At 43.2% G+C, this 144,179-nt stretch overlaps 4 protein-coding genes and 1 pseudogene across 6 annotated transcripts; 3 read left to right on the plus strand and 2 right to left on the minus strand.

The window, feature by feature from the left end:
- Positions 1-39,189: 39,189 nt before the first annotated feature.
- Positions 39,190-50,903, minus strand: LOC109870829 (insulin-induced gene 2 protein). 2 transcript variants are annotated; one of them, XM_031806087.1, is made up of 7 exons: positions 50,331-50,903; positions 42,961-43,239; positions 42,761-42,854; positions 42,029-42,153; positions 41,518-41,684; positions 40,488-40,587; positions 39,190-40,363 (listed from the first exon to the last, which is right to left on the minus strand). In XM_031806087.1, the coding sequence occupies exons 2-7, from the start codon at positions 43,132-43,134 to the stop codon at positions 40,322-40,324; spliced, it is 702 nt and encodes a 233-aa protein (XP_031661947.1). In that variant the 5' UTR covers positions 43,135-43,239; positions 50,331-50,903; the 3' UTR covers positions 39,190-40,321. The 2 variants fall into 2 exon arrangements, with proteins under 2 accessions (XP_031661947.1, XP_020317066.1); XM_020461477.2 differs by lacking the exon at positions 50,331-50,903 and adding an exon at positions 48,120-48,391.
- Positions 50,904-59,275: 8,372 nt separating this feature from the next.
- ccdc93 (coiled-coil domain containing 93) lies at positions 59,276-67,563 on the plus strand. Of its 2 annotated transcripts, XM_020461478.2 has the most exons (23): positions 59,444-59,576; positions 59,753-59,866; positions 60,024-60,118; positions 60,215-60,326; positions 60,422-60,520; positions 60,665-60,721; positions 60,857-60,957; positions 61,145-61,162; positions 61,383-61,419; positions 61,678-61,779; positions 61,889-61,939; positions 62,132-62,218; positions 62,345-62,461; positions 62,578-62,714; positions 62,833-62,914; positions 64,513-64,587; positions 64,685-64,756; positions 64,896-65,004; positions 66,097-66,179; positions 66,286-66,323; positions 66,438-66,522; positions 66,679-66,792; positions 66,961-67,563. In XM_020461478.2, exons 1-23 carry the CDS (start codon positions 59,454-59,456, stop codon positions 67,015-67,017), a joined length of 1,965 nt encoding a protein of 654 aa, XP_020317067.1. In that variant the 5' UTR covers positions 59,444-59,453; the 3' UTR covers positions 67,018-67,563. The 2 variants fall into 2 exon arrangements, with proteins under 2 accessions (XP_020317068.1, XP_020317067.1); XM_020461479.2 differs by lacking the exon at positions 61,145-61,162 and having other exon boundaries at positions 59,276-59,576.
- A 142-nt stretch (positions 67,564-67,705) lies between these two features.
- Positions 67,706-82,594, plus strand: LOC109871037 (uncharacterized). Its single transcript, XM_031805946.1, has 13 exons — positions 67,706-67,864; positions 68,744-68,889; positions 69,035-69,116; positions 69,213-69,348; positions 69,453-69,655; positions 69,765-69,901; positions 74,725-74,866; positions 74,969-75,250; positions 75,504-76,736; positions 76,846-77,615; positions 77,813-78,220; positions 80,446-81,398; positions 81,848-82,594. The coding sequence occupies exons 1-13, from the start codon at positions 67,742-67,744 to the stop codon at positions 81,850-81,852; spliced, it is 4,620 nt and encodes a 1,539-aa protein (XP_031661806.1). The 5' UTR covers positions 67,706-67,741; the 3' UTR covers positions 81,853-82,594.
- A 6,879-nt stretch (positions 82,595-89,473) lies between these two features.
- Positions 89,474-93,163, minus strand: LOC109871220 (uncharacterized; annotated as a pseudogene).
- A 25,269-nt stretch (positions 93,164-118,432) lies between these two features.
- LOC109870673 (uncharacterized protein C3orf38 homolog) lies at positions 118,433-123,134 on the plus strand. Its single transcript, XM_020461265.2, has 4 exons — positions 118,433-118,668; positions 119,811-119,989; positions 120,077-120,211; positions 120,365-123,134. The coding sequence occupies exons 1-4, from the start codon at positions 118,539-118,541 to the stop codon at positions 121,019-121,021; spliced, it is 1,101 nt and encodes a 366-aa protein (XP_020316854.1). The 5' UTR covers positions 118,433-118,538; the 3' UTR covers positions 121,022-123,134.
- Positions 123,135-144,179: the final 21,045 nt, after the last annotated feature.

Genomic DNA, 144,179 nt, shown 5'->3' on the forward strand with positions numbered 1-144,179 from the left:
TTACAATGACGGCAGAATGACAGATTTTTACCGTGTCAGCTCGGGGATTCGATCTAGGAACCTTTCGGTTACTGGCCCAACGCTCTAACCACTAGGGCCCCATGTCTAATGTCACCCCAGTACATACTGTATTATTCTCCATCCCATCATTCCTTCACACACCTTGAGTGTGGAGTGTGTATGTGTGTCACCTCAATCACTGCCACCACCTGCACTCCTCCTCTGTCCATAAAAAGGCAATTACATCCGGAGCTATGGAGCTTATTGATAACTAATTTGATTATTCTTAAGAGGGCTGTCGCCGTTCTGGTTGACAAAGGGTCATCTGACGGGGTCTGAGTGACATAGAAATGATAGGGGGCGTTGTAATAGGCTGCCCTCCTGATCGCTTCCCTCATCTAGAGGGCCAGGGAGCAAACCAGATGGATTCAAAATGCACTGCTTGAGAGGAGAGGGGTGAGATAGGGGACCATAAACACTTTCTCATGCAAATGTGCCTCCGTCTGGTCCCCTCCACCCCCTCCTCAGCCCAACACCAAGGCTCAATAGACAAGGATGAACAAATGTTCCATCAACAACTAAATAACAGGAGAGTGACCCATCTGCCTTCGGTTTACTCTATTTTCAGTGAGCGTTAGATATACAGTGCCTTGCGAAAGTATTCGGCCCCCTTGAACTTTGCGACCTTTTGCCACATTTCAGGCTTCAAACATAAAGATATAAAACTGTATTTTTTTGTGAAGAATCAACAACAAGTGGGACACAATCATGAAGTGGAACGACATTTATTGGATATTTCAAACTTTTTTAACAGATCAAAAACTGAAAAATTGGGCGTGCAAAATTATTCAGCCCCCTTAAGTTAATACTTTGTAGCGCCACCTTTTGCTGCGATTACAGCTGTAAGTCGCTTGGGGTATGTCTCTATCAGTTTTGCACATCGAGAGACTGAAATTTTTTCCCATTCCTCCTTGCAAAACAGCTCGAGCTCAGTGAGGTTGGATGGAGAGCATTTGTGAACAGCAGTTTTCAGTTCTTTCCACAGATTCTCGATTGGATTCAGGTCTGGACTTTGACTTGGCCATTCTAACACCTGGATATGTTTATTTTTGAACCATTCCATTGTAGATTTTGCTTTATGTTTTGGATCATTGTCTTGTTGGAAGACAAATCTCAGTCCCAGTCTCAGGTCTTTTGCAGACTCCATCAGGTTTTCTTCCAGAATGGTCCTGTATTTGGCTCCATCCATCTTCCCATCAATTTTAACCATCTTCCCTGTCCCTGCTGAAGAAAAGCAGGCCCAAACCATGATGCTGCCACCACCATGTTTGACAGTGGGGATGGCGTGTTCAGGGTGATGAGCTGTGTTGCTTTTACGCCAAACATAACATTTGCATTGTTGCCAAAAAGTTTCATCTGACCAGAGCACCTTCTTCCACATGTTTGGTGTGTCTCCCATGTGGCTTGTGGCAAACTTTAAACAACACTTTTTATGGATATCTTTAAGAAATGGCTTTCTTCTTGCCACTCTTCCATAAAGGCCAGATAAGTGCAATATACGACTGATTGTTGTCCTATGGACAGAGTCTCCCACCTCAGCTGTAGATCTCTGCAGTTCATCCAGAGTGATCATGGGCCTCTTGGCTGCATCTCTGATCAGTCTTCTGATTGTATGAGCTGAAAGTTTAGAGGGACGGCCAGGTCTTGGTAGATTTGCAGTGGTCTGATACTCCTTCCATTTCAATATTATCGCTTGCACAGTGCTCCTTGGGATGTTTAAAGCTTGGGAAATCTTTTTGTATCCAAATCCGGCTTTAAACTTCTTCACAACAGTATCTCGGACCTGCCTGGTGTGTTCCTTGTTCTTCATGATGCTCTCTGCGCTTTTAATGGACCTCTGAGACTATCACAGTGCAGGTGCATTTATACGGAGACTTGATTACACACAGGTGGATTGTATTTATCATCATTAGTCATTTAGGTCAACATTGGATCATTCAGAGATCCTCACTGAACTTCTGGAGAGAGTTTGCTGCACTGAAAGTAAAGGGGCTGAATAATTTTGCACGCCCAATTTTTCAGTTTTTGATTTGTTACAAAAGTTTGAAATATCCAATAAATGTCGTTCCACTTCATGATTGTGTCCCACTTGTTGTTGATTCTTCACAAAAAAATACAGTTTTATATCTTTATGTTTGAAGCCTGAAATGTGGCAAAAGGTCGCAAAGTTCAAGGGGGCCGAATACTTTCGCAAGGCACTGTAGGGACTAAAGTGCAGGTAAGGAGAGGAAGCATTTGCAAACAACACCGTCTTCTTGGAACAGGAATATCTGAAATGGGCGCACACTGTAGAGCATTTCTCTACCCAGTTTACTGTATATTCAATCGTTTATACAAGGTTATTAGGTCAAATCTAATCATCTAAAAACAAGTGTTCTTTTCTTCTCAGGAAGGCCAAGTCTGAATATTTTATGTCTGTTACCACTGATAACCTGAATGACCCTAGAAAGTTTTGGAAGGCTATTAAGTCTATGTCTGGTAACAGTAATGTTAATGAATTACCGTCATGTGTTTAGAAGGACTCTGTTGCTATATATGACAAAACTGAAATGCTGAATTGTTTCAATGAGCACTTTGTATGATCTGGTAGGCTGTTTGATTCAGTGTCCTCTGTCTCTGTACAACCCTGTGTGGATGAACCAGTGAGAGCTGGTCAAACCTTTAACTTTTTGCCATTCTCAGTGCAGGTGGTACATAAAGCCCTGAAATCCTTAGATCAGAGAAAGCCTGCAGGTCCTGATGTTTTGGATCCCTGCTTTTTAAATCTGGCAGCTGATTTCATAGCTGAACCACTTACATCTCTGTCCAATCTAACCCTGGAATGTAATGAAATTCCAAAGATCTGGAAATCAGCATTTGTCCTACCACTTTTAAAAGGGGGAGATCCAACTCTTTTAAATAATTATAGGCCAATCTCAAAGCTGTCACCCCTGGTGAAAATACTTGAAACCCGTGTAAATGAACAGCTAAAAGAGTTTTTATTTACCAACTCAATTTTAACAATGTACCAATCGGGCTTCAGGAAGAAGCATAGCACAATTACAGCAGCCATGAAGGTTTTAAATGATATCACTGAAGCCATTGACAAAAAACAGCACTGTGTCTCACTTTTTATTGATCTCTCTAATACTTTTGATACAGTTGATCATGCTATACTAAGGTAGAGATCGTCGAGTGTAGGTCTTTCGGAGCATGCAGTTGCATGGTCTGCTAACTATCTGTCTGATAGAACTCAGTGCACTCAATTTGATGGGCTTATGTCTGTTAAATTGTCTGTCTTTAATGGTGTGCCCCAAGGCTCTGTACTTGGTCCTCTCTTATTTACTATTTATATAAATGATTTAGACAAAAATGTCCAAAATGCACAACTTCATTTTTATGCTGATGATACTGTTATTTACTGTTGTGCCTCGTCTCTTACAAAAGCTTTCCAGAACATGCAAACTGCTTTTTATACTGTTCAACATACCTTGTGTCAATTGAAGCTTATCCTCAATAGTGACAAAACTAAACTAATGGTGTTTTCTAATGCAAGAAATATACCTCTGAACCTTTCACCTATTACTACCTGTCAGGGCAAGGAGATTGAGGTTATAACCTCAAAAAATATCTTGGAATTTTAATTGATGACGACCTCTCTTTTAAATTGCATATTCAACAACTTACAAAAAATGTGTATTTTAGTGTGTATTTTAGGTTTTTCTTTTGAAGCCAGAAGGAGGCTAGTATCAGCTACATGTATGCCTTTACTAGACTATGGGGATATTTTATATATGAATGCTTCCACCCAGTGTTTGAGATCAATTGACACTCTTTACCATGGCACTTTGAGATGTATTTTAAACTGCAAAACCCTTACGCACCACTGCACTTTGTATACCAGGGTTGGCTGGCCTTCTCTCGTCACTCGTAGGCTCAGTCACTGGTATACTTTTATTTAAAAAGCCATTTTGGGTTCATTACCTTTTTATTTGTGCATTTGTATTGTTCGGAAATGTGGTGGGTACTCTCTTCGTTCGCTGTACTTTATCCTGCTAACTGTTCCAAATGTCCGAACTGAATTTGGTAAAAGGGCTTTTATGTACTCTGCGCCATCGTCTTGGAACACCTTACAAAATACTTTTAAACTGGAAGAACTTGTCCCGATTGGTGTTTTTAAATCACTGATGAAGGATTTTGAGGCTGATTCCCTGACCTGTCAATGTTTTTAATTTGCTGTTTTATACTCTTGTGAATTCAATGGTTTTTGCTAGATAATACTTGGCTCAAGCACTATTTGACTTGTATTACTGGAGAACACTGATAAGAAGATAAGACAAGACTGACAAAGGTTCCATATAATTATAGTTTTTTATGTCTGAGTGTATCTTTAAGACAGGAAGGAATGTGACTAAATGTAAGACCATCATCATAGTACAGAATCATTGAATTAGGCAAACAAATAGCATAAACAGTGCTGTGGTGCTATATCATCATGCTGGGAAAGATATATGGCCTCACTGTATAACAATACATTACAGTACACAGTATGCATGAGTGTAAATACCCACATTTTTATAGGAGAGCAGATGGTTGTCCAGTTCCACTCAACATGCAGTAAAGGAGCAGGGGTGAAAAGAGAGAGAACCCCTTGGAACCATACCACCACTAATTATATGAGGGCTCAAGGGTATTGGGTAGAGTGCAGTTGGTGGGTGACAGAGCCTCGCCTCTCTGTGACTGTGACAGCCAGGCAGCAGGCACTGTGGGTGGCGGGGCTGAACAGTTGTTTTGGGATATATGACCCCATGGGGGGGGGGATCAAAGATTTATTAAAGAACCAGTAAGTATGTGTTCAAAACATAGCCGTGGACCATTACCTTCTCCTCTCCTGACCCCCCACCTGCTCCCTGTACAGCTGCTGTGGAGAGGAAGGGACACCATGAAGAACAGACACGAAAGCATGTGAAGGCACACAGACGCACACACACTGTCAATTTGTGGTGGAGAAGACAACAGAAAACATACACACTGTACATAGAACAAGCATTGCCATAAACACAATATTTTCATAGCTTTGTACCAGTGACCACAGAATGTGATTTGAGATTCATGTAGATGTTGAAAGTATAGCTGGGTCCAAATACTATTTACGTTATTCAAATTACTTGTACATACATTTTTATTTGAAAATACAAGTAGTTGAATATTGGCATGGATTTGGAAATACAAATAAATACTCCCATGCATTTGAACCCAGGTCCTAGGAGTATTTGAAATAATGTGTTTGGAAATAAGTATATATATATTTTTTTCAAATAGTAGGCTTTATAGGACATTATTTGATTAGTATTTGATTTTGACCATATTATTTGAAAATACTGAAAAACACAAAAAATAAGTACTTAAATAACAAATAATGAAACTTATTTTAATTTAAAAATATACAATTAAAACATTGCTGTCTAAAAGGGAGCTGTCATTTAAATCTAGAAAAAAGTATTATCTTGTAATTCCCTGTAACTCAAACATGAAAATTGTTCAATCCAACAGCAGTTATTATTATTATTATTTCATCAAATCAAATGTTATTTGTCACATACACATGGTTAGCAGATGTTAATGCGAGTGTAGCGAAATGCTTGTTCTTCTAGTTCCGACAATGCAGTAATAACCAATTTCACAACAGCTACCTTATACACACAAGTATAAAGGGATGAAGAATATGTACATAAAGATATATGAATGAGCGATGGTACAGAACGGCATAGGCAAGACGCAGTAGATGGTATCGGGTACAGGATATACATATGAGATGAGTAATGTAGGGTATGTAAACATTATATGAAGTGTCATTGTTTAAAGTGGCTAGTGATACATTTTTCATAAATTTTTACATTATTAAAGTGGCTGGAGTTGAGTCAATATGTTGGCAGCAGCCACTCAATGTTAGTGGTGGCTGTTTAACAGTCTGATGGCCTTGAGATGGAAGCTGTTTTTCAGACTCTCGGTCCCTGCTTTGATGCACCTGTACTGACCTCGCCTTCTGGATGATAGCAGGGTGAACAGGCAGTGGCTTGGGTGGTTGTTGTCCTTGATGATCTTTATGGCCTTCCTGTGACATCGGGTGGTGTAGATGTCCTGGAGGGCAGGTAGTTTGCCCCCGGTGATGCGTTGTGCAGACCTCACTACCCTCTGGAGAGCCTAATGGTTGTGGGCGGAGCAGTTGCCGTACCAGCAGCCCGACAGGATGCTCTCGATTGTGCATCTGTAAAGGTTTGTGAGTGCTTTTGGTGACAAGCAGAATTTCTTCAGCCTCCTGAGGTTGAAGAGGCGCTGCTGCGCCTTCTTCACCACGCTGTCTGTGTGGGTGGACCAATTCAGTTTGTCCGTGATGTGTACGCCGAGGAACTTAACACTTACTACCCTCTTCACTACTGTCCCATCGACGTGGATAGGGGGGTGCTCCATCTGCTGTTTCCTGAAATCCTCGATCATCTCCTTTGTTTTGTTGACGTTGAGTGTGTGGTATTTTCCTGACACCACACTCCGAGGGCCCTCACCTCCTCCCTGTAGGCCGTCTCGTCGTCGTTGGTAATCAAGCCTACCACTGTAGTGTTGTCTGCAAACTTGATGATTAAGTTGGAGGCGTGCATGGCCACACAGTCGTGGGTGAACAGGGAGTACAGGAGAGGGCTCAGAACGCACCCTTGTGGGGCCCCAGTGTTGAGGATCAGCGGGGTGGAGAGGTTGTTACCTACCCTCACCACCTGGGGGCGGCCCTTCAGGAAGTCCAGCACCCAGTTGCCCAGGGCGTGGTCGAGACCCAGGGTCTCGAGCATGATGACGAGTTTGGAGGGTACTATGGTGTTAAATGCTGAGCTGTAGTCGATAACCAGCATTCTCACATAGATATTCCTCTTGTCAAGATGGGTTAGGGCAGTGTGCAGTGTGGTTGAGATTGCGTCGTCTGTGGACCTATTGGGGCGGTAAGTAAATTGGAGTGGGTCTAGGGTGTCAGGTAGGGTGGAGGTGATATGATCTCAAAGCACTTCATGATGACGGAAGTGAGTGCTACGGGGCGGTAGTCGTTTAGCTCATTTACCTTATCTTTCTTGGGAACAGGAACAATGGTGGCCCTCTTGAAGTATGTGGGAACAGCAGACTGGGATAAGGATTGATTGAATATGTCCGTAAACACACCAGCCAGCTGGTCTGCGCATGCTCTGAGGACGCGGCTGGGGATGCCGTCTGGGCCTGCAGCCTTGCGAGGGTTAACACATTTAAATGTTTTACTCACGTCTGCTGGTTTTCTTTTTGTAATCTGTGATTGACTGCCACATATCTCCTGTGTCTGAGCCGTTGAATTGCGACTCTACTTTGTCTCTATACTGACGCTTAGCTTGTTTGATTGCCTTGCGGAGGGAATAGCTACACTGTTTGTATTCGGTCATGTTTCCGGTCACCTTGCCATGATTAAAAGCAGTGGCTCGCGCTTTCAGTTTCGTGCGAATGCTACCATCAATCCAAGGTTTCTGGTTTGGGAATGTTTTAATAGTTGCTGTGGGTAGGACATCGCCGATGCACTTGCTAATAAACTCGCTCACCGAATCAGCGTATTCGTCAATGTTGTTGTTTGACGCAATGCAGAACATATCCCAGTCCACGTGATCGAAGCAATCTTGAAGCGTGTATTCAGATTGGTCGAACCAGCGTTGAACAGACCTGAGTGCGGGAGCTTCCTGTTTTAGTTTCTGTCTATGGGCTGGAAGCAACAAAATGGAGTCGTGGTCAGCTTTTCCGAAAGGAGGGCGGGGGAGGGCCTTATATGCGTTGTGGAAGTTAGAATAACAATGATCCAGGGTTTTACCAGCCCTGGTTGCACAATCGATATGCTGATAGAATTGAGGGAGTCTTGTTTTCAGATTAGCCTTGTTAAAATCCCCAGCTACAATCAATGCAGCCTCAGGATATGTGGTTTCCAGTTTACATAGAGTCAAATGAAGTCCGTTCAGGACCATCAATGTGTCTGCTTGGGGGAGAATATTGTGTGGCTGTGATTATAATCGAAGAGAATTCTCTTGGTAGATAATGCGGTCGACATTTGATTGTGAGGAATTCCAAGTCAGGTGAACAGGATTTGAGTTCCTGTATGTTGTTATGATCACACCACGTCTCGTTAATCATAAGGCATACCCCCCCGCCCTTCTTCTTACCAGAAAGATGCTTGTTTCTGTCGGCGCGATGCGTGAAGAAACCAGCTGGCTGTACCGACTCCGATAGCGTGTCTCGAGTGAGCCATGTTTCCGTGAAGCAAAGAACGTTACAGTCTCTTATCAACCTACATCTTGGAGGTTCACCTACATCTTGTTATACCACTAAGGTCAGGGTCTAGATTTTAATCCCACTGATCACTGACTCTGATCCCCACCTCTATTTTCCCAGCAGTGCATAGAATCAGTGCATGATGTCACATGTAAACAAATGACAATGACTGTCGTCAGTGAACCTACATCTTGTTATACCACTAAGGTCAGGGTCTATTTCAATCCCACTGATCACTGACTCTGACCCCCACCTCTATTTTCCCAGCAAAGAGTTTCTCAAAGTCATCTTTAAAAGAGGCCCTGCTCTCCTGTGGAACATTGATGTCTAGACGGCTCCTCTCAATGAAAGAGACGGAGGCCTCCGCCCTCACGCTCATCCTCTCCTCCTTTTGTCTATCCTGGTGTCTCTCCATCTTCCCTGCTGGCCAGAGACAATCCCTGGCCTTCGCCACTTCCGAAACGTGTCGGAATAGTGAGATGCCCCGTTGACCCAGCAGCCCAGGGTCGGGGGCGGACCCCATGATCGCTCATGCAGGGCAGGAACACAAGAGAATGCCTGGCTGCACTCATAGGGCTGGCAGATGCAGCTGTCAATCACACAGAAAACAACATCATGACTGCAGACTGAATATATATTTGCTGCTATCATGGCTGACATAATGTTGACATGGTATGCATTCTCACAACACACACATTTGCCAGGGTAGTGATTTTATGGAATGCTTCACTCAAAGGTGAAATCGTTTAGGATTCTGGTCACAAATCTGGCATTCAAATGACTGCGTTAAAGTATAGTGTACCTGAGCATTAGGTTGAGATTCACTGCTTTCATCCTATATTCCAGTCAGAGCCAGCTCTGTTCCAGTAAACATCCCCCTCTCCTCCTCCCTGCCTCCTTGTTGTCCTGTCTTATCACAAGCTAATGACTACACGGCCACACCAGCCAGAGGGAGGAGCCACAGTGTTCCTGGCTCTATTCACACTAGAGGGGCTCCCTCTACAGAGACCCCCGCCCACAAAGGCCGCTCTCATTCTCTCATTATCAACACCCATAATTGTTTGTGCTGCCTGATAATAGCTCTCAAAGCCTCTCCATATCAGCAATAACCTTCTGTCTGTAATGTATAGGAGGCCGCAGTGTATCCTCTCTCCGATTCAGAACCATTTCCCCAAAGTGCTGAAGGACTTGGCTTTGGGCTCTGTCTGCTCTCTCTATGTAATCCGGTTTGGTGTTCTCTCACATTTCAGAGAAGAAGAAGCATTCTGTGTTCATTAATGCACTGTGATTGTGAATGTGTCAGAATGGTCTGGCCCTCAGGGGCCATCTGGGTCCCTCTATTTCCATATTGTTTATTAGTGGCTTTTACATTAGCTGCATGGGTTTGCCATTCGCATTCCAAACCACGGGCACTGCACACAGATATTGTTGTCTTATTAATTACATTGCGGGGGTGTAATGAAAATATTCAGATACATCAGGCTTGCGGCCTTCAGTGCGGTGTTATATTATGTGAAGAAACGTTAGCCTTAATTAAACGACACACTTTTATTAACGTGGGCTGCCACTTTTATTAACGTGGGCCTTTATGAAATGAAAACTGACTAATCCCTTTTCAACTGCTGTAATTAGACAGACTGTAAGGATCATTAGTCAGTCACAAATTACCCGCTTACACTGGCTTCTAAATATTTGAGAGGCACTGCTTATAAATAGCGAGGGTATTGAAAGGATTTAACCTGAAAGCAGATGATTGTTTTTATAGTTATTGATGTGGAGCCATCAGACCAATGTTATTCTCCTGGTATTCACTCACAGCTGTAGAATACTGTCTGACTCCATGTTGGTTTGGCATTGAGAAGAGTTTACAATAAGCTTGTAATTACATCTATTAGGAATACTCTCTCTCCCCCCCTCCCTCTCCCCCCTCCCTCTTGTAGAGTACAGTGCCTTGCGAAAGTATTCGGCCCCCTTGAACTTTGCGACCTTTTGCCACATTTCAGGCTTCAAACATAAAGATATAAAACTGTATTTTTTTGTGAAGAATCAACAACAAGTGGAACACAATCATGAAGTGGAACGACATTTATTGGATATTTCAAACTTTTTTAACAAATCAAAAACTGAAAAATTGGGCGTGCAAAATTATTCAGCCCCTTTACTTTCAGTGCAGCAAACTCTCTCCAGAAGTTCAGTGAGGATCTCTGAATGATCCTATGTTGACCTAAATGACTAATGGTGATAAATACAATCCACCTGTATGTAATCAAGTCTCCGTATAAATGCACCTGCACTGTGATAGTCTCAGAGGTCCGTTAAAAGCGCAGAGAGCATCATGAAGAACAAGGAACACACCAGGCAGGTCCGAGATACTGTTGTGAAGAAGTTTAAAGCCGGATTTGGATACAAAAAGATTTCCCAAGTTTTAAACATCCCATGTAGCACTGTGCAAGCAATAATATTGAAATGGAAGGAGTATCAGACCACTGCAAATCTACCAAGACCTGGCCGTCCCTCTAAGCTTTCAGCTCATATAAGGAGAAGACTGATCAGAGATGCAGCCAAGAGGCCCATGATCACTCTGGATGAACTGCAGAGATCTACAGCTGAGGTGGGAGACTCTGTCCATAAGACAACAATCAGTCGTATATTGCACGAATCTGGCCTTTATGGAAGAGTGGCAAGAAGAAAGCCATTTCTTAAAGATATCCATAAAAAGTGTTGTTTAAAGTTTGCCACAAGCCACCTGGGAGACACACCAAACATGTGGAAGAAAGTGCTCTGGTCAGATGAAACCAAAATTTAACTTTTTGGCAACAATGCAAAACGTTATGTTTGGCGTAAAAGCAACACAGCTCATCACCCTGAACACACCATCCCCACTGTCAAACATGGTGGTGGCAGCATCATGGTTTGGGCCTGCTTTTCTTCAGCAGGGACAGGGAAGATGGTTAAAATTGATGGGAAGATGGATGGAGCCAAATACAGGACCATTCTGGATGGAGTCTGCAAAAGACCTGAGACTGGGACGGAGATTTTTCTTCCAACAAGACAATGATCCAAAACATAAAGCAAAATCTACAATGGAATGGTTCAAAAATAAACATAACCATGTGTTAGAATGGCCAAGTCAAAGTCCAGACCTGAATCCAATCGAGAATCTGTGGAAAGAACTGAAAACTGCTGTTCAAAAATGCTCTCCATCCAACCTCACTGAGCTCGAGCTGTTTTGCAAGGAGGAATGGGAAAAAAATTCAGTCTCTCGATGTGCAAAACTGATAGAGACATATCCCAAGCGACTTACAGCTGTAATCGCAGCAAAAGGTGGCGCTACAAAGTATTAACTTAAGGGGGCTGAATAATTTTGCACGCCCAATTTTTCAGTTTTTGATTTGTTAAAAAAATTTGAAAAATCCAATAAATGTCGTTCCACTTCATGATTGTGTCCCACTTGTTGTTGATTCTTCACAAAAAAATACAGTTTTATATCTTTATGTTTGAAGCCTGAAATGTGGCAAAAGGTCGCAAAGTTCAAGGGGGCCGAATACTTTCGCAAGGCACTGTATGTGTGAGCCCTGGCCTGGCTTAATCCCTGACCTTGTCCCTGACCTCTCCACATTCTTCACTCTCTCTATTACGCCACAGTTTCCAGGGCTGCCCCTGGCCTTGCTACTCCTGTGTGTGTGTGTGTGTGTGTGTGTGTGTGTGTGTGTGTGTGTGTGTGTGTGTGTGTGTGTGTGTGTGTGTGTGTGTGTGTGTGTGTGTGTGTGTGTGTGTGTGTGTGTGTGTGTGTGTGTGTGTGCGTGCGTGTGTGTGTGTGCGTGTGTGTGTGTGTGTGCGTGCGTGCGTGTATGTGTGTGTGTGAGTGCGTGGCACTGAAAGACACACCGCTGTCAGAACAAATCAGGTCATCATTTATAAGTGTCTGTGTGCATCGCCTAAAGATGTAAGGTGCGGCTGGTCTTCCCTTCCATCACATATACTGTACATAGCACACACTGCGTGGTGTAGAGTGGCCTGCAGTCTGGACATTCCTCACATATCCCCTGCCTGCCCCTGCTGGTGTCCATCCAGACTGGATAGGCTGCTGACCACTCTCCCTGATCCTGGCTAGCTGCTCACCACACCCATAGTAAAGACAGAAAAACCTGCACATGGTATTCATGGCACTATATGTTGCTCCCATGCTATTCCCCATCCACAAACATGGACAAGGTTTTCAGCTGCAATAGTCTTCATCAGAACACCATCATCAAGTTTGCTGACGACACCACGTGGGTAGAACTGATCACAGATGACGATGAGGCAGGGTAGAGGAGTGAGGTCAGAAAACTGGAAAATAAGAAAATTTTTCAAGGAACAGAAACAAAACCTGGAATGAAAGTGATCCAACAGAACCATTATTTTTAAAAGCATGGGAACAGGTTAATAACGTTATTTTACGTTCAAGGCACTTTTTTCTAGTCCCACAACAAAACGCAACAAAGCGCTTATGCAAAGCCCTCACTCTGTCACTTTCAAACTTATTCCAGTGTCTGCCTGCAAGCTGAAAGTATTTGCCTGTGCGTGGTTAGGCTACCTGCCCCTCCCCCCTCTGAAGCATAGGCTACTGTACTGACATTACAGAAGGTAGGGAGAGAGATTTTTAATTAGCTAGCGAAGAATGGATTAACTTTTTCAAAGCTAGTTGAGGGTACTATAGGCCTAATGATCTCGTTTCATGTTGGATTTATTAACTACAAAAAGGTAAGATGTGTTTTTTATTCTGGTGCTGCTCTGCACACACAAGTTTGTTAGGTAGTTAGCTCAAGCTTGTTGGCTAGCTAGCTCAAAGGACATTCAAAGTTCCTCCATAGAAGCGGTCCATCCTAGGTATAATTCTGTGGACCTAATTTATATAATGCATGTCATTACAAGATGCCCAGAGCTTCAAGCCTTCTCCTCAACCCCCTCTCACCACCTGCAAAATTCTGTCACATCTTGGGCCATAGACTACACTTGTCTGTCCATCATGCATGTAAAGAACTAGCTTGCCTGCTCTATCCGCACTGATTGGTGAAGTAATTTAATGAGCTAAACGTAAAAAACAGTTTATTTCACAGGTTAAAAAAGTAACAGAAAGGAACGATATAAACCAATACTTGTTTTGGGTTCAAACCGCTTCAGGACTTTATTTTGCTGGTTGAAACTGTGGAACGAAACAAAATAATGGTGACATCCCAACACGCACACACGCTGCTGCTACTGTCTATTATCTATCCTGTTGCCTAGTCACTTTACCCCATACCTATATGTACATAGCTACTACCTCAATTACCTCGTACCCCTGCACATCAACTCGGTACTGGTACTCCCTGTATATAGCAGTTAACTTTGACTAGTTATTGCTATTCATTATTCTCTGTGTATTTATTCCTTGCGTCACTTTTTCAATTTTTAAAAATGTATTTTGCATCTTTATGTTAACTGTGCATTGTTGGAAAAGAACCAGTAAGTGATGTAAGTAAGCACTAACACCAGTCTAAAGGACCAGTAAGTGATGTAAGTAAGCACTAACACCAGTCTAAAGGACCAGTAAGTAAGGGATGTAAGTAAGCACTAACACCAGTCTAAAGGACTAGTAAGTAAGTGATGTAAGTCAGCACTAACACCAGTCTAAAGGACCAGTAAGTGATGTAAGTAAGCACTAACACCAGTCTAAAGGACCAGTAAGTAAGGGATGTAAGTAAGCACTAACACCAGTCTAAAGGACCAGTAAGTAAGGGATGTAAGTAAGCACTAACACCAGTCTAAAGGACCAGCAAGTAAGGGATGTTAGTAAGCACTAACACCAGTCTAAAGGACCAGTAAGTAAGTGATGTAAGTAAGCACTAACACCAGTCTAAAGGACCAGTAAGTAAGGGATGTTAGTAAGCACTAACACCAGTCTAAAGGACCAGTAAGTGATGTAAGTAAGCACTAAAACCAGTCTAAAGGACCAGTAAGTGATGTAAGTAAGCACTAACACCAGTCTAAAGGACCAGTAAGTAAGTGGTGTAAGTAAGCACTAACACCAGTCTAAAGGACCAGTAAGTAAGTGATGTAAGTAAGCACTAACACCAGTCTAAAGGACCAGTAAGTAAGGGATGTAAGTAAGCACTAACACCAGTCTAAAGGACCAGTAAGTAAGTGGTGTAAGTAAGCACTAACACCAGTCTAAAGGACCAGTAAGTAAGTGATGTAAGTAAGCACTAACACCAGTCTAAAGGACCAGTAAGTAAGTGATGTAAGTAAGCACTAACACCAGTCTAAAGGACCAGTAAGTAAGTGATGTAAGTAAGCACTAACACCAGTCTAAAGGACCAGTAAGTAAGTGATGTAAGTAAGCACTAACACCAGTCTAAAGGACCAGTAAGTAAGGGATGTTAGTAAGCACTAACACCAGTCTAAAGGATCAGTAAGTAAGGGATGTAAGTAAGCACTAACACCAGTCTAAAGGATCAGTAAGTAAGTGATGTAAGTAAGCACTAACACCAGTCTAAAGGACCAGTAAGTAAGTGGTGTAAGTAAGCACTAACACCAGTCTAAAGGACCAGTAAGTAAGTGATGTAAGTAAGCACTAACACCAGTCTAAAGGACCAGTAAGTAAGTGATGTAAGTAAGCACTAACACCAGTCTAAAGGACCAGTAAGTAAGGGATGTAAGTAAGCACTAACACCAGTCTAAAGGACCAGTAAGTAAGTGGTGTAAGTAAGCACTAACACCAGTCTAAAGGACCAGTAAGTAAGTGATGTAAGTAAGCACTAACACCAGTCTAAAGGACCAGTAAGTAAGTGATGTAAGTAAGCACTAACACCAGTCTAAAGGACCAGTAAGTAAGTGATGTAAGTAAGCACTAACACCAGTCTAAAGGACCAGTAAGTAAGTGATGTAAGTAAGCACTAACACCAGTCTAAAGGACCAGTAAGTAAGGGATGTTAGTAAGCACTAACACCAGTCTAAAGGATCAGTAAGTAAGGGATGTAAGTAAGCACTAACACCAGTCTAAAGGATCAGTAAGTAAGTGATGTAAGTAAGCACTAACACCAGTCTAAAGGACCAGTAAGTAAGTGGTGTAAGTAAGCACTAACACCAGTCTAAAGGACCAGTAAGTAAGTGATGTAAGTAAGCACTAACACCAGTCTAAAGGACCAGGAAGTAAGGGATGTAAGTAAGCACTAACACCAGTCTAAAGGACCAGTAAGTAAGTGATGTAAGTAAGCACTAACACCAGTCTAAAGGACCAGTAAGTAAGTGATGTAAGTAAGCACTAACACCAGTCTAAAGGACCAGTAAGTGATGTAAGTAAGCACTAACACCAGTCTAAAGGACCAGTAAGTAAGTGATGTAAGTAAGCACTAACACCAGTCTAAAGGACCAGTAAGTAAGTGATGTAAGTAAGCACTAACACCAGTCTAAAGGACCAGTAAGTAAGTGATGTAAGTAAGCACTAACACCAGTCTAAAGGACCAGTAAGTGATGTAAGTAAGCACTAACACCAGTCTGAAGGACCAGTAAGTAAGTGATGTAAGTAAGCACTAACACCAGTCTAAAGGACCAGTAAGTAAGGGATGTAAGTAAGCACTAACACCAGTCTAAAGGACCAGTAAGTAAGTGATGTAAGTAAGCACTAACACCAGTCTAAAGGACCAGTAAGTAAGTGATGTAAGTAAGCACTAACACCAGTCTAAAGGACCAGTAAGTAAACGATGTAAGTAAGCACTAACACCAGTCTAAAGGACCAGTAAGTAAGGGATGTAAGTAAGCACTAACACCAGTCTAAAGGACCAGTAAGTGATGTAAGTAAGCACTAACACCAGTCTAAAGGACCAGTAAGTAAGTGATGTAAGTAAGCACTAACACCAGTCTAAAGGACCAGTAAGTAAGTGATGTAAGTAAGCACTAACACCAGTCTAAAGGACCAGTAAGTAAGTGATGTAAGTAAGCACTAACACCAGTCTAAAGGACCAGTAAGTAAGTGATGTAAGTAAGCACTAACACCAGTCTAAAGGACCAGTAAGTGATGTAAGTAAGCACTAACACCATTCTAAAGGACCCGTAAGTGATGTAAGTAAGCATTAACACCAGTCTAAAGGACCAGTAAGTAAGGGATGTAAGTAAGCACTAACACCAGTCTAAAGGACCAGTAAGTGATGTAAGTAAGCACTAACACCAGTCTAAAGGACCAGTAAGTAAGGGATGTAAGTAAGCACTAACACCAGTCTAAAGGACCAGTAAGTAAGTGATGTAAGTAAGCACTAACACCAGTCTAAAGGACCAGTAAGTAAACGATGTAAGTAAGCACTAACACCAGTCTAAAGGACCAGTAAGTAAGTGATGTAAGTCAGCACTAACACCAGTCTAAAGGACCAGTAAGTAATGTAAGTAAGCACTAACACCAGTCTAAAGGACCAGTAAGTAAGGGATGTAAGTAAGCACTAACACCAGTCTAAAGGACCAGTAAGTAAGGGATGTAAGTAAGCACTAACACCAGTCTAAAGGACCAGTAAGTGATGTAAGTAAGCACTAACACCAGTCTAAAGGACCAGTAAGTGATGTAAGTAAGCACTAACACCAGTCTAAAGGACCAGTAAGTAAGTGATGTAAGTAAGCACTAACACCAGTCTAAAGGATCAGTAAGTAAGTGATGTAAGTAAGCACTAACACCAGTCTAATGGACCAGTAAGTAAGTGGTGTAAGTAAGCACTAACACCAGTCTAAAGGACCAGTAAGTAAGCATTTCACTGTTGGTCTACGCCTGTTGTTTACGAAGCATGTGACAATTTGATTTGAATGTACTGTTCCATAGCGAGGAGGCTTTTCTTTTACTATCAGTCTTTTTATGGCTCAGCATACAGACAGACACTCTTCCTGGCACATCAAACCTCCCAGACTCAGGACAGGTGGCCAGAGAGGAGGGGGGAGAAGAGGAGGATACTACCATTTTAAAACAGACTATGTGACACCTCTGACCCCAAGCTACAGACCCCTGGCCCTTGACCTCAGAGACACCTGCACAAGCTGGCCGTGAAATGTGGTCAACATGTTGCCTTTGACTGCTGTCCGCTGACTGGTAGGTCACCACTCAGGCCGCTCTGGACACCAGAGCTCTCTGGGATGACCTCCAGAGACCAGGTGACTGAGCTGTCCATGACACCCTCAACACATTGGCATGCTCTTTATGTGTACACAGACAGTACACCTGCAGTACTGGAGCAGTGTTTCACATGGACTACATGTAGCAGCAGTACCAGTCAAATTGGAATTGAAGTAGAATTTGGGGCTTAAACAACTATTTGGATTTGATAAGACATAGAACTGAATACTCCCTGAAGAGTCAATATAAAAATGGTTAAAACCAGTATTTCTATTTGTTTTAACACCAGTCTAAAGCCATTCATTTGAATATCAGGTTCCACGTATCAAAATGAATAAATCCAAACAGAGAGGCCAATTCCATTGCCAAGAGACTCCCTGCTGTCTTTCTCATCCCGACTCATTTGGATGTGTGACTGGGAACGAATCAAAGAGAATTACTTTTTACTCAACTGACAGGCATCTCACACACAGATGCAAGCACACACACGTGCACGCTCACACTCACACATGCATGCTCATGCTAACACACACAAGTACGCCCACACACACACGTATACGTGGTACACCACTAGCTAATGTCTAGGCTGTAAGTGGAGCTTACGTGTTTCTCCAGCAGCAGTCTGATCCCCTGCTGATAGACAGTGTATTTACCTGGCAGGCCTGTTGTCAGAGGTGGGAGGTCAGACACTCATGCTGAGCTGCACAGAGCTCCAGTTTCTCAATGACTTCTCTTCCTTCTTTCCTCTTTTCAAGAGGTTACTCAGGCGAAAAGCAAGTTTGGCTATAAAAAAGATAACACTTGCATCACATAGCCTCTCCTCTTTGTAAAGATCTAATTTAACTGCAATGTATATACAAATATAAAATCAAATCAAATGTTATTAGTCACATTCGCCGAATACAACAGGTGCGGACCTTACAGTGAAATATGAATATGTAAAGTGTGTAAATATTGTTTTTCCTATATATACACTGTAACTCTTATATTATTCTTTATTTTGAATTGAATGTAATATTTTATGTTGTTCTTGTCTATTAATGTTCTGTACTGAGTCATGTATTTGTATGTTTGATGTGGACCCCAGGAAGAGTAGCTGCTGTATCTAAACTAAACTCAGTCTTCCATCTCTTTGATGTCAGGGTTGAAGCCCATACACTGCTAACATGGTAAATTGTCTGTACTCATGTCTGTGGCTACAGCCGGAGGGGCAGCTGTACTCATGTCTGTGGCTACAGCCGGAGGGGCAGCTGTACTCATGTCTGTGGCTACAGCCGGAGGGGCAGCTGTGCTCATGTCTGTGGCTACAGCCGGAGGGGCAGCTGTGCTCATGTCTGTGGCTACAGCCGGAGGGGCAGCTGTGCTCATGTCGGTGGCTACAGCCGGAGGGGCAGCTGTACTCATGTCTGTGGCTACAGCCGGAGGGGCAGCTGTGCGCATGTCTGTGGCTACAGCCGGAGGGGCAGCTGTGCTCATGTCTGTGGCTACAGCCGGAGGGGCAGCTGTGCTCATGTCTGTGGCTACAGCCGGAGGGGCAGCTGTGCTCATGTCTGTGGCTACAGCCGGAGGGGCAGCTGTGCTCATGTCTGTGGCTACAGCCGGAGGGGCAGCTGTGCTCATGTCTGTGGCTACAGCCGGAGGGGCAGCTGTGCTCATGTCTGTGGCTACAGCCGGAGGGGCAGCTGTGCTCATGTCTGTGGCTACAGCCGGAGGGGCAGCTGTGCTCATGTCTGTGGCTACAGCCGGAGGGGCAGCTGTGCTCATGTCTGTGGCTACAGCCGGAGGGGCAGCTGTACTCATGTCTGTGGCTACAGCCGGAGGGGCAGCTGTGCTCATGTCTGTGGCTACAGCCGGAGGGGCAGCTGTGCTCATGTCTGTGGCTACAGCCGGAGGGGCAGCTGTGCTCATGTCTGTGGCTACAGCCGGAGGGGCAGCTGTGCTCATGTCTGTGGCTACAGCCGGAGGGGCAGCTGTGCTCATGTCTGTGGCTACAGCCGGAGGGGCAGCTGTGCTCATGTCTGTGGCTACAGCCGGAGGGGAAGCTGTGCTCATGTCTGTGGCTACAGCCGGAGGGGCAGCTGTGCTCATGTCTGTGGCTACAGCCGGAGGGGCAGCTGTGCTCATGTCTGTGGCTACAGCCGGAGGGGCAGCTGTGCTCATGTCTGTGGCTACAGCCGGAGGGGCAGCTGTGCTCATGTCTGTGGCTACAGCCGGAGGGGCAGCTGTGCTCATGTCTGTGGCTACAGCCGGAGGGGCAGCTGTGCTCATGTCTGTGGCTACAGCCGGAGGGGCAGCTGTGCTCATGTCTGTGGCTACAGCCGGAGGGGAAGCTGTGCTCATGTCTGTGGCTACAGCCGGAGGGGCAGCTGTGCTCATGTCTGTGGCTACAGCCGGAGGGGCAGCTGTGCTCATGTCTGTGGCTACAGCCGGAGGGGCAGCTGTGCTCATGTCTGTGGCTACAGCCGGAGGGGCAGCTGTGCTCATGTCTGTGGCTACAGCCGGAGGGGCAGCTGTACTCATGTCTGTGGCTACAGCCGGAGGGACAGCTGTGCTCATGTCTGTGGCTACAGCCGGAGGGGCAGCTGTGCTCATGTCTGTGGCTACAGCCGGAGGGGCAGCTGTGCTCATGTCTGTGGCTACAGCCGGAGGGGCAGCTGTGCTCATGCATACTCGCTCAAATCTCTCATGAGGAAGAGGCAACTTGTATAAAGTCTAATAAAGAAACTTAGCAAACACGCAAAGATCAAACTCTTGAAGACCAAACTCTTCAAAATGACTTATTATCAGGTCCATTCCAGAACCTTGTGCCACAACTTCACGTTTCCTAAAGCCATCAAAACTGTTACCCGATGTCACCCTCTCATCTCAGACCAATGACAGACAGACTGTCACCAGCCGTAGCGACTATGCAGTGGGCCCCTTCAGAGAGGGCGTGATTTTCCACCCTTTTTCCTGAGATGGATTTACACACCATGCATTTTCTAGAGACTTTTGGCTCCTCAGTGTGTTCCTGTTGATGAAATGGTGCTGGTAGCTATGCCGTAGGTAGCCACTTCCCTCCAATAGTGACAAATTCTTAAACCCCCCACCCCCCACCCCACCCCATCTCGAGGTATCACAGTAGGCCCACATGCTCAGACAGGACACAAGCTAACTCTGAGGACACTGCCATGTGGTCATGCTTTAATTTTGGTGTCACGCTGATGTCCCTCACTCAACACTAGAATGATCAGGCACCCTCTCCTTGGAAGACGTTACTGGTTTTCCCTGCTACCAGCCGGGCTTGGAGGGCATTTAACACCATAGTGCCCTCCAAGCTCGTCATCAAGCTCGAGCCCCGCCCTGTGCAACTGGGTACTGGACTTCCTGACGGGCCGCCCCCAGGTGGTGAGGGTAGGCAACAACATTTCCACCCCGCTGATCCTCAACACTGGGGCCCCACAAGGTGTGCATTCTGAGCCCTCTCCTGTACTCCCTGTTCACCCACGACTGCGTGGCCACGCACGCCTCCAACTCAATCATCAAGTTTGCGGACGACACAACAGTGCTAGGCTTGATTACCAACGACGACGAGACGGCCTACAGGGAGGAGGTGAGGGCCCTTGGAGTGTGGTGTCAGGAAAATAACCTCACACCCAACGTCAACAAAACTAAGGAGATGATTGTGGACTTCAGGAAACAGCAGAGGGAACACCCCCCTATCCACATTGATGGAACAGTAGTGGAGAGGGTAGTAAGTTTTAAGTTCCTCGGCGTACACATCACAGACAAACTGAATTGGTCCACCCACACAGACAGCATCGTGAAGAAGGCGCAGCAGCACCTCTTCAACCTCAGGAGGCTGAAGAAATTCGGCTTGTCACCAAAAGCACTCACAAACTTCTACAGATGCACAATCGAGAGCATCCTGTCGGGCTGTATCACCGCCTGGTACGGCAACTGCTCCGCCCACAACCGTAAGGCTCTCCAGAGGGTAGTGAGGTCTGCACAACGCATCACCGGGGGCAAACTACCTGCCCTCCAGGACACCTACACCACCCGATGTCACAGGAAGGCCATAAAGATCATCAAGGACAACAACCACCCGAGCCACTGCCTGTTCACCCCGCTATCATCCAGAAGGCGAGGTCAGTACAGGTGCATCAAAGCTGGGACCGAGTGACTGAAAAACAGCTTCTATCTCAAGGCCATCAGACTGTTAAACAGCCACCACTAATATTGAGTGGCTGCTGCCAACACACTGACTCAACTCCAGCCACTTTAATAATGGGAATTGATGGGAAATGATGTAAAATATATCACTAGCCACTTTAAACAATGCTACCTAATATAATGTTTACATACCCTACATTATTCATCTCATATGTATATGTATATACTGTACTCTATATCATCTACTGCATCTTTATGTAATACATGTATCACTAGCCACTTTAACTATGCCACTTTGTTTACATACTCATCTCATATGTATATACTGCACTCAATACCATCTACTGTATCTTGCCTATGCCGCTCTGTACCATCACTCATTCATATATCTTTATGTACATATTCTTTATCCCCTTACACTTGTGTCTATAAGGTAGTAGTTTTGGAATTGTTAGCTAGATTACTTGTTGGTTATTACTGCATTGTCGGAACTAGAAGCACAAGCATTTCGCTACACTCGCATTAACATCTGCTAACCATGTGTATGTGACAAATAACATTTGATTTGATTTGATTTGCTATTCCCAAACACTGCTTCATGCAGCACACAATAAGGGAATGGTAAAATGTCCTTGAAGGAGATGAAGTCGATGTCCCTTATTAATAAGCTAGATGAGATTTGAGGATCTCCAGTCATTGACCCCAACTCATTGCTTATTACCAGCTCATTACAACCATTGTTGACTGCTGTTGGTTAATTGAGTAAATTGTCTACCAGTGAACAGTGGGCTGATCAGCTCAGCTCTGAGCTCCCCTGGATGCTGTGGTTGTTAGAGCTGCTTCTCTTGACAAAACCAGCTTGGCCTCTCAGTGGCAAGATAACGATCTGTATGTCTGACAGGTGTGTCAAGATTAGAGAGGGCTGTTCCTTCACTCCTCTTGTACCCCCTTCCCCCATCCCTCGTACAGTAACACCCCCACCAGCCTGCCTGGGCCTGGCCACTCTCAAGAAAGAAAGAGAACATGTTTGACATAATTAATTGGCTCTCTTTATAAAGTGAGTCAAAGAGATGAGAAGGGTTATCAGGCTGAAATAATGAACTTGGTTCGAATTCACTGACAGTTGGCTTCTCTCAAATAATTCACCTTTTTAAATTTTCTTCATTTATGCATTTCTAAAATGAATGGTGTAGGTCCGATACTGGGAAAACGAGAGCAATTGAATCAAATATGGCTAAAAAGGAATTTAATTCATTTGAACCTGAAGAGACGATCTTAGAATTATATGTATTTTTATATAGATGATCCTATTATGAGGCTAATGTATTCCAATCAATTCCAAATAAAAGAGGACCTTATGAGTTTTAATAACGGCGAGGGTGGTTACACACATCTACTCAATTACCATCCATATAGTCTCATACCCATATCTTCTCATCAGAGTAATTAACGGGTTGTGAGAAGGGCTATTATGCCACTCAGTGAAAGACCTAGGTATCCCTGCCTGAAAAGGGATGAGTCAGAATGAGAATGAAAGGAGATCAGTTAGGTCGCTGATTTTAATCATTGGCTCTATTTTGTAATTCCCAGAATGATGTGTAAAACTGAAGTGATTTTGCCAATATATTTATTGAAAGACTTTCCAAGTATTTATTTGTCTGTCTTCCGTTTGAACTGTCATTGATTCAAGATTCATTGGGTAAGTGTGTGTGTGTCTCTGTGTGAGTGTGCTACCACCATTAGCACAAATTATGCTCTTTGTTGTGTGGACAAAGGAGAGGTAATTGAATCCATCAGCAGATTTACTGCTTGGAGTCTCTACCACAACCAGACAATATGCTGCTTGGAGTCTCTACCACAACCAGACAATATGCTGCTTGGAGTCTCTACCACAACCAGACATTATGCTGCTTGGAGTCTCTACCACAACCAGACAATATGCTGCTTGGTGCCTCTACCACAACCAGACAATATGCTGCTTGGAGTCTCTACCACAACCAGACAATATGCTGCTTGGAGTCTCTACCACAACCAGACAATATGCTGCTTGGTGCCTCTACCACAACCAGACAATATGCTGCTTGGTGCCTCTACCACAACCAGACAATATGCTGCTTGGAGTCTCTACCACAACCAGACAATATGCTGCTTGGAGTCTCTACCACAACCAGACAATATGCTGCTTGGAGTCTCTACCACAACCAGACAATATGCTGCTTGGTGCCTCTACCACAACCAGACAATATGCTGCTTGGTGCCTCTACCACAACCAGACAATATGCTGCTTGGTGCCTCTACCACAACCAGACAACATGCTGCTTGGAGTCTCTACCACAACCAGACAATATGCTGCTTGGTGCCTCTACCACAACCAGACAATATGCTGCTTGGTGCCTCTACCACAACCAGACAATATTCTGCTTGGTGCCTCTACCACAACCAGACAACATGCTGCTTGGAGTCTCTACCACAACCAGACAATATGCTGCTTGGAGTCTCTACCACAACTAGGCAATATGCTGCTTGGTGCCTCTACCACAACCAGGCATTATGATGCGTTAGTGAAAAGGAAATTCTCTCACCTACCCTATCTGAATAATGAAAATGAACCTATTGATCTAAAGCTTGTAATGAATAATCAATGAATTTGTGTTGTCTGCCTGACATTCTTTGCTTTTTCTTGTCCCTTCAAAAATGGAAAATGACAAAAGTGAAAGTCCTATGCCAAATACAAGCATTGCAAGAAGTTCTGCCTGTCTTTTGTTTTTTAAACATTTGATTTTTCAATGAACTGCAATCTGGCACTCACTCTGGCTTTTGAGACTAAGAACAGGCCTCTTTTGTAGAGATTCAACCCCAGTCTGTTACTGTGACTCCATGGGGAGACCCAGTGCTCTCTAGGGGCCCTGCAGAGGCCCCTGGACTAATCAACCAGGACCCAATGGAGGGAATACCCTAACACCCCCTCTCTCCCTGAGGACCACACCTATAACTAAAATTCAATGTTCACTAAAGAGTTCAGAGCTTGTTAAATAGTCTCATTAAGTAGGATGGATTGGCCATTATAGGTCAGCAGACATGACACCTAAAACAGTTGGTCCCTTAGTTTCTCTCATAGATGACTCCTAATGGTGACTCAGTCTACCATGACTCCCTAATGTCTTCTTGATGTGTCATTAACATTTATTACACTGTCGAGATACGGGGTCGACATGCACACACACACACATACACACACATTTAACATTCTTACAAATACACCCCATGCATGAAGGTACTGATATATATGTACACAGATAGTCCAATCAGAAGGGAGGTTATTGATGATGTCAGAGGTTTGTTCAGGGTTGTTTTTAAACGGTTACTGAACACACACACACACACAATCAATGGATATGGACTATGAGCATTGATGTATCGTATTGGTGGTCTGTGGCACTGTATGTCTCTGTGATTTATTCATCCTGTGTGTTTTCCCCAGACCAGCCCTAAGACCCCCAGGATACCCCTGAGAGTTTGTGTGTGTTGATGGTACGCTGCTCTTCACAGCTCTAAATCACATTCTTTCCCTCCTCCTTAACAAATTAGAAGCAGAGCTTTGTCTTGAAAGTCTGCAGAGAGAGAGAGAGAGAGAGGGAAAGAGAGAGAGAGAGAGTGAGTGAGTGAGAGTGAGAGAGAGCCAGAGTGTGTGTGAGAGAGAGAGAGAGAGAGAGAGAAAGAAAGAGAGTGAGAGCCAGTGTGTGTGTGAGAGAGAGAGAGAGAGAGAGAGAGAGAGAGAGAGAGAGAGAGAGAGAGTGAGTGAGTGAGAGTGAGAGAGAAAGAAAGAGAGTGAGAGCCAGAGTGTGTGTGTGAGAGAGAGAGAGAGAGAGAGAGAGAGAGAGAGAGAGAGAGAGAGAGAGGGAAAGAGAGAGAGAGAGAGTGAGTGAGTGAGAGTGAGAGAGAGCCAGAGTGTGTGTGAGAGAGAGAGAGAGAGAGAGAGAAAGAAAGAGAGTGAGAGCCAGTGTGTGTGTGAGAGAGAGAGAGAGAGAGAGAGAGAGAGAGAGAGTGAGTGAGTGAGAGTGAGAGAGAAAGAAAGAGAGTGAGAGCCAGAGTGTGTGTGTGAGAGAGAGAGAGAGAGAGAGAGAGAGAGAGAGAGAGAGAGAGAGAGAGAGAGAGAGAGAGAGAGTGAGTGAGTGAAAGAGAGTAGCAGAGGACTAACATGTTGGAGCCGACCAAGCGCAATAGATCTCCAAAGAACCTCCACTCCAATATTTTTGTCTTCTCACATGGCTTATCTTTTCAGATACATCATCACCCCAACAGGGTCATTCGCCACTGTATAGCCCTATCAACCTAACTGCAATCCATCCAAGGACATTGCTTATTATATTCAGGGGAAGTCCTGAGAAGTCCTGGGAAGTCCTGAGTCCTGAGAACTTACAGTATTTGTTCCCCTTCCTGTACTGTCTACGCCGGTCCACTCTGTAAAAATAAGTTATTGGATATGGTGTCCTCTGCCAAACCAGGGACAGCAACAACATAAATCCAGATTCATAATGCATTAGTCTTCGGCTCACAACGGAGCCAGTGAATGGAGCTCTGCTCTCTGGAAGTGGCGATCGCTAAGAGAAGATAAATTATAAAGCGCTCCATGCTATTGTGTATTGTCAAAGTGAGAGGCTGCATAGTGCGTTGGCTATGTCATCCTCAGACCCTTTGGTGTGAAATCTGAAGTTTGGGGCGCTAATATGGCAGCTATGGCCGAAGCAGTGTTGGTGTAACCATTGTCCTGATGTCCACTGACTGGCTGAACACGCATCCAGAAGCAGTGTTGGTGTAACCAATGTCCTGATGTCCACTGACTGGCTGAACACGCATCCAGAAGCAGTGTTGGTGTAACCAATGTCCTGATATCCACTGACTGGCTGAACACGCATCCAGAAGCAGTGTTGGTGTAACTAATGTCCTGATGTCCACTGACTGGCTGAACACGCATCCAGAAGCAGTGTTGGTGTAACCAATGTCCTGATGTCCACTGACTGGCTGAACACGCATCCAGAAGCAGTGTTGGTGTAACCAATGTCCTGATGTCCACTGACTGGCTGAACATGCATCCAGAAGCAGTGTTGGTGTAACCAATGTCCTGATGTCCACTGATTGGCTGAACACGCATCCAGAAGCAGTGTTGGTGTAACCAATGTCCTGATGTCCACTGATTGGCTGAACACACATCCAGAAGCAGTGTTGGTGTAACCAATGTCCTGATGTCCACTGATTGGCTGAACACACATCCAGAAGCAGTGTTGGTGTAACCAATGTCCTGATGTCCACTGATTGGCTGAACACACATCCAGAAGCAGTGTTGGTGTAACCAATGTCCTGATGTCCACTGATTGGCTGAACACACATCCAGAAGCAGTGTTGGTGTAACCAATGTCCTGATGTCCACTGATTGGCTGAACACGCATCCAGAAGCAGTGTTGGTGTAACCAATGTCCTGATGTCCACTGATTGGCTGAACACACATCCAGAAGCAGTGTTGGTGTAACCAATGTCCTGATGTCCACTGATTGGCTGAACACACATCCAGAAGCAGTACTAACAAGACAGAGAACACATTGAACTCAAAATGAACCGTTCAAAAACATACCTTTCTCAGGTATGAGAGAGAACTAAACAGAGACCTTGTTCTAGACAATATTGTAACGAAATAACATTTAAAAAGTAACATTAGGATTATTCATGTACAAGAAGTGTCGAGAATGTAATTCCAGTCCTAATTCAGAAATGTAGAATGGCTCCGATTATATTTGTCCACGCAAATCAAGACTTGTGCCACTGTGCCAGGCATTTTCCTTTGGTACAGTTGTCCTCAAGGGGAAGAAGACCTCCCAACACAGAGAAAGAGAAAAAGAGAGAGAGATTTTCAGCTGCTGTCAGCGACGCTGTGCCAAGCCTATAAAACAGTACACATCTGCTAATTACACAGACTGCTTCTGTTCACCAGCTCTCAGATTAACATAGCTTGGAAGTGCTTACAAGAAACAACAAATCAATGAAGGGACACAACTATTTTTTGGACAAAGAAAACATTTTTGTTGTTGTTGAAAAAATCATCAAATGTATTCTACGTTATGATCATGTGCTTATTGTGTCATGTGTCCTATATGTGTGCAGAGAATCCATTTAGATATTAGACTAGAATGATGTAAACATTTGGAGCTGCAACATTAATATACAGTGGGTACATTGTCTGTGTTACATTTAATTTTTATATAATATATATATTTTTTTACATTCCAAAAACAAAATGAAAAACAATTTACAGACACACAAACAATTCCTACATCTCATCTGCCCAGACCCAACTGATTTTTAACCATGCATTGTGAAATTATAATTGAACTCAATTCATATGGTTGGATAGTGACAACATTTCATTGTTTCACCAACAAACATAGATCTGGGAGGATTAAATTGGTGGAAGCAGCATGGTGGCATTTCTACCAAGCCAATCAGAAGGTAAAATGATGCTATTACTACAATGTTGATTTCTATCCACTCCTTTCAGGTCTAAAGTAATGCCTATGGGTGTAAGGGCTGGGGGTCGGTTTGGAATGTAGCACTAAGCATCTATGACGTGGCGGTGTCTTTTCTTTATATTATTATAGGGACAAATGTGATTAGAGTAATTACATTGACGCAATAGCAGACTGACAGTCATACTTCTATGTATTATGTGTCAGTATATTTAGGACAAATCTTCAGATATGCTTCATCGTGTGGCACCCAGTTATTTACTCCTATTTCAAAAGGAAGCTCTGAAAATGAAGTAACACTGTTTGCCTGTCAGCCTGTACATCGTTCCTCCTCAGGTAGTCATGTAACCAACCTGCACCACGGACCCCATAACAAAAGAGCTGTGTTTCCACCTCACAGCACCACACACACCCACGCACGCACACACACACGCACACACACACACACACACTCTGCCAGTTAGAGAGGCATTCTCTCCACGCAGGTTTGCCTTCTAATCGGGGGTGTCAGAAAAAGTGAGAGCATCTCACAGGAGACACAGGCTGCACACCGCACCTCGTGCTCACGGCTTTAACTCTGTATATGAGCAGCCGAGTGTCGCAGAGAAGAGCTACCTGTCAATCTGGAGGCACCCGCCTGTGTAAGGCTGGCTGTACCAGAGGAGGAAAAGACCATGTGCTCTGAGATCGTTTACACACTCCAGTGAGAGAGACTGGTACGTCTGCAGCTGGAACAGATTGTTATATGTGTGTTCTGAAGGGTAGGAATTATTTGCAGTAGGAATATCTGTTACCTATGCAGCAGTAGCAGCCACGGTTGGTCTCGTTCCGTCCCTGTTCTGAATCAGCTAGCTAGGCCATGGTATCCGTGGTTCACACAAAGGGTTGGTCTAATGCGGAGGTGTTACAATGTTACAAGACTTCTAAATAAAGTAGAAACATAACAAGAGAGAAGAGTTCAAGCTTCACCACATGTCCTCAGAGACAGCAGAGCAACACACAGTTCTCATCAAGACTGAAATTAACAAGACAATAATTGATAGGCTTACATTTAAATCAATAGTTGTTGTGTGGCCAATCTCCAAGCTCTACACACACAATCACGATTTTCCCATTACTTATAAGTGTGTTTCAGTCATCAGTCATCACCCAAAAAGACAGCACCAGTATAACTGTATTATGTTGTTGTTCAAAACAGAATGCGAATCAAAGCTCTTGAGTGGTCGGGCATTTTGTACAAGTTATCTGATCAAATGTCTTGTTATTGGCAACATCTGTTGAACGGTGTATGTCTTAGGTATGATCAGGCACAAAGATTATCCGATTTGTTTCAAATTTAGGCTACCTCATTGTAATACTCCGTACATTCTGTGAGTCAAGGTACAGATCAAGCCTAGTTAGCAGACAAATCTCCCCATCTATCCATCCATCCATATCTGGAGAAAATGATTGACAGGTTGGGGCTTTATTTCCCTGGTGGTACCCCTCCAATCCCCCCATCCTTCTCTATACTCTCTACGTCTCCCTCTCACTACAGCCTTATCTCATCTCTGTGCCCTGTTCATAAGGTTTATCTTTTTAATTATGTCAAAGCTAACCGGCTGAAGGGGCTTGCTGAGGGCCTATCAGTGGTCTGGTCTCTGACCTCTCTGTCTGTTCTCACCCCCAGTCTCCTGGCACTGCTGTTTTTACGCAGACAGAGCAGCACCTTTGTTATGGAAGATCTATTGACTGGAGATGATCACCTGTCTCTGTCACAACCTCAATTATATAGATTCTCTCACTCCTATCTCGCCAAAAATTCTTAATTGTTCATTTCTCAGAGGGGTGTAGACAGCGTTTCAACCAACGAGGTGTGGTCAAGGTGCAGCCACAAATCACAAGAATATCAGTAAAGATTGTCAGGACTCTCAGGGTCACTATTAGAAGCTGTTGTTTTATTACACAAGTGTGTGCTACTTGAGGCATTGGGGGGGAGCTCACGGCTCACGGTTCACAGTTCACAGTTCACAGTTCACAGTTCACAGTTCACAGCTCACAGTTCACAGCTCACAGTTCACAGTTCACAGCTCACAGTTCACAGTTCACAGTTCACAGTTCACAGCTCACAGTTCACAGCTCACAGTTCACAGTTCACAGCTCACAGCTCACAGTTCACAGTTCACAGCTCAACATCAGTCAGTCTGTTCCCTTCAGATACCTTACATTTATGTGGACAAGTTGTGGCTGCGGTGGCACCTGGTTGGTGTAAGGGGATCTAGAGCAGGAACTCTGACTCAGACCCTGTAAATGTGGGCCGTCCCACACATACAGAACATACGTTACCATAACAAACACACCCACACAACAACTAGTTCCTGGAAAACGTTACCTATTTTGACCCAGTGTTAATTTCCCTCTCAGCCTGATGATTTGTGTGACCTGCAAAAGGTGTTTGAGCGCCAAGTGAGAGTTGAGGCCTAACTGCTTGCCCATATGTTTAGTTTCAAGGCCTTTTGCACTCACTGGCTCAATGTTTTATTGCCCTCAGCCTCATTGAAAAACTCACAACACTGACAGCGGTGTAACATGACATCACTGTTGAACCGGTGCTCTCAGGGCAGCCAGGGTCAATTGCAATAGCTGCAAAGGGAACATCTAAAACCCCTCGGGCCCCCAGGCCAAGACCAGTGGATCTCCTGAGGGTACAGAGGCACCCACGGGGCTTAATGTCCGGGGTTTAGAAACACTGCTGGGAGTCCATGGGGCTTCCAGGAGAACACAAATCACAACCTACTCTAGCCCTGTCTGTCACAGAGTTCCTACAATCCTCTTTAGACAATATCAATAGATAATATAAACATAATAATGTTAATGGATATATATATATATATATAGCACATTTCCAACAGATGTTCAAAGTGCTTTACATTTTCTGGGGGAAACTCCCCTCCTCCATTCCCAACATGAAGCCTATAATCTACCGATGCACATATGGTCATGACTCCATGGCTGTAATATTTGTTTATAGTAGTATATGACCTTTCAAAGTCCACTGTAAGCCTTTCAGCACGTTTCTTTACCTTCAATATTTTGTGTACAACACCATATCTGTAGTCGATAGCACAGCGCACCATAGTTGCACACAATATAAGGGATGAATGTGGAAAGTAATTGATTTGACTTTGGCAGCGAGAGATACCCCAGAGGTTTGAACCTGAACAGAGGAGGAGCAGCCATGTGGTATGTAATCACTTGGTATCCATGACACCACAGACAAAAAAAACTCTTAATAACCCTAATCTCCATTATCAGAGGGTCTGTGTATGTGTGTGCGTGTGCGTGTGCGTGTGTGTGTGTGTGTGTGTGTGTGTGTGTGTGTGTGTGTGTGTGTGTGTGTGTCTGTGTGTGTGTGTGTGTGTGTGTGTGTGTGTGTGTGTGTGTGTGTGTGTGTGTGTGTGTGTGTGTGTGTGTGGACACAGGAAGGCTAAGTAAATGCAGCTCTTTTATGGAAGCTAGTTAATAGTTTTTTCTGGGGGATTATGGGAGATTAAGCCGTGTTAAAGGTAGACTCAGCGATATGACGTAGAAAGTAAACAGCATAATGGGTCAATTTTCGCAACAGCTAAGAGTGTTGAAGCGCGAGGTTCAACTTCTCTGCTGTTTTGGTCCTGTAGCTACCACACTGCAACAGTATGAAGCCGAACCTGTACACATGAGCAGATACTGTGTGTGACTGTGTGAGAGTGAAGTCTAGAATCTCACTCATCTCAATATCTGTGATGCAATGCCCATACTGTGAGACACCTAAGACAGCGCTACAGGGATGAGCTAAGTGAGAAAGAAGACCACTACCTCAATATTAACATTGTCCATATTTTTCATTTAGAGCTATTAAGAAAATATAACTACGAATTTGTTAACAACTATTGCACTGTAAGTTGCAGCAGGCCTCTGCTAGAGTGGACCCTGGCTGCTCCTCTCTGCTGTGGGTTAGCTCATCCCATGACCTAAGGCCCACACACCACCAATGCTCATGTATGGCTGCTTTAGTACCTCTGCTAGGCTGTGATATGTCGGACCACACACACAGTCTCACACACAGCTAAGTGGATTACACACTGATGATTTGTGTTTGACCAAAAGCATTTAGTCACGGAGCGCAGAGCAATTTAAACCCAGGATTAGGATTCTAGCATGTCATCCGTTTGGTCAGCAACCATGGCTAATGGTGGGGGTGATTTAGCATGTCATATGTGTCTGTCAGCGTGTAAACTAACAGGATGGGATAGATAGAGACTGCGTACTGTCTGTAATGTATGAGAGAAAGAAATATGAACTCAGTCTGAGGGAGGTTGAATTGAAGTGCTCTGGTCTTCAGCTCAAATTGACAGCAGATGTAATGACGTGCTGCAAAGACAGAGTCAGTATGAAAAACTCATAAAAAAAAAAAAAAAATGTCCTCTCACTGTCAACTGTATTTATTTTCAGCAAACTTAACATGTGTAAATATTTGTATGAACTTTACAAGATTCAATAACTGAGACATAAACTGAACAAGTTCCACAGACATGTAACTAACAGAAATGGAATAATGTGTCCCTGAACAAAGGGGGGATCAAAATCAAAAGTAACAGTCAGTATCTGGTGTGGCCACCAGCTGCATTAAGTACTGCAGTGCATCTCCTCCTCGTGGACTGCATCAGATTTGCCAGTTCTTGCTGTGAGATGTTACCCCACTCTTCCACCAAGGCACCTGTAAGTTCCCGGACATTTCTGGGGGGGGGGGGGGGAATGGCCGCAGCCCTCACCCTCCAATCCAACAGGTCCCAGACGTGCCCAATGGGATTGAGATCCGGGCTCTTCGCTGGCCATGGCAGAACACTGACATTCCTGTCTTGCAGGAAATCACGCACAGAATGAGCAGTATGGCTGGTGGCATTGTCATCCTGGAGGGTAATGTCAGGATGAGCCTACAGGAAGGGTGCCACATGAGGGAGGAGGATGTCTTCACTGTAACACACAGCGTTGAGATTGCCTGCAATGACAACAAGCTCAGTCCGATGATGCTGTGACACAACGCCCCAGACCATGACGGACCCTCCACCTCCAAATCGATCCCGCTCCAGAGTACATGCCTCGGTGTAACGCTCATTCCTTTGATGATAAACGCGAATCCGACCATCACCCCTGGTGAAACAAAACCGCGACTCGTCAGTGAAGAGCACTTTTTGCCAGTCCTGTCTGGTCAAGCGACTGTGGGTTTGTGCCCATAGGCGATGTTGTTGTCGGTGATGTCTGGTGAGGACCTGCCTTACAACATGCCTACAAGCCCTCAGTCCAGGCTCTCTCAGCCTATTGCAGACAGTCTGAGAACAGATGGAGGGATTGTGCGTTCCTGATGTAACTCGGGCAGTTGTTGTTGCCATCCTGTATCTGTCCCACAGGTGTGATATTCGGATGTACCGATCCTGTGCAGGTGTTGTTACACTTGGTCTGCCACTGCGAGGACGATCATCTGTCCGTCCTATCTCCCTGTAGCGCTGTCTTAGGTGTCTCACAGTATGGGCATTGCAATTTATTGCCCTGGCCACATGTGCAGTCCTCATGCCTCCTTGCAGCATGACTAAGGCACATTCACGCAGATGAGCAGGGACCCTGGGCATCTTTATTTTAGTGTTTTTCAGAGTCAGTAGAAAGGCCTCTTTAGTGTCCTAAGTTTTCATAACTGTGACCTTAATTGCCTACCGTCTGTAAGCTGTTAGTGTCTAACGACCGTTCCACAGGTGCATGTTTATTAATTGTTTATGGTTCATTGAACAAGCATGGGAAACAGTGTTTAAACCCTTTACAATGAAGATCTGTGAAGTTATTTGGATTTTTACGGATTATCTTTGAAAGACAGGGTCCTGAAAAAGGGACGTTTCTTTTTTTGCTGAGTTTACATGTACCCTCTTAGAAAAAAAGGTGCTTTCTAGTAATGGAAAAAAGTTTATTCGGCTGTCCCCATAGGATAATCCTTTGAAGAACCGTTTTTGGTTCCAGGTAGAACACTTTTGGGTTCTATGTAGAACCCTTTCCACTGAGGGCTCTACACGGAACCGAAAAGTGTTCGACTTGGAACCCCAAAAAAATTCTGCCTGGAACCAAAAAGTGTTCTCCTATGGTGACAGCCACAGAACCCTTTTGGAACCCTTTTTAAAGGGTTTAGACTACTGATAGTTGGCTACACCTAAGACAGTTAGCGATGTCAATCCATGATGAAAAGGCTGTGCTAATTACTAACCAAAGCAAATTCAAAGATGGAATGAAAGATGGAATGAAAGTGTCAAGATGAAGTTAGAAATGGAAAAATATCTACAGGGTAAACAAAGTGTCTGGGGTGGGGAAAAAAATCTTTTGAAATGTTGTTGTAATTCTAGTTTGTCATGTGTGGTTGCAATATCCCTTCTCATGTGGACCTATTGGGCTTGAAGACTAGCTTTGTAACCACTACCCTGCATGCTACCCATGCCTTTCCTACAATGGAGAGCTTTGTTTTCCTTTGAAAATGTAGTTTGGATCTTTCCTGAGGGAGATGTCGTATCACCAAGGGGACCATGACAGTGCTTTGAATCTTGCGAAAATTCTGTTTGACCCCGTGACAGAATCACTGTAGAGTCTGTGTAAGTGCAGGAAATCACTGTATGATGACAATGCCATATGTGATTAGACATAAACTCACTGTCTCTGAGCTACAGAATACAGCCTTTGTCCTCAGACAGTAACATTATTGACTGTTATAATGGTGGTATGCCTCCCTTGAAAAGGGGATTTTAGTAAAGTATTTATATAATTATATTTATATAATTATAAATAATAATCATTAGTGTTAGTGTGAATGTTTTAATTGAATGTTTTGTGTATGATTGGTTTCCCGTCTTAAATACATTCAATAAAAACATCGATTTGCATAATTCATTATATTATATGTGTAAATGTATGTGTGTGTGTGTAAGTGTGTACATATGTGCATGTGTGAACCAAGTGTGGCTGGACAGCCACTTCCCCCCAAACTGTTAACCTTGGTCTTGATCTTAGTCAAAGTATCCCTGCCTGTTGGCCTCTAGCAACTGTGTTTCCATGGAGACTCAGGGATTCACATCCAGCACAATACACAGACCCTCATGTGTGACGCCGATATTGTTCCTCTCACACAAAGTGCCCACTTTGATGTGCGGTCCTCTTTGCTCAGTGTCAGTCTCAAAACAAACTGTTCTCTCCATGCTACGCTGAGACCCAGCTATCACCATGTTTTGTGAATGGGACCTTACCTTAATAAAGATAATTCATTCGATATTAAGGGCTGATTCTCTGTGAAATGTTAGGGTGGATTTAAAAAACACACCAAAGAGCTACCCAACTTTGATCATCATCTATGTTGATTTGTGTTGGGCAAACACATTCAATTCATTCAAAGACCTCTGATTGGTTTCAGCTATAGGGGTGGAGTAGCTAGGGGGCCCCCTTTTCCCTACATCATTCCAGATGCTACACAGTTGCCATGACAACACGGTGCCACATACAGGAAAGCCTTTGATTGACAGACATGCTCCCTGCCAACGGCAGTTAGCGGCCACAAAACAATACAGGGAGGAAGTCAGCCATTAGTCTGGTTACAAGTCTTTAACCTCTCCTTGATCTCTCCAGGGATGCAATGTTTAGATCTAGCTATGCCTGTGTGTGTGTGTGTGTGTGTCAAGAGCAACACATTTTGGTAAGCTATATTATATGACAGCAGCCCATTCACCAGAGTGGATGTGTAATTTATGGATAATGATGATGACAGTGAGGGGAAAGAGAGGGAGGAGGGGGAGGATGACTTAAGATATTTCAATCCACACCATTGGAAAATGTATGCTTTCAATATACGTTATATTATTTTATATATTTACAGAAAAATATATATTTTAAAAAATGGAACAGGGTAGTATGATTTATCTAAGCTCATTTTTGTGTGTAGCCCTAAACAAATGTGACATTTTAAATAAATTAAATGACCTTTCACATAGGCCTATATAAATCTATAATAAAAACTAGATCTACAGGGAAACAATAACACACACGAACTTGACCACAAAGCAATTGAGTATGATACAGATCAAGGTTGGTGTAATAATCCTGTAGTTTTGTGCCCCCTTCTGGTCATTCAGGTCCCATTCACAAAACATGGTGATAGCAAAATGAATCACTATAATAGTAATGGAAGACCATAACATGTATCAACAGATGTGGCATATTGTAAGACAACCACACTTGTATCATCCCAACAATGTGTTCATTTTGTGCTCAGATATTTTTGCAGTTGACTTAAAAGCCCTTGTATCCATAGCATAATGAAATCAAAACAATTAGTTGATTTCAGAACTAAACATCAACCTATAATGTCCCACTTGACAAGGCCAGTTTTCATAATTTCACTCCCTTGGTTCAAGGCCTCCTAGGAGTCTTTGAAGAGAAGCTGACTAAGCAAAGCCATTAAATTCCATATCTGTAAATGTGATATGCCACAAAACTCCATTATTACCTGTGCTGTCCCTGCTACAGAGCTGGTAGGTAGGGAAGAGTGGATCGAGACACTGGTGAAATAGTGTGATTGTGATTGATGGCTTCCCATTAGATAGTGTGTTATCGCTGCAGGTGGAGAGAACTATCCAGCCACTGGGTTATAACACAACACATTACCTGCTAGACTCCAGCAGCCTCAGATGTTTAAATAAAATATAGACCCTATCATGAGATCCTCATTCCCTGCTCCAGGCACTCTGACTAGCTGATTTCACATCAACCTTGATTTGCACAACATTCCCACTCAAGAAACACATCTATTATTCATATTATCTAGCTGGAGTTTCAGTTCCCTGCAGGAGCTCTCAGCAATGTACTGTAGCTCTCTGTTCAGTCATCTCAGTCGTGGATAATATCTGGTGTAGCCTAGCAATTGTCATTTTTTTTCTTTTTCTTCCTGGTGCTCCCGGTCAAAGTGATAGACTGTGTCCTGCATTACCTCAACAAATGATCTCGCCCTCGATGGCAGACCTTGACCACAGAGAAATCAATATCTCACCATTAAAATCTATCAGAGTTAGGGCAGCAGCTGTCAGAGGTTCCACTATCACATGGCCACAACATTAAAATCTTTACACTGGCCGTACATGAGTAATCAATATACAGTAGTTCACAGATCATTTGTGGTCACTTTCTCAGCCGTGATGGATGTCTGTGGAGCCCGTGATTCATGTGACACCGTTTAACAGGATTCTGCTCCGATTTAGATGGTCATTCCTCAGAGACATACAGGCGACGTGGCAGTGGAGCCCACACACTTTCAATTTCACTGAGACATTATGGATTTTGTGCCCTGCCATGTGTGAAAACACCTCAGTGTGCAAGGTTAAATCTTGTCCTACAGTTTTCAAGTGATGAGCGAATGCAACAACCAGTTAACAGCAGTCTTGCTTTGAGGGGTGTTGGACACAACTGTACCACACTGGATCAGTGTAATATGGTACTACTGGGTTCAATACCAGCTACACTGGTGTCAGAAGTGGGAATAGCTAATATGTGGGCAATGTAAGGTGAAGGTTTCAAAGGAATGTGTTATGACAACAGCTCTCTACTACTCACTATCCACTACCATGCTAAGGAGCCTGTTGAATGGTTGGGAAAAGAGCCATCTTACTTTTTCCTTGCAGTGTATCGGATTGCTCTCAAACTTGCCTCCTGGCCCTCAGTCTCTGAGAGGAGATAATTACTTGTCAGGAATAAATAGATATTAATGAATTCATTAGCAGGAGGGAGTTTAGCTTTCACAGCACCACTTTCTGCTATGACACATCACATCTATTGTTTTAGCTAGTAAGCCTTGAACAATAACATTCACACAGTAAATTGCCTCATACAGGTTTTACTTCATACAGTAAAACCCAAGAAAAAGACATCCATACATGCTGGAATTTAGCAACCATGCAAACGAAGGACTCAACTCCAGATTATTCCTTTTGTATGTCTATATAAGCCTGTTATTGTGGGAGGCTGGTGAAGATGGGAGACATCCATCCACATTAGCAGAATACACCAGATTGGCCAGCCTTGCCATAGCAGGCACTGTATATTTGGACTGCAGCACTGGTACAGTATTTTCACGTCAATACACATTCATCTAACCATGTAGAATAGCCTAAGCATCATGATCAAGGGTTTCTGTTAGAGATTAAAACATCCCAGCTCAACCAGATAAACCCTCCACTTCCTGAAGAGATGCATTCAATCATATTTCTAGAAAAATTCACCAAAGCTTTAACGCTGACATGCTAGGACATTCAAGTTAGTTATCGTAATATTGATCTCGGTCTTCCCTATGCAGTCATTGGCAGGTAAGACTTGGAAATGAGAAGTGAGCTTCCTCAACTCTAATTCAAATACAACTGCATACAGGAATGTAACACTTTATTATATCTGTTTAGTGAATCAAATTTCAATTTTTTTTTCAATGCAGAAGTCAGTTCAATTATTGTCTGTGTGCTCAATGTGCAGTTTTTCTAGAGATAAATCAGATCAAGCACAAACTGTGCGATGTAGCAGGGAGTTGTAGTTTCCAACAGGCTAATATTCTACATAGATTAATGCAGAAACTTGGTAATTAACAACAATGACCCATTCCACACCTACTTGTCAGGTTTGTGTGTTTATTTTACCCCCGCTATGCTAGTGTGGGGCAGACACGGAGGGAGAATGGCGATGGAGAGGGATAGATAGCAGTTGATTCGGGAGGTATCTTTACCTTAAAATACATGATCTAAGTGACTGATAGTTGGTATTCAACAGTCATAAAAGTAGGCCTTATTTACTTTGATGAACTACTAAAATAGTGATTTTGTCAGACATCAGCTCTATAGAGATGAGATGATGCTTAGAATTAAATAAAAATCAAATCAAAGAAATGTAATATACACAACTGAAATATTTTTGTCAAGTAATGTGAAAAAATGTTAATAGGTGATATGCAGTAATGGACAGCCATCAAGGGACATTATTTTATTCTGTTTTACAGCATTCAGCCCACAACACATTTAACGTTGAAAAATAATCCAAACCCAAAACTTTGATGGTTTATATTTTTATAATCAAACCGAACTCAATAAGCACTAATAGCTTATCAGCAGTACCTCTGACCCAAGAACCACTGCTGATGTGGATTCTTGTGTGCACCTGCTGGATGGACAATGAAATAGTTAGCCTGGTCTCTGACTTGAACTGATCGGGGTTTAGGTCAATTCGGTTTTCAATTCAGGAAGTGAAATCTGCCCATAAACTTCTATGAGCATTTTATTATTATTATTTTTTACAAAACAGTCATTTTAATTTCAATTGAACATTGAATGGACCCAAAATGGGCAGAAGTAGAAAAGCAGGTGTAGGTAAGGTTGTTTGAAATACCAACTGGACCCTGTATGCCAGTTGCCTTGATATCCCGCAAGGATGTCACAAATAAGTGCAGCAATAAACACTTCACCCCTTCTCTTGACTGCCAGCAAAGACATTATCCACATGTAACAAATTTTAAAAAACAACTATATGTATATAATTGTACATTTTAAAAGCATGAAATAAATGTATATAGATTCTACTAATGTATCAAGGATATAAGGAATGGATGAATAAAGAAAATAATTCAGATAATCCTGTGTGTAAGTCTGTTTGGCACGATGGAGCCAAAGGTTTCACACCACTGGTGCGGAGGTGCCCTGAACAGCAGCAGAGTGACACTAATATTGGTGCCTGTTGAGTTGCAATCACAGATTGCGTTGTAGATTGAGCCTACCTACCACACACACACACACACACACGACATCGACAATTCTTGTTATTCCTCTCATTAGGCCAGCCATTGAATGCTTATAATAAAGCTATCTGTTGTCCGTCCACCTCGGCCCTAAAGAGGCACAAAGGAATCAACCAATCGAAACAGTCTTGTCCAACAGCACTCAGCAAAACAGAAGCACATAATTGTGCATGACTGCTCCGCCTCCGCCATGATTAACCAATCCCCATCAACGCTGCATACAGATGTCCTTTTACATCCTCCTTTTGGCTTTTTGTTGCAATTTTTAAAAATATTCTGTGCAACAGTTTGATATAGCCAGAAGTTCTTTTAGTCTTGATGAGTCTTTCCTGACATACGTTTGCATTCATACTGGAAAAAAGAACAGGGATAATGTGATGTGCCAGTTGAATAGTCAGAGTAAAAAGCTCTGGTTTGAATGAATATATACAACCTATGACAAACGTCTTAATTCAGCATAAAAAAAGATCCTCACCAGGGCTAGCTGCCGTCCTATGTTCCCCATGGTTATCACACCAGCGAAGAAGATGCAAGGCAACCAGGAGCGAATGTACAGGAAATCTGGAGAGGTATACCTGGAACAAAACAATAGAACTATTAAAACATAGTACAATCCCAAAATGAGCATGAAAAATCAACAGAAATATCTCCTGTCTCTTGAAAAGCAAAAACATGAATTGCAATTGTCCCTAAATAAAGATTATTCCATTTAAAATGCAGTGTATACCATGCTTTGATTGTAATGGAGGAAACAAAATGCTCCCAATGTTTAAGTAGGCCTACCCCCTCTGATCAATGTTCTTGAAGTTTAACACACAAAGCTTCAGGCATTCTAAACGCAAAATAAATGGCTCTATGTATACAAAGAGCATTTAAACCTGTCCAACAATGTTATGAATTTAACAGAAGACAATAGCTCAGCCAAGTCTAAGTTCATGTAATACAGCTATTAGATTTAGCTTACTTCAACATTAACTAGTTACAAGCTGCTACTACTAGACTTGGGATCATTTTCTTAACTCTTTAGACCTGTGAAATAAAACAGTAGCTAAATTGAACGGATGTCCTAGTCTGATTAAAATCATTGTGGGAAGTTTGCCTTTTGATTTAACTCTAGCTTTCAGCCATTGCATTGTAAACATTCATTTGGATAGCTAGCTAGCTACTTCTGTACAAATGGTGTTTTTGCTGTTATCTAAAACATCTGGGAATGTGTTTATGGATGAATTCTCGGTTTTCCTTAAAAATGGTTTCTCTGAGCTGGCGCGCAGTGGATGTTTAAGAGACAGACAGTGCTACATAACATCAGCTGCCACAGAGTGCAGTGTCCGTGCGGAATAGCGCCCGTGCGAAAATATGTGCGATTAAAAAGAGAAATGGAGATTAACGGCGGCAAACTTTTTTACGGCATAATAAATGTAAGGCGTTAATTAAAGTCAACAGCCCATATTATAATATATGTACGTCCTGTAAATTGTACTGCAAGGTATTGTAGTAGTACTCACTGAAAGACTCCGTTGTAGACCAGGAGCTGAGTGGACAGAGTGGCCAGCAGGGCGATGACCACCCCCAGGCCAAAGCCGGAGCGAGACCGGTCAAATGTCCACCACAGGCCAATGGACAGGGCCGCCAGCGTCAGGGACAGCTGCACGTTGTTGGCAAAGTCCACTTTCTGAGAGGGCCTGGGTTAAGGACAGCTGAGCTTGTAGTAGGATAGTCCACACAATAACTATGGTTTCTACTCAAGAGTAAGGTGCTATCTTGTAAACAGAATATCACATTTAAAAACACACCTTTTTAGCTTGGTAATCTTGTTGTTTTACACATGCTTTGTTTTATGCACTTTATGCATCCCCTTTATTGCTGTGTGTTGCTATTATAAATACACTTAAAGTTTTATTTGAATGTGGAAGTGTCATGGGATGCTTTTGCCCCATGGTTTTTACGCATATCTTGTATTATGGTATGCACATCAATTCAGTGAGTGTCAGACAGGCAGGTAGGCCTAGAGGATACAGCGCTGGCATGGTTGATGCCAACGAACACGGCCACACAGCGCATCACACTGGACCACTCCCGCTTGAACTTGTGGGGCTCGCCGAGCCTACTGTCAATGCATGGATACAACAGACCGATCATTGCTGGGAGAGAGCGGTAGATGGAGAGAGCGGTAGATGGAGAGAGGAAAGGGATTGCAGGGTGAGATGGCACAGAAATAGGGTGAGGATCAGAGATCAACAATCAGCTTTATTGCTGCAGCAGCAATCCGTGCCGTACATTCCTGTTACTATTGTTGTGGAGAGAAAGGCTGCCATGCCAGCCCATCACATAGCATCAATGCTATTCTGACAAAAAAAAAAACATTTCAGGTTGGCCCCCTTTGAAAGTTATAGGTTCAATAATACACAAGAACTGTACAGACAAGTTAAAGTAACTATGTACAGTAAACGTGAAGTGCTGCTCTGGTCTTGACTAGTCAATAAAACCCAACAGCTACAGCATGATGCAAACAGCCCAGTGTGCAGTAACAGCGGAAACCTCCAACTCCCCCAGGCTGAGCAGTGGAGCACGGGAGTCTCAGTCTCAGGGGGAAACAGGCCTGGGGCTGTTGTGCCCATCTACTGGTCCACTAGGGAACAGCAGCTACATCTACTCTCTGTGCTGCAAACCCAGGGGACAACAATTTAATCATTATAGAAGTCAAGTCTGGCGGGCAAAAACCTGTGTGTGTGTGTGTGTTCGCCCTACCCGAGGCGGTTCCACAGCAGGGCGGCACCCACCAGGCTGATGAGAAGATGCTACTGATGACATCAGGGGGGAACAGAGTGACGTTCCTCTGTACCTGCAGCAAGAGAAAACAATCAGGAACTACTTTAGTACTCTGTCACCTTCAATGTTTTCTTGCTCAAGAGATGTATCATTAAAAGACAAAAACAAACATGGTCCACCTGCAGCAGATTGAGCACCAAAGCCAAGAACACTCCTATAGAGAACAGCATGAACCCGCGGATCCCCAAATTGGTGTTTCTGTTTGTGATCCCCGCGATGTACGGTCCACTGGAAGGAGTAGTCTGACCGGACCTGGGCGGCTGCTGGTCGCTGACCACTGTAGAGTCGGCCATGGCTGCCAGGGTCGGAGCAACCGTGGACGCCAGGACAGGAGGAGAAAAGGGAAACGCTAACTTTATCCTCAAGTGATCGTACTGTCCACTGACATCACCAACACCCTGAAAACACAAGAACATATTTATGTATTCAAGTGTGGCTAACATCCAACAACCAACCACAGACAGCCCAGAGGTGTAGACTGTGAAATCTGTGAGCAAGAAGTGCAGATGCAAAGTTTGGTAACAGAATGATGGTTTGTGCTGTTTATACCATCATTCTGTCACCAAACGTTGCATCTGCACTGTTCAAAATGGGTCTTTGTAAAAAATAAAAATGTGTCCTTGTGCATTGAGTTGTATGGTTAGTCGTCCCACAAGAAGAAATTGGGGAGGACACAGTGCATCTGTCTCCATCCAGCCGTACGTTAGTCACAGGCAATATCATAGCACTGGCACGATGATGACGAAACTTGGGTGAATGACGCATCTTGCCATAGAGATCCAGCAATTACAAAATTACACTGTTTGGCCAGATAGTGGCGCTATAATACGTTTTAAAATGCTACTTTCGAAAGGTCATGCCCATCACCCTGATTGACCTAAGTCATGAAATTCAGTACATAGGTCCCTCTCACAATGAACAAATTTGCCACCGGGACCCCTCCATGACAGACTTTTCACCATTTTGAATTGAGAAAAAAACACACTTAAAAACACTAGTCTTCTGGCACCGAATGACCAATAAACATTCACAAGGGGGTGTGGTCTTGCACATAAATGCATATAAAGCAGTGAAGGATATTCATATTGTAACACCTTTTGGTAGACTCAAAATATGCAAAAACATTCTTATCGACCACCCGGTGATGCTCTAACGGGCATGTTTATCTCTTGATCTGTGACTCAGAGCGCTGAAACGTGGCACACACGCTAAGGGATATGAGTGTATTTAATCCACTCGATATCAGACACCACTGCCCCGATTTTGACTAAATTTGGGTAAAAGTCTTGTCATAAAGAGCTGGTATTTACAAAATGACATTGACTGTCCCAAGGGTGCCTTCAGAAGTATTCACACCTCTTTACTTTTCCACATTTTGTTGTGTTACATCCTGAATATAAAATTGATTCAATGGAGAATTGGTCACTGGCCTACATAATAGCCCATTATGTCAAAGTGGAATTATGTTTTTAGAAATGTTTACAAATTCATTAAAAACTTACATGTCTTGAGTGCATAAATAGCAATCCCTTTGTTATGACAAGCCTAAATAAATTCAGGAGTAAAAATGTGCATAACAAGTCACATAAGTTGCATGGACTCACTGTGGGAAATAAGTGTTCAGCATGATTTTTTGAAAGACTACCATCTCTGTACCCCACACATACAGAAAATTGTAAGGCTCCGCAGTGGAGGAGTGAATTTCAAACAAAGACCAGGGGGATTTTCCAATGCCTCTGAAAGAAGGGCACCTACTGGTAGATGGCAAAAACAAAAGAAAAGCTGACATTTAATTTCCCTTTGTGCATGGTGAAGTTATTTATTACACTGGATGGTGCATCAATATACCCAGTCACTACAAAGATACAGATGTCCTTCCTAACTCGGTTGCCGGAGAGGAAGGTAACTGCTCAGGGATTTCACCACAAGGCCAATGGTGACTTTAAAACAGTTAAGAGTTTAATGGCAGTGATAGGAGAAAACAGACGATGGAGCAACAATACTGAGTACATTTACATGTGCAGGAATAATTAAATATATAGTCATGTAAACTCCTTATCTTGCTCATCTTTAAATCGGTGTACGGTCAAAATCAAAGTAAGCATATGCCGATTTAGACACCTTGATTCTGAGCAATCTTTCAAATTATTAGGACATGTAAACACCTTAAAAATTGGCGTTCCAGCTGTTTATTTGATCTGCAAAAGTGCTATCACTGGTAGCGCAAACCTCCCTCTGTAGCGCGACTGAAGGGAGTTCGGAACAACTGAATGTATGCATCTTAGAAATAGTTCACATACAAACGTTATATGTCCAAACTCAGAATCAAATATACTTTCCAAAAATAACATGTGGTAGAACGTTTATTTTGTGGAGCGATTTCCTGCATTTATGAAAGCGCCATCAGGCAGCTGGATTTCAGATGTGTCCGTATAAAAACAGGATTATTAGGGAAATCATTCTTTGTGCAAAAATCTGACTATCCATAATAAATTAACTTTATGTCCTGAATACAAAAAGTTGTGTTTGGGGCAAATCCAGAAACACATCACTGAGTACTACTCGTCATAATTTCAAGCATAGTGGTGGCTGCATCATGTTATGGATATGCTTGTCATTGGCAAGGACTAGGGAGTTTTTTTGTTTGTTGATAAAAATAAACAGAATAGAGCTAAGCACAGGCAAAATCCTAGAGGAAAACCTGGTTCATTCTGCTTTCCATCAGACACTGGGAGGCAAACTCACCTTTCAGCAGGTCAATAACCTAAAACACAAGGCCAAATATACACTGGAGTTGCTTACCAAGACGACATTGAATGTTCCTGAGTGGCCTAGTTACAGTTTGGACTTAAACCGGCTTGAAAATCTCTGTCAAGACATGAAAATGGCTGATTATCAATGATCAATAACCAACTTGACAGAGCATGAAGATTTTTTTTTAATAATCATGTGCAAATATTGTACAATGCAAAACTCTTAGAGGCTTACCAAAAAGACTCAACTGTAATCACTGCCCAAGGTGATTCTAAAATGCATTGGCTCAAAGGCGTGAATACTTATGTAAATTAGATATTTTGTTTTTCAATACATCTAAAACATGTTTTCACTTTGTCATTATGGGGTATTGTATGTAGATTGATGAAAGAAAAAATTAAGGCTGTAACACAAAATGTGGAATAAGACAAGTGATCTCAGACACCACTAGCCAGATTTTGACGAAACCTGGGTGAATTATGCATCTTGCCATAGAGATATTTCATTAACAAAATTACGCTGACTGTTTGCTTTTTCAAATTATTTTTTAAATATCATAAAACCAGCTGTCATAAGACACAAAACTTACTTCCCATGCAGTCACAAGCTGCATTATTCCTGGGGGACAACATGTTTAATGTTGCCTTGTTTAAAATTGGTAAGTGATTGGTTTTTGTTTGACAAACATTTTAAGGTGAAGAATCTGAGTCTCAGCATCCCTCTTACTGTGGAATTTCCCCTGACTAGCTAATAAATTGAGCCCCACAGTGGAGTCGTCATGCAAGACAACAAATCAACAAATCCCTAAGCTCCAGCATGTCATCTTTCGCAGACAGCTTTGCTAACAGGTATTGTGTCAATTTAAAACATGCACAAGACAGTTCACAGAAATGTAATTTTAAAAGAAACGTAACACATTTGGCTAACAGATAGTAAATCCAGAGATTCTTACCATTGCCTCAATTTGGCAGTCAGGTCCAGATCATTATGGCATTTGTAGTTATGATAGCCACATTGGCAGCTAATTAGCGTTTCATTTTTTGGGGTTAAATACAGGTGAATATATTGATAAAAGTCACCTTGTCCTAGAGATTTACACAGTTATCAAAACTTCACACCAGTGTGATACCTACATGGAACACAGCCCTTATTAAGTGCAAAATTTTGTAAAATAATTTTTTTTGGGGGGGGGGGGAATAAATGACTGGAACCATTTCCCTGTTTGACCGCTAGGTTTTATGGGTATTATGACTCAATGTGGTAATCTATGTTAATTCCTTAACTAGAATATTCATATTCTACAGTTAATTTCTTTATAGACTCAAGAGGAAAATCTAATTACATTGGTCACATGCACCGAATAAGACAGGTATAGACTTTACAGTAATTTGGCTTTATATACACCAAACCACACACACACAGTACATGGCCACTGGTATGTGGACACCCCTTCAAATGAGTGAATTCTTCTATTTCAGCCACACCAGTTGCTGACAGGTGTATAAAATTGAGCACACCGCCATGCAATCTCCATAGACAAACATTGGCAGCAGAATGGCCTGTACTGAAGAGCTCAGTGACTTAACGTGGCACCGTCATAGGATGCCACCTTTCCAACAAGTCAGTTCATACAATTTCAGCCCTGCTACAGCTGCCCTGGTCAACTGTAAGTGCTGTTATTGTGAAGTGGAAACGTCTAGGAGCAACAACGACTCAGCCGCAAAGTGGTATGCCACACAAGCTCACAGAAAGGGACCGCCGAGAGCTGAAGCGTGTAGTGTGTAAAACGTATCTGTCCTCAGAAATGGAACGACGACTGCGAGCCAGGCCTAATTGCTCAACATATCAGTGCCCGACCTCACTAATACTCGTGGCTGAATGAAAGCAAGTCCCAGCAGCAATGTTCCAACATCTAGTGGAAAGCCTTCCCAGAAGAGTGGAGGCTGATATAGTAGCAAAGGGGGACCAACTCCATATCAACGTTCATGATTGTGTATTGAGACGTTCGACGAGCAGGTGTCCACATACTTTTGGCCATGTAGCGTATGCTTACCCTCAGAAAATGATTGAACACTTTTGCCATATGGCTCGCTACTTTAAGACCTAGTTACCTACATGCATGCATGCATAAACGTTTCATCTACGAACAGAGAGCTGATATAATCGTAACGTGCGTCTGTACTTGCAGAGCAACGTAACGTTAGTAAGCTACCTAGTTAACTCGTTGTGATGACCTTAGCTATCTAGCTACTGTAACGCTAGAAGATAGCCAGCCAACTACTGTAGCTAGCTGGCATTATACTTTCCAAAACACAATGTTGGATACAAACAACTACTAGCTTACTATATCGTGAAAGATTATATAATCGATTTTGTTACTTAGAAATTTGTACATAGATGACTGACGATATTTTGTTGATAAGCATAGCTGGCTGACTAGTTAGCTAGCCAGCAAGCTTCGTCAGTCAGCTGATGTGACTGATATCCACAAGCTATTTGCCTTTAATTAAATAAGAAATCTTACCTTCAACGTTTCAAAAGTATATTTTCTAAAATTGTAAAGTACACATTCCACGTTATGTTTTTATGTAGTTAGCAGGAGTTTGAGACCAAGCTTCGAAATTAACCTTCTCGCTAACTTCCGATGAACCGGCTTGGCACTGGCTAGGTGCCAAACCAATCAGCGCCTAAAACCAGAGATACTTTCAAGGAGATGAGAAACTTAATTGAAATCATGTTAACAGCAACTGTCTGCGTTGCCTGTGCGTCATCAATGGGCCTCACAATGCATTCTGGGCTATTCTGGCACAAGGAGAGCTGTCTTCAAGGGTTGAATGGGAGTCAATTGGGTGCAAGCTCAAAACCCCAACAAAAAGTACAACATTACAAATATTTTCCAAGATATGAGACAATTAACTTGTTATCTGTAATATTCGATAGCTTTAGAATCGTTTTATTACGCACTTTCGAGGAAAATAGTCAGATTTCCCGACTCATACCCTGACTTTGAGAAGGCACTGCGTGACGACACGCTTAGCAACCTGCTGACGTAAAATGGAAATGTCAACGCGATTGGTCGACAGTTTGCTGGGTGGGGCGTTTAATGTTCCACCAGTCATTTCTCAATGAGGTTTCCATCTCCTTTCTCTAATATCTCTGCATGTGTACCATGACGTAACCTCCCATGTACACACTGACCAACCGACACGTTGTACTTAAACAATGTTCAGCGCACAGGAGGTTGGTGGCACCTTAATTGGGGAGAACGGACTCGTGATCATGATTGGAGCAGAATAGGTGGAATCGTTCCATTTGCTCCATTTCAGCCATTATTATGAGCTGTCCTCCCCTCAGCAGCCTTCAGTGGTTTAAGTACTTAAGTAAAAAATACTTTAAAGTTCTAATTAAGTAGTTGTTGGGGGTATCTGTACATTACTATTTATATTGTTGACAACATTTACTTTTACTTCACTACATTCCCAAAGAAAATAATGCACTTTTTACTCCATACATTTTCCCTGGCACCCAAAAGTACTCATTACATTTTGAATGCTTAGCAGGACAAATTCACACGCTTATCAAGAGAACAACCCTGGTCATCGCTACTGCCTCTGATCTGGTGGACTCAAATGCTTGTTTGGAAATAATGTCTGAGTGTTGGCCCCTGGCTATTGATAAATAAAAACTAGTTGTGCCACTTGGTTTGCTTACCATAATGAATTTGAAATTATTTATACTTTTGCTTTGATATATTTTAGCAATTACATTTACATTTGATACTTAAGTATATTTAAAACCAAATAATTTTATAATTTTACTCAAGTAGTATTTTACTGGGTGACTAACTTTTCCCCGAGTCATTTTCTATTAGGTCATCTTTACTTTTACTCAAGTATGACGATTGGGTACTTTTTTCACCACTGAAAATGTTCATAATCAAGCGAGAAGGCGTAAATTAATCTTCTTCTTCTTTGGTATTATGGCAAACAAATATTATAGGTGCATGCATTGTCTTTGTATCAGCCTATTATTCTGTAGTATGAATTCAGTACACTTTGTGAGAAAAAACAAACATATTTGAACTCTTCTGCAATAAAATCTCGTACACCCAATATCTTCTCTGCAGATACCACCACAACATCTATCCTCTGTGATTTTACAATCCATTCCATGTGGTACAATTGACAACCATGGCCATGAACGCCAAAAAAACAACCCTACTGAAGCACATGCTATTCCTATCATTCTCCATTGGCCTCTGCCTCTGCCTCTTAAATTAAGAGGATCCCTCTCCCTGGACCCATCCTCTTCTACTACTCTCTTCAGTGCCTCAGCATATGACACCTTCTGTACTACTCCTATCCTGGCAACCTCAACCTGCCTTTCTCTCACCGGAAACCTCTGATCTCCAGCACCATGGGTACCCCTACAGTTAACACACACACACACACAACTTTTTCCACCGATACTACACAATCCTTTGTCTCATGTCCTCCTGCACACTTCTCACATCTCGGGAACCTCCCTCCTACACACTGCTAACACTTGACCATAAGCTTGCCACCTAAAACACCGTAATGGATTCAGGACAAAAGCTCTCACGGGATAACTGACACATCCTAACTTGACTTGATCTGGTAAAGACGGCATCAAAACTCAGTACAGACAGTGTCTTCTCTGTTGTGCCATGCTCTCCACCACATTTGTGTCACACGAAACAGCAGACGTCACAAACCTTGGGAATCTTCAACTTCAGTTGAGCCTCCTCAACACTTAATGCAACTCCAGTTATCACTCCTTTCAATGGAACCCTGCTCTAGAGAGGAAAGCAAGTCATAGTTCTTGTTCCCAGTTGCATGGTGCGGTGCGCACGCTCCTTCTGGTTGGCAGAAACGCAAAAAATCATCAAGATTCCACTTAGTTTCACTTTCACCGACCCAACATTTCCCAACCTCTTCTCCACCCAACATGACACCACATATGGATCTGCCAGAAGGCAAGGATCCATTCTCACTCCCACTGGGTCAGAATCATCTTTGTCATCACCAGGACGAGGCTCAAACGTTGTGGTCTTTACCACACCTGCCACCGTAGTTAATTCATCCTCACTCTCGTCACATTCAATTTCCGTCTGTAGCTGTTCCAAAGTTCTGTGTGATCCACCTCTCCATATTCACTGAAAGCATGTTCCACTTTTCTCACTTTTTTCCTGTCTGCCATATTCTCCATGATCAGATATTCCAGAAGGCTTGCGCATTCCCACATTCCATATTTACTTATAATATGTTCCACTTTTCCCCTTTTGTTCCTGTCCACCCTCTTACCCACACCTCATAAGGTGGAAATGACCTGTTGTGAAGTCGTAAATACCAGTTACATGCTTTGAACTTGTTGAGAAACGCCGATTGGCTAATGGCCAACAAGCTCCGTCGTCAACCATAAACTAAAAGTACAGCTATCATGTTTGTTATTAAATTACAGTGTTCAAAAACCAATTAATATAATGCTTTAAAAAACATTTAACCACCAAAAATGCTGTTATCGAGGTAATTTCCTGAGTAGGTGTCGTCAGAGGTCAGCATGTGATGCTAGTGGGAACGAGTAAACTCATAAATGTCCAACTTGTGATGAACTACAACCAGTTAGCAAGTCAAACATTTCCCCGTTTCCTAGTTCTGACTAGCGTGTGAATTCGGCATTAGAGAAATTGGAGCTCAGGGATGATAAACGAGTTTCCCACTAGTAGCTAATTACCAGTTGGAGTGGCGTTCAAGTGGATTTTTCCCAGTTTTATCTGGTAAATACCACCTTCCCACTTGGTTTTGAATACAGGGAAAATCCAAGCTCTGCCCAGGTAGGATAAAAGCAAAGCCTGTCTTTGATATATAAAATTATAAAATACACAAAAGTGGTTTAAATTAATATACATACAGTACCAGTCAAAAGTGTGGACACACCGACCCATTCAAGGATATTTCTTTATATTTTACTATAATAGTTAAGCTATGAAAACTATGAAATAACACATATGGAATCATGTAGTAACCAAAAAGGTGTTTTAGATTTTAGATTTTTTAGATTTTAGAGAAAAAAATATTTCAGATTCTTCAAAGTAGCCACCCATTGCCTTGATGACTCTTGGCATTCTCTCAATCAGCTTCACGAGGAATGCTTTACCAACAGTCTTGAAAGAGTTCCCACATATGCTGAGCACTTGATGGCTGCTTTTCCTTCACTCTGCCATCCAACTCATCCCAAACCATCTTAATTGGGTTGAGGTCAGGTGATTGTGGAGGCCATGTCATCTGATGCAGCACTATATCACTCTCCTTTGTCAAATAGCCATTACACAGCTTGGAGGTGTTTTGGGTAATACACAGCGGTTAGAACCAAAAATCTCTAATTTAGACTCATCAGTCCAAAGGACAGATTTCCACCGGTCTAATGTCCATTACTCTTGTTTCTTGGTCCAAGCAAGGCTCTTTTTCTTATTAGTGTCCTTTAGTTGTGGTTTCTTTACAGCAATTCGACCATGAAGGCCTGATTCACGCAGTATCCTCAGAACAGTTGATGTTGAGATGTGTCTCGTACTTGAACTCTATGAAGCAATTATATTGGCTGCAATCTGAGGTGCAGTTAACTCTAATGAACATAATTATCCTCTGTAGTGGAGGAATCTCTGGGTTTTCCTTTCCAGTGGCGATTCTCATGAGAGCCAGTTTCATCATAGCGCTTGATGAAACTTTCAAAATTCTCAACATTTTCCAAATTGACTGACCTTCATGTCTTAAAGTAATGATGGACTGTCATTTCCCTTTGCTTATTTGAGCTGTTCTTGCCATAATATGGACTTGGTCTTCTACCAAATAGGGCAATCTGCTGTATACTACCGCTACCTTATCACAACACAACTGATTGGCTCCAACGCATTAAGAAGGAAAGAAATTCCACATATGAACTTTTAACAAGGCACGCCGGTTAATTGAAATGCATTCGAGGTGACTACCTCATGAAGCTGGTTGAGAGAATGCCAAGAGTGTGCAAAGCTGTCATCAAGGCAAAGGGTGGCTTTGCAGAGTCTCAAATGTAAAATATATATATATTTTTTGTTTAAAACTTTGTTGGTGTTAAACAAATTTAGAAAATAGTACAAATAAAGAAAAACCCTGGAATGAGTAGGTGTGTCCGAACACAGCAAAAGTTCCAACCACCATGTGGTGGAGTGCTGCATCAGTTGACCTGGGCCCCACAATCACCTGACCTCAACCAAATTGAGATGGTTTGGGATGAGTTGGACCGCAGAGTGAAGGAAAATCAGCCAACAAGTGCTCAGTATATGTGGGAACTTCTTCAAGACTGTTGGAAAAGCATTCCTCATGAAGCTGGTTGAGAGAATGCAAATAGTGTGCAAAACTGTCATCAAGGCAAAGGATGGCTACATTGAAGAATCTAAAATCTAAAATATATTTTGATTTGTTTAACACTTTTATGGTTACTACATGATTCCTATGTATTATTTAATAGTTTTGATGTCTTCACTATTATTCTACAACGTAGAAAATATTCAAAATAAAGAAAAATTAGGTGGGTCCAAACTTTTAACTGGTACTGTCATTCAATTTATATATCATAGCAGTGTTGATTAAATAATGTATTTAATATAGATCACATCTGACTTGTCATTAGGGACTATTTACATGGTTGGTCTATCCATTGCATAAAATCCATTGCATGAAATCCAGAGTTGTAGTATTAAACATAACAATAAATCATAATAAACTGAGTGAGCGTGGATGGTCTGTGAGACTTTGAGAAGGCATCAGGAGAGGTGTATAATCCTTTAAACCCCAGCATGAGCACTAGGCCATGAATACTGAATACCAAATTCAAGTGTAAATGTGAATGGGGATTAACTATGATCCACTCCACACTGTGACTGCGTCACCTCCATAGCATAAGCCTAATAGATCACATGCTGGAGCAAATCGAATGTGTTGAGTGAACAGTAATAAGAAACTTGAGAGGAGAAGTCGTGCAGCCATCGTGAATGAAAGATGACAGGGGAAAGAAGGGGATCATGTTACTGATTGAGTATGCAGTGAGGAGCAGGACTGTCACCCCCTGACCTTAGAGATCCTCATTATTCTCTATGTTTGGTTAGGTCAGGGTGTGACTCGGTGGGAAAGTTGTATGTTTTCTATTTCTTTGTTTTTGGCCGTGTGTGTTTCCCAATCAGAGGCAGCTGTCTATTGTTTTCTCTGATTGGGAATCATATATAAGTTGTCATTTTCCTTTTGGGTTTTGTGGGATCTTGTTTTCTGTTCAGTATCTGAGCCTGACAGAGCTGTGCGCTTTCGTTATTTTGTTTGGTGTCATCAATAAATATACGATGTACGCCTACCACGCTGCACCTTGGTCTCCTTCTACAAACGAGAGCCATTAAAGAAGATCCCACCAAAAACGGACCAAGCAGCATGGCCAGGAGGAGTGTACATGGGAGGAAATCCTGGATGGAGAAGGACCCTGGACAAGGGCCGGAGAGTATCGACGTCCAAGGAAGCAGATGGAGGCAGCGAGAGTGGAACGGCGACGATACGAGGAGTTAGAACAACAACGAAAGCCCGAGAGGCAGCTTTTGGGGGGGCACATGGGGAGATTGGCGGAGTCAGGGTTTAGACCTAAGCCAACTCCCCGTGCTTACCGTGGGGAGCGTGTGACCGGTCAGGCATCGTGTTATGTGGTGATGCGCACGGTGTCTCCAGTGCGCATTCACAGCCCGGTGCGCTCTGTTCCAGCTCCTTGCATTTGCTGTGCTAGAGTGGGCATCCAGCCAGGACGGATTGTGCCGGGCTCAGCGGTCCTGGTCTCCAGTGCGTCTCCTCGGCCCAGGATATCCTGCGCCAGCACAACCCAGTGCAGGCCTGTGCCAGCCCCCTGCACTTGCCGTGCTACAGGGGGTATTCAGTCAGGATGCGTTGTGCCAGCTCTACTCTCCAGACCTCCAGTGCGCCTCCACGGCACAGTATATCCTGCTCCGGCTCTACGCACTGTGCCTCCAGTGCGCCTTCATAGCCCAGTGCATCCTGTGCTAGCTCTCCACACTCACCGAGCTAAAGTGGGTATCCAGCCAGAACGTGTTGTGGCAGCTCCATGCACCAGGCTTCCAGTACGTCTTCTCAGTCTGGTGAGACCTGTTCCGGCTCCACGTACGAAGCCTCCAGTGATGATCCATGGCCCGAAGCCTCCAGGGATGATCCATGGCCCGAAGCCTCCAGTTATGATCCATGGCCCGGAGCCTCCAGTGATGATTCATGGCCCGGAGCCTGCAGTGATGATTCATGGCATGGAGCCTGCAGTGAAGATCCAGGGAAAGGAGCCTCCAGCGACAGTCCCCAGTCCGGAGCCTCCAGCGACAGTCCGGAGCCTGCAGCGATGATCTACGGTCCGGAGTTCCCGGCGACGATCCCTGCACCAGAGGCGCCACCGAAGTGGGGGGAGCCTCAAGCGGAGTGGGGTCTGCGTCCCGCACTGGAGCCCCCACCGAGAGTAGATGCCCACCCGGACCCTCCCTTATAGGTTCAGGACCTTTGGGTACTTTCACGCCCTGATCCTTATTATTCTCTATGTTTGGTTAGGTCAGGGTGTGACTCGGGTGGGAAAGTCTATGTTTTCTATTTCTTTGTTTTTGGTCGAGTGTGGTTCCCAATCAGAGGCAGCGGTCTATCGTTGTCTCTGATTGGGGATCATATATAAGTTGTCATTTTACTTTTGGGTTTTGTCGGATCTTGTTTTCTGCTTAGTATCCGAGCCTAACAGAACTGTGCGCTTTCGTTTTTTTGTCTTTGTTATTTTGCTTGGTGTCATCAATAAATATATGATGTACGCCTACCACGCTGCGCCTTGGTCTACTTCTACAAATGAGAGCCGTTACAAGGACAGGGATATTTGTCTGCTATACTTTTGGGGGACACAACAGCCTTTTGACTTATTTGACATAGAGATAGTTGAAAGGATATTTCCATTTTTTCTCACATACAGTAGGAAAAGCTGTCACTAAACTACTTTCCAGCACACCAGTGTAAACACTTTCAACATCAACAGTATCTTTTTCAGCTGGATGGCTAGGATGTAAAATCACATAGAGAAGAAGAGCACGTGGTTAATTCATTTAGAATTGTTATCATCTTGGGTTTTCTGGATTCAACTGGGTGAGTCTACAAGTCCCATCCACTTCAGCAGTACCAACAGTCCCCGGGGAGATGTCCTTAACCCTAATAATCAGAGTGATAGAGGGAGCCTGCTAGGTACAGGCAGGATGCAGAGGGGGTTTCAATTAGTTGTCAACGGCTATTTGGAGGCCCCGTGATGCTGAGAGAAAATGGCCTGGGACCCAATTCATCATCCTGACTGGCTTAATGTTAAGGACATTTTCATTACCAGTCCTGTGTGTCCCAGTTACACACAACCATGGTATAAATGTGACTGATGGGGAAGGTGCAGGGTGGGGTCGGCTGTCGCCTCTCTTTAAAGTCACCCCCTATTGGCCCGTTACAGATCTCAGCTCAGACATAATAGGCCCCCTGACCTTTCTGTTGTCTCTAATTAACCCCTAACCCCCTCCCCTCCCTGACTCGCCCACCAATCCCCAGACAGAGATAATAGATGCGTTTTGCAGTGCCACCGTAACTCTCAGCCTCTCAGAGGTGTTATTTAATACTGAAAACCACTGAGGGCAACAAAGGAAAATGGCTGAGTGTGTTTCACTGGGGCTGCCTGACCAATAAATACATATAACATATTTTATGCCGTTGCATGTGGGGGACGATGGTGGTTGTCGTCAATCATTTGAAACATAATATTACTAAATATTATTGTTGTTGTCTAAATGTCATAGAGAATTGAGAATATAATCAAACATAAACTAAATTAATGAAACGCCTTATTTGAAATTCCACCTATGCACATCTGTGCCAAGAAAAGTCTGTGTTTTTGAAAACATGTTTGCATGTTCCAGCATGTCCTCAGGTCCCCAGGGCTCTCAGAGTGGATCAAGAATAACCCATAAGGGCTTGACATATTGTCTCTCTCTGTGCCTGACTGACATTCTGTGAGTCTCCATGAACATCTGTACTGTGTTGTGTTCAGAAGACAAGCCAGGAATGAATAGAGAAATGTGCAAGTACCTCCCTCAGAAGGTTTATTGACATTTACAGCAACAATGAAATACCAACCATCACATTTGTGGTATTGCCTAATGAACCAGAGTAATAATGGAATGGAAAATTCTCCATAGTTGCATGATTAGACATTCTGTGAGGTTTGTAAGGAGCAAGGTATGCAGGCACACAGGGTCACACAGTGCTTTCTATCATTCTAAATACATGAGAAAGAAACACAGGATGGGAAAGAATATGTACTGAAACTTTAGAAACAGAGGGTAGTTATTTGTGGTTCCAAGTCTACTAATTCATCATTGTCGAGGAAAATTATTGCGACTATAGGCAAAATGCTAATGTCATTTAGCTGGCAACACAGAAGCACCAACACCAGCATGTGTGTGGCATCTTGAATGATAATGACAAAGCATTCCGTATCCCTTGTGAGCAAGTCTGTGGAACGCTGATTACAGATTGGCCAGTGTGTCCTCACCCCTATGAGGACCAGGATTCTAATGCTAATCACTGTTGGCTCCCATTGAAATATAATGTTTTCCATGTAGCTTTAAAGCACGGAAACAAAACGGAATACACCAGTTACACTATTGTACAGAGCTCTGTGTGTTTTGTCATTTTTATCCCTACTGCATTTTGTATCCCACTTGCTCACTGCCAATTTTAACCAATTGCACCATCTACTGGCCCCATAATAGAACTAGTCTGTTTTTGTGATGAACCAGTCACTGGTCAGACCTTTCAAGTTGAATGTATATGCTCAGATTCTAACAGGAGGAAAGGTAAGAGAATATATGAGGAGTGCTATATGATGATGTTTATTCACTCCTATAGTATATTTACCAGTCGTCATACAGGTATCATCAGTTCACTCTCAATTTGAAATGCCCTACATGGGATTCATCATCAATTACAAACTGTGAGACACTCCATAAATATCAGACAGCAGACACTTTATTTTCATTCAGGAGAAACATGTCGGAGCCGAGCCCAGTGATGCTCAGCCCAGTGAAGCTCAGCTGCACATCTAATATAGGTTAATTGAAAGGAGGGAGATTCAGTGCATCGGTTCTCATTGGCTGGCTGTGTGCAGCTCCTCTGTAGCACAAACTGTCTGTATTAATCAGCAGCCATCTCTTAAACAGCGGCCATGACTATCAGTGAGGTGAGTCCATTGCTATTCAGGACCGAACAGATGATAAATCATTTGTACATAATTAGTGCTCAGCAAGGTTACAACTGACACAGATTTTCATCTTAATTAGGTGGGAAATTTGTTCCATTAATTTAATTTGGTGCGCATGAGCGGGTTAGCGCCTAACTAAGTTCATCTTACACCTGTCAGTGTGGGCAAAAAGAGGGCCTTGGATGACGGGTAAATGAAGATTCTTCTTCGATCAACTGGCTTGTTTCATATGTATACTAACATTGTGAATGTCGTCTGTTTTCAGTAGTGTTTCACAGTAAGCCATAGTATTCTAGTCGCCCTAAGAAAAACATGTAGCCTATTTTGTTATTCTGTTATACGTAAGTAACTTGCAACATGGCTCCAACATATAAGAAAAACCTTTGGCCCAAAACCCTGTTTTGAGATGGCTGCAGTCCATACACCTCTTGTCAGGTGATATACTGTTGTAAGCGTCTTATGTTTGAGTGAGAGACACTGCCTGTAATGGTCTCAGCCGGGTGGGCATGGGTAGGTCCAAGGACTTGGTTTCTTTTCATTGTTGAGGAGGCAGGGGAGTAGAGTGTATGAAGCTGTAGTAATTACCTGACAGAAGCAGTTCAATAAATAAATAGACAGACAGACAGACAGACAGACAGACAGACAGACAGACAGACAGACAAGACAGGCAAGACAGACAAGACAAGACAGACAGACAGACTGACAGACAGACTGAATGAATGAATGATTGATTTAGGAACTGTGGGTCTCTAATGGAATCCTCCACCTGGGCGCTTAACCTGACAACTGTTACCTGAACTGATGCATAGTCCATTATGGGAACCTCCACTTTAATAGAGTGTCCATCATGTGAAATACAGAGATGTCGGGGGCCAAAGGACTCACACCTACTTGAAGGTGTAACCCGCTCTGTAATGGTGTTCTTTTAGACAATGCTGCAGTATTACTTACAAATATGGTGAATATATTCTTTGTAACAAACATCATACTTGAGACAGAGGCAAATGGGAATTAAATGTGAGTGTTGTAGTGTTCTCACACACACACACACACACACACACACACACACACACACACACACACACACACACACACACACACACACACACACACACACACACACACACACACACACACACACAGAGAAAGAGAGATTAATCTCAAGTTGTATGATTTTGTTGTCTCCAAGAAGATTGACAACCCTGATCAAGTGAAAGATACTGATGTTGAAAGGCTTCAGACCTAGAGCTTCATCTTGTGCACGAGAATACTTTTCCATTGAATTTTTAGTGGCATTAGCTCTCTCCACTGGACAAATGTGGTATTGCAACTTTTAAAACAGTTGAATCGCTTTAAATGCACCATTCGTGTTACCTCAATACTCACTTTATCAACTCTCTCATCACTCTACTGTGGCCGTGGTACAGTCGATATTTAGCTGAGTTTACCCTACTTGTATTGAAATCGTAAACACAATTTCTCACGGAATGACCAAAGTCATATGCTTTCGTCATGTGACTACACATCACACCAGTCCAACATGGCGGCCACGTCTGTTTTCCAGAGAGTGAGAACAGGGTCGAAAATAGGAGCTCAATATGATCAAGAAGGAAATCTTATTCAGGTAACATAATTAAATGTTACGCTGTAGTCTTTCGTTTTTCCAAATATTGTGCGGTTTGTGCCTTTTTAACAATACAACATTGCAAGGTTAACATGGCTGGGTTTGCCAGTTAGCTACGTTAGCTAGCTCGCCGTTTGCTATATACACCAACTGATGTTCGCAACTTTGGCTTGCAGGTTGAAACACGGGAGGACGAGGAGCAGAGTGTCAAGCTTGCAGAAATCCTGGAACTTCTGCTTGCTGCTGGATACTTTAGAGCCCGAATCAAAGGACTGGGACCTTTTGATAAGGTGAGTACTAACAACTTACGTAGGGGTGGCCAAGGCCAACCCTCCTCCTTGTTAGCTGCAGACTCCTTTCGATTCCCGGTATATCATCTCCTTGCTACCCTGTAGATGACACATCCATATTTCTTCATCCACTTCCCTGAACCATATATTGTCATAGGTGGTTGGAGGGATGACATGGTGCATCACAACATGTAACTTCGACATTGACGTGGATCTACTGTTCCAGGAAAATTCAACTATTGGACAGAAAATGTAAGTAGTTCACAGCCAGCATTATTGTGTTTACTGTTAGTGATGTTGCTGGACCAGTGTAACTGATGTATATTGACCTTGTGTTTCTCATTGCAGAGCTCTCACAGAGAAAATAGTGTCTGTTCTGCCCAAAATGAAGTGCCCTCACCGCCTGGAGCCCCATCAGATCCAAGGGCTGGATTTCATCCATATATTTCCAGTGATACAGGTGTGCATTCCTAGACAATAGAGTTTTGTAGTAGAGTACTGCACTTGGTTTGTGATCTCATGTCTGATTCATTGCCTGTGTTGTATGTTCTTCAGTGGCTGGTGAAGAGAGCCATAGAGACAAGGGAGGAGATGGGAGACTATGTGAGGGCCTATTCTGTCTCTCAGTTCCAGAAGACACACAGCTTTCCTGAGGTGAGCACTGTTATTGTAGGGTGGCTCCATAGCAGGGCTATTAAACTCCAGTGCTACTCATAACATTTCTAAGTGCAACGTTCTGAACGTTTCGCTGAATGAACCTGTCTTATGCACCCTGTCTGTATTGGCCCTCCATCCTAGGATGAAGACTTCCTGCAGAGAAAGGAGAAGGCTGTGAAAGCAGTCCTAGATGTATCGGTGAGTGACTCGCTGACACGTAATTTCTGGGTCACATTATCCCATGTCCCTTCTCAATACAGGCCCCCCTTGTTATAGTATAAAAACATTAAAATCACATATACAGCATTTCTCTTTCTCCTATGGTATTGACAGGAAGTGTATAAACCTCAGAGGAAGTACAAGAGACAGGTTGAAGCAGGAGAGCTGCTGGATGAAGAGTCCAGGGTTCACTCCACCTTGCTGGAGTATGGAAGGTAGGCTACCTCTCTGCCTCACTCTTTCTCGCTCTCTTTCTCTGTATTCAGTTCTTCATATCCAACTTTCTCCACAGTTCATGTCATTTTCACATTGATTATCAGAACCAATGTGATCTCATCCCATTTGACAATTGTGTTCCTTCCATTTTCCTATCCTTTTCCTTATCATCCATCCTTGTATTAGAATGTCAGATTACCTTCTGTAAGTATGTAAATGGATTCGTTCACTGCAGGGAGTGCTTTTCACATGAATGCTTGTTATGTGTGTTTGAATACAGAAGAGAGTACAAAACACTTAAAATAAGCATGTAGTCTGTGTGTGTGTGTGTGCACGCATGCATGCATGTGTTAATGTGTTCCTTATAATGTACCAGTATCTTAACAGTGATTTAATATGAGCACCTATTTCTCCTTGATTTTAGACGATATGGATTCAGCAAGCAGACAAAACAGGACAAGGTGAGCCTCATTGAAATCGCATCAAGTTACAAATATCTCTTTCATACCTGACATGTGAAGTTAATTGTAGAATTATATGAATTGAAAGCCTAACACTACAGCCTTCTACAGAAAGATACATACAGGGACAGTAGGTTGATCATTTCGTCCATTATTACAGGGATGGAGACTGGTGGATTATAGGTGTTATGTCAACTGTAGCTGTAGTAGAAAGTGAAACCTTCATAATGAAAGATGGTTACCCCCTGTTCCTTACAGACAGAGGATCGGAAAGCCTCGTTGACCCCGGGCTCTCAGGCCACGCCTCAAGGGATGACAGAGGTGTCGCAGGAGGAGGAGGACCTGCAGGCAGCAGAGGAGGTGAGGTCACTTCCCACGTGTATCGCTCTAAACCCAACCATAGCCACATGTCCAATACTTCATGAATGCATCTCTCTGTATGATGATGTCCTGTCATATTTCCTCTCAGATGCGCATCAAAACACTGATGACCAGCATGGCTGCCATGGCGACTGAGGAGGTAGGCACGACTTTAGTTCTTCTCTTTGCCTGCGCCTTTACTGTGTGGTTGATTTGTGTCAACCATTGCAACGCCAAGAGTTGTGGTTTAAATTCCCATTCAGGCCACCCATAATCACGCATGACTAAGTCTCTTTGGATAAAACGTATTAAAATGTGATAAAATGTATTATTGCATTGTGTTTGCCTGCAGGGGAGGCTAACGGCTAGCACCGTGGGCCAGATAGTTGGGCTACAGTCTGAGGAGATTAAACAGATAGCATCTGAGTACGCTGAGAAGGTAAACGACTCTCACATCAGGGCTCACTTAAATGGTTAACTGCAATCAACAGGTTTCTGTCATATTTTAAAGGATAAGTCAATGCCACATTGTGTAGTTAATTTGTTCCCACACATGCATTTCCAGCAGTCAGAGCTGTCTACAGAGGATCGTCCAGAGCGGTACGGGCCGGTCCAGCAACACCGAAGGATGGTAACCTCTCTAAACAAACAGATCCAACAGAAGACCAAGCAGTTGGAGGAGGTGACGACTAGACTCTGAACTTTACTTTATTGTGAAATCCCCATTTATTTCTCTAATGGAAGGATACAATGCTCTTTCTTTTAGTGACAGAAGTAAATAAAAGTATGTATTTTCAGCTACAAGCCAAGCGCTTGGAGGTAAAATCAGGGTGTGAGCAGGCTAAGAGCAAACTGATGGAGGCCACAGAGCAGACAAAGAGACTGGAGAAAGAGCTGAGTGCCCTGGAAGAGGCTGAGGGCCAGGCTGATACTGGGTGAGTACTGCACATGCAGACCATCCATAGGGCGTTCATTCAGCAGTTGTTAGTATAGAAAAACCCTGAAATGATAATGTGCTTTGGACATTTCTCCTCCTCCCTGTGTGTACCACAGTCTGTTGGAGAAGCTGAGGGCTCTGGTAGGCATGAATGAGAACCTAAAGCACCAGGAGCAGGAATTCCGAACACACTGTAGAGTGAGTCTGCACACTTTCCCTAATACGTCATAATAGTCCATATGACTTGTTAGACATACTTCATAGATGGACAGTTGAAGTCGGAAGTTTACATACACTTAGGTTGGAGTCATTAAAACTCGTTTTTCAACCACTCCACAAATTTCTTGTTAAACTATAGTTTTGGCAAGTCTGTGCCTTTTTAAACAGCTTGGAAAATTCCAGAAAATGATGTCATGGCTTTAGAAGCTTCTGATAGACTAATTGACATCATTTGAATCAATTGGAGGTATACCTGTGGATGTATTTCAAGGCCTACCTTAACTCAATGCCTCTTTGCTTGACGTCAAGGGAAAATCAAAAGAAATCAACCAAGACCTCAGAAAACAAATTGTAGACCTCTGTTTCATCCTTGGGAGCAATTTCCAAACGCCTGAAGGTACCACGTTCATCTGTACAAACAATAGTATGCAAGTATAAACAACATGGGACCATGCAGCCGTCATACCACTCAGGAAGGAGATGCGTTCTGTCTCCTAGAGATGAACATACGTTGGTGCAAAAAGTGCAAATCAATCCCAGAACAACAGCAAAAGACCTTGTGAAGATGCTGGAGAAAACAGGTACAAAAGTATTGATATCCACAGTAAAACGAGTCCTATATTGACATAACCTGAAAGGTCGCTCAGCAAGGAAGAAACCACTGCTCAAAAACCGCCATAAAAAATCCAGACTACGGTTTGCAACTGCACATGGGGACAAAGATCTACTTTGTCCCCATCGTACAAAAATAGAACTGTTTGGCCATAATGGTCATCGTTATGTTTGGAGGAAAAAGGGGGAGGCTTGCAAGCCGAAGAACACCATCCCAACTGTGAAGCACAGGGTTGGCAGCATCATGTTGTGGGGGTGCTTTGCTGCAGGAGGAACTGGTGCACTTCACAAAATAGATGGCACCATGAGGAAGGAAAATTATGTGGATATATTGAGAGCAACATCTCAAGACATCAGTTAAAGCTTGGTTGCAAATGGGTCTTCCAAATGGATAATGACCCCAAGCATTCTTCCAAAGTTGTGGCAAAATGGTTTAAGGAAACAAAGCCAAGGTATTGGAGTGGCCATCACAAAGCCCTGACCTCAATCCCATAAAAAAATGAGTGGGCAAAACTGAAAAGACGTGCGTGAGCAAGGAGTCCTACAAACCTGACTCAAGTTACACCAGCTCTGTCAGGAGGAATGGCCCAAAATTCACCCAACTTATTGTGGAAGGCTACCATAAACATTTGACCCAAGTTAAACAATTTAAAGGCAGTGCTACCAAATACCGAGTGTATGTAAACTTCTGACCCACTGGGAATGTGATGAAAGAAATCAAAGCTGAAGTAAATCATTCTCTCTACTATTATTCTGGCATTTTAAATTTTTAAAATGAAGTGGTGATCCTAACTGACCTAAGACAGGGAATTTTACTAGGATTAAGTGTCAGGAATTGTGAAAACTGAGTTTAAATGTATTCGGCTAAGGTGTATGTAAACTTCCGACTTCAACTGTATTTGATATATTTCACTAATTTCCTGGTAAGAGCACCACAACTAATATGGAGTGCTATTTGATTCCAGGAGGAGATGGTTCGCCTGCAGCAGAACATTGAGAACCTGAAGATTGAGTCAGGAGATGATACGGAGGATGAGAAGGTAGCACACTGGCCCTGAGAGGAGCCCTCCCAAGACCAGCTAACTCTTCTTTGTCTGTGTAACTCTCTCAATCTCTCTCTCTCTGTGTGTCTCTCAGGAGAGGAGTCAGCTAATAGAAAAGCAGTACAACACAGACAGAGAGAAGCTACAGAAAATCAGACTATTGATGGTAAAATCTCCAACACACACTGCTGGAGCAGGATTAATTCATGCTTATTCCGTTTGAATTGAGTTAGGAATTCATGCAAATAGTGGTCCTCTTACCACTTCCATTATTTGCTCATGACCTGAGGTCTACTCTCTGATAGGCCCGTAGGAACCGTGAGATCGCCGTCCTGCAGAGGAAGATAGATGAGGTGCCGAGCAGGGCAGAACTGACCCAGTATCAGAAAAGGTTTATTGAGCTCTATGGCCAAGGTGGGTGTCTTAGTCTCATCCTCTGTTTTTGGCATATTGTTTAACAAATTATTGCATCAAACGCAGTTATACACAGTGTACAAAACATTAGGAACACCTTCCTAGTATTGAGTTGCATCTCTTTTGCCCTCGAAACAGCTTAAATTCGCCAAGGCATGGACTTTAGACAAGGTGTCAAAACCGATCCACAGGGATGCTGGCCCATGTTGACTCTAATGCTTCCCCACAGTAGCTTCAAGTTGGCTGGATGTCTTTTGGGTACACACAGGAAACTGTTGAGCATGAACCCAGCAGCGTTGCAGTTATTGACACTCGAACCGGTGCGCCTGGCACCTACTACCATACCTTGCTCAAAGGCACTTAAATATTTTGTCTTGCCCATTCATCCTCTCAATGGTACACATACACAATCCGTGTCTCAATTGTCTCAAGGCTTATAAAATAATTATTTTACCTGCCTCCTCCCCTTCATCTATAAGAGACCATATCTTTCACTTGGATTCACCTGGTCAGTCTGTCATGCTTTATACACAGTGTATATTTTTTGTTTTCAAGTTTATTTGTCATATGGACAGGATATACACAGTCCAACTAAATGCTTGCTTGCAGGTTCCCTCTCGTTAATGTGACAACAATGAGAAATAATAAAAGATAAGAATATAACTTACTAAGTAAATGAGCTCAATAGAATATAATACATTTTTTGCATACGTATAAATATAGGAAGGCACTCAACAATTTACAGTACAATATTTATACGTATCGGGGAAGGGTGACTGGAGGGCAAGTGTTTAAATGGTGCAGTATTTAGCAATAATAAATACGTCTAGTAGCAGCAGTCATGATGTGTATGTACCATGAATGTATATGTGTGGTTGCATGTGTGCTAAGGGGCAGAGAATCAGTGCAGGTGGTCAGTCCAGTTCAAGGGTTCAGCAGTCTGATGGCTTGTGGATAGAAACTGTCTCTGTGCCTGTTGGTTCGAGACCCGATTCCGTCTGCCTTGCGGTAAGGGAGTGAACAGTCCGTAGCTGGGGTGTGTGGGTTCCTGAATGATGCTGTGTTAATAATGCTTGCTTTTTCGTCCTTTAGTTTCAGCAACACATAAAGAGACCAAGCAGTTCTTCACCTTGTATAACACATTAGATGACAAGAAGGTTTACCTGGAGAAGGAGGTAAGAGAAGAAGGCAAACTGTCTCAATAAATTTCATAGAGCCATTGCAGTTGAAATCAGCGGTTTACTCATCATAGTCATCCTCTGTCTTGATCTGTTTCTTTAGGTGAACTTGCTGAATTCCATCCATGACAACTTCCAACAGTAAGTATTGTCACAATTAAACCTCTCTAAACCTATCCTGTATTTGGTATTATGGGTAATACCAATCCAGCAGGTGTACTTCCTGTCCAAGCTGTGGTTTTCTGTCTTGCTCAGGGCAATGGCATCTTCGGGGGCCAAGGAACAGTTCTTGAGACAGATGGAGCAGATAGTCGAGGGAATCAAACAAAGCCGCATCAAGGTAACCATCTATTATTATCTTTACTGTCTACTGCGTAATGACAGCTTTCACTGAGCATGCCAGGTGCTCACCCCCTGGCCCTAGTGACACATAAATTAGACAGCGATGTGGAAGTGGAAAAAAATGAAGCAGAGCATATTGGTGATGTGTGTACAGATGGAGAAGAAGAAGCAGGAGAACAAGATGAGGAGAGACCAGCTGAACGATGAGTACCTCGAGCTGCTGGATAAACAGAGGCTCTACTTCAAAACGGTCAAGGACTTCAAAGAGGTGAGGCCTGAGAGAAGTGTTCTGGGTCTGTACAGTAAAACATAGGAACTAGTTAACTGTTTTATGAATATATTTTATTGTAGTCTTTCAGAGCTGAATATTGTTTTCTAAACTGTTAAAGAAGAGAATCACTGAGGTTGTTTACTGATCCAATACTCTTTCTCACAGGAGTGCCGGAAGAATGAAATGCTGCTTTCCAAGCTGAGAACTAAGGGTGCTTCGTAACTCAAATAATCTCTTATTGTTTATAAAAACTCATCTCAAAACAAATCTCATCAGTCAATGACTTTGTCTTGCTGTCTGAATTATGTATTCTCCTATTGGAGGTCATCATTGTTTTGTCTTATTCTGCCTATTGTATTGTGCTTTGAGATTCCATGTTTATTTGCAGCATGTGGTTAGGGATATCACTCGTGGCAGGGCAGAGGGATTCTTGAGAGAAGGACATTAACTGCACTGTGACGTGAGGAATGTTTGCTCTACTTATGTGCAATTGGCACTAATGTGCAGGGCTATCTGTACAGTTGTATTCATTAGCTTTCTCAGATGTTGATTAGAGTGTAACAGTGCAGAATGAGGCATGGTTGACACTGTTACTAAACTACAGCATTTCAAATTAATAAATGCTATGCAGAAATATGGTTCATGTTTATGCTGACAATTTTTTCAATCAAAATCAAATGTTTTACCTGTGTCTTATTCTCTGTTGTCTATCCTTTCCAACAGTTTACTATCAAGTTGGCACTTAATAAAATAAACTATGCACAGTCAGTAAGATTTCCTGCTGTTCAATTCCTGATAATTTCAGAAGCTACATTTAAAATGCCTTATGATCTTAATACAACGGGATGTAGCTTTAATCCAATCAAAATCCAGGATATGAGTTGTTGTAGTAAATCAATGTACCCGCTAGTTGGCTCTTTGATAGGCGCAAGGTGAACAAGCCAGTATGGCGGAGGAGGAAAGTGATTTGGAAACAGACAGACTAGAATTGAAACTGGAGACTTTGTACATATACTCTAACGACAACTGTTCAGTACAAAGCAAAGAATATTGCTCTGAGTTTTGTAAGGTAAGCTAAGCCAAGGCAATTTCTGGTTTTATCTGGGAGAGAGGCAAGGAGTAGTGTGCTTCCGCCAAGCTAACGTTAGCTAGCTAGTTAGCCAGTTGCTCATCAGTACAAAGCAAGGTACAGTAGCCCAGCTAACTAACGTCAGTAGCTAAAGTAATTATCTAACTTAATAGGTAAAAGATACATATACTAGCTAGCATTAATAACAAATTCAGTCAACCCACGCCGGCATATAGTTAGCTAAATAAAATAGTAACTTAACTAGCTAATTTGAGCTTGCTAACGTTCCTATTTCAATGTGAAGTTGCAAGCTACTATAGTTAACTAGAATTACTAGCTAGCATGCAAATGCAAAACTGTTTGCCTATTAGTGTGAAGTAACCTTAGTCCACCGATTGTGTCTACTAGATAACAAACTGGAATAAATTATAACTAAGGCTCTAAACGTTTTTCCTCGCTAGCATGCTAAACCAGTGTTTACATTTAGCCAGTTGGCTAATGATAGGCTAGCTAGTGAAGCTGTCGCATTGAATATAATAACGTATACTTGTTTGCAAAGAGAGCTAACTAGTTAGCAAGTTGTGTTTGGCACTCAGGAGGACCGGTTGACATCTGCAACTATCTAACTAGCGACAAGCAATGAACCCCAATTCCAGCTAGCTACCATATAACGTTCCACGACACTTCACCGAAGCGTTCCTGTGACATTTGGCTTCAAATTCAGATAGCTAGCCAGCAGCCACACAGGTCTGCGCCGATCTCTACAATGCCACACCTGGAAAAAGGTTGATCATATCAGTATTCAGGAACCGCATCAAAAATAATCTGGACAGGAATTTGTACCTGAATCACACCCCCTGTATCTGTCTCCCTGTCTAGCTGGTGGAGGAGCATACAGAGAGATGGCAGGTGCCGTTGCCCCAGCTGAAGGTGCTGCGGACAGCTCTTACCTGTTTCACCAGAGCCACTGCTGCCTACCCCGATGACTGTCAGCATGTCAGTTACGCTCTCAGCAGTCTGGCCTTGTAAGCACTTATTTATATGGTTCTTACACTTTCATGCAAACTGTGCTGTGTTGACTTGGATATTTATTTTCTACATTGTACAATCCTTCATGACTCGTCTCTAAAATCGAGCTGAACTGGCCCAATGCATATGTCACGTTTTCAGGAGCTTCTTTGAGCTGATGCTGTTCTTCGGTAAAGAGGAGTGCCAGGAGGCCCCCTTGAAGGACATACTAGCCTCTTTTCAGGTGAGGCCAACCGTGATGAATCATATTTGTTCATACAGAGTGAAACCAAGCTGATCATGTGGTGTGTTAACATGAGACCCATCTCCTCCTCTGTAGGCCTGCCACCGCCGCCTGCTGAGACACAGGAACGTCTACCTGCTACAGGTGAGGCAGGTGATCAAAGATGGCGGCCCCTGGGAGAGACCCACTCTGCAGGCCATCCTGAAAGACACAGTCCTCACACAGACAGAAGGTACCTTCACTACTTTTTTTAGCTTGTGAGTTCTCTATGCATTTCTTATTCTCTCTCATCTCCTCACTCTCTGCTCTCACTTTCCCTCGCTCTCCCCGGTACAGTGGAGAAGTATCTGAGCTCGGAGAAGCCAGTGTTCTTTGAGCTGCGTGTGCGATACCTGCAGGCCTGTGAGCGTGTGCAGGAGGCCATGGCCCTGGCTAAGAGTTGTCTGGAGCACCCAGAGGTGGGGAGGCACCTGTTCTTCCACCAGGCCTACCTCACCTGCCTGTACAAGGCCTCGCTGCATGAACACCTGCTCAAGGAGGTACAGTCACTACCTTTCACTCGGTATCTTCAGACAGACTCTAATCAGAGTGGACTGAAAGACAATAAACATAATCTGAGAGGATTCATGGTTGTGTTTCCTCCCTCAGGTGGCTGAGATAGATGGCAGAGACGCAGTAGAGATAATCTGTAACGCAGAGAGCCAGGAGAAAGAAGAGCTGCTGCTGTCTCTTTGCAAAGCCTTCCTTAGTCAACAGCTCAACAACGGAGACATGTACTACATCTGGTCAGTAACACTGTGATATATATGTACTACATCTGGTCAGTAACACTGTGATATATATGTACTACATCTGGTCAGTAACACTGTGATATATATGTACTACATCTGGTCAGTAACACTGTGATATATATGTACTACATCTGGTCAGTAACACTGTGATATATATGTACTACATCTGGTCAGTAACACTGTGATATATATATGTACTACATCTGGTCATTAACACTGCGATATATATATGTACTACATCTGGTCATTAACACTGTGATATATATGTACTACATCTGGTCAGTAACACTGTGATATATATGTACTACATCTGGTCAGTAACACTGTGATATATATATGTACTACATCTGGTCATTAACACTGCGATATATATATGTACTACATCTGGTCATTAACACTTTGATATATATATGTACTACATCTGGTCATTAACACTGTGATATATATATGTACTACATCTGGTCATTAACACTGTGACATGTACTACATCTGGTCATTAACACTTTGATATATATATGTACTACATCTGGTCATTAACACTGTGACATGTACTACATCTGGTCAGTAACACTGTGACATGTACTACATCTGGTCATTAACACTGTGACATGTACTACATCTGGTCATTAACACTGTACTACATCTGGTCATTAACACTGTGACATGTACTACATCTGGTCATTAACACTTTGATATATATATGTACTACATCTGGTCATTAACACTGTGACATGTACTACATCTGGTCAGTAACACTGTGACATGTACTACATCTGGTCATTAACACTGTGACATGTACTACATCTGGTCATTAACACTGTACTACATCTGGTCATTAACACTGTGACATGTACTACATCTGGTCATTAACACTTTGATATATATATGTACTACATCTGGTCATTAACACTGTGACATGTACTACATCTGGTCATTAACACTGTGACATGTACTACATCTGGTCATTAACACTGTGATATATATATGTACTACATCTGGTCATTAACACTGTGACATGTACTACATCTGGTCAGTAACACTGTGATATATATATGTACTACATCTGGTCATTAACACTGTGACATGTACTACATCTGGTCATTAACACTGTGACATGTACTACATCTGGTCATTAACACTGTGACATGTACTACATCTGGTCATTAACACTGTACTACATCTGGTCATTAACACTGTACTACATCTGGTCATTAACACTGAGATATATATATATATACTGCTCAAAAAAATAAAGGGAACACTTAAACAACACAATGTAACGCCAAGTCAATCACACTTCTGTGAAATCAAACTGTCCACTTAGGAAGCAACACTGATTGACAATAAATTTCACATGCTGTTGTGCAAATGGAATAGACAACAGGTGGAAATTATAGGCAATTAGCAAGACACCCCCAATAAAGGAGTGGTTCTGCAGGTGATAACCACAGACCACTTCTCAGTTCCTATGCTTCCTGGCTGATTTTTTTGGTCACTTTTGAATGCTGGCGGTGCTTTCACTCTAGTGATAGCATGAGATGGAGTCTACAACCCACACAAGTGGCTCAGGTAGTGCAGCTCATCCAGGATGGAACATCAATGTGAGCTGTGGCAAGAAGGTCTGCTGTGTCTGTCAGCGTAGTGTCCAGAGCATGGAGGCGCTACCAGGACACAGGCCAGTACATCAGGAGACGAGACGTGGAGGAGGCCGTAGGAGGCAACAACCCAGCAGCAGGACCTCTACCTCCGCCTTTGTGAAAGGAGGAGCAGGATGAGCACTGCCAGAGCCCTGCAAAATGACCTCCGGCAGGCCACAAGTGTGCATGTGTCTGCTCAAATGGTCAGAAACAGACTCTGAGGGCCCGACGTCCACAGGTGGTGGTTGTGCTTACAGCCCAACACCGTGCAGGATGTTTGGCATTTGCCAGAGAACACCAAGATTGGCAAATTCGCCACTGGCGCCCTGTGCTCTTCACAGATGAAAGCAGGTTCACACTGAGCACATGTGACAGTCTGGAGACGCCGTGGAGAACGTTCTGCTGCCTGCAACATCCTCCAGCAGGGTGGCATTTCTTTGGGGGGCCGCACAGCCCTCCATGTGCTCCCCAGAGGTAGCCTGACTGCCATTAGGTACCGAGATGAGATCCTAAGACCCATTGTGAGACCATATGCTGGTGCGGTTGGCCCTGGGTACCTCCTAATGCTAGACCTCATGTGGCTGGAGTGTGTCAGCAGTTCCTGCAAGAGGAAGGCATTGATGCTATGGACTGGCCCGCCCGTTCCCCAGACCTGAATCCAATTGAGCACATCTGGGACATCATGTCTCGCTCCATCCACCAACGCCACGTTGCACCACAGACTGTCCAGGAGTTGGCGGATGCTTTAGTCCAGGTCTGGGAGGAGATCCCTCAGGAGACCATCCGCCACCTCATCAGGAGCATGCCCAGGCGTTGTAGGGAGGTCATACAGGCGCGTGGAGGCCACACACTACTGAGCATCATTTTGACTTGTTTTAAGGACATTACATCTAAGTTGGATCAGCCTGTAGTGTGGTTTTCCACTTGAACTTTGAGTGTGACTCCAAATCCAGACCTCCATTGGTTGATAAATTTGATTTCCATTGATAATTTTTGTGATTGTTGTCAGCACATTCAACTATGTAAAGAAAAAAGTATTTAATAAGAATATTTCATTCATTCAGATCTAGGATATGTTAATTTAGTGTTCCCTTTATGTACTACATCTGGTTATTAACACTGTGATACAGTAGGGAGAACAAGTATTTGATACACTGCCGATTTTCCTACTTACAAAGCATGTAGAGGTCTGTATTTTTTATCATAGGTACACTTCAACTGTGAGAGACGGAATCTAAAACAAAAATCCAGAAAATCACATTGTATGATTTTTAAGTCGTTATTTTGCATTTTGTTGCATGACATAAGTATTTGATACATCAAAAAAGCAGAACTTAATATTTGGTACAGAAACCTTTGTTTGCAATTACAGAGATCATACGTTTCCTGTAGTTCTTGACCAGGATTGCACACACTGCAGCAGGGATTTTGGCCCACTCCTCCATACAGACCTTCTCCAGATCCTTCAGGTTTCGGGGCTGTCGCTGGGCAATGCAGACTTTCAGCTCCCTCCATAGATGTTCTATTGGGTTCAGATCTGGAGTCTGGCTAGGCCACTCCAGGACCTTGAGATGCTTCTTACGGAGCCACTCCTTAGTTGCCCTGGCTGTGTGTTTTGGGTCGTTGTCATGCTGGAAGACCCAGCCACGACCCATCGTCAATGCTCTTACTGGGGGAAGGAGGTTGTTGGCAAAGATCTCGCGATACATGGCCCGGTCCATCCTTCCCTCAATACGGTGCAGTCATCCTGTCACCTTTGCAGAAAAGCATCCCCTCCATGCTTCACGGTTGGGATGGTGTTCTTGTGGTTGTACTCATCCTTCTTCCTCCAAACATGGAGTGGAGTTAAGACCAAAACGCTCTATTTTTGTCTCATCAGACCACATGACCTTCTCCCATTCCTCCTCTGGATCATCCAGATGGTCATTGGCAAACTTCAGACAGGCCTGGTCATGCGCTGGCTTGAGCAGGGGGACCTTGCGTGCGCTGCAGGATTTTAATCCATGGCGGCGTAGTGTGTTACTAATGGTTTTCTTTGAGACTGTGGTCCCAGCTCTCTTCAGGTCATTGACCAGGTCCTAGCCATAGTTCTGGGCTGATCACTCACCTTCCTCATGATCATTGATGCCCCATGAGGAGAGATCTTGCATGGAGCCCCAGACCAAGGGTGATTGACCATCATCTTGAACTTCTTCCATTTTCTAATAATTGCAACAGTTGTTGCCTTCTCACCAAGCTGCTTTCCTATTGTCCTGTAGCCCATCCCAGCCTTGTGCAGGTCTACCATTTTATCCCTGATGTCCTTACACAGCTCTCTGGTCTTGACCATTGTGGAGAGGTTGGAGTCTGTTTGAGTGTGTTGACAGGTGTCTTTTATTCAGGTAACGAGTTCAAAGGTGCAGTTAATATAAAGTAATGAGTGGAGAACAGGAGGAATTCTTAAATAAAAACTAACAGGTCTGTGAGAGCCAGAATTCTTACTGGTTGGTAGGTGATCAAATACTTATGTCATGCAATACAATGCAAATTAATTACTTAAAAAATCATACAATGTGATTTTCTGGATTTTTGTTTTAGATTCTGTCTCTCACAGTTGAAGTGTACCTATGATAAAAAATTACAGACCTCTACATGCTTTGTAAGTAGGAAAACCTGCAACTACATCTGGTCAGTAACACTGATATATACAGTGGGGCAAAAAAGTATTTAGTCAGCCACCAATTATGCAAGTTCTCCCACTTAAAAAGATGAGAGGCCTGTAATTTTCATCATAGGTACACTTCAACTATGACAGACAAAATGAGAGACAAAAAATCCAGAAAATCACATTGTAGGATTTTTTAATGAATTTATTTGCAAATTATGGTGGAAAATAAGTATTTGGTCACCTACAAACAAGCAAGATTTCTGGCTCTCACAGACCTGGACATGTACTGGCAAGAACTTCTCATTTTGTCTGTCATAGTTGAAGTGTACCTATGATGAAAATTACAGGCCTCTCTCCTTTTTAAGTGGGAGAACTTGCACAATTGGTGGCTGACTAAATACTTTTTTGCTGGTCATCTGGTCATTAACACTGTGATATATACTACATGTGCTAAATCTGGTCAGAGCTCACCACTTTAAACAGGGATCCATGATGACAGTATTGTAACATAATATAATGTGGCGTTGATACAGGGATCTGGTGTTCCTGTGGAGCAGACTGCACCTCAGGGCCCATCCCGCTAAGCAGGGCTTCCTGTCTGAGTGTCACCAGCTGATGCTCTCCGCCATCAACGCCAGAGCCATCTTCCCCTTCATCAAAGTCATCACAGCAGAGGTGGGTGTATAGCCAACCACCATCAAGTTTACCTTGATTTAGAAACTTTGTTCTGTCATTTACACAATTCAATGTAACACATTGTTCTCATTTCTTTGCCAGATGGGTAGTGAGGGAGTCCCGCTATGTGTGGAGCTGTGTACTGCAGCTTTGCAGACAGACCTCCAGTCTGACCCTGTGACACGCAGCCTGTTGTGTAAGACCATCGCCTTCCTGCTCCCCTGCGACCTGGAGGTGTGTCGCCTCTGTGCCCTGCTGGTGTTCTGTCTGGAGCGCAGTGTGGAGGCCTACAAGACCGTGTATCTGCTCTACACACACCCAGACGAGGAGCCACACCCCCTCCACACTCCTGTCAAAACCAACATACGCTTCTATATCTTGCAGGTCAGAGAGGCACCGGGTAGCTCGGAAATATGATGCCAAAGAATTTTGCTCAATTGCTAAATACGGCATCTAGAAAATACAGTAGATTATTGAAACATATACTCTGTCATAAAAATACTTTTCTCTCTTGTCGAAATGACATAACGATAGTCTGTTGTCCTGTATTTTGACCTGGCTTTGAATTTCCTCATTGAGGATGCATCTATTAATAATGTTATGTTTGTAACTGAAACTGTGCCTATCCCTGGTCCAGGTGCTGAAGGAAGGGCTGTTCTTCGACCCAGAGTTCTGGAACCTCCTGACCCTGAGAACCCACTGTCTGGAGCTTATGACTGACAAAGCCATGAGGGAGGCTCTCAATGAGGTGAAGGAGGAAGAGGATTTGGAGCAGGTAGAGGAGGAGTGGATACCAAGTTACTGGATGGAGGAGGAGGCATGCAGGATACACACAGACACCTCCCACCTCCAACCACACACTAACACAGCACTGGAGAGCTCTGAGACTGCAGGGCAGGAGCATGAGGAGGGAGAGTATGGGGATGCTCCTGAGTCACAGACAGAAGACTTCCTAGTGAGGAGGAAGAGAAGGTGTAGGTCTGATGTTGACTATGCTGATGACCCAGACATTAAGTACTCCCTCAGACACAATCCCAGTTCTGGAAGCTCCACCAAGCTACCGGCCAATCGGCAAAGGGAATACCTGGCCAGACACGTGAAGAACAAGATCCTGAAGAGACGCGGCAGGAAACCAAGATGGCTGCTCCTGGAGATGACCAGACAGACAGAGAATGTGTCCCCGGGGAGAAAAAGGGCGAGAGGGAAAGGAAGGGAGGGAATGAGAGAGAGGGGTGAGGGTAAAATAGAGAAATGGGAAAGAGGAGAATGTAAGAGTGAGAGATGGGAGAGGGGAAAGGGGAGAAGAAAGCGAGGCGAAGGGGACGAGGGTAAAAAAGCGAGGAGGCAGGGAAGGGAAGGTAAGAGACCTTACCGCAGAACTATACGTGGCATGGAGCTGTCCTTCCCTGAAAATGAAGTGCCTGTGGACCTGGAGGTGGTACAGAATTGTGTAGAACCCAGTATTAGTTTTGCACTGCAGCACAGTGACGCAGAGAACTATGTCAACATGGGACTGCCTAATGGCCTACATGGTGAGAGACCGTTTGAGTATGAACCAGAGACAGAAGTAGAGCTTTCAGAAGTAGAACCTTCAGACATAAATCCTTTAGACTTAAAACCTTCAGTAGTAGAGCTTTCTGTTGTAGAGCCTTCTGTTGCTGAGCCTTCAGAAGTGAAGGTTTTCGAAGGTCCCAGTGAGCAGACCAACCCAGAGCTGGACGGCCCAGCCTTGGACATGGAGGAGTGTCCACTAACACTGTTCCACATCTATGCCAAATCCTCTAAAGGGACAGATGCTAAGGAATTACAACCTTTGACGGAAGGTAGTGATGTCACAGCGTTGGAGGCGGGACCGGACTCAAACACTCAGGTTAGTGTTATCTAAGGCAACGTTGTTTTGAGAAATTAATAATTGATGATAATCTACTGCAACTGTCCTATGAATATCACCTGTTAACAGCTTGTTTCTCCAACTCCAGGGTGAAGACACAAAGCCAGGCAAGGCTCCTGTCCGCTCCAAACACCTGCGCTTCCACTGCAACCACTGCCAGAAGCTCTTCAAGGGAGGCAACGTGGTGAGACACACCCTGGCCCACCTGAAGCTGAGGAAGACTAGGCTCAGCTGTGTCTTCTGTGGCAAACACTTCCAACGGTACAACCGTGCCAAGGAACATGTTCTAGAGCACGTAGAGGAACTGAGAACCACCACGCTCAATAGTAAGATCAAACCTGCTGTCAATGGAGATGCAGAACTGTCGGAGAACATTAATCAAGCTTCGGAGAACGAGACTAAACCCACTGAGAATGTGACAGAGCCCCCTGCTCCGACGGATCAGCCTCCCAAACCCAAACGTGTTAAAGCCAAGCCAGTGGTCAGCAAGCAGAGTAGAATCATTCAGAACCTGAGAAACCTGATCAGAAAGACCCAGAAGTGGAAAACGAACACGGACAACCAGGTGTCAGTGGAAGTGAAGGATGAACAGGTGACTGTGAAGGATAAGGTGGTGATTGTGAAAGAGGTGGTGCCTGGGGAGGAGACTGAGGGAGGAGAGAAGAATGAGTGTGAAGGAGGAGAGCAGGAAGGGAAGCAGAAGCAGTACCACCTGTGTCCTGCGGAGGGCTGTGACAGCATCTTTATGAAGATAGGCCCATCGCTGCTGAGACACGCAGTCAACTACCACATGGAGGATGCAGCTGTCCTGGAGAAGACCTTCCAGTGGGGGAAGGGGAAGTGCCAGATCTGCCAGAGGTAAGAAGGGTCTTTCCCCATATTATTTTCCAGGTCAGGTGCGAAGGCACTCTGAACAACATGTAGGCCCCACCTAGAATTGTCAATTGGAACCAATAATAACTCTAAGGTGGGCTGCAACTGATCTCGGTGGGGGCGGGGGTTCTTACCATACAATGGTGTAATTTTATGTCTCCATATCTTTTGTTGTGCCCCAGGCACCTGCTGGTGTTCGAGCACTACAGAGACCACATGAAGCTCCACGATGCTCCTCTGAAACAGGCGTGCCTCCACATGAGCTGTGGCCAGTGCTTCAAGACCTCCCAGGAGCTCAAAGACCACATGGACACCCACCGGCCACTCCGCGCCCCCTGTGGGTACTCCGGCTGTAGGGAAATCTTCTTTACCCTCCCCTCTCTCCACGGCCACGAGTGGAGACACTACACCCAGCCCCAGTCTAAAGATGAGCTGGAGCAGGGCGCTACCAAAGAGCTGAGCCCTGAGGGCGAGGCCTCCTGGAAACAGAGGGTGAAGAGCCATAATGTGACAGTGCACGGGTGGAGGGAAACACCTATTCCCAAATCCAGGCGCTCTGATCCTCACATGAAGTGCATTTACTGTAACAGGTAAAAGAGTGAGACTCTCTACACTACTGTCAAATGATTTTTATCACAGCAACATTTCAACTATGAGGTCTTCATCATGCTAGGCCTGAGACACGACTTGCAGAAGCTAGTGAGAACACCCAATTTTTACTGCTCTCTAGTATTAGGCTTCATCTGTGTCCTGGGAACTAGCCCATAGATGGTTTAGCCAGTAAATTAAATAACCCCCTATGGTCGATGTCCTGCGGAAATCTAATTCGCATAATAACAAAATCCCCAGAAAAATCAGTCAGTTTAAGATAGAGATTTCTGCGTCTCAAGCCACCGCAACCTCCTATATAACACTTCTGCATCTGTGGAGGAAGGTGATAGGGCTTAGTGCTGTGTTTGTCAGACCATGAGACAACCTGAAAATAGGTCTTCTCACAAAATTGTCTGTAGTGTGTAGGCCAAACCGTTCAAAAACTATAATGACCCCTCTATGATGAGACTCTCACTAAGGTGTTCTCAGTTTTGCTTTACGACCCCCACAAGCGTCGTCTTAATTGTTTACTCTTTTCTACATTGTAGAATAATAGTAAAGACATCGAAACTATGAAATAACACATGGAATCATGTAGTAACCAAAAAAAGTAGCCACCCTTTGCCTTGATGACAGCTTTGCACACTCTTGGCATTCTCTTAACCAGCTTCATGAGGTAGTCACCTGGAATGCATTTCAATTAACAGATGTGCCTTGTTAATTTGTGGAATTTCTTTCCTCAATGCGTTTGAGCAAATCAGTTGTCTTGTGACAAGGAAGGGGTGGTATACAGAAGATAGCCCTATTTCGTAAAAGATCAAGTCCATATTATGGCAAGAACAGCTCAAATAAGCAAAGCGAAATGACAGTTCATGAAACTGGCTCTCGTGAGGACCACCGCAGGAAAAGAAGACCCAGAGTTACCTCTGCTGCAGAGGATAAGTTCATTAGAGTTAACTGCACCTGAGATTGCAGTCCAAATAAATGCTTCGCAGAGTTCAAGTAACAGATCTCAACATCAACTGTTCAGAGGCGACTGCGAATTAGGCCTTCATGGTTGAATTGCTGCAAAGAAACCACAACAATAAGAAGAGACTTGCTTGCGCCAAGAAACACGAGCAATGGACATTAGACCAGTGGAAATCTGTCCTTTGGTCTGGAGTCCAAATTAGAGATTTTTAGTTCCAACCTCCATGTCTTTGAGACACACAGTGTAGGTGAACGGATGATCTCTGCATGTGTGGTTCCCACTGTGAAGCATGGAGGAGGTGGTGTGGGGGTATTTAACCAGGCAAGTCCGTTAAGAACAAATTCTTATTTACAATGACTGCCAAACCCTAAACAGGACGATGCTGGGCCAATTGTGCGGCGCCGTATGGGACTCCCAATTACAGCCGGATGTGATAGAGCCCGGGATCTAACCAGGGTCTGTAGTGATACCTCTAGCACTGAGATGCAGTGCCTTAGACCGCTGCGCCACTCGGGAGCTTCAAGGAGAGTGATGGAATGCTGCATCAGATGACCTGGGCTCCTCAATCACCTGACCTCATCCCAATTGAGATGAGTTGGACCGCAGAGTGAAGGAAAAGCAGCCAACAAGTTATCAGCATTCGTGGGAACTCCTTCAAGAATGTTGGCTAAGCATTCCTCATGAAGCTGGTTGAGAGCATGCCAAGAGTGTGCAAAGGGTGGCTACTTTGAAGAATAAAAAATATTTGATTCCATATGTGTTATTTCATAGTTTTAATGTCTTCACTATTAATCTACAATGTAGAAAACAGTAAAAATAAAGAACCTTGAATGAGTAGGTGTGTCCAAACTTTTGACTGGTACTGTACATGTCGGTTGTTTTGATCTCCGACACCCACAGGCCTCACAAGACTCGTCTGAAAGTCCCCCGGTACCAGTCAAATTTGTTTAGATTTTTTTTGTTTGGGGTGGGGGGGATGACTGTTATTCAATGCGTTTGTATGGGATAATAGCAGTATAACCAAATAAACATTTGCATAAAATAATGAAAAAACATTGTGGGGATACTTCAAGGAGTCTTACAATTCTAAATCAGATAGCAAAATTATCCTTTGTTTGACCTTCTTTGAACAATTCCATATAGCTAAGTAGTACCCACCCCACCCCCTGCTCAGTTTAGACAGAGCTTAGAGTCTTATGGGTTAAGGCCTGGTGAAAATGTTGTTGCTTATGTCCATATCTTTTTTTGTTCCAGGTACCTGTGGAACTACCAGCACTTCCTAGACCACATGAAGATCCATGATGATCCTCTAAAACAGGTGTGTCTCCATCAGAACTGTGGCCGGCGCTTTTCCAGAACCCACCTGCTCTGGGAGCACATGGAGACCCACCGGCCTCTCCAGGCCCTCTGTGGGTACTCCGGCTGTAGGCTGATCTTCTCACGCCTCCCCTCTCTCCATGACCACGAGTGGAGGCACTACACTCAGGGCCAGCCTAAAGATGAGCCGACAGAGGAGCAGAGCGCTACCAAAGAGGGGCAGACTCTGGAATCAAACCTCAACAGTAAAAACAATGACGGCCCTGTGGCGACTCCAGGCACTGGCGCTGTCACCAGACCTCCCAGTGACTGCACACACAAACTAATCAACGGCCATGATGGAGAGGACAAGAAAGACCAAGCTCCTGAGACATATGTCCCTGCCACCACTACCACCTTCCCCACACAACCCCATCCCAGTCTCGTCCAAAACCTCACTGAGCCAACGACCATGAGGGATGTGGACAATATCGTCACTTTGGCTCAGGTGATGCCTTGCGGAGAGGAACCAGTTATTACGGAACATAAGACCTTCAAACCAGAGGATCCTTCCTACTTACCCCTGGCCAAAGCCCCCCTCATCCGCCCGCCCCCCTCTACATACCTGACCGAGGCAGCCCTCAGCATGCGCAAGCGCAGGAAACCCAACGAGGTCACTTCCTGTGGGGCTGGCAAGAAGAATAAGGCTACAGTAAAGAGGCATGTGGTGGGGAAGAAGAATGCGTTGCAGAAGGAGGTGGTGACTGAGAAGGAGGTAGAGGATGATGGCCCCCCTCAAAGACAGCGCTGCTCCAAGTGTTTCTCCTCTTTCCCTAGTCCAGAGGAACTGAAGAGACACCTCTCCCAAAACACCTGCTCCTCCCTCTTCAACTTTGACTCTGATGATGACAGTAAGTAGCACACATCTTATTCACAGAATTTGTGGAGAAATAAAAATAAAAAAATGTATTTTTTGTTGGTATGTTAAAGCTTTACTCAGAAATAAAGGGAATTAGGTGGAGGGAAAATAAAGAAATTAGGTGGGGATACAGGCAAGTGGAGAAAGTGTGAAGGGTGGATGCAGGGATTGAACCCTGGTCTCCGGTGTGAGCTTGCACATGTGTTGCATGTGCCAGGGAGTGTTACCACTGCATCATGGTTTTGCACATGAAATCTATATTCTTACAACAGAATATTGAAAGGGAGAGTTTTGAAACGGCATCAACTTGGTCAACAAACATTTCAGCTAATTTGTAGCAGCTGCTTATATAAATAGCATTTGCATAGTGATGCGACACATTTTGTTTGTAAAGCAACTATTTGTTTATGCAAATATTTATTTAAATATTTTCCTTTCCAGGTTAGTGGTAAAGAGGAATGGAAGTGAAATGATGTTCCGAAAAATGTTTTGTTGGTGTTCGAGCACTACAGAGATCATGCGACACTCCAGGATGCTCTTCTCAGAAAACAGGTGGAGACACTTGTCTACCTGTACTCTCTGAACTGGGCCTAACACAGGCACTGTTAGCACCTAGTCGGCTCTGAGAGCTGTAGGGCCAGTGTCATGGCACACTATAATACTGGTCACTAAAAATACAACACAACTCTGGAGTAAGTGTTATTACCACAATACACTGTACATAGGTCTAGACCGAACAGTATTGCATTTCAGTCATTAACACGACTTTGTTTCAACAAGTCTTATTTGCTTTAAAATCATAGTATGAAGAATCACACTAGGTTACTAATAGTGTTTCAAAAGTACTTCTAATTATGTTCTGTTTGGCATACATTTTTGTTCAGTATTTTAACAGACTTTTTCTAATGACAAAAGAGATGGTTTCACAATGTATTATAAATTGGTAATCTATGCATTTGATGACAAATATTTTGTAAAAGAGCATCAAAATGAATTTGAGAATAAAAATCACTGAAGAATCCATAATGTGATAAACGATGTGCACTTACCTGCATTCCTCGTTTATTTATATGTACGAATGTTGATATATTTATTAGGTTTGTACTTAATGTAAATATCCTTCTCAATTCAACTCTATTTTTCTTAAAGAAAAATGTATGACTTGTTTTCAATAAACAATTTACAGTATGAACCAAAGAAGTGGTTAACTGCTGGTTATTTACTAACAACTATCTGGGTCAATAAGGGAGAGAATAAGAAACAGTGAACTATAAGAAATTACTTATTTCAGATTACAAATTGCATAGTTTATCTTAAAATGATTGCTTTAGTTTTTGGTCATAGTTCGATCCAGGCAAAAGCCATGACAGTGTTGATCTCTACAGGTTTGCATCATATATTTTTTTCTGACAAGTGCAAAGACATGACTTGAGTTTAGGGAAGTGGAGTAGTGAGAGTAGACTGAGCTCTCCTTTTAGGGATTGCTCCAGAGGTCAAGCTCATTGCAGATACATGAAACACTACTAAAGCAGTGTCCATTACTGCTCCTGGAGCTACTGTAATCAAGGTCTTGTTAAGAAGCTCCAACAGATATAGCAGGGCTAGAACAAAAGCTAGTAGTACGGAGTACTACAGGCCCTGTGGTTAGGAGTAGTTGGAATAGGAGAGCTAGCTATAGATGTGGCCGGGTCTGAAATTCTCTCAGGGTTAGAAACAAATTGGTTAGAGAACAGGGTCCTATCATACCCTAACTACAGGCTTCATGATCAGAGCATACAGTAATACATGCATCAAACAAACTAACACATTCCAGTCATTGTAACATGTATTTCAGTGAGTGAATGAGACACTAAAAGTAGTAACGCCTAGTAATAATTATAAACAGAATCTAGGGTTGGCTTTGACCAGTTGAGTTATTCCTCTCACTAAACTAAAGACTGTTTCACTAGAGGTACAGCAAGTCTCTCGCAGATAGAAACCCAACAAACAAAGCCAAACATGGGAGATGGAGCAAATGTTTACGCTACATCAGCATTTGACATAAAAATAGTACACTACTCTCTACAGGTCTATGAATGGTACAGACAGTACATGTTCAAGTGATATCATGTTCTCCAGATTTTGCTCACACAGGAAGCCCTCCTCCCAATGCATCATTGTGCAGCTGACCAGAGATAAAAACAAGTGCATTGTGTGAAGCAAGGGAGACATACCACTCTGTTGTTGTACCGTGGGAGAGTTCTCGAAATAGATGGGCTTGAGACACTGCTGCTACACAGTACCGAGCTCTTTCTAGAGAGCAATGTACTGACAGTGATCTGGTACCTGGCTATACAGAAAGCAGCTACATCTGGTGTGCATAAAACGATTTGGGACAAAAGTTTTACTAAACAGATATTTTTTATAGATATAGTCCATTTCTTTCTCTTGTTAGAAAAAGTACAATTGTGTCCAGTAAGTGGTCAGTTGGATCATAGACACACATTGAATTATTCAAGCCTTCCTATCAGATACAGTATCAATAAATATATTTATCATCAATACTAACATTTATTTATAATAAATAGGTGCATGCTAAAATGCAACATTAGCACTTTCAAATGGGTGACCCATTAAGATGAAGTAAAACCAGGATAAAGGTATGCAGTACATTAGGATTCAGACTCACTTTTCCGTATTTTGTTATGTTATAGCCTTATTCTAAACCCTCATCAATCTACACATAATACCACATAATGACAAAGCGAAAACAGGTTCTTAGACATTTTTGCAAATGTATTAAAATTAAAAACAGGAATACCTTCTTTACATAAGTATTTAGACCCTTTGCTATGACTCGAAATTGAGCTCAGGCACATCCTGTTTCCATTGATCATCCTTATGATGTTTCTACAGCTTGATTGAAGCCCACCAGTGGTAAATTAATTTGATTGGACATGATTTGACATGGCATGTCAGAGTAAAAACCAAGCCACGAGGTCAAAGAATTAAAATCAAATTTTATTGGTCACATACACATCTAGTGAAATGCTTATACTTCTAGATCCGACAGTGCAGCAGTATCTAACAGGTAATATCTAACAATTCCACAACAAAACCTAATACACACAATCTTGTAAAGGAATGGGATAAGAATATATAAATATAAAATTATATGAATGAACAGTGACAGAGCGTCTAAGACGCAATAGATAGTACAGTATATACATATGAGATGTAATGCGAGATATGTAAACATTCTTAAAGTGGCTTCATTAAAGTGACAAGTGTTCCATTTATTAAAGTGGCCAATGACATCAAGTCTGTAGGTAGGCAGCCGTCTCTCTGTGCTAGTGATGGCTGTTTAACATTCTGAAGGCCTTGAGATAGATGTTTTTCAATCTCTGTCTCAGCTTTGATGCACCTGTACTGACCTCACCTTCTGGATGGAAACAGGGTGAACAGGCAGTTGCTTGGGTGGTAATTGTCCTTGATTAACCTTTTTGCCTTCCTGTGACATCGGGTGTTGTAGGTGTCCTAGAGGGCAGGTAGTCTGCCCCTGGTGATGCATTGTGCAGACCGCACCAACCTCTGGAGAGCCCTGCGGTTGTGGGCGGTGCAGTTGCCGTACCAGTCGGTGATACAGCCCAACAGGATCCTCTCGATTGCGCATCTGGAAAGGTTTGTGAGGGTTTTCAGTGACAAGCCAAATTTTTTTAGCCTCCTGAGGTTGAAGAGGCTCTGTTGCGCCTTCTTCACCACACTGTCTGTGTGTGTGGACCATTTCAGTTTGTCGGTGATATGTACAACGAGGAACTTAAAACTTTCCACCTTCTCCACTGCTGTCCCTTCAATGTGAATAGGGGGTTGCTCCCTTTGCTGTTGCCTGAAGTCCACGATCATCTATTTTGTTTTGCTGACATTGAGTGAGAGGTTATTTTCCTGACACCACACTCGGAGGGCACTCACCTCCTCCCTGTAGGCTGTCTCGTCATTGTTGGTAATCAATCATACCACTGTTGTGTCGTCTGCAAACTTGATGATTGAGTTGGAGGCGTGCATGGCCCTGCAGTCGTGGGTGAACAAGGATTACAGGAGGGGGCTGAGAACACACCCTTGTGGGGCTCCAGTGTTGAGGATCAGCGGAGTGGAGATGTTGTTACTACCTTCACCACCTGGTTTGCCCATGCTCTGAGGACGCGGTTAGGGATGGTGTCTGGGCCGTCAGCCTTGCGAGGGTTAATACGTTTAAATGTTTTACTCACGTCGGCCACGTAGGAGGTGTGCCCACAGTCTTTGGTAGAAGTTCGCGTCGGTGGCACTGTATTAACCTCAAAGCGGGCAAAAAAGCTGTTTAATTTGTCTGAAAGCAAGACGTCAATGTCTGCGACGGGGCTGTTTTTCTTTTTGTAATCCGTGATTGTCTGTAGACCCTGCCACATACGTCTCATGTTTGAGTCGTGGAATTGCGACTCCACTTTGTCTCTATACGGACACTTTGCTTGTTTGATTGCCTTACGGAGGGAATAACTACACTGTTTGTATTCAACCATATTTCCAGTTGACTTGCCATGATTAAATGCGGTGGTACGTGCTTTCAGTTTGCGTGAATGCTGCCATCAATCCACGGTTTCTAGTTAGGGAAGGTTTTAATGGTCACAGTGGGTACAACATCTCCTATACACTTCCTTATAAACTCACTCACTGAGTCAGCGTATACGTCAATGTTGTTATCTGGGGCTACCTGGAACATATCCCAGTCCATGTGATCGAGGCAATCATGAAGCATGGAATCCAATTGGTCAGACCAGCGTTGGATAGACCTAAGCACGGGCGCTTCCTATTTAAGTTTCATGGTCACGGTCAGATTTGCCAAAAGGAAGGCGGGGGAGGGCTTTGTATTCATTGCGGAAATTAGAGTAGCAATGGTCAAGCGTGTTACTCGCTCATGTACTGCAGTCGATATGCTGATAGAATTTAGATAGCCTTGTTCTCAAAGTAGCTTTGTTAAAATCCCCAGCTACAATAAATGCAGCCTCAGGATATGTGGTTTCCAGTTTGCTAAAGTCCAGTGAAGTTCCTTGATGGCCGTCTTGGTATCCACTTGCGGGGGGATGTACACGACTGTGACAATAACGGAGGAGAGTTCTCTTGGGAGATAATACGGTCGGCATTTGATTGTGAGGAATTTTAGGTCAGGTGAACAAAAGGACTTGAATTCCTGTGTGTTGTTACAATTACACCATGAGTCGGTAATCATGAAACATACACCCCCTCCCTTCTTCTTACCGGAGAGATGTTTATTCCTGTCGGCGCGATGCACTGAAAATCCTGTTGGCTGTACTGACTCCGACAGCATGTCCCAAGCTAGCCATGTTTCCGTAAAACAGAGTATGTTTACAATCCCGGATATCTCTTTGGAAAGCAACTCTTGCCCTAATTTTGTCGACTTTGTTAACTAGGGACTGGACATTAGCAAGTAATATACTCGGAAGCTGTGGGTGGTGTGCATGCATCCGAAGCCTCACTAGAAGACCTCTCCGGCACCTTCTCCTCCGGTGGCGCTGACAGAGCTCCAGAGTTCCTCTGTGGAGATGGGAGAAACTTCCAGAAGGACAACCATATCTGCAGTACTCCACCAATCAAGCCTTTTAGGTAGAGGGGCCAGGCGGAAGCCACTCCTCAGTTAAAGGCACATGACAGCCCACTTGGAGTTTACCAAAAGGCACCTAAAGGACTCTCGGACCATGAGAAACAAGATTCTCTGGTCTGATGAAACCAAGATTGAACTCTTTGGCCCAAATGCCAAGTGTCACGTCTGGAGGAAACCTGGCATCCTCTCTACGGTGAAGCATGGTGGTGTCAGCATCATTCTGTGGGGATGTTTTTCAGTGGCAGGGACTGGGGGACTAGTCAGGATCAAGGCAACGCACAGAGAGATTCTTGATGAAAACCTGCGCCAGAGTGCTCAGGACCTCAGACTGGGACAAAGGTTTACCATACAACAGGACAACAACCCACAAGCACACAGCCAAGACAACACAGGAGTGGCTTTGGGAAAAGTCTCTGAATGTCCTTGAGTGGCCCAGCCAGAGCCTGGACTTGAACCGATCGAACATCTCTGGTGTCATGACTTTCCTTCCTGGTTGAGGATCATAGAGAGTCCCCCCCTCTCACCCACCAGAGAGGAAGAGGGGAAGTGGGCCAGTCTTATGACTTTAACAACCAGTCGTACTGAACAACGGAATCTGATGTGTGTAGAAGGATTTGGCATTGGAACATTAGTTTTCAAATGCAAACGTCTGGAATGGTTGGTTGAGATCCAAACAATAAATCCTGTCAAAAGTTTGTTTTCTGATATCATTAAGGACGGTAAATAACTGTAACTCTGAAAATATACGTCCCAGTTATCAGATTTACATTTAAATGTTGTAAAACTTATATGAATAAATATGCAACTAGAAGATGAAATGTGATTTTAACCTTCTAAATAAGATATTTGTTTTTCATGTATGTTTTTGCTGAGTCAGTGACCACGCGGGTATAGACATTTTGGCAACGTGATGGGAACCGCCCTCCAAGGAATTACCATACCAGACCAGAAAGTGTAGAGCGGTGGCTACATGTTAAAATGGTTTGAAACTACAAGACTGGTATACTTGCAGCGCGAGCTGAATACGCTGAAATGGTTTAAAACTAACAGACCAGAAAATGGTAATACTCAAACTGTCGAGTGAAGAAGATAAAGACTGCATCGGATCATTCAGTCTGCAGCTGTTTCAGTACTTTAGTGTAGTAAACTCAACCAAGACCACCGCTTGAGTACCTCTGATGTATTCAGTCTAACGAACACTCGGAGACAAAATAGCCTACTACAACTGAGGACATTGTGACCTCTGGTGGACAACCAGAGACTTACACAACCAGAGACTTAAATCAAACTACTCGCCAAAGACGAACGAGTGGTTTCAACGGAGAGATGACAAAGAAATACCAGTGTAAATATATGTGTTGCATTCCTTTTCGAATGAGCCATCGTTCATGTGCAAAGTATTAATTTTTCATGAGCATAGCTTCCACATGTATGTACCAGCCCACTCTCTTTCTCTCCCCACCCCTTTCATTGTGTAACGAGCCATCATATCGGGTTAGTCCACTAGGGATTTTTCATTGCATTATGTTAGTAATCAATTCAACCTATGCTGTGTGTTTATGTATTTCTGTGTGATTATTTAGTTAGTTAGTAAATAAATAATTAAGCCAATTTGTGCATCGCTGAATCATCATTTAGACTATAGTTCGTGCACATTTATGAAGTCAACAACTTTCAGAATGAGACTGATATGAGGTAATAATGATTAATGGATGACTGGTATAAAAACAATATATTCTTCAGTTAATTCAGGAAACGGTAACTCATTAAACAAACTTTTTCCGTGGTGTCCCAAGTTACTAATGAGTTAATTGTTACATGATACATTTAATCACATAATAATTAAACATAGTTCATTGATTTGATAAAATAGCCGTCATCACATTTAATGGTAGTCACGTCACAACATTGGAGAGACTTGTTAATAGCTGTGCAGTGACATTCCCCATCCACCCTAACAGAGTTTGAGAGGATCTGGAGAGAAAAATGGGAGAAACTCCCCAAATACAGGTGTGCCAAGCTTGTAGAGTTATACCAAGGAATACTCAAGGCTGTATTCGCTGCCAAAGGTACATCAACAAAGTACTGAGTAAAGGGTCTGAATACTTATGTAAATGTGATATTTTTATAACTTTGTAAAACCTGTTTTAGCTTTGTCATTATGGGGTATTATGTGTTCATTATGAGGCACAAAATGTTTATAAATAAATTTTAGAAGAAGGCAGTAACGTAACAAAATGTGGAAAAAGTCAAGGGGTCTGAATACTTTCAGAATGCACTGTAGGTTCACATAGTGTAGAAGTGCAGAGGGGGAAAACAGGAAGAAAGGATTAGGGCTAGACACACAGACCTCTTTACTGAGGATAAAAGTGTCTGTAGGCTTAACTTTGTGTTTTTCTGTGTTGCTGTGTTTTTCTATGGCTTGTTGCTCTGCCTTAGTGAAAGCTGTTGGTGCTCCAGTTTTAGGAAAGGTACAGTAGGTGACTTTGATCTCCCCAGGAGAGGACACTCTGAAGGCTGGAGCACTTGGAAGACTCCCCATGTGCTCCAGGATCCATTTCAACAGCTGAAGGAGAGACGGGGCAAGGCTGGGTTAGGACAGGAGATAAGAGACTGTCCAGTTAAAGGTGAAAGGTCAGTGTTGAGGTGCCTTCTCATCCATGTCTCCGAAGTCTGCCTTGTACCACTTGAGACTGTCTTAGACTAACCTCTCACTTCCCAGAATCTACCACATAGACGTCATCGATCTCAAGGAAGGCCTCGGCCGCCATGCGCAGCTGACTATCGATGTCCTGATTTGTCATAGAGGACACCATGTGGCTTTACTCACACAACTACATTCTCAGAAAATACTGACCCTGGTCTTTAAAACAAATTAATCTGTGCCACTACATTTACAGTATTTGCAGTGTAAAACCCCAGTGTGTTACCTGTGGAGTCTATGTTTTGATGGGTGGACAGTCTTTAGCTTCACAATTCAGAGCCAGATGGATTAGAGGCTCAGTGTCTGGGAGAGCCACCTAGTGGACAAGCAGAGAACAACCACAATCACCAATGAAACCACTGCCACAGATTGTTCCTAGAAAAACACATTTCACCAGTAAATCAGAGAAATAAATGTAGCCAGAAGAATGATAATGAGTTGAGCAGTTTATTCTGTCCAGATGAGTAGTGTACCTGTAAGCGAGGGTCAGTCTTAGAGAAGGGCCTGAGAAGCCGTGCGACGCCATTTCTGTTCTCCCTCAAAACTCCGTTCTCTATGTCCTGCAGCGTGAACACCTCTCCCCCGGCTCCCAGCCGGAGGATGGCCAGAGCCCCAACCAACACGTGGCAGAGATCCAATGTAAGAGAACCATCTAGGATTGTGTGAAAGACAACAAATAATACTCTGTTCAGCAATGACATTTATTTGTTCCTGTGTGTTGTTTGCAGTTCTTTATCTACGTAGAGGATGGCCAGAGCATTGTAGGTGTTGATGAAGAAGGCTAGTTTCTCCTCTCTGGTCAGAGATAGCAGCTCTACTCTCTGTAGCTGAACAGCCAGATCACATTAGCACTCAAGCACTGGGCTCCGGGACATGGTCTTGTAGTCCACACACTGAATGGACATACACCTATTAGGGCAAAACTGTCATCTCATAATAAATGTGTTGTACTGGTGGGTTCTGTTTGTTCAGTGTGCCTGTTAACTTTCCGTCAGCAGAGAGACACTTTGAAAACTTCAGGAACTTATCCCTCAGAATGGCAGACAACTCAGCAGTTGAGAGAGAGAAAGACATATCTATATTGAATAAAAATAGAAATGCAACAACTTCAAAGATTTTGCTGAGTTACAGTTCACATAAGGAAATCAGTCAATTTAAATAAATTCATTCGGCCCTAATCTATGGATTTCACATGACTGGGAATACAGATACTGTATACACATGTTGGTCACAGATAGGGGCGTGGATCAGAAGGCCAGTCAGTATCTGGTGTGACCACCATTTGCCTCATGTGACCACCATTTGCCTCATAGAGTTGATCAGGCTGTTGATTGTGACCTGTGGAATATTGTCCCACTCAATTTCAATGGCTGTGCAAAGTTGCTGGATGTTGGCGGGAACTGGAACATGCTGTCGTACATGTCAATCCAGAGCATCCCAAACCTGCTCAATGGGTGACATGCCTGGTGAGTATGCAGGACATGGAAGAACTGGGACATTTTCAGCTTCCAGGAATTGTGTACAGAGGCTTGCGACATGGGGCCGTGCATTATCATGCTGAAATATGAGGTGCCGTCTGTCACGACTTCCTCCGAAGTCGGCTCCTCTCCTTGTTTGGGCAGTGTTCGGCGATCGACGTCACCGCTTTCTAGCCATCGCCGCTCCATTTTTCATATATCCATTTGTCTTGTCTTCTTTCCATACACACCTGGTTTTCATTCCCCCAATCATTCTACTTGTATTTAACCCTCTGTTTCCCATCGTGTTTTGTGTGCAATTGTATCATGTTATGTGGTGTTTGTTTACACTCCTTACTTTTATTTTCCATTTTTTGAGCGCGTTTGATTTATGTAGTGCTCTCGTTTTTGGAACTATAATAAAAGTGTGCCTGTTCATTATACTCTGCTCTCCTGCACCTGACTTCGCCTATAATACACCATTGACACCGGCGGCAGATGAATGGCACGACAATGAGCCTCCAGGATCTCGTCAAGGTATCTCTGTGCATTCAAATTGCCATCGATAAAATGTTATTGTGTTTGTTGTGTATAGTTTATGTCTGCCCATACCGTAACCCCACCCACACCATGGGGCACTCTGTTCACAAAGTTGACATCAGCAAACCGCTCTCCCACACGACGCCTGCACGTGGTCTGCGGTTGTGAGGCGGTTGGACGTACTTCCAAATTCTCTGAAATGACGTTGGAAGCGGCTTGTGGTAGAGAAATTAACATTCAATTCTCTGGCAACAGTTCTGGTGAATATTCCTGCATTCGGCATGCCAATTGCACACTCCATCAACACTTGAGACATCTGTGGCATTGTTTTGTGTGACAAAACGGCATATTTTAGAATAGCCTTTTATTTTCCCCAGCCCAAGGTGCAAATGTGTAATGATCATGCTGTTTTATCATCTTCTTGATATGCCACACCTGTCAGGTGGATGAATTATCTTTGCAAAGGATAAATGTTCACTAACAGGGATGTAAACACATTTGTGCACAACATTTGACAGAAATAAGCTTTTTGTGTGTATGGAATTGTATTTCTATCATTAATCATTTAAAAAAAAGATAATGAGCACATGTCCTAACTAGGAAAGACAGTCTGTTCCAGAAGTTATTTTCTAATGCAAGACAAGAAGAGGCATGCAGAAATGCCAGACTCATTCAATGCCAGAGACACACACACTTGTGTGTATAACTAGAAAAAGAGAGGCTCCAAGTGGGATTTATCTGAAAGGGCCTAAACAACCTAAGAGCAAGCACAAGTGGCAGTGCCAAGGAAAATCTCCCTAGTAGGAAGAAACCTTGAGGACAACCAGACTCTCAAGAGGGAGTCCTACCTACCCTGTAAAGGGGAGCATGCAGCAGTCTGTCCTGCATTCAGGGCTGAGTGAGGGTCATGTTCCATCAGCTTGTACAGCCTGTCACTCATTCCAAACCCCTGCCTTGGCCATGCCCACCATGTACTTCTTGTCCAGTAACACCTGCCCAGTCTCACACACCTTGGGAATTTGAACCATAGAGTAAGAATCATAGAATAGAATTAGAATCTGTGTGTAGAATCTAGGAATTTCTGTATACTAATTTTCTTTCCATGACTGCAGGAGTACTTACCCATGCCCCTAACTTCTGCAGCCAGCCAACCAGCTGTGCTCCTGTGAAGCTGTTTCTGCAAATGCTCAGTCCCCTCCACTGACATACAAACACATCGCTCCACTTGAGCTCTTCTATCACGTCCGCTAACGCATCCCTCTCACACTTAAACTCTGAGGAGAATGCACAAAAGGCTTCCACTGGGGGATACAGTTAAAAGAGGCAATCATCTCCTGTTTGAATGGATGCTACTCACCAGACACCGATACTACAGGAATGTGAAAGGCCAAATGGTTGGAGAAATTGACAAATGTTTCATTCATATTTCTCTACAGTGCAGCTATGAAATATAATATGTATTTCTTACTCTCCAGTCGATATGAATGTATTTTATGGACATGAGTGGTTACACGGGAGCCTATAACTCAGATACACATATTGGAGCCGGGCAGAGAGGCCAGGTGCTGGCTGGTCTGGGGTAACACTGGTCCACGGTCTGCATGGGCTGTGGTGACAAGAGATGGGCACACATATCCACACACACAGCTGCTGGGGATGCTGAAACAAAACCAGCCTGTCTCTCATGTAGCAAACTCCAAATTTCCAGCCAGCTAGCCAGCCACTTCTTCCCCAGGTCTTATGACACTGATATTACAGCTGGTATTCCAACAGTAGCAAGTCCAGATAGGTCTGTTCCATGATTAAAACTAGAGGGAGACTAGATTAGTCTACGAGGGTCTGATCTGAATGACGACCAGAGAAGAAGAGGTATCTTTTAGAGCAGGGTTTCCAAAACTCGGTCCTCGGTTTTCAATGACAACACCTTTGTGACGTCCGTCTTCCGTTTACACAGGTGTTAGGAGACGCAGATAGCTAATTAGCACAGGTAGTCCACTCTGTCTTCCATCTGTTTTCTGTAAACAAGTGCTGTAACATGGAAATATGGGAGAGTGGGAACCCTAACCCTATAAAAGTGTGTATCAATTTATCCTTTTGTTTAAAAAAAAAAAGATTTCTCACTGATATGAAAGATAAGGTCCATATGCTCAGACCGTTCAGACCGAGCGTTGAGGCTCTTAAACTCCCCATACAGAAGACGCCTTCAACCAATGACTCGTATGTGTAATGTAATGGAACACGATAAAGGGCTAGCTAGCATAAGGGATTCCATTCCAAGCACAGAGGAGTTATTCTATTTGTTAGAGCAGCGTTGTTAGTTTTCCTACAAGCCTTTCATTCTAATGGTAATATATCATATTCATATTCTCACACAAATCACAGTATATGCATTACATATTGGCTTATAGAGAAAAAACTGTTCTTTGTCCCGATGTAAAAGTGGGATGGGGATTACTCAGTAGGGTCTGTAGAATCTGTATGGTGTCAATCGACCTGGTCTCAGAGCATTTCGTATTATTCTGTATGTAAACCCAAGACACTCCATTTAGTATATGTTACATTTCATATGGTATGTATTCATTTGTGGATGTCCATCACCCATTTCATATGATATGTTAAGAATTACAATTTGTATTATATGTTATGAATTTGCAAAATGTGCAATATGTTACGAATTCTAGCTAGGTGGCTAACGTAAGCTAGCTGGCTAATGTTAGCTAGGCTAGGGGTTAGGGTTAAGGTTAGGGTTAAGTTAAGAAGTTATATTAAGGTTAGGGTTAGGGGAAGGGTTAGAACCCAAAAATGTCATCGTATTACTCCAGTGCTAGCCTCTTAACACTGGCTTCCTGTTAAGGCTAGGGCTGATTTCAAGGTTTTACTGCTAACCTACAAAGCATTACATGGGCTTGCTCCTACTTTTCTTTCTGATTTGGTCCTGCCGTACATACCTACACGTACGCTATGGTCACAAGATGCAGGGCTTTCTCATATAGAGCTCCATTTTTATGGAATGGTCTGCCTATCCATGTGAGAGACACAGACTCGGTCTCGACCTTTAAGTCTTTATTGAAGACTCATCTCTTCAGTAGGTCCTATGATTGAGTGTAGTCTGGCCCAGGGGTGTGAAGGTGAACGGAAAGGCACTGGAGCGACAAACCACCCTTGCTGTTTCTGCCTGGCCAGTTCCCCTCTCTCCACTGGGATTCTCTGCCTCTAGCCCTATTACAGGGGCTGAGTCACTGGCTTACTGGTGCTCTTCCATGCCGTCCCTAGGAGGGGGAATCACTTGAGTGGATTGAGTCACTGACGTGATCTTCCTGTCCGGGTTGGCGCCCCTCTCGGGTTTGTGCCGTGGGGGAGATCTTCGTGGGCTATACTCGGCCTTGTCTCAGGGTAGTAGGTTGGTGGTTGAAGATATCCCTCTAGTGGTGTGGGGGCTATGCTTTGGCAAAGTGGTGGGGTTATATCCTGCCTGTTTGGCCCTGTCCGGGGGTATCGTTGGACATGGCCACAGTGTCTCCCGACCCCTCCTGTCTCAGCCTCCAGTATTTATGCTGCAATAGTTTATGTTTAGGGGGGCTTATCCGGAGTCCTGTGTGAATTGAAGTATGCTCCCTCTAATTATCTCTCTCTCTGTCCTTTTCTCTCTCTTTCTCTCTTCTCTTGGAGGACCTGAGCCCTAGGACCATGCCTCAGGACTACCTGGTCTGAGTACTCCTTGCTGTCCCCAGTCCACCTGGTCATGCTGCTGCTCCAGTTTCAACTGTTCTGCCTGCGTCTATGGAACCCTGACCTGTTCACTGGACGTGCTACCTTGTCCTGGACCTGCTGGTAATCTATGAACGTTTGAACATCTTGACCATATTTTGTTATAATCTCCACCTGGCACAGCCAGAAGAGGACTGGCCACCCCTCATAGCCTGGTTCCTCTCTTGGTTTCTTCCTAGGTTCTGGTCTTTCTAGGGAGTTTTTCCTAGCCACCGTGCTTCTACATCTGCATTGCTTGCTGTTTGGGGTTTTAGGCTGAGTTTCTGTACAGCACTTAGTGACATCAGCTGATGTAAAAAGGGCTTTATAAATTAATTTCATTGATTGATTGATTGTTAGCTATAAGGGTTAGCTAACATTCTAAGTAGTTTCAAAGTAGCTACAAATTAGTAAGTACTTGAAAAGTTGCTAATTAGATCAAATAAAAGTTGTCCGTGATGATCTTCGACCTCGCAACCGTTGGGTTGCTGGACATTAGCGTTATACGCCTACCCATTCATCCCGACCAGGCACACAATTTCGTTTTTGCCTTAAGTAACCATCTGTCTTATGTAACCATATCAAAGGTAACATATACAAGTTTCAGTGTGCAGATGTTAATGTTACGTCTAGTCTATGAGACCAGGCTGATATCTTGGGTGTCTGAGATTTGATTGAGCTGCACCACTAACACTTCCTCATATGGCTACATCAGGATGAAAATCAGAAGCAGGTTCTTTATCCTCAAAAGTGTGTGCATTTTGGGGGTCGTCTCTGAGCAGTTGACGTTCCCTCATTTAAACTATCCACAGGTATTAGACATTCTCTGTTTGTACCATTCTGTTTCATTTAATCTTGTTGTCACTAGCAATGGAATCACTAGCAATGGAATAAATGTGTCACAGTAATATAGGTATGACAGTCCATCATTGTTGCAGTCTTTGAAACAGTGGGCTTCTTAATTAATCCCCTGCTAATAATGTGTATTTGGCACTTCCATTAGTGCAAGGCGAGAGTGCATGAAAGTCGTGTATGGAATGCCACTTTATACACCCTTTTTTGTTTTTCCAACTGATGTTCAACACAAAAACAGTCAATTAATGTATTGTTTTGGAATTAATATGACATGCAGGATTAAATGTAGTAATAACCAGCAGGCTGTTCGACACAGCCCCCCTGAAAAACTGATAACATTTGGTTAGTAGAACCTCAACTGAGTATTTTCCACCCCAGTTTATTTGAGACAGGTACTGTAGTAACATTTTCTCTTTACCAGTGTGTGCTCTTACAGTGACTAAAATATGAAATCACATTACTATGCTTTTGGGCCACGTACACGAAGGTCAGGGCTCTGTGCAGGCCAGTCAAGTTCTTCCTCACCGATCTTGACAAACCATATTTGTATGGACCTTGCTCTGTGCACTGGAGCATTGTCATGCTGAAATAGTAAAGGGCCTTCCTCTGTTGCCACAAAGTTGGAAGCACAGAATTGTCAAAATGTAATCTTTCAATGGACTAAGGGGCCTAGCCTGAACCACGAAAACAGCCCCAGACCATTATTCCTCCTCCACCAAACTTTACAGTTGTCACTATGCATTCGGGCAGGTAGTGTTCTCCTGAAATCTGCCAAACCCATATTGTCTATTGGACTGCCAGATGGTGAAGCAGTCCAATAGACAAAGAACAGTTATTGTGCTGACCTTGCTTCCAGAGGCAGTTTAGAACTCGGTAGTGAGTGTTGCAACCGAGGAAAGACCATTTTACGCGCTATGCGCTTCCAGCAGGGCAGAAATTTGACGAACTAACTTGTTGGAAAGGTGGCATCTTATGACGGTGCCACATTGAAAGTCTCTGAGCTCTTCAGTAAGGCCATTCTACTGCCAATATTTGTCTATGGAGATTGCATGGCTGTGTGCTCGATTTTATACACCTGTCAGCAACGGGGGTGGCTGAAATAGCCAAATCCACTAATTTGAAGGTGTGTCCACACACTTTAGTATATATAGTGTATTTACCACATATTGTGACAACATAATGTTCTAAAAGTGTAGCTGTCCATGGTGCTGATATGTGTCTCACTGTTCATTTGTCAACATAAACCTTCCTGTGACCTAGCTTTTCTTTCAAACTCACCTGTTTTGTTTTCTAGGGACTCTAGTGAGTAGACTGGACCCTGGTTTTATGGACACACAATCAATAATTTTTCCTGTACCTTTTTATTTTTGTACCGTATATTGTCCAAGTAACCCACTTTAAGCTGTTTGACCACAGTAAAAGTCCAGGAACACTCCATATTATTCAGAGCCCCATGAAATGACATCATATATGGATTCTACAGACCCTAATGAGTATTCCCTACAATACTTACTGCGGCACTTAGAACAGATTTTGCTCCATGAGCCAATATGTAATTTATAGGTAGAAAGTGTTGCAGGTTATTTAGATTTTCAGTCCCCCGTGGAAAATCACGAAATAAATTCTACAGACCCTACAGATTATTTGCAAGACCTGGCACACTTCAGAATATTTTTTGGTGACCTATCATGCCCTCTGATGTGTGCCAAAGGAAGTATTAGACTCTAGTCACAAAAGGAATTGGTTATTTCAGAAATAATACTTTTCAGAGCCCTCTACTGTTCTCTCTATCCATCTCTCAATCCCCCATCCCATCATGCTTTTTCTACTTTTTTTTAACACTTTTTGTGTCTTAGTTTTCAAGAATGTAGAATGTTTTTTTTTTCTTCACCTTTATTTAACCAGGTAGGCTAGTTGAGAACATGTTCTCATTTACAACTGCGACCTGGCCAAGATAAAGCACAGCAGTTCGACACATGCAACGACAGAGTTACACATGGAAGAAACAAACATACAGTCAATAATACAGTAGAAAAAAGAAAAACCTATATACAGTGAGTGCAAATGAGGTAAGATAAGGGAAGTAAGGCAATAAATAGGCCATGGTGGCGTAGTAATTACAATATAGCAATTAAACACTGGAATGGTAGATGTGCAGAAGAAGAATGTGCAAGTAGAGATACTGGGGTGCAAAGGAGCAAGATAAATAAATAAATACAGTATGGGGATGAGGTAGTTGGAAGGGCTGTTTACAGATGGGCTATGCACAGATGCAGTAATCTGTGAGCTGCTCTGACAGCCTGGGCTTAAAGCTAGTGAGGGAGATATGGGTCTCCAGCTTCATTAATTTTTGCAGTTCGTTCCAGTCATTGGCAGCAGAGAACTGGAAGGAAAGGCGGCCAAAGGAGGAATTGACTTTGGGGGTGACCAGTGAGATATACCTGCTGGAGCGCATGCTATGGGTGGGTGCTGCTATGGTGACCAGTGAGCTGAGATAAGGCGGGGCTTTACCAAGCAGATACTTGTAGATGACCTGGAGCCAGTGGGTTTGGCGATGAGTATGAAGCGATGGCCAGCCAACGAGAGAGTACAGGTCGCAGTGGTGGGTAATATATGGGGCTTTAGTGACAAAACGGACACTGTGATAAACTGCATCCAATTTGTTGAGTAGAGTGTTCGAGGCTATTTTATAGATGACGTCGCCGAAGTCGAAGATCGGTAGGATGGTCAGTTTTGCGAGGGTATGTTTGGCAGCATGAGTGAAGGATGCTTTGTTGCGAAATAAGAAGCCGATTCTAGATTTTTGGACTGGAGATGGTTAATGTGAGTCTGGAAGGAGAGTTTACAGTCTAGCCAGACATAATAACAATAATAAATATAAAATTTGTACTCTGGGCGAAGAAGAAAGTTAAAATATAAGTCAACATGAGTGCATATCCACAATCACAGTAAACTGTTAAAAAATTATAATTAAAAAATGTATAATAATATAATAAACAAAACTATGACTGAATGTGCCTCCATGAAGAATCCCCCCCCCCCCAATAGGTCCCTTCTCACTCAATAGGACACCCCCAGCACCTCCGCCATCACCATTAACCTCCCCCCAACCCTCAACCACAAAACAAACTAATGACAATAATAGAAATTAAAATAATAGAAATATATACCAAGATATACAGTTGAAGTCAGAAGTTAACATACACGTAGGTTGGAGTCATTAAAACTCATTTTTCAACCACTCCACAGATTTCTAGTTAACAAACTATAGTTTTGGCTACTTTGTGCATGATGCAAGTAATTTTTCCAACAATTTTTTACAGACAGATTAATTCACTTATAATTCACTGTATCACAATTCCAGTGGGTCAGAAGTTTACATACACTGAGTTGACTGTGCCTTTAACCTGTTGAGTGTAGGGGGCAGTATTTTGATGTTTGGATGAAAAACGTTTCTCAGGCCCAGAAGCTAGAATATGCATATAATTGTCAGATTAGGATAGAAAACACTCTAAAGTTTCCAAAACGGTCAAAATATTGTCTGTGAGTAAAACAGAACTGATATTGCAGAAGAAAACCTAAGGAAAATCCAACTATGAAGTGCCTCTTATTTTGAAACCTCCCTGTTCCATTGCATGCCTTCCCCCCATTTAAAGGGATATCAACCAGATTCCACATGGTGTGAACAGTCTTTAGACATATTTTCAGCCTTTTATTCTGAAAAATGAGCGAGAATGATCACATCGCGTCAGTGGATGGCTGGGTGCCAGCAGACTTTTGCATGCGCCAACAGCTTGTAGCAGACATTTTCTCTCTCTCTCCTGAAAAAGCTACGGTCCGGTTGAAATATTATTTATTATTTATTGTAAAAACAATCTGAGGATTGATTATAAAAAACGTTTGACATGTTTCTATGAACTACTATTTGGAATTTTTGTCTGCCCTGTCGTGACCGCTCGAGCCTGTGGATTACTGAACATAACGCGCCAACCAAATGGAGGTATTTTGGATATAAAAATAATATTTATGGAACAAAAGGAACATTTATTGTGTAACTGGGAGTCTCGTGAGTGCAAACATCCAAAGATCATCAAAGGTAAGCAAATCATTTGATTGCTTTTCTGACTTTCGTGACCAATCTACTTTGCTGCTACCTGTTTGTAATGTTTTGTCTACTGAGAGAGATGTCCTTGCATAAACGCTTGGATTGCCATCGATGTAAAGCTTTTTTGAAATCTGACATGCCAGGTGGATTAACAACAAGCTAAGCTGTGTTTTGCTATATTGCACTTGTGATTTCATGAAAATTAAATATTTTTTGTAATTTGAATTTGGTGCTCTGCAATTCAGCGGATGTTGATGAAAATGATCCTGCTAGCGGGATGGGTGCTCCAAGAAGTTAAACAGCTTGGAAAATTCCAGAAAATGATGTCATGGCTTTAGAATCTTCTGATAGGAGAATTGACATAATTTGAGTCAATTGGAGGTGTACCTGTGGATGTATTTCAAGGCCTACCTTCAAACTCAGTGCCTCTTTGCTTGACATCCTGGGGAAATCAAAATAAATCAGCCAAGACCTCAGAATTTTTTTTGTTGACCTCCACAACTCTGGTTCATCCTTGGGAGCAATTTACAAACGCCTTAAGGAACCACGTTCATCTGTACAAACAATAGTATGCAAGTATAAACACCATGGGACCACACAGCGGTCATACCGCTCAGGAAGGAGACGCAATTTGTATTTTAGAGATGTATGTACTTTGGTGCAAAAAGTGAAAATCAATTCCAGGACAACAGCAAAGGACCTTGTGAAGATGCTGCAGGAAACAGGTACAAAAGTATCCATAGCCACAGTAAAACAAGTACTATATCGACATAACCTGAAAGACCGCTCAGCAAGGAAGAAGCCAATGCTCCAAAACTGCCATAAAAAAATCCAGACTACGTTGCCAAACTGCACATGGGGACAAAGATCTTACTTTTTGGAGAAATGTCCTCTGGTCTGATGAAACAAAAATAGAACTGTTTGGCCATAATGACCATCGTTATGTTTGGAGGAAAAAGCGTCAGGCTTGCAAGCCGAAGAGACCATCCCAACCGTGAATCACAGGGGTGGCAGCATCATGTTGTGGGGGTGCATTGCTGCAGGAGGGACTGGTGCACTTCACAAAATAGATGGCTTCATGAGCCAGGAAAGAATTAAGTGGATACAGTATATTGAAGCAACGTCTCAAGACATCAGTCAGGAAGTTAAAGCTTGGTCGCAAATGGGTCTTCCAAATGGACAATGACACCAAGCATACTTCCAAAGATGTGGCAAAATGCCTTCAGGACAACAAAGTTGAGGTATTGGAGTGGCCATCACAAAGCCCTGACCTCAATCCCAATCCCAATCCCAAGACCCACTCCAATTTGCTTACCGCCCCAACAGGTCCACAGACCTCATGCTGCACACTGCCCTAACCCATCTAGACAAGAGGAATACCTATGTAAGAATGCTGTTCATCGATTACAGGTCAGCATTTAACACCATTGTACCCTCCACACTCATCACTAAGCTGGAAACCCTGGGTCTCGACCCCGCCCTGTGCAACTCGGTCCTGGACTTACTGACAGGCCGCCCCCAGGTGGTGAGGGTAGGTAACAACATCTCCACCCCGCTGATCCTCACAAGGGTGCGTTCTCAGCCCTCTCCTGTACTCCCTGTTCACCCACGACTGCGTGGCCATGCACGCCTCCAACTCAATCATCAAGTTTGCAGACTACACTGCAGTGGTAGGCTTGATTACCAACAACAACGAGACAGCCTACAGGGAGGAGGTGAGGGCCCTCGGAGTATGGTGTCAGGAAAATAACTTCTCACTCAATGTCAGCAAAACAAAAGAGATGATCGTGGACTTCAGGAAACAGCAGAGGGAGTAGTGGAGAAGGTGGAAGGTTTTAAGTTCCTCTGTGTTCATATCACCGACAAACTGAAATGGTCCATGCACAGACAGTGTGGTGAAGATGGCGCAAAACAGCGCCTCTTCAACCTCAGGAGGCTGAAAAAATGTGGCTTGTCAACGAAAACCCTCGCTAACTTTTACAGCCCACCGCCCACAACCACAAGGCTCTCTAGAGTGTGTTGCGGTCTGCACAATGCATCACCGGGGGCAAACTACCTGCCCTCCAGGACACCGACAACACCCGATGTCACAGGAAGGCCATAAAGATCATCAAGGACAATTACCACCCAAGCAACTGCCTGTTCACCCTGCTTCCATCCAGAAGGTGAGGTCAGTACAGGTGCATCAACGCTGGGACAAATAGATTGAAAAACAGCTTCTATTTCAAGGCCATCAGATTGTTTAACAGCCACCACTAGCACAGAGAGGCGGCTGCCTGCCTACAGACTTGATGTCATTGGCCACTTTAATTAATCTAACACTAGTCACTTTAATAATGCCACTTTAAGAATGTTTACATATCTCACATTACTCATCTCATATGTATATAATGTATACTGTATCCTTCACTATATACTCTTTACTATCTATTGCATCTTAGCTGCTCTGTCACTGCTCATCCATATATGTTATACTAATATGTTCTTGTCACATTCCTTTACAAGATTGTGTGTATTAGGTTTCTTTGTAGAATTTGTTAGATATTATTTTTTTAAATTCTGAGGTCTTGGCTGATTTATTTTGATTTTCCCATGTCAAGCAAAGAGGTACTGAGTTTGAAGGTAGGTGTCACGCCCTGGTTTGGTCAGGGTGTGATTTGGATGGGCATTCTATGTCCTTTATTTCTATGATTTGTGTTTCTATGTGTTGGCCGGGTATGGTTGGCCATGACAGAACTACCCACCACCAAAGGACCAAGCAGCATGGTAAAGAGGACTCCTGGACATGGGACGAGATCCTGGATGGAAAGGGACCCTGGACGCAGGCCGGGGAGTGTCGCCATCCGAGGGAGGAGATGGAGGCAGCTAAGGCGGAGCGGCTGCGATATGAGGAGGCAAGTCAGCGAAGCAGGCACGAGAGGCATTTTTTGGGGGTGGCACATGGGGAGATTGGCGGAGTCGGATGTTAGACCTGAGCCAACTCCCCGTGCTTACTGTGGGGAGCATGTGACTGGTCAGGCAACGTGTTATGGGGTGATGCACACGGTGTCTCGAGTGAGCATTCACAGGCCGGTGTGCTCTGTGCCAGTGTCCCGCATTTGCCGGGTGGAAGTGGGCATCCAGCCAGAACTCTGCCAGCTCTGCGCTCGAGACCGCCAGTGCACCTTCACGGCCCAGTGTATCCGATGCCTGCCCCATGCACCAGGCCCCCTGTGTCTCTCCAGCCTGGTGAGTCCTGTGCCTGCTTCAAGGAAGAAGCCTCCAGTGATGATCCATGGCAAGAAGCCTCCAGTGATGATCCATGGCACGAAGTCTCCAGTGATGATCCATGGCAAGAAGCCTCCAGTGATGATCCATGGCACGAAGCCTCCAGTGATGATCCATGGCAAGAAGCCTCCAGTGATGATCCATGGCAAGAAGCCTCCAGTGATGATCCATGGCACGAAGCCTCCAGTGATGATCCATGGCACGAAGCCTCCAGTGATGATCCATGGCACGAAGCCTCCAGAGAGGAGTCATGGCACGAAGCCTCCAATGACGGCCTCCAGTCCGGAGCCTTGTTAGTAATTGGATATGTAGACGGACGAGTCGGTCAAGGATCGATTCAGACAAGGTGGTAAATTGTATGACAAGCTACAGTTTATTCAGAGTGAAGATATCTAGAACAGCGTAATTACGGCTCTCCCGCTGGTTCGTACGGAAGCGCAGACGAAGAAGAGGCCGTTACAATCAGTACACCACTATTATATAGAAAAGAAAGTAGGTTGATTCTGGAAGATCGGATCTTTGGATTGGTTCAGCTGGGGTGTAGTCTGTAGTCTTCCGCCATTGGCTCAGTAGTCTGTCCGTCATCGTAGAATCCTCTTCGGGCATTCAACGTTCAGAGACAACGGAGATCATGTGTGTGTGCGCTGGTTTTGGCCATTAGTGTAATGCGGGAGCTATCCTGTAGGGGACCCCACAGGCTCAACTCTGAGTGGTAGCCCCCCCTTAACAATAGTTTGGTCACCTACATAAGAATTAGCATTTCTCTACAAAACCCTCTCTTCACGTCTCACCAGAGACGTGACACAACCTAACTGGATCCAAACACAAAGAGAAACTTCTCCCAAGGGGACTATGAAATAAGGCACAGTTTTAAACAGAAATAGATATATATGTATTACATCATGTTCTCCATTCAATCCCACTATGTACTAAGTTGGCTACCAGCCACCTAGGAACTTACAACCCTCATTTTACAGAGCGGAGAACAACAGCTCAAAATAAAAGTAAATGCTTGTCTACATAAGCCAACTTTTTTCCCGCAGGAAAAAGTTGTGATTCCCTCTCTTCACATCTCCAAAGAGATGTGACTTAAACTAGGCAAGTCAGGCGGAATGATCCACTTGTATAACACATACATACATCCCCATAAGGCAACAGCAGATATAATGTAAACCTAAATAGGCACTCTCCTCCTCATCCTCGAATTCATGTAGGTCTTTATCCAGCAGAGGAAACATCTGGGAAGGGGAGGAAGGGTCAATGGCTCTAGAGATAACCCTAGTGGCAAGGGAACGGATGCATGGAATGCAACAGCATCCACAGAGAACTAAAATGGCAGCGAACACCGAAATGGATACCAAAATGGACACCAGGGTTTTATATTTACCAAACGCACTCATCCAGGAGTCCCACATCGAGGTATCCATCCCAGAATGAGATTTCATTTTACCATTAAGCGTCCTCAAACCTTCTAGGGCCATGGTCAAGCTACCATCGGAGGCTGCGTTATTAGGGATGAAAGTGCAACACTGTTCACCAAACATAGTACAAGCTCCACCTTTCTCCGCCAGTAGCATATCTACTGCAATGCGATTCTGGAATGTCATAAGAGAAGTTGCAGCCAGGCGCTCATGCTCCATACCGTTATCACGCACCTGGCTCCTGTTATTTAACAACAACAAAAAACGCTTGTTCTCGCAACCCCACGCTCTGAATGTGCCCTCCCTTCTGTATTTTTCCAGCATGAGAAAGTCCCCTGGCCCTGACACTTTTAACAATGTTTCAAGTCAGCTATGTTGCATAACACTTGCATACATCAACACAAGCCAACAGCAGATAATATTCAATCATATATATGGTAATGGCTATAATGTAAAACACAGGAACCAATAATCCCTCTTTTTCACACCCCCCAGGGTGTGAACAAAAATTCAGCAATGAATCATATAACAGTCACAGAGTTTAAAATACCTTCATGTCAAAAGAGAACAGCTCATTCAAAAACAGAACATTAAAAAAAAAAAAAAAAATGAAATTTAAGTCCCCCTTTTGACACCCACAAGGGTGTCACTTAGCAAAAACAGGATAACACTTTGTTTATTGACATGTAAGATACCGGATAAAACTTTGGTCATGGAAAACAGAGTAAAACAAAGCAAAGCATTATTATAAACCATCTGGTCCTCTCAGCTACTCCTATCCTGCACCAGTTGGGCTTCATGCCACCCAGGGACTCAAAACCTTCACAACAGGGAGAACAAACATACTGGAAAGAAAACCCATCATTAAGATGTATAACAAGGAACTGTGGTGGTGTAAGATTTATTCTACTACCTCGCCCACAGCATACCATGGGTCATCCTCAGTCAGTCTCATCCTCCCCTGAAAGCATGCTTCAGTATCAGCATCTCCAACTGGAGCATCAAGCAAAGGCATCATCATGCCTGAAGCCTTCACCACATCTGTAACAGACTTCTTAAAACACGGTATGATGCAAGAAGCACAACACATCAATAACAAAAATACAAAAATTAGGGTCAGAAATCCAGTAACCACCATTCTAGTGTACTTACCAAAACCAGGCTCCCACTAAAGAGAACAGGCCAGACTCCTCCACCCCCGCCATGGTCCTCATCTCAGCAGATAGTGCATCAAGCCCACTAAGGGCCTTAGATATACTACCATCTGGACTGGTGTTATTAGGAATATACGTGCAACATTGTTCACCGAACATCTTGCATACGCCCCCCTGACTGGCAAGAAGCATATCCAAAGCAAGTCTATTCTGTCTGGCAACCCTAGATGTGGCCTCAAACTGTTCAGACATACCAGTGAGTGCATCACGGGGGTAATTAACAAAACGCTGTTGATCATAGTAGATGTAATGAATCCATGAACCCAACAACTGTTCAGCAGTAACATCAACAATGGTCAGTGGAATTATCAAACTGGTCAGAGCACACGTACCTTGCCAGTCTCCTCTAAGAATGGGTCTCAGCACTCTTTTGGGTCCACAGATCCACCACACATCAGCCAGACCACTAGTTTGGTTTAGGCCTGTAACTGGCCAAGTGGAATTAATGGTTATGTTACTACTGCAATCAGCTTCAGGCAATCTCCCATAATCAATGCCATTACCTGTACCCGTGATGCAACTGTAATTGCCCCCATATGCCTCAACACCCCAAGGGGCCCGATGAGGAGGTACTGTAGGAAACACAAGGCTCAAAGAGGAACAGAGAGTTGAATTGGCCTCAACCAGGTATAAACCTCTCAGAATACACAACCACCCCTCTCCTTCTCCTATAGCAAATGGGTGTGTAGCCAGAACAGGTCCATCATGACCAATGTTTCATGTAACTCATGTAGTCCTTTCTTTTCAGGGTCTTAACTGTACCTCATATAAGAAAGCCACAAATTGTCCCTACCAATAACACCAGTCTCAGTGCCTAATTGATCAATAGCTGAATAGTCTAAATGGGATTTTTTAATACAGTGGTGGCAGGTTCGGTCCAGGGGTGGTAGAGGAGTGTGTCTGGCCCTGGTTCATCTGGGACCTCTGGTTTTGGCAGCACCTTAATAGAAAACACACCCATCGTGTCTGTCCCGGTCCTTTGTAGTCCGAGGGTGTAAGTGCCTGCATCAGAGAGCTTAATAGTTTTGATGGTTAGCAAGATTTCATCACCTTTACAAAGTTCAACAGTGCTCCCAGGTTTTCCCATATCATGAAAAACCTATCCACCTTTGTGGGATCCCCTATGCTATAAGGATACCCTCTCTTCCAATCCCAGAACTGTCCCAAGTCGGTTATCCTGTAATCCCCATACGGACACCCTCCCAATTTAATATAATTTCATTTATAATTTTCGTCCACTTGTTCTGTAGACATACATTCAGCATTCCACGGGTCAGAACCTGGAATCCGCTGGTACATCACCATCTATTTCCATCGATTTCTCCAGAGTCCTGGAAATAAGGCCTCATACACAGGGAGTTAGACAACAGCCCCATAAAACTAAAACAGTCACACAGGTGAATGTAGCCCATAATACAGTGATCATAATATTTTCCCCATTTTCTAAACATACTATCAAACCCAATTAATCAGAGAAGTATCCACCCCAGTGTTTTCTGTCAACCCGTGAGCCAGGGTGGTCAAACCAGCTGAGGCTTCGGGTACTGATTCATCCGGAGCTGTGTTATTTGGGATGTCACCCACGATAAGACCGCTCAGACAAACAGCTTCCATGTGAAGCCCCACCCTTTCCCCGAGAACACATCACTTAGCAAGAGCCAGACACATCTTCACTTCTATGAACAAAAACAGGGGTGACAGGACAGGGAGGATTTTCTTCATTCGAGAGATGGCCCCCGGAATTCTGTTAATTCCAGTTCTCCTCTCGAACACTGTTTATTGTTCGATAGTGTCAGTGTGTCTTACCCTCCCACCGTGCGATATGAATCCGGGTAGCTCTTTCAGCTAGCTGCCACCAGGAGACCTTGGTATGGTCCCCCCAACAAGCCTCTGGGACTGGATTGAGTGACTTCACCTGCAGTTCACCTATAATGCATAAAATGCTGGACATACAGGCTTGGTTAACAAACAGTTTCTCATGTTTTATCTGATTCTATCTTTAACTTCTATGCCCATTTGTTAACTACATTTAAAAAAATATTAGTTTCTTATCCAATAGGCCCCATCCTATCCTAGACCACAATTTACCTATCCCCCTTTTGATACCTGGCTATGCCCAGGTAACAACCTTACCTACTCTAAATAATGACTTAGGTAAGATTAGTATATTATCCTTCTGTTCTGACATTATCATGTAGGAGCGCCCCTTTAATTTCCCACATGTCCAATTCTCCCTTTTGTCTCCACTCAGTGACTGTTATCTACACACTCCGTTATCTTTGCTCGTCCTGGCTCCCTTCTAAAACTTCTCCTCTCTGCTCTCCAACCGTCAAGGTCTCTGCAGTGCGGGGGAGGGCTCATCTGTCTGCCTTTTCCCATGTTTCCACATTTTAACTAAATGTCTCACTGTTTGGCTTTATCTAAACTCATGGATTTTTATTTTTTGAAAAACATGTCTATGGTGGCAATTACTAAAGTCTTTATATAGGTTAAGTAAACTCCACTATAATTAAGTTACCTTAAAAAATTAAATTAAAAAAAAAAAAAAAAAATATTATTTTTATTTTTATAAAACAGTATTACCCATGACCACAAATGTATTATTCAAATGGCACCCCCTTGTGGCTGATCAGACCACCCGAGAGAGCCATGAAATCCGGTCACGGGTTACACCATCCCCCCACATTCGTGTTCCATACCATATTAGACATATTAAAGAACCCTTTATCCTTAAAATAAAATAAAAATCACTTGTGTAATTAAAACTCATAAAATAAAAAACTCATAAAGGTTCCATATGTGAGCGTGCCTCTTTAAAATATCATGTCTCTGGGAACATGGAAATCCCCTTAACCCAAACATTTACTACAAAAACAAAACCTAATAATTATGATAATCCCCTCAAACTCAAATAATTTGTCTCGATGTTTCATGTCTTATTCGTGTTTCTCCAAATTTTCTCCCAAAAATACTTCTTAAATACCCAGCCATTAGACAGACACACACAACTGTGATAAATGTGCACTGTCCCTTTAACATAAAAACCTCAGCCTGCAATCCACTCTGCGGGCCTTTCATAGTTCTCCATAATGAAAACAGATTCTAATGTTAGTATACCTTGACCTCCTGTTTAATTTCAATGATGTTATCTGAACAATCAAACCAAAATCAATACCCGGGAAGTACTTGTGTAAATGAATTAAAATAACTAAATAATTTGGTTAGAACACCACTCCCGTCTTACATCGACCACACCCTTCGCCCCGTACCTAGTGTACAGCTTATCTATTACTCAGTGGCTCAATTCATGTTTAACGTAAGTATGTTCAGATGTTGATTATGTAATTCTACAACATTAGTATAGTTCAAACCTCATAATATAAATCCGCAAAAAGAATTTTGCGTTAATAGAGTTTAACACTCTTTCCAACAGTCATGCACCCCCCTCAATATTCTATGATATAACTCTCATCAGCAAGCCTGCGACTTTTTCAACATTCTCACCGGTTCCAGCTCCAACTGAAACACCTCATGTACCACACTCGCTTTGTCCCCGACCTCATTCATATCGATATTAGTCCCCGACTGAATATCAAGCGTGTTTCATGCACAGGATTTGATTCTTACAAATCTTTATTTACGCCAGTAAGCAGACCAGTGGGAGACGCAATGGCCCCGCCTTCTGTTCATTCTCTGTTTGGTCCCTTGGTTCTTAAATACATGGCTTTTATTTCTTTCAACTTCCTTGTCTCTGGCCTCCTGCTACGTCCCTCTCAACTCACATTCCATTGTTTTCAGCTGGGCCCCTGTTGGCGGCCACCCCCCTAGATAACCTGCTTGTGTCCATCTTAACTTCCATCCCTCCCAAACTTTCTTTATAGGCGTCCATCGTTCCTTTCCCCCTGATCTATATTCAATTTTTTGTTCTAGGAACTCATTAAACCTCAGCTTTGGAGTATTGGGAGTCGCCATTGTGAATTTGCTTTAAACGTAATTTAATTTAATTCAATCGGAATTTAATCGTAGTTTTAATCGAAATTCTCTCCTTCTATCTGAATATAGTTAGCATATACTTCGCCCGACGTTGATTAGTACCCACGATGTATTCGAAGAGACACTATTGCTCGTGCTCTGCCTTATCTCAGAGCTTCTCCTTCGTATATCCAGGTTGAGAAAAACCGCATGGGTTTGTATAGCATTATGGAGCGCACAACCAAGGGATCTATTCGACTATTTAGTCTCAATATTTAAATATTATATTCAGATATTATTTCAATTATACATCAGTCATTTCATTCCTGATTATACATGTACCTATTAACATAGGTACATAGGTACAATATAGAAGTTTCGGATTTATCCAATATCCCTTATTATAATTCTCTCTCTCTCCCTCTATCTAACCACCAACAATCTTAATGGAAACAATTACAACCACATTGCATTTTAACATAACATAACATAAAGTTACAAATAGACAAAACAAGACAAAACAGCACGTTACATCTCTGACCCCTGAAAGCCGATCCTTATCAGTGAATTTCTATCAGACTGAGCCGTACCGGACCACAGGATAAAATTACAACTTATCCCCTTCGGCGCCAGATTTGAAGAATAGTAATTAGCTATCCCCTACTGATCTCTATTCCTGATCCCTATCGAGCTGACCCCTATCAGAATTATTACACATGTCCGACCCCTATCGGTGAATCTCTATCAGACTGAGCCGTACCGGGTCACGGGATAAAATTACAATTTATCCCCTTCGGCGCCAGATTTGAAGAATAGTAATTAGCTATCCCCTACTGATCTCTATTCCCGACCCCTATCGGAACTATCACACATGTCCGACCCCTATCGGTTAATCTCTATCAGACTGAGCCGTACCGGGTCACGGGATAAAATTACAATTTATCCCCCTCGGCGCCAGATTTGAAGAATAGTAATTAGCTATCCCCTACTGATCTCTATTCCCGACCCCTATCGGAACTATCACACATGTCCGACCCCTATCGGTGAATCTCTATCAGACTGAGCCGTACCGGGCCACAGGATAAAATTACAATTTATCCCCCTCGGCGCCAGATTTGAAGAATAGTAATTAGCTATCCCCTACTGATCTCTATTCCCGACCCCTATCGGAACTATCAAAGACAAAACAGTGATCACTCATCATTGAAAGCTAGCAGACTGTGCTGACCGGACTGATATCTCATCAATGATTTAAATCACACCGGCCGTCGCCGGTTCGTTACTACATATGTTCACATACACTGTTATTTCGACTCGTCAGCAAATTATAAATTTACACAAGAATTCATACTTACTCGGAAAAACTGATAAAAATTTGGACAGATATTTGGACAATTTGGACAATATGCAAAGTTTGATTTAACAGGCTTTTGCTTACCTTATTTTTTTTATGGTGCACCTTGAAATCAGTTTTCCGAGTTGAGCAGAATTGTTGCCCTCCCCCGAAAGTCTTCACCCGTCTTTCTTATTTATTTAATGAATCGTCCTTTCCCCAACTCGCCTTCTCCACACCCAAATCAACTCACTTCGACTGGATCGTTAGTAAACTATACTCTGCTACCATTTCTGTTAGTAATTGGATATGTAGACGGACGAGTCGGTCAAGGATCGATTCAGACAAGGTGGTAAATTGTATGACAAGCTACAGTTTATTCAGAGTGAAGATATCTAGAACAGCGTAATTACGGCTCTCCCGCTGGTTCGTACGGAAGCGCAGACGAAGAAGAGGCCGTTACAATCAGTACACCACTATTATATAGAAAAGAAAGTAGGTTGATTCTGGAAGATCGGATCTTTGGATTGGTTCAGCTGGGGTGTAGTCTGTAGTCTTCCGCCATTGGCTCAGTAGTCTGTCCGTCATCGTAGAATCCTCTTCGGGCATTCAACGTTCAGAGACAACGGAGATCATGTGTGTGTGCGCTGGTTTTGGCCATTAGTGTAATGCGGGAGCTATCCTGTAGGGGACCCCACAGGCTCAACTCTGAGTGGTAGCCCCCCCTTAACAATAGTTTGGTCACCTACATAAGAATTAGCATTTCTCTACAGCCTCCAGCGAAGGCCTCCAGTCCAGAGCCCCCAGCGATGGCCTCCAGTCCAGAGCCTCCAGCGACGTCCTTCAGTCCGGAGCCTCCAGCGACGTCCTTCAGTCCGGAGCCTCCAGAGACGGTCTCCAGTCCGGAGCCTCCAGCGACGGTCTCCAGTCCGGAGCCTCCAGAGACGGTCTCCAGTCCGGAGCCTCCAGAGACGGTCTCCAGTCCGGAGCCTCCAGCGACGGCCTCCAGTCCGGAGCCTCCAGCGACGGCCTCCAGTCCGGAGCCTCCAGCGATGTCCTTCAGTCCGGAGCCTCCAGCGACGTCCTTCAGTCCGGAGCCTCAAGCGACGGTCTCCAGTCCGGAGCCTCCAGAGACGGTCTCCAGTCCGGAGCCTCCAGCGACGGCATCCAGTCCGGAGCCTCCAGCGATGGCCTCCAGTCCGGGGCACGCAGCGACGGCCTCCAGTCCGGGGCCCGCAGCGAGGGTGCTCAGTCCGGGGCCCGCAACGAGGGTGCCCAGTCCGGGGCCCAAAATGAGGGTGCCCAGTCTGGGGCCCGCAGCGAGGATCTCCAGTCTGAGGCCCGCGGCAAGGGTCCCCAGTCCGGGGCCAGCAACGAGGGTCCCCAGTCCAGGGCCAGCAACGAGGGTCCCCAGTCCGGGGCCAGCAACGAGGGTCCCCAGTCTGGGGTCGGCGGCGAGAGTCCTCACACCAGAGGCGCCACCAAAGCGGGGTAAGCCAGAGGTGGAGCGGGGTCTACATCCCGCACCAGAGCCACCACCGCGGATAGATGCCCACCCAGACCCTCCCCTATAGGTTCAGGTTTTGCGGCTAGAATCCGCACCTTTGGAGAGGGGGTACTGTCACGCCCTGACCTTAGAGAGTATTTTTTATGTCTCTTTTTGGTTTGGTCAGGGTGTGATTTGGGTGGGCATTCTATGTCCTTTATTTCTATGATTTGTTTTTCTATGTGTTGGCCGGGTATGGTTCTCAATCAGGGACAGCTGTCTATCGTTGTCTCTGATTGGGAATCATACTTAGGTAGCCCTTTTCCCCTCCTTTCAGTGTGGGTAGTTAACTTTGTTTGTGGCACTTAGCCCTGTAAGCTTCACGGTTGTTTCTTTCGTTTGTTGTTTTGTTGGCGACATTTTAAAATAAAATAAAATTAACGCTCACCACTCTGCACTTTGGTCCAGTTCTTTTGACAGCCGTGACAGTAGGCCTTGAAATACATGCACGGGTACACCTCCAATTGACTCAAATGATGTCAATTAGCCTATCAGAAGCTTCTAAAGCTATGACATCATTTTCTGGAATTTTCCAAGCTGTTTAAAGGCACAGTCAACTTAGTGTATGTAAACTTCTGATACAGTGAAATAATCTGAAATAATCTGTCTGTAAGCAATTGTAGGAAAAATGACTTGTGTCATGCACAAAGTAGATATCCTAACTGACTTGTCAAAACTATAGTTTGTTATCAAGAAATTTGTGGAGTGGTTGAAAAATGAGTTTTAATGTCTCCAACCTAAGTGCATGTAAACTTCCGCCTTCAACTGTATTACCTGTTAGATACTGCTGCACTGTCGGATCTAGAAACAGAAGCATTTCGCTACATTCACAATAACATCTGCTAACCATGCGTATGTGACCAATACCATTTGATTTGATTTGATTGACAGCATGGCCAATGTTGAACGTTTATAAATTAAACTAGGAAAAGAGACCGTAATCTTAGACTTTGTACCACGCAGCCACTCCACTGAATAAAGGACTAATGATTGCGTTGCAATGCTTTCAGTTAGCCACTGATTCCTTCCAAACCACTCATTGTTGAGTAATGTTTATGTCCAATGGCCGATGAGCACTGGCACGTTTTATCTATAATTTCTCTTCATTATTTCTCTTCATATGACAAGAATTAAAAATAATTTGCCAGTAGATTGTCAACTTGATTCATGATGATGACTGCTTGCTAATATTTTTGATCAGTCCAATCAAAGCTACTGTAAATATAACAGAGAGATATCGCCGACAGAGATGGTCGCCTCGCTTCGCATTCTTAGAAAACTATGCAGTATTTTGTTGTTTTATGTATTATTTCTTACACGGTTACCCCAAGAAATCTTAAGTCTTATTACATACATCCGGGAAGAACTATTGGATGTACGAGTAACGTCAATTTACCAACATTACGACCAGGAATACGACTTTCCCCAAGCGGATCCTTTGTTTGGACCACCACCCAGGACAATGAATCGGATCGCAGAAGGCGACCCAAAACAACGGCGCCGTAGAAGGGGTAGACGGAGCGGTCTTCTAGCCAGGCTCCGTAGAAGGGCACATCGCTCACCGCTCCCGAGTATACTACTTGCCAATGTCCAGTCTCTTGACAATTCATGCAAGGGTTGCCTTCCAGAGAGACATCAGAGAATGTAACATTCTCTGTTTCACGGAAACATGGCTCACTCGGGATACGTCATCAGAGTAGGTACAGTCACCCAGTTTCTTCACGCATCGCACCAACTGAAACAAACATCTCTATGGTAAGAAGAAGGGTGGGTGTGTATGCCTTATGATTAACGAGTCGTGATGTGATCATAACAACATACAGGAACTCAACTTTTGTTCACCTGACCTAGAATTCCTTAAAATTAAATGCAGGCCGCATTATCTACCAAGAGAATTCTGTTCCATTATAATCACAGCTGTGTTTAAGCAGACACCTTGACGGCCCTGAAAGAACTTCATTGGACTCTATGTAAACTGGAAGCCACATATCCTGAGGCTGCATTTATTGTAGCTGGGGATTTTAACGAAGCTAATCTGAAAACAAGCCTCCCCAAATTTGATCAGCATATCGAATGCGCAACCAGCGCTGGCAGCATTCTGGATCATTGCTACTCTAACTTCCGCTACGCATACAAAGCCCTCCCTCGCCCTCCTTTCGGCAAATCTGACCACGACTCCATTTTGTTGCTCCCGGTCTATAGACAGAAACTAAAACAGGAAATGCCCATGCTCAGGTCTGTTCAACGCTGGTGTCGTGTCTTTGGCATCATTAAACTGAAGATTAGTCTTTATCAAAGATTCTCAGTAATTAGTATTACGTGATTAAACTAATTAATCACGTAACTGTAATTACCTAGGAAGTCAGGGCACCAAGGAAAATATTCAGATTACAAAGTTATAATTTTCCTAATATAACTTTCAGTTATTTTAATATCTGATAACTTACTCTTCTGATTAATGAATTATTCTTTACCTCACGTTAGTCTCATTCCAAACGTCCCAGTCTTCACTATGAGTCATCCATATATAAATTGGCTTAGATCATTTATTTACTAACTAAGTAATTAATCACAGAAATGCACACACAAACAAACAAAGTACATATGATTACAAGGAAATGATACTAAACGGGCATGGCGGCTTGGTGGACAAAAGACTGAGGGGCGCGAAAGATAAAAGACACTACAAAGTTGATAATTATAACAATTGAAATGCTAATCCTTTGCACATGAACGCTCACTCATTCGGGAATAATTGCAATCAATATATATATATTTACGCTCAGTGTGTCACGTGATCTCTGTTGGAATCGTCCTTCTTTCTGTTGGAAGTTCATCCGCCCGTCTTTCGTGGTTAGAATGGATACTTCAGAGTCCCATTCAGAAATGTTGTTGGTCCCATTCAGAAATGCGGTTGTCGGTCTTCGCGTTCAATGATACCGAATTCCTAGCTGCAGACTAGTAATTAATATCAAAGACTTGTTCTTATTCTGTCGGTATCGATAGTCTAAGATTTGAACCACGTGGGATGGTTAAAAGATTCAGCAATCTACTTAAACCTTATTTCCCTCTGTGATAGAGGTACTGGCGGGTCTCAAACCTTGGCCCTCTCGTTATTGAGGTAAGCTGGTCTGAAGTGGAAAACCCAGGTGGGGGTTTTATTCAGAACATAGAAAAGGGCTGTCCCATGATGCCAGATCATAACTGTGCTCATGGGCGGTCCTCTGACTCGGTTAAACTACAAAGGGAATTGGAGTTTCCCTCATTAAACAGTTTAAAATCACATTACATAATTTCACAAATAGTTCCACCTTTACTCATTCATTCTATACAACAATTAGATGTAAGCCTCATAACTGAGACTTTTGTATAAACAAGATTATGGTAATGTGCTGTATTGTCTCTCATGAGTTTCACAAAATTGTACCAAATTGACCAGTTCGTAGCTCGTTACTTCACCGATCTTTTATTAATTCTCCAGAACATGAATATTGTTCGGACCTCAAGTTCTGTGAGGTGGAAGAAATTCCTTTGTTCTCTCTATGAAACTCACTCTCTCTCCATACTGTCTGGCTATGAGGAAGATTCTCCTCTAAGAATTTACGACATTTACAACATCTCCACCCCGCTGATCCTCAACACTGAGCCCTCTTCTGTACTCCCTGTTTGCCCATGACTGCGTGACCATGCACGCCTCCAACTCAATCATCAAGTTTGCAGACGACATTATTAATTTTAAAAAAAATTATTTGACCAGGCAAGTCAGTTAAGAACAAATTTTTATTTTCAATGATGGCCTAGGAACAGTGCCTGTTCAGGGGCAGAACAACAGATTTGTACCTTGTCAGCTCGGGGGTTTGAACTTGCAACCTTCCGGTTACTAGCTGGTTACTAGTCCAACGCTCTAACCACTAGGCTACCCTGCCACCCCATTACAGTGGTAGGCTTGATTATCAACAAAGACAAGACGGCCTACAGGGAGGAGGTGAGGGCCCTCGGAGTGTGGTGTCAGGAAAATAACCTCACACTCAACGTCAACAAAACAAAGGAGATGATTGTGGACTTCAGGAAACAGCAGAGGGAGCACCCCCTATCCACATCGACTGGACAGTAGTGGAGAGGGTAGAAAGTTTTAAGTTCCTACACATCACGGAGAAACTGAATTGGTCCACCCACACAGACAGCGTGGTGAAGAAGGAGCAGCAGCGCCTCTTCAACCTCAGGAGGCTGAAGAAATGTGGATTGTCATCAAAAGCACTCACAAACTTTTACAGATGCACAATCGAGAGCATCCTGTCGGGCTGTATCACCGCCTGGTACGGCAACTGCTCCGCCCACAACCGTAAGGCTCTCCAGAGGGTGGTGCAGCCTGCACAACACAGCACCGGGGACAAACTTGCAGTAGTTCTAACGTTACATTGTTATTATTTTATCAAGGAACAGCAACTTTGTGGCCTCATATGTCAAGTTGGCTTGCTACTTCGTTTCAACATGTCACTAATCATAGTTTAAAACCGTTAATCATAGATTTACTGATCCAGATTTAAAATTAAGTGGTGCAACACATCTCTGATGAATTATAAACCTACATTTACAAAACCTAGATTAGCTCTAATCCTAGATTAATTTAATCCATGTTGGTACAACCCACCCTTAGACATAGTGTCCCCATGAGTGATAGAACACTGAGCCAATCACGGCGCAACACTCAGTATTTTCTGCTGGTTTATCCAGCCACCACAGAAAGCACCGAGCTAGGCTGAAACATGTTGGAGCTGCTTTACCCAAGAAAACAAAAAAAGAGACCATGCTTGTATGCGGCTTTATTAACTCAATGATATATATATTTTTTTACATTGTTTGCAAACTGATATGTGACACGTATTAATGCCAAAATAAGATTCAAAACAGACAAGCACCCCAAATGAAAACGTTTTTGTTGTTGCAAAAAACATGAATAAACAGCCCTGAATGACGGGTCACGACAGGGTATGGGATTTAATTAGCTAGTTCTATACGATCTCTTTCTTTCTCATGCGCTTTATTTAGGGTTATATTCCACCGAAGTTGCATTACTTTTCAAAGTTTTGTACAATAATTGTGTAGTAGTAGACCACCAATACATTGGTTCATAAACCAAATATTTTGCGTTTTTTATAGAGGTTACCAAGTTAACAAGCTTTCTTATTTCGGGAAATGAAACCGAAAGTTCCTAGATATGATCTTCTGAAACGGAATTGGTTAGATCGGCATATATTGCTGGCATAATCTGACAGGAAGTTGCTATAACAAGTTTCAGCACTAATTTCTGATTTTAAATTAGCTCTTTAATTCTGAAGATGTCCAGATTGAATTACAAGGAGCGTTATGGTTGCCGACGGCTGTTAGAGATGATGACAAATGATGACATATCCTCACTTCGATTTACTATCACTAACAAAAAGAAGGATCTTTTCGAGAGCACATCAGGTAGGTTTCATCCTTCACTGAAGCTAGAATCCTTAGTTGCTACATCCGTATTTGGATTTATACATTAATTCTATATACCCATTCATGAAGAATATAACTTATAAATGCCTCATGGGCGTAGTTAATCAGAAACCAAAGTACAAGCTTGTTTTACTCTGTTTGTAAACAATGTAAACGTAAACAAACACTATATAGCCTAAAAAAAACGATAATTTGATGTCATTATATCTTTGTCGTCTGACAACGAGTATGAAATATCGGACCAATGCGCAGCGTGGTAAGTGTCCATGTAAAATGTATTAACTGAACACACAAAAACAAAATAACGAAGTGAATGGACGACACAAAACAGTTCTGCAAGGTGACACACACTAAACAGAAAACAACTACCCACAAGTCATAGTGGGAACACAGGCTATCTAAGTATGGTTCTCAATCAGAGACAACGATTGACAGCTGCCTCTGATTGGGAACCATACCAGGCCAAAAGCAGAAATACAACACATAGAACAAAAACATTGAATGCCCACCCCAACTCACGCCCTGACCAAGCTAAAACAGAGACCTAAAAATGGAACTAAGGTCAGGATGTGACAGTCATGGATGGTCAGTACTTGCATCCATAGATGCAATTTGTGATTGGTTATATTTCTCCGGGGTGTCTGATTTGTATTTGTTTCATTTAATGATTCTAGCTTTAAAAACACATTTGTATTAAAACATGTTAATACATTGTAATACAATTCATTAATTTAGCCTGCAATTGGTTTTAGAAAATGTGGATGAAATGTACTTTCTTAGCTCCATGTATTGAAGGTAGACTCAGCAATATCATCATAGCAGGGCGACTGTTTGCAGACATCATCAACAACAACAGAATTCACATACGTACCATTGCCAAGATTTCCAGACAGTTATTGTGTCCTACCTTGAGGCATACCCTATACTCACAGCACCAGATAAATCATGTTGTATGACTTTCAAACCATGGGTGTATTCAGAATGTGCCATGTTGTAAAAAAGTATTTCCATAATTTACCAATGAATATCCAGTGGTGGAGTGAAAAGCTTTATGTGTAATTGTGCTGCTCAGATATGTGATATCTCATTAGAGTCCTTTGGGTCATATTCTTATGTTACAGAATCAATTGATGCCATCCTTTCAAACACAGAGAATACAGAGTCATTCCTGAAACGCAGGAAAGTTCAACGTGACTTCATATTCAAATACCTGACGGAGGACGAGGGGGTTGTGATACCCAAAAACAGCAACAAAGACCAGCTGGTGAAGAAGGCCCTTGACGTCTGGACTATAGAGAAGGTATTTTTGGAGCAGATACATTTGGACACATAGGAAACTAAGAGGTGAGGTAAATAAACCTCTTTCCATTGTCTCTGTTATCTTCAGGTGCGTCCACAAGCGTATGAAGATGTCTCCTTCAGTGCTTTAAAAAGAGCAGCAGATTCTCAGATAGGAATGAGGTTTCCAACAGCACATGTCACCTCTCAACCTGTCTACTCTAAGCCGCACTACACATCCCAGGTAATAATAATATCAATCCTAATTCTGTGGCATGCAGTATAAAAAATATTTTGTATTGTAGCGAACAAAGACATTTCACCTCAGTTCTTAGAAATGCCAAGCTTTGGCCAGAATATTTATTCCATTTTTTAAGAGAAATTTTCTTGTCTGTAGATGTTGGACCTTCAATGCCCAGCAGCTGAGACCAATCCAGGACCAGCTGTGACTATTGTGAGACAAATTGAGACTAGTTTGAGACCAATTGGTCTGAGAACAAGTGAGAGTGTCTCTGTTTCCTCTGAGGCGACATACAGTGCTGGCTTTGACCACCTGGCCTTGGCCAGACAGTTTTGTCAGTGGTTCTTCCAGCTTCTCAACAGTCTGAACCCCTGCCTGGGTCAGCCTCCTCAGGAGTGGGGACCACAACACTTCTGGGAGGATGTGAGGCTACGTCTTCTCTCCAGCGCCGGAGAGCAGTATACAGAAGAGTACGAAGGAGCAGCAATGACCAGCCTGCGTCTCCTGGCCCTGGCGAGGGACGAGAGGCTGCTATTGAGCCCCAACCTGGAGCCTGGTGGCCTGAAGGCCCTGTCCTCCCCCCACGGCCTGGTGCTGGTGGCTGTGGCAGGGACCATCCACAGAGACAGAGAATGTGTCGGCATTTATGAGCAGGCGTTTGGCCTCATACGCTCCCCACTGGACCAGAACAAATGGAAGATCAAGTTCATGGTCTTGAAGGTGAGGGGCCAGGAGGCTCTCAGGGTGGGAGAGAACCTGCTGTCTCCAATATTAACATGGGATTCCAACGACCTGCAGCTCCTCTGTAGATGATGGGGGACCTGGTGTGATCGTCAGCAGGGGTCTTCAACCGAGGGTCCGCAGGTCTGGATCTTAACTATGGAGACATTTTAAATATGATTTAGCTTTATAAAATGGTACAGTAAATTAATTATCATGTAATGCTTCATAAGTTGCCTACTTCTAGGTTTACTCATTGTCAGAAAATGACTATTTAACTGTTCTCTAGTTTGGTACATTTTCCCCCCAGCTAATCAATCATGAGACTGTAATTGACCTCAGTAACCTCTGATCTATTTATTCTAATTATTTGTAGCCTTTATTTAGGAATGGAATCATTGAGACCAAAATCTATTTTTTTCAAGGGAGTCCTGCATAGATCCACCTTTTACATTCAATCTACAAAGTCCAAAAGCCGTGAAAACAAGGCCACCACTACCTTTTTAATTTGTGTTCTTTCACCCTCAATCTCTCTCCGTCGCGCTGTCCTCTCTCACTCTGTGTGGGAGTGTAGCCCATAGGCCTGGCTCTGTGTGAGAGTGTAGCCCATAGACCTGGCTCTGTGTGAGAGTGTAGCCCATAGGCCTGGCTCTGTGTGAGAGTGTAGCCCATAGGCCTGGCTCTGTGTGAGAGTGTAGCCCATAGGCCTGGCTCTGTGTAGTAGGGTAGAGAATGCAGCAGTGACTCTGTGATTTTGGTTGGAAATGTTACATGTGGGTTATTTTTGCCATTCGCTTCAAAGGAACGGAGCTAGTTAATATCTGTCTCTGTAGGTCAGGGATCTGCACTTTACTGGGCCATATTTGTGGCAGAGGAAACCACCACGGCCATTGTTCTCTGGCTGTTCATCTCACAGAAAGAATAATAACAAGTTGCCCGCCTCCTGCCTTTATGGCACTTGGCTTCCCTCCGTTTAATAAGCGATTTGGCCCATGGAATGGCTCTGACGCAGAGCTTAAAAGATACCTTTCCAAACAACACATATTTGTTTCGTAAATACCCTACTTAGTATTTCCCACCACACTTTAGCTGAGACAGGTATTAAAGTTCTCTCTACTGCCCAATATTCTCAATATACCAGTATCAATTATTAGTCTTTAAAAAAGTGATTTGTTTTCATATATTACTTTTAGCCTTTTCTTGTTGGCATAAAAAAGTGTGCATTGATAAAAAGTCCATATCTTTTGAATGAGTTATCCACATTGCAATGTTTTGAAAGGTTTCCTCATTACCATACTAACATGACGTCATAATTTGTCCTGCTAGCAGAATTCTAGTCATCAAGTTGCTACGGAAAGTTTCAGCACCCATTTCTGATTTTAAATGAGCTCTTGGTAGTTTTGAAGATGGCAGGATTGAATTACTAGGAGAGTTATGGTTGCAGACAGCTGTTGGGGATAATGACAATGCATGACATATCCTCACTTTACTGTCACTAACAAAAATATGGATATTTTTCGAGAGCACATAAGGCAGGGTCAGTTGTCAAGCTTAGGTTTTTTCTTGGTCATTAAAGCTGGAGTCCTTAGTATCTGTATCCATTTTTGATTTATAAATGAATTTTGTCCATTGTTGAAGAATATAACGCAGGTAGCCTAGTGGTTAGAGTGTTGGGCCAGTAACCGGAAGGTTGCTGGGTTGAATCCCGAGCTGACAAGGTAAGAATCTGTCCTTCTACCTCCGAGAAGGGAACCCACTGTTCCCCAGGCACCGTGGATGTCGATTAAGGCAGCCCCCCGCACCTCTGATTCAGAGGGGTTGAGTTGACATATTTCAGTTGAATACATTCAGTTGGACAACTGACTAGGTTGCCCTTCCCCACCAGAACCCAAAATATAATCTTATTTTACTCCAATGTTTATAAACACAAACAAATACTCTATAGCCTCAACGTGGTTAACAACTATAATTTTGATGTCATGGGTGGTCAGTCTTTGTATCCATAGCTCTCTATGAATTTGAGAGTGGGTTTGAGGACCTTTTTACTGATGATTGTGTTTTGCTTTTCATGTATTGACGTGCATATTGATGTCTATTATTGATGTGTATAGTGTGTGTTGATGTGTATGCAGGTCTCATCTGTAAAATAGACCTTGTTCTCAGCATGACTTCTTGTCGAAATAAAGGTTGAATCAAAACAAGTAAATGATGAGAGGCTGTATAGTGGAACCTCGTCCTTTCTCATACACTTTCTGCCAAACTGGTGAAACCGAAGTTTATTCTTTAGATATAGTAAAACGTATCCTGTGTCTGTTTATAACGTGGGTTGCGGTTTCATGATGGTGTAATATATATGAAATAGTATAACGTTATATACCGGATAATTATGTCCGAATATTTGAAATTACTTAATGTCATCCTGAAAGAATGATACCGATCTTTGTTCCCCTTTCTGACTTTCAGAGTGACAAAGTCCCAACGTTCCACAAGGGGGCAGGCATGCTACATCAAGGAGAATTTATATTTTGATCCTCAGCCAAATCGAATGCTTTTAAAGCGATTACGTGGGGAAAGTAATCAATTCCTAAGCACAGCCTGGGCTACTTTATGTACGCTGGCAGTGTCTTGTAGCCTAGGTCGTGAACAAAACAGTAAATTTGAGAGTTTACCGTGAATTGTCTGCCATTAAATTAATATGGTTGTAAACTATTGCCTTTCAAAGGTATGAAAACACATATTTGGAAACACATATTTGACTAGTTATTGAAGTGCCAGTGAAGTGGATTTATGTTGTAGAACTATAATCAATCAATAGGCAATAATATTTCTCTTCAACGTTGAGTAATAAATCACATTAAGAGGTAAATTCAATCAAAGTTTTTTCAATGTGATTGCCGTCTCCGAAGTGCTACTCATTCAGAGCTTTTCCAACATATACAAGCTTTGACAAACTATTGTTGAGAAGACTTGTATAAAAAATATAACAAACTTGTATAGGAAAAATGGGGGTTAGGGTGATGGTCAACTAGATTCTGGGCAAGGCCACTATAGATTGACATCATGTCACCTTCTCTCTTCCTTTCTTCCCTTTATGTTAGCTAAATAAATGCATCTATTTACAGCTGACATACTTTTCCTGTTTCCGGGTAAATTGATGTGGACTAGATAGGCAGATATCAGAGTTTCTAACAGTGCTCTGTGCTTCGGCCCGGTGTAGATTTACACTCACATGATTAGCTCACATAAACACTGGAAACCTTAGGACGCGGGGGAGTGCACAGGATCCCAGGAAACAAACAGGCGAATAGTGAGAGGATCCCGTTGCTGTGACGGTTTAGTTTAGCATCAATTAACCCAAACAACAACCAGAACACTTTCTACAGGAAAATAACTGTATTTATAAAAGGGGAAAATACATGGAGAAATGCACCTAAATACATTAAGCTAACATGGAGGTTTCAATCAGAAGAGGTTCAAATAAACCAGGAAACAATCACTGCTCTCCATCATCCTATACAGTGGTTGAATTGGGGTGGGTGGGACTGGTGCTTTGAACCAGTAACTCAGATTTTCTACTGCTTGAATGCCAGCTCAAAATTGGTTAATCCACAATACATATCAGGGAGTATTAGTGTACAACTTTATTTTTCAAACACACAGCCCTATAGAACATACAGCCCCATCCCACCATTTCCTCCATACTGCAGTGTTCCTCTCTGATAGCCAGGCCTTCACCACGTAGAGCAGGGCCCTGACGGTTCTCTCAGCTTGGCTCTAAATAGAGATGATCACGTTATCAGAGCGTTGCCAGGAGGTTGTCAGCTTGCGTTGGGCCTGCTGGCCATCCTGAACAGAGCGGCCGGTTGGCGGATGTGTGTTGGTGCCAGCCTCCCAGCACCCGTCCTCCAGGACATCTGCCTGCCCACGCTGCATCTTAATCCCCATCTCTCTCAGCCTCTCCCTCCAGCCCTCAGCCCACTGCTCGCCGGTTTGTATTAATTGCCCTTGCCTCGCTCGCTGTTTGCTTCTGATTACACTCATTAATTTCAATTCCCAGGGAACCCAGCCGCCGATTTACACACACACACACAAACACACACACACACACACACTATGACATCAGTGCCTGGACATTTGGATGCTATTAATTGTTATTAATAGCAGCAATGTTCGCTCCCCGCTTCTCTCTGTCTGAAAGTAGACTGCCAGTGTGAAGGGTGAAGATGGATACTGACCCTATGACCTTATGTTCCTATGCCCATAGCCCAGCCTCCAGATACCCAGGAGGTGGCTCAGATCTGGACCCATGCTTAATCTTGAGAATTAATCAATATCCTGTATAACTACTGCTGTACACACTTTTCTACTCACAAACTGTCAATACTTCCTTAGAAAATAAGGTGCTATCTAGAACCTAAAGGGGTTTTTCATCTGTCCTCATAGGTGAACCCTTTAAAGAAACCTTTTTAGTTCCAGGTAGAACCCCTTTGAGTTCCATGTAGAACCCTTTCCACAGAGGCTTCTACATGGAACCCAAAATAAATCTACCTGTAACCAAAAAGGATTTTACCTGGAACCAAAAAGGGTTATCCTATTGGGACACCTGAAGAACCCTTTTGGAACCCTTTTTGAAGAGTGTACTGTCTATAGACACCATTCACATACACATATATTTAGATTCCGGACCCTGGAAGCTCATTTCCTGCAATTCTGTCAATTTTCCCATGGGCTTTGTACTGCATATTTGAATACTGTATTCTTGACAGCTGTCTAATATTTTTGCTACTGTACATTGTATTTTAGTTACACTGTTTATACACCACTTATTTATAGGTATACTGGATTTTTGACATAGCTCACTCTTATAAACTCAGCAAAAAAAGCTGGACCCTGTCTTTCAAAGATAATTCGTAAAAATTCCTAACAACTTCACAGATCTTCATTGTAAAGGGTTTAAACACTTTCCCATGCTTGTTCAATGAACCATAAACAATTAATGAACACGCACCTTTGGAACGGTCGATAAGACACTACCAGTTTACAGACGGTAGGCAATTAAGGTCACAGTTCTGAAAACTTAGGACACTAAAGAGGCCTTTCTACTGACTCTGAAAAACACCAAAAGAAAGATGCCCATCTGCATGAAAGTGCCTCAGGTATGCTGCAAGGAGGCATGAGGACTGCACGTGGCCAGGGCAAAAAAATGCATTGTCCGTACTTTGAGACGCCTAAGACAGAGCTACAGGGAGACAGGACAGCTGATCGTCCTCGCAGTGGCAGATCACACAGCCTAGTGGTTAGAGCGTTGGACTAGTAACCGGAAGGTTGCAAGTTCAAACCCCTGAGCTGACAAGGTACAAATCTGTCGTTCTGCCCCTGAACAGGCAGTTAACCCACTGTTCCTAGGCCGTCATTGAAAATAAGAATGTGTTCTTAACTGACTTGCCTAGTTAAATAAAGGTAAAATTAAAAATGAAAAAACATGTAACAACACCTGAACAGGATCGGTACATCTGAACATCACACCTGCGGGACAGGTACAGGATGGCAACAACAACTGCCCGAGTTACACCAGGAATGCACAATCCCTCCATCAGTGCTCAGATTGTCCGCAGTAGGCTGAGAGAGGCTGGACTGAGGGCTTGTAGGCCTGTTGTAAGGCAGGTCCTCACCAGACATCACCGGCAACCACATCACCTATTGGCACAAACCCACCGTCGCTGGACCAGACAGTACTAGCAAAAAGTGCTCTTCACTGACGAGTCGCAGTTTTGTCTCACCAGGGGTGATGTTCGGATTTGCGTTTATCGTCGAAGGAATGAGCATTACACAGAGGACTGTACTCTGGAGCGGGATCGATTTGGAGGTGGAGGGTCCGTCATGGTCTGGGGCGGTGTGTCACAGCATCATTGGACTGAGCTTGTTGTCATTGCAGGCAATCTCAACGCTGTGCGTTACAGGGAAGACATCCTCCTCCCTCATGTGCTACCCTTCCTGCAGGCTCATCCTGACATGACCCTCCAGCATGACACAAGCCATACTGCTCATTCTGTGCGTGATCTACTGCAAGACAGGAATGTCAGTGTTCTGCCATGGCCAGTGAAGAGCCCGGATCTCAATCCCATTGAGCACGTCTGGGACCTGCCTGGGAACTTGCAGGTCCCTTGGTGGAAGAGTGGAGTAACATCTCACAGCAAGAACTGGCAAATCTGGTGGCCACACCAGATACTGACTGTTACTTTTTGACCCCCCTTTGTTCAAGGACACATTATTCCATTCTGTTAGACGCATGTCTGTGGAACTTGTTTAGTTTATGTCTCAGTTGTTGAATCTTGTTATGTTCATACAAATATTTACATGTTAAGTTTGCTGAAAATAAACGCTGTTGACAGTGAGAGGACGTTTATTTTTTTGCTGAGTTTATGTCTCCTGTTGTACATATAATTCTTAGTATATCTCGTGTAAATTATTCGGTGAATACTGTATATGTATAGATTGCATTTGGTTTAATCTTACTCTGCTATTTGGTTGTTAATTTGATTCTTCTTGATTTTTTAAATGTTGTATTATTTTGTACTGTTTAACACTTTATTGCATTGTTAGGAGCTAATAACAGAAGCATTTTGCTGCACCCGCTACATCTGCTAAACTGTGTACACGACCAATACACTTTGACTTGATTTGAATGTAAAGCCATGAGAAATGTTTTAGCTTTCTCTCTTTCGCTCCCTCTTCCTCCAGCTCTCCTTCGCTCTCTCCTGCTGAGTGGAGGAGAGATTAGGACAAATGGAAAAATGGAACTTTTAACAAATAACTCAGCTAAAAGTTATGATGTATAAGTAGAATGGAAGTTCCTGTGAGAGTATGTGGAGGTAGCTACCACTCTTCCACAGCTGCCTTGCTACTTCTACAACTGTATCGTGAACTGCTGGACTGTCCTACTGAACCTACCAGCGGAAACTCATTCACTGTATTTGGCCTACCAGAGGAGCAGTGAAAGGCTCACCTCCCACCCAGCTGATGCTCCTCTCCCTCTCACTCTGTCACCTCACAGCCTGGGGCTTTCTGTGAAAACCCGTCTGCAGGAGTGATTCATGTTGCGGCTGTACCCTAACAGGCCTCCAGGGGGCATCACCTCAGGGGTCAGTGCTTTCTGCTCAAATCCCTTGCAGCCTGACTGACTTTCTCACACAACACAACTCACGCACTGTAAGCCAATTAGAGAACAGAGCGTGGATGGAAAAATTCAAATGTTCCGTTCTCGATTTCCCAAGAGAAGAGTGCTTTTTTTGAAAATATTTTTTTCAAGGGTTGTTTCGGCATTTCACCTATAGTGACTCAACAAACCGGATGAATACCACAGTGAGTGTATGTGGGACATCTGGGATATCTTAGACATCTGGGACATTTCCTGCTTACCTCAAGACTGTTGGGGTACAACGTATCTCTTTAAGTCTCAGGCAAGGTTACTCACCACTGAACCACCTCTATTATACTTGATTTTCTATTCAAGGGTTTTCATACTGTATCTGTCACTCTCCAGTACCTTTCTAAAAGACCAGATAATGAGCTCAGATTGTCTCAGTTCTGTGGGTAGTAAAAGACAGAGGGCCTTCTGGGGGATGCTGGGGGATGTAGGCAGCTAGAAGGGAGGATATGTGATCTTGTAGAAGAGCATATTGATTGATAGCTGGCCCCATGGCCGGTTTGTGAGTTATGAGTTGTGTTCCCCCTAGTCTTCTGCTGTGCAATGGTGTTGGAGGCCAGACTGCTGCCCACAGGGCCTGGGAACACCAGTTAGAGAAAGGAGAGGAAATCAATAGCTGCCCTGTTCACTCAGAACCCAGCAGTGCATCTCAGTAGTCTAATAGCCTACGTTTCTCCTCTCCTCTGTCTAGATATCTACATGCTGCTGCTGACATCCAGGAATGTTTTCATTCATCCTCATCATCCTCATCTCCTCCACCAGAAACCCTATTTCCCCAGAGGACCCTACCAAAACAGATCTCTCCCCCCCAGCAAGCAGTGAGGGAGCTGCATGCCTCCATGGAGCATTTGTCAATATGTCATTGTATAAGCCAGATTCTGTACGTAAAAGTAGTGATGGCGCCAGAGGGTAGGGATGCCGTCATAACGGCTCTCACCAATCATGCAATTTTTTTCTTCTTTCGAATTGTTCGTAACTTGTTTTGTACATAATGTTTCTGCTACCGTGAACGAAAAGAGCTTCTGGATGAACGAAAAGAGCTTCTGGACATCAGAACTGAGATTATTCACCTCAAATTGAATGAGGACTTTTTCAATGAGTCGGATGTGAGGGATATACCGCAAATACCCGACCAGGCCCAGATCCCTGTGATTCACTGGTGAAGGAAACAGAGATTTCAAGGCAAAAGATCAGGGTGCCTTGCGAGGATCAGGCGACGAGTGGCTAATAGGCCTTTGCCTTCTGTTCTGCTAGAAAATAAATGGGATGAACTGAAAGCACGTATATCCTACCAATGGGATATTAAAACTGTAATATCTTATGTTTCACCGAGTCATGGCTGAACGACAACATTAAGAACATACAGCTGGCGGGTTAAACACTCTATCGGCAAGATAGAACAGCAGCCTCTGGTAAGACACGGGGTGGGGGCCTATGCATTTATGTAAACAACAGCTGGTGCATGATATCAAAGGAAATCTCAAGGTTTTGCTCACCTGAGGTAGAGTATCTCATGATAAGCTTTAGACCACACTATCTACCTAGAGAGTTTTCATCAGATTTTTTGTAGCTGTCTACATTCCGCCACAAAGCAAGGTTGACACTAAAACCGCATAAAATTAGCTGTATTCTGCCACAAGCAAACAGGAAAATGCTCATCCAGAGGTGGTGCTCCTAGTGGCCGGTGACTTTAATGCAGTGGAACTTAAATCCGTTTTGCTGAATTTCTATCAGCATGCTTAATGTGCAACCAGAGGGAAAAAAATTGAGATCACCTTTACTCCACACACAGTGACATGTACAAAGCTCTCCCTCGCCCTCCATTTGGCAAATCTGACCAGAACTCTATCCTCCTGATTCCTGGTTACAAGCAAAATTTCAAGCAGGAAGCACCAGTGACTCAGTCTATAAAAAAGTGGTCAGATGAAGCAGATGCTAAACTACAGGACTGTTTTGCTATCACAGACTGGAACATGTTCCAGGATTCTTCTGATGGCATTGAGGAGTACACCACATCAGTCACCGGCTTTATTAATAAGTGCATCGAGGACGTCATCCCAACAGTGAATGTACGTACATACCCCAGCCAGAAGCCATGGATTAAGACAACATTCACACTGAGCTAAAGGGTAGAGCTGCTGCTTTCAAGGAGCGGGACTCTAACCCGGAAGCTTATAAGAAATCCCTCTATGCCCTCTGACAAACCATCAAACAGGCAAAGAATCAATACAGGACTAAGATCGAATCGTATTTCACCGGCTTCGACGCTCGTTGGATGTGGCAGTGCTTGCAAACTATTACAGACTATGAGGGGAAGCCCAGCCGCGAGCTGCCCAGTGGTATGAGCCTACCAGACAAGCTAAATAAGTTCTATGCTCGCTTCGAGGCAAGTAACACTGAAACATGCATGAGAGCATCAGCTGTTCCGGATGAGTAAGACCTTTAAACAGGTCAACATTCACAAGGCCGCTGGGACAGACGGATTACCAGGACGTGTACTCTGAGCATGCGCTGACCAACTGTCGTGTCTTCACTGACATTTTCAACCTCTCCCTGTCTGAGTTTGTAATACCAACACGTTTCAAGCAGACCACCATAGTCCCTGTGCCCAAGAACACTAAGGTAACCTGGTGTAAATGACTACCGACCCATGGCACTCACGTCTGTAGCCATGAAGTGCTTTGAAAGGCTGGTCATGGCTCACATCAACACCATTATCCCAGAAACCCTAGACCCTCTCCAATTTGCATACCACAACAACAGATCCACAGATGATGCAATCTCTATTGCACTCCACACTGCCCTTTCCCACCTGGACAAAAGGAACACCTATGTGAGAATGCTATTCATTGACTACAGCTCAGCGTTCAACACCATAGTGCCCTCATAGCTCATCACTAAGCTAAGGACCCTGGGACTAAACACCTCCCTCTGCAACTGGATCCTGGACTTCCTGACGGGCCCCCAGGTAGTAAGGGTAGGTAACAACACCCGCCATGCTGATCCTCATCACGGGGGCCCGTCAGGGGTGCGTGCTCAGTCCCCTCCTGTACTCCCTGTTCACTCATGACTGCATGGCCAGTCACAACTCCAACACTATCATTAAGTTTGCTGATGATTCAACAGTGGTAGGCCTAATCACCGACAACGATGAGACAGCCTATAGGGAGGAGGTCAGAGACCTGACCATGTGCTGCAAGGGCAACAACATCTCCCACAACGTGATCAAGACTAAGGAGATGATTGTGGACTACAGGAAAAGGAGCACGCCCTCATTCTCATAGATTGGGCTGTAGTGGAGCAGGTTGATAGCTTCAAGTTCCTCTGCGTCCACATCACCAACAAACTAACATGGTCCAAGCACACCATGACAGTCGTGAAGAGGGCACGACAAAACCTATTCCCCCTCAGGAGAACGATTTGGCATGGGTCTTCAGATCCTCAAAAGCTTTTACAGCTGCACCATCGAGAGCATCCTGACGGGTTGCATCACTGCCTGGTATGGCAACTGCTCAGCCTCCAACCACAAGACACTACAGATGGTAGTGCGTACATCACTGGGGTCATCACTTTGAACCCCCCCACACACACACACTTTAATAACCCTACCTGCATGTACATAATTACCTCAATTACCTCGACCGACACCGGTACATTAACACATTGACTAAGTACCGGTACCCCCTGTATATAGCCCCGCTATTGTTATTTACTGCTGCACTTAAATTATTTGTTTTTCTTATCTTTACTTTTTTAAGGTAAAGGGCTTGTAAGGGCTTGTAAGTAAGAATTTCACTCTAACACGGAACCCAAACCAGCTGCGTGCGTGCGCCATCGTGCGCCATTGTGCATACATTTATTTTGTCCCCCTACACCAAACGCGATCACGACATGGAGGTAAAAATATCAAAACAATCTCTGAACCAATTACATTAATTTGGGGACAGGTCGAAAGCATTAAACATTGAAGGCAATTTAGCTAGCTAGCTTACACTTGCTAGCTAATTTGTCCTATTTAGATAGTAGGCTGTAGCTAGCTAATTTGTCCTATTTAGATAGTGTGCTGTAGCTAGCTAATTTGTCCTATTTAGATAGTGTGCTGTAGCTAGCTATTTTGTCCTGGGATATAAACATAGAGTTGTTATTTTGCCTGCAAGGCGACGTGAGCAATGTAGTCAGCCTGTTAGGTCTACACCTGTGGTATTCGGCGCATGTGACAAATACAATTTGATTTGATTTGAAATCCAAGACACTCCATTTAGTATGATATGTTACATTTCTTATGGTATGTATTATTTTGTTGATGTCCATCATCCATTTTTTATGATATGTTATGAATTACAATTTGCAGGATATGTTACACATTTGCAGAACGTTCAATATGTTCTGAATTTGAAAATGTACAATATATTCCGAATTTGCAAAACGTATGATATGTTACGAATTCCAATTAGGTGTGTCTATAGTTAGCTAGGTGGCTAACTCTAATGTTAGTTAGCTGGCTAACATTTGCTAGGCTAAGGGTTAGGGGTTAAGGTTAGGGTTAAGATTAGGAGTTAGGTTAAAGGCTTAAGGCTAGGATTATGCTATGGGAAGGGTTAGCTAACATACTAAGCAGTAAGCTAAAAAGTAGTTGAAAAGTTGCTAGTTAGCTAAAATTGTCCTTAATGAGATTCGAACACACAGCCTTTGGGTTGCTAGAATTTGAGTGTCCCGGATTTCTGTTTACTATATTACATCTATGATACCAGGCTGAGCAGAGAGGAACAGAGCTGTAAGCAGCAGAGATTTGTGAGCAGATCTATTCCTCTAGCTCGCGTCTCTCTCTCTCTCTCTCTCTCCCTCTCTCTCTCTCTCTCCTTCTCTCTCCTTCTCTCTCTCTCTCTCTCTCTCTCTCTCTCTCTCTCTCTCTCTCTCTCTCCTTCTCTCTCCTTCTCTCTCTCTCTCACACACACACACACACACACACACACACACACACACACACACACACACACACACACACACACACACACACACACACACACACACACACACACACACACACACACACACACACACACACACACACACACACACACACACACTCACACACACACACACACACACAACCCTTGTTGTGTTCTCTAGGAGAGAAACATATAACTCAGCCAGGTCCTGGTGGAGTTGGACTCATGATTAGGTTGTCTCTGTTCAGTAACTCTGTTACTGTAATGGAGAGGTATTTGTGATGAACAGACACGTGGCCATCTGAGACACAGCGAGCTGTGTTTGTGTGTAGAAGCAGTGAGACACAGAGAGCTTTGTGGGTGTATGCAGCAGTAGTAAGCACTTCTGGCCTAAACTAGGTGTGCTGACAACAGTGTTCCAGCTAGCAGAGAAAAAATTGCGGATTCCTCAGATGATACCTCTTCAATACAAATGTAGGACATCAATAATTCACCTGTGTGTCTTTGTGGTGCAGTGGCTCACTATGAGGGAAGAGGCAGGGTTTGGCTCTGTGTTAGCCTCTTTAAACTCATCCTTTATCTTTATTCACAACATCACTCCTGCCCTTTGGATGCTGAGAGGTAAATACACACCAGGGTCTGTAGGAGCATCCAGTGTAAGCCCCAAACACTGAAACACTGATGAATGTTAGTTGTGAGTTTGAACTGTGAATGTGCTGCTCTGGCTCTTTTAAAAATACTTCCCAGCCAGCACTCAGCTCTGCTCTGTTTTTAACAACAGACACATTCTGTGTTATGGTGTTTGCATGTAAACAATAATCATCCATTAATTGAAACCAGACATGATGTACCATACTGTCAATTGAGTCTGTTGCAGTATAGCAGGGCAGCGTTTAAGTAATACGCTATAACCTTGCTATAGGAGTTGAGAGGAATTTCTTTGTCATTATTTGGGTCTGAGTGACAAACAGAATCAGAATCAATCTCACAGTTTGTCATCCGAGTCCATTGTGTCCGGGTTAGGACAAAGAGAAGTGCCAATTTGTCTACAGTTCAGAAGAGAAGAGAGAGGGAGTGGAGGAGGAGCGGAGGAAAGGGGAACAGAGGGAGGGAGAATTCTCCCTCCCCCTGAATGCCCAGCAGCTACCCCCTTCCTGCTAAATTACAGGAAATTGCAACTTTGCTGCTGTTCTCCTGAATTAATTCTGTGTATTCAGGAGGAGATCTGAGTGAGAGCAGCACACATGTTGGCCTAGCCTCTGTAGACTAGATGATAATGCACATCTAATGGGGAGCGAAATGAGAGTAGAGTTCATTGGAGGAAAACACAGCGGTAATGACAGAGATGATGACTGTGATAATATCAGTAACAATTGGATTTTAAATATTTTGTTTGCTTCCTCTTAGTTGAGTTGACTCACTTAATCCAATTGCTGTGTTTTTTCCAAACATTGTGGTTGTAATGGAAACCATGTTACCTGCAGTAGTGGGTGGACAGCTGTACCGGGCCCAGTCTAACTTGAGATGCACATTTCCCGCAAATCTCCCATTCACATCAATGCATGGTCAACATATTAGTGGAATATACTCTATCAAAGTTATGGATATGTCATTGGCTCACAATGCTTTCTAGATCTGTGATAAAACTTGGATTGCGTGGCTTTTTCCAAAGGGAGGGTCATCCATCTTAATTTTCTCTCTGTCCATTACTTTACACCATAACAGCAAGTCAAACAGCTTGCAGTGTTTGGATAACTCACTGAACTGGCCTAATCACAGAAAACTGTCTGGAATGACGTCCATCAATCAAATACGATTACTAGAGTATCAGGTTCCCTCTTGCTCTCTCTCTCTCTCTCTCTCTCTCTCTCCCTCTCTCTCAGGACCCCCCCCCCCCCCCCCCCCCCTCTCTCTCTCTCTCTCTCTCTCTCTCTCTCTCTCTCTCTCAGGATCCCCCCCACCCCCCTCTCTCTCTCTCTCTCTCTCTCTCTCTCTCTCTCTCTCTCTCTCTCTCTCTCTCTCTCTCTCAGGATCCCCCCTCTCTCTCTCCTCCTCATCTTGCAGGAATTACAGTAGTTGCACAAAAGCAAAGTTAAGTAGACTGCTATTTTAAATTACATCAATAACCCTGCATTACAATAAGCTCAGAAAAATGTTTGTTTTGTCATTCAGTAGACAGTCATATCCAGAGCAATGAGGTTAAGTGCATTGCTCAAGGGCACATTGACAGATTTTCCACCTAGTTGGCCCAGTGATTCAAACAGTGACCTTTCACACTGTCCTTTGTCAATCTGATTTTCACACTGCCCTTTTGTCAACTTGAAAGATACCCGTACCTGGAAGATACCAGAGGCAGGTAAGTAAGTCACATGATTAGGCTTTTTTTTTAAACATGAATAGTTTCACAGAATGGAATGGATTTGGAATTATCTTCACGTTTAGATTATTTATTCAACATAGAAATGCAGAGCATAAAAGTTTTATCACTGGGAAAATAATTTAAAAAAAAAACAAATACCACCCCTCTCCAAGTATAGAGCAGCACATTCTCTGTGGAACACACCGGGTACACGCAGCTTTCCACTTGGCAAGAAACTCAAACAAAAAGACAAGATGCAAGTTAATGCCAATGTAAGACAATGTGAACAAATGTATTTTACAGTTGTACATATCAAGAGTTGATCAGACTCTTGCAACCATTTAAACAGGTTCTCCGGCACAAAATGCGTATCAGCCAATTAAAATGGTTGATTTCCTTCCACTTAACAGAACACTAAATTGTAGCTCTTCCCATCAGATAACAAGGCACACGTTAGCCCTACGCTAACCTCAGCAGGTGGCACTGATTATTTCCTGGCACAAGTTCTGCATCATCCAATTCAAATCGTAGACGTGGTTGGACGTGTTCCAACACTTGTTCATGGAAGAGTCCTTAGTCCAACAGCACGTTCTGATCATCATAGCAACTATCATGTGTATTTGACTGACTGGACAAATTGCTCTCTGTGCAAAGCAGTTGAGTAAAGCACTTAACTATAAATACTTGAAAGTACTACTTAAGTTTTTTGGGGGGTATCTATACTTTACTTGACTATTTACATTTCTGACAACTTTTAATTTTACTCCACTACATTCCAAATGAAAATAATGTGCTTTTTACTCCATACATTTTCCCTGAAAAAAATAAGAAGTATTAGCTACAATTTGAATGCTTGTTAGGACAGGAAAATTGTCTAATTCACACACTTATCAAGATAACATCCCTGGTCATCCCTGATGCCTCTGATCTGGTGGACTCACTAAACACAAATGCTTCGTTTGTAAATTATGTCTGGGTGCTAGAGTGTGGCCCTGGCTATACATAACTTTAAAAAGCTAGAAACTCATGCTGTCTGGTTTGCTTAATATAAGGAATTTTAAATGATTTATACTTTTACTTTTGATACTTAAGTATATTTTAGTTATTACATTTACATTTAAAACCAAAAACTTTGACTTTTACTTTAGCATTATTTTACCGGGTGACTAACTTTTACGGGTACTATTTCCACCACTGTTGCAAAGTGCCTAGTCCACGTAGAAGTCACAGATTGTGTCAGGGGTTCAAATCTTACATGAGTCCCCCTCCCCTGTTTTTTTAAAGGTAGATTTGCATGTATTGTGTTACAAAAAGTTGGTGGTTTACCCAATATATTACTGGGAGCTTGTATATAGAGTGTGCTACTCTCTTTATTTATTTTCTACCCTACTGTTTACTGGCCTTTGGTCAGCATCTCTACTAACCTCTTTTGGTGTGCGTCAGCTCATGCTTTTTATTAGTGTGTTGAAAAGGGACACCTACAGCCAACAGCTTGAAAATTAAGATTATGAATGAATTTAATAACGAGCTACCTCTTTCTTCAGCCTTGCACACCACACACTACTACTGCTTAGTAATCACAGGCTCTATGACATGAACATGTACAGCTAAATGTCGTCCTACAACGTTTTATATTTGACAATCATCTGCTTTGTCACATTATTTAATTCGAGGAGGATCAGCATTACAAAGTGTACAATAGGATTGTAGTTATCATCCTACAGAAGGCAGTATTGCAATTATTTGAAATAAGTTTATCGCGAGTCCACGGGACTCCAATCGACATTCCCACTTGGCACAAACTGGTTGAATCAACATTGTTTCAACGGAATTTGTCAATGTGTTTTGATGTGGAATCTACATGGAAACACAGTGCCTTCGGAAAATATTCAGACCCTTTGAATTTTTCCACATTTTATCACATTACAGCCTTATTGTATAATAGATTTTTTTTAAATCCTCAGCAATCTACACACAATACCCCACAATGACCACACGAAAACAGGTACAGTACATAGAAGTTTTGGCAAATGTATTAAAAATAAAAACAGAAATACTTTATTTACATAAGTATTCAGACCCTTTGCTATGAGACTCGAAATTGATCTCAGATGCATCCTGTTTCCATTGATCATCCTTGAGACGTTTCTACAACTTGACTGGAGTCCACCTGTGGTAAATATAATTGATTGGATATGATTTGGAAAGGCACACACCTGTCTATTTAAGGTCCCACAGTTGACAGTGCATATCAGAGCAAAACCAAGACATGAGGTCAAAGGAATTGTCCGTAGAGCTCAGAGACAGGATTGTGTCGAGGCACAGATCTCAGGAAAGGTACCAAAAAAATCTGCAACATTGAAGGTTCCCAGGAACACAATGGCTAAGACCTCCTAGAGCTGGCCACCCGGCCAAACGGAGCAATCGTGGGAGAAGGGCCTTGGTCAGGAAGGTGACCAAGAACCCGATGGTCCCTCTGACCGACCTCTAGAGAATGACTATTGTGAGAATGACTAGTGTGAGAATGACTAGTGTGAGAATGACTAGTGTGAGAATGACTAGTGTGAGAATGACTAGTGTGAGAATGACTAGTGTGAGAATGACTAGTGTGAGAATGACTAGTGTGAGAATGACTAGTGTGAGAATGACTAGACTAGTGTGAGAATGACTAGTGTGAGAATGACTAGTGTGAGAATGACTAGTGTGAGAATGACTAGTGTGAGAATGACTAGTGTGAGAATGACTAGTGTGAGAATGACTAGTGTGAGAATGACTAGTGTGAGAATGACTAGTGTGAGAATGACTAGTGTGAGAATGACTAGTGTGAGAATGACTAGTGTGAGAATGACTAGTGTGAGAATGACTAGTGTGAGAATGACTAGTGTGAGAATGACTAGTGTGAGAATGACTAGTGTGAGAATGACTAGTGTGAGAATGACTAGTGTGAGATCTCTTAATAACTAAACATATAAAAGAAAAGGAGAAAAAAACCAGAATGGACTTTATCTACATGTGTATTTATCGTACTGTTTTTACCAAACAAATGTCAATTATATATATTTAGTAACTGCAAATGATATATGACCATACTTTTTAAGTCATATCATCAATTATTCTACAGTATTTAGACCTATATAGCATTTGCAAAGTCATTAACAGCTTTTGTTTCAACTCAACCCAGGAGTCAACTAAAATAGACAATACATATAGGCCTAGGGCTTTGATCGATATCAAATTTAATCTTCAAGTTAATCATTAATACGTTGGATTCACGTCTCCTATTCTTTAACTTCAATTTTTGGTTGAGATGGAGACAAGAATCCAACATATTAATTATTAATTTGTAGACCAAATAGATATTGAATTGTGTTTGGTTGTCAACGCAAGCTTTAATGAACATTTATTCTTGGTTGAGATGGAGACGTGTATCCAACATATCAATTATTAATTTGTCGATAAACTGGAATTAAATCAAGCACAATTCAATGTCACTTTAGTAATACAGTGAACCAATGGAACAGTATTTATTCAACATTAAAATGAGTAGCACATTCATGGACACATTTTGAGGTCAGCCTACAGTAACTAACAAAACTATAAATGTCTTCTTATGTAATAATAGAAAGCATGCATGTTCAAGATAGCATTCACAGGACACAGGTCAGTGGAGATCTTCACAATTGCTGTAATAATCTGTGCAGAATCTCGTACGGCATTGATCACTTGCACTATGTACTTATAATGTACCCTCAACTGTAATCCAGGTCCTTTCTTTCTTTATTCTATTGGATGAAGAACAGTGAAACACATTACATTTAAATACAATTGTATATATACTATCATTCAGAAGTTTGGGGTCACTTAGAAATGTCCATGTTTTTGAAAGAAAAGCACATTTTCTGTCCATTAAAATAACATCAAATTGATCAGAAATACAGTGTAGACATTGTTAATGTTGCAAATGCCTATTGTAGCTGGAAACGGCAGATTTTTTATGGAATATCTACATAGGCGTACAGGGGCCCATTATCAGCAACCATCACTCCTGTGTTCCAATGGCACGTTGTGTTAGCTAATCCAAGTTTATGATTTTAAGAGGCTAATGGATCATTAGAAAACCCTTTACAATTATGTTATCATAGCTGAAAACTGTTGTCCTAGTTAAAGAAGCAATAAACTGTCCTTAGACTAGTTGAGTATCTGGAGCATCAGTATTTGTGGGTTCGATTACATCCTCAAAATGGCCAGAATAAAATACCTTTCTTCTGAAACTCGTCAGTATATTCTTGTTCTGAGAAATGAAGGTTATTCCATGCGAGAAATTGTCAAGAAACTGAAGATCTCATCCAACGCTGTCTACTACTCCCTTCACAGAACAGCGCAAACTGGCCCTAACCAGAATAGAAAGAGGAGTGGGACAACTAAGCAAGAGAACAAGTACATTAGAGTGTCTAGTTTGAGAAACAGACGCCTCACAAGTCCTCAACTGGCAGCTTCATTAAATAGTACCCGCAAAACACCAGTCTCAACATCAACAGTGAAGAGGCGACTCTGGGATGCTGACCTTCTAGGCAGAGTTCCTCTGTCCAGTGTCTGTGTTCTTTTGCCCATCTTAACCTTTTATTTTTATTGGCCAGTCTGAGATATGGCTTTTTCTTTGCAACTCTCTTTTTTCCCTCTTTGGGGTACAGCACACACACACACAGACACACCACACACACACACACACACACACACACACACACACACACACACACACACACACACACACACACACACACACACACACACACACACACACACACACACACACACACACACACACAGACACACCACACACACACACACAGACACACCACACACACACACACACACACACACACACACACACACACACACACACACACACACACACACACGCACACACACACACACACACACACACACACACACACACACACACACACACACACACACACACACACACACACACACACACACACACACACACACACACACACACATTAACTTTAACCAAACAAAAAGAACAATGCTGCTTGGTGCTAGCTGGCCTTTAGCACGGTTACCAGTAATTAGAACATTGAAATGTGTAGGCTAAATGTAATGTAAAATGTATAGTCAGTGGAGGAGCACTACAGTATGTACTTTTCCTTACCTCTCTCCCTCCATCCCTTCACAGGTTCTAATCAGTTAATGGGATGTATTTTTGTTGTTCTAGCCAGAACATAATCGAGATTGAACATTGAGTTACATTTAACAGGAGTCAGAAACCACCAAGAAACCACTGAAGAACTGAGAAGTCAATGGAGGTGAGACACGTTATGAGGCAGACTGTACCAGCAGAGAGAGTCAAGGTGAGTTTGGCTGTAGTGATTGAGTGAAAGGCTCTCCCAACCAAGATTGTTGTGAAATGGCTGCTATATAAATGCACCCTGGCGGGCCAGGCAGACAGTATTATTTGTTGAGTCTTTAAATCAGATGGTGATATAAAGTCAACTGTCCTTGGAGGTGCTGTAAATCCCAGGACATTAACAAAGTGAGGGGTAATCAAAACGGACGTCAACATCAAGGACAGTGATTGACATTTTATACAGCGCCTGCAATTTAGAGGTATTGATGGCATTTCATTTATCACTAGAGGTATTTAATAAAGCCGCTGTCAGGTGTCTGATGTTTTCTGAGTGCTGGTTAAGAGAGTGGAGAGAGAGATGGCAGAGAGAGGAATGGAGAAAGGTCAAAAAGCAGGGATGCACTTTATTAACACCAATCAGGATGTCTACTCTTTCACAAGTCTTTATAAAAAGACCGACTAGACAGCCCATTGAAGCAATGAGTATAGGCTTGTCTCCATTGGCTATGTTTCAGCCAGGCTGTGGCTTGGCTGGCAGACAGCGAACATCTCCATGGTAAGGGCAAAGGGCACACAGGGCTCTGGTCAGAAGTAGTGCACTATATAGGGAATAGGGTACCGTTACAGACACAGCCTATGTTTTATTAATCCACACACTCCCCAAAACTAGGCCAGTTACGTACGGCCCTCTCCACTCTGCCTGTGGATTGTATTAATGTCTTTTTGTGCTGGCTACAAAGGCACAGAAATTGGGTTCCTCCGAGCGATTTAGAAGAGGAGAAATTAACATTTTCCTTGGTTTGCCTTCGGGACAAAGCACCATGAACTGGGCAATGGGTACACATTGTATAACGCTGAGAATATGCTCATATGAATATTAGACAGTGCAATAAGTGCTGCGCTGTGCTAGAAATATGACAATGCCCTTCCATTTTCCATTCCTAATAATGAGCATATGTGTGTGGTATATGAGCTTGGCGGGGTTGTGTAGCACCACATCTTCTCATTGCACAGCATAGCACAAGGCTCTAGATGCTTGACCACACAGGGTGACATTGGTACCAATCAGGGGTCCTGCCATCTGTGTGTATGTGTGTGTGTGGGGTGTGTGTGTGTGCTGTACCCCAACGAGGGAAAAAAGAGACCCATAAGGCACACATGTGAACCTTGAATCAGAATGAGAGAGAGATGTAGAGAGAGATAGAGAATGGTGGAGGGAGGTAGAGAAAGAGAAATAGAGAGCTAGAGAGAGCGAGAGGGAGAGATGGAGGGAGAGAGAGAGAGCAAGTGAGAGAGATGGAGAGAGAGTCAGGCCCCCTGGGTGAAGGGGATCTGTTCCCAAGCTGGCAGACAGTCACACAGACCCTGGCTACTGCTTTAATTAACACACTAATGATACTCTCTCTAACGAAAAGCAACTTATCATCCCACTTAATCACTGAGAGTCTAGTTTAGTTAACAGGGCCTGGATTGTAACCATCTGCTCCTTAAAAACACATTCTCATCATTCCTCCCGTAATACTAGTAGTGTAGAATACGGTGGTATTTTAAGAGAGCCCCACTGGAAGCTGGTGATTGTATTGGACATGAATGGGACATCTGCAGTTAGGCGTTACGATATGCAGCAGAGGAGCACAACTTTGGAGCACTTGACTCTTTAACAAACAGCTCAAATCAGGCTCTTGACTATGTATTATTTTATTGCTAGAATAACACAAACAACTACAGCCTCTTGTGAGATATTAGCCGAGTCACATTGGGTTCAGTCAGGGATAGATTTTGTTGTGGTGCCAGGCTCTCTGAGCCTATAGATGGGATAAAGATGTAGCTGACAGACACCTTTTCTATGACAACTACTGTTATTCTACTGGAGAGTTAGATGATTAGAACCACTACTAATGGTTGTATGGTATAAGTGGGGTATAGACCACAGTGATGACAGGTGACTGGGTCTGAAACACCCTGATCTGTTTTGATCTCTGATCAAAGGCAGAGAGAGGGAGGTAGAGGCAGAGAGAGAAGGTAAAGAGAGATAAGGATAGAGGGAAAGAGACAGAGGTAGAGAGAGGAGATGCGGATGAGAAGGAAGGTGAGGTGAGAGGGAGATTAAAGCTGCCTCTTCAAGACAGCAATGTGTTTCTCCCGCTATGGACTGACCTCCTGATAATCTGCTGCTGTTGAATAGAAGCTGGGGTTCTGTGTGTGTGTGTGTGTGTGTGTGTGTGTGGTGTGTGTGTGTGTGTGTGTGTGTGTGTGTGTGTGTGTGTGTGTGTGTGTGTGTGTGTGTGTGTGTGTGTGTGTGTGTGTGTGTGTGTGTGTGTGTGTGTGTGTGTGTGTGTGTGTGTGTGTGTGTGTGTGTGTGTGTGTGTGTGTGTGTGTGTGGAGCAATGATGGAGAGCATTCAGTAGATAAGCACCACACAAACACCATCCCATTACCATCCCCTGTCCATCAGCAGTAGCAACAGTTAGCCTGACAGCAGTTAGCCTGACAGCAGTTAGCCTGACAGCCTCTCAGCCTGGTTAATTGGGGTGATAGATACACTTGACATGCATCTAAGTGCTGCTGAGAAGATTAACACATCGTTTTCTTCCCTCCTGCATCCCTCATATTAGAGGAGGTCACAATCCCAGGTCTTTTTAATATGCCTATGCAATTAATAAGGCCCTAATTCTGCCCCATATAACTGCTTGTTTAAAGTTCCCTTTCAAGAGCCTGATAAACCCCCCTCTCTCTCCCTCTGCTGTTTGCTGCAAATTAGACTAATCTCCTTCAAGTTCACCCTCCGGCGCTACACTTTCTCCTCTCTTCTTTTCTTCCTATCCTCTCACCCAGTTGAACGTGAACCCTGGCTGACATCAGCAGTAAGGTTAATGTGTCCAGTGTTTTACAAAGCCTCCTCTAGGGATGGTGTTCATCACCACAGTAACACCTACCTGATATCTCTTATCATCTACCTCTGTATTGAGGGCTTTCTTTAATCAATTAATGAATGGTCTTACACACAGTATGTTTCAATTAGGCCTGCTTTCACTGGTGGCCCTCGTCGCAGGTCAGTGTTTTAAAGTATGTATGTAGTCGTTGGAGTAACTGGCACTCTTTTCCCTGTAGGCTCTGTGGCTGCCTCTTATACTGCTTTTCCCTGTAGGCTCTGTGACTGCCTCTTATAATGCTTTTCCCTGTAGGCTCTGTGACTGCCTCTTATATTGCTTTCCCTGTAGGCTCTGTGACTGCCTCTTATACTGCTTTTCCCTGTAGGCTCTGTGACTGCCTCTTATACTGCTTTTCCCTGTAGGCTCTGTGACTGCCTCTTATACTGCTTTTCCCTGTAGGCTCTGTGATTGCCTCTTATACTGCTTTTCCCT

This window comes from Oncorhynchus kisutch, linkage group LG26 (assembly GCF_002021735.2).
Source record: "Oncorhynchus kisutch isolate 150728-3 linkage group LG26, Okis_V2, whole genome shotgun sequence".
In the NCBI taxonomy this organism is placed as follows: domain Eukaryota; kingdom Metazoa; phylum Chordata; class Actinopteri; order Salmoniformes; family Salmonidae; genus Oncorhynchus; species Oncorhynchus kisutch.

What these genes read in the sequence shown, in the direction of transcription:
- LOC109870673 (XM_020461265.2), top strand. Translation starts at nt 118,539, where the DNA reads ATGTCCAGATTGAATTACAAGGAGCGTTATGGTTGCCGACGGCTGTTA. An exon ending in ACGTCTGGACTATAGAGAAG is followed by an intron (nt 119,990 to 120,076) that starts GTATTTTTGGAG and finishes TGTTATCTTCAG; the next exon opens with GTGCGTCCACAAGCGTATGA. An exon ending in AGCCGCACTACACATCCCAG is followed by an intron (nt 120,212 to 120,364) that starts GTAATAATAATA and finishes TCTTGTCTGTAG; the next exon opens with ATGTTGGACCTTCAATGCCC.
- ccdc93 (XM_020461478.2), top strand. Translation starts at nt 59,454, where the DNA reads ATGCTTTCGTCATGTGACTACACATCACACCAGTCCAACATGGCGGCC. An exon ending in AGCAGACAAAACAGGACAAG is followed by an intron (nt 61,420 to 61,677) that starts GTGAGCCTCATT and finishes TGTTCCTTACAG; the next exon opens with ACAGAGGATCGGAAAGCCTC. An exon ending in GAGGGCCAGGCTGATACTGG is followed by an intron (nt 62,715 to 62,832) that starts GTGAGTACTGCA and finishes TGTGTACCACAG; the next exon opens with TCTGTTGGAGAAGCTGAGGG.
- LOC109871037 (XM_031805946.1), top strand. Translation starts at nt 67,742, where the DNA reads ATGGCGGAGGAGGAAAGTGATTTGGAAACAGACAGACTAGAATTGAAA. An exon ending in ATTGCTCTGAGTTTTGTAAG is followed by an intron (nt 67,865 to 68,743) that starts GTAAGCTAAGCC and finishes CTCCCTGTCTAG; the next exon opens with CTGGTGGAGGAGCATACAGA. An exon ending in ATGAACACCTGCTCAAGGAG is followed by an intron (nt 69,656 to 69,764) that starts GTACAGTCACTA and finishes TTCCTCCCTCAG; the next exon opens with GTGGCTGAGATAGATGGCAG.
- LOC109870829 (XM_031806087.1), bottom strand. Translation starts at nt 43,134, where the DNA reads ATGGCCGACTCTACAGTGGTCAGCGACCAGCAGCCGCCCAGGTCCGGT. An exon ending in GCATCAACCATGCCAGCGCT is followed by an intron (nt 41,685 to 42,028) that starts GTATCCTCTAGG and finishes AGGCCCTCTCAG; the next exon opens with AAAGTGGACTTTGCCAACAA. An exon ending in TAGGACGGCAGCTAGCCCTG is followed by an intron (nt 40,364 to 40,487) that starts GTGAGGATCTTT and finishes TCTTTTTTCCAG; the next exon opens with TATGAATGCAAACGTATGTC.